Source organism: Rasamsonia emersonii, assembly GCF_000968595.1.
Source record: "Rasamsonia emersonii CBS 393.64 chromosome Unknown ctg1118621760118, whole genome shotgun sequence".
Classification (NCBI taxonomy): domain Eukaryota; kingdom Fungi; phylum Ascomycota; class Eurotiomycetes; order Eurotiales; family Trichocomaceae; genus Rasamsonia; species Rasamsonia emersonii.
Genome location: NW_013563174.1, coordinates 1 through 117,192, shown reverse-complemented (window position 1 = coordinate 117,192; position 117,192 = coordinate 1). Strand labels below are relative to the sequence as shown.

General features: G+C 51.2%; 37 protein-coding genes across 37 annotated transcripts; 19 read left to right on the top strand and 18 right to left on the bottom strand.

Moving 5' to 3' along the window:
* Nucleotides 1-883: 883 nt before the first annotated feature.
* On the top strand, nt 884-1,990 carry T310_4521 (Hydroxymethylbilane synthase; the record flags this gene model as incomplete). Its single annotated transcript, XM_013472644.1, has 1 exon — nt 884-1,990. One exon carries the CDS (start codon nt 884-886, stop codon nt 1,988-1,990), a length of 1,107 nt encoding a protein of 368 aa, XP_013328098.1.
* Nucleotides 1,991-3,067: 1,077 nt separating this feature from the next.
* Nucleotides 3,068-4,244, bottom strand: T310_4520 (TOR signaling pathway regulator (TapA); the record flags this gene model as incomplete). The annotated part of the gene is made up of 3 exons (XM_013472643.1): nt 3,068-3,613; nt 3,699-3,946; nt 4,010-4,244. 3 exons carry the CDS (start codon nt 4,242-4,244, stop codon nt 3,068-3,070), a joined length of 1,029 nt encoding a protein of 342 aa, XP_013328097.1.
* A 684-nt stretch (nt 4,245-4,928) lies between these two features.
* Nucleotides 4,929-10,265, top strand: T310_4519 (RNA helicase/RNAse III; the record flags this gene model as incomplete). Its single annotated transcript, XM_013472642.1, has 15 exons — nt 4,929-5,056; nt 5,112-5,308; nt 5,360-5,463; nt 5,516-5,781; nt 5,835-5,942; nt 5,997-6,678; nt 6,729-6,787; nt 6,835-6,910; nt 6,963-7,265; nt 7,320-8,393; nt 8,461-8,861; nt 8,920-9,433; nt 9,491-9,676; nt 9,725-9,898; nt 9,960-10,265. 15 exons carry the CDS (start codon nt 4,929-4,931, stop codon nt 10,263-10,265), a joined length of 4,578 nt encoding a protein of 1,525 aa, XP_013328096.1.
* A 786-nt stretch (nt 10,266-11,051) lies between these two features.
* Nucleotides 11,052-24,234, top strand: T310_4518 (Dynein ATPase; the record flags this gene model as incomplete). Its single annotated transcript, XM_013472641.1, has 3 exons — nt 11,052-11,334; nt 11,397-23,725; nt 23,788-24,234. The coding sequence occupies 3 exons, from the start codon at nt 11,052-11,054 to the stop codon at nt 24,232-24,234; spliced, it is 13,059 nt and encodes a 4,352-aa protein (XP_013328095.1).
* Nucleotides 24,235-25,187: 953 nt separating this feature from the next.
* On the top strand, nt 25,188-26,690 carry T310_4517 (uncharacterized protein; the record flags this gene model as incomplete). Its single annotated transcript, XM_013472640.1, has 2 exons — nt 25,188-25,308; nt 25,651-26,690. 2 exons carry the CDS (start codon nt 25,188-25,190, stop codon nt 26,688-26,690), a joined length of 1,161 nt encoding a protein of 386 aa, XP_013328094.1.
* Nucleotides 26,691-27,304: 614 nt separating this feature from the next.
* T310_4516 (Uncharacterized protein) lies at nt 27,305-28,667 on the bottom strand (the record flags this gene model as incomplete). Its single annotated transcript, XM_013472639.1, has 8 exons — nt 27,305-27,334; nt 27,391-27,462; nt 27,811-27,831; nt 27,964-27,981; nt 28,126-28,182; nt 28,283-28,358; nt 28,501-28,516; nt 28,583-28,667. 8 exons carry the CDS (start codon nt 28,665-28,667, stop codon nt 27,305-27,307), a joined length of 375 nt encoding a protein of 124 aa, XP_013328093.1.
* A 577-nt stretch (nt 28,668-29,244) lies between these two features.
* Nucleotides 29,245-30,636, bottom strand: T310_4515 (Oxidative stress protein Svf1; the record flags this gene model as incomplete). The annotated part of the gene is made up of 5 exons (XM_013472638.1): nt 29,245-29,343; nt 29,411-29,787; nt 29,841-30,265; nt 30,327-30,542; nt 30,617-30,636. 5 exons carry the CDS (start codon nt 30,634-30,636, stop codon nt 29,245-29,247), a joined length of 1,137 nt encoding a protein of 378 aa, XP_013328092.1.
* A 1,301-nt stretch (nt 30,637-31,937) lies between these two features.
* T310_4514 (uncharacterized protein) lies at nt 31,938-32,429 on the top strand (the record flags this gene model as incomplete). The annotated part of the gene is made up of 2 exons (XM_013472637.1): nt 31,938-32,040; nt 32,200-32,429. 2 exons carry the CDS (start codon nt 31,938-31,940, stop codon nt 32,427-32,429), a joined length of 333 nt encoding a protein of 110 aa, XP_013328091.1.
* A 1,619-nt stretch (nt 32,430-34,048) lies between these two features.
* On the top strand, nt 34,049-36,826 carry T310_4513 (Protein kinase; the record flags this gene model as incomplete). The annotated part of the gene is made up of 3 exons (XM_013472636.1): nt 34,049-34,414; nt 34,523-35,951; nt 36,012-36,826. The coding sequence occupies 3 exons, from the start codon at nt 34,049-34,051 to the stop codon at nt 36,824-36,826; spliced, it is 2,610 nt and encodes an 869-aa protein (XP_013328090.1).
* A 1,393-nt stretch (nt 36,827-38,219) lies between these two features.
* T310_4512 (Mitochondrial carrier protein (Pet8)) lies at nt 38,220-39,598 on the top strand (the record flags this gene model as incomplete). The annotated part of the gene is made up of 3 exons (XM_013472635.1): nt 38,220-38,282; nt 38,350-39,268; nt 39,528-39,598. The coding sequence occupies 3 exons, from the start codon at nt 38,220-38,222 to the stop codon at nt 39,596-39,598; spliced, it is 1,053 nt and encodes a 350-aa protein (XP_013328089.1).
* A 622-nt stretch (nt 39,599-40,220) lies between these two features.
* On the top strand, nt 40,221-41,600 carry T310_4511 (uncharacterized protein; the record flags this gene model as incomplete). Its single annotated transcript, XM_013472634.1, has 1 exon — nt 40,221-41,600. The coding sequence occupies one exon, from the start codon at nt 40,221-40,223 to the stop codon at nt 41,598-41,600; it is 1,380 nt and encodes a 459-aa protein (XP_013328088.1).
* Nucleotides 41,601-42,199: 599 nt separating this feature from the next.
* Nucleotides 42,200-42,802, bottom strand: T310_4510 (Secretory pathway protein Ssp120; the record flags this gene model as incomplete). The annotated part of the gene is made up of 2 exons (XM_013472633.1): nt 42,200-42,706; nt 42,761-42,802. The coding sequence occupies 2 exons, from the start codon at nt 42,800-42,802 to the stop codon at nt 42,200-42,202; spliced, it is 549 nt and encodes a 182-aa protein (XP_013328087.1).
* A 445-nt stretch (nt 42,803-43,247) lies between these two features.
* On the top strand, nt 43,248-45,572 carry T310_4509 (Uncharacterized protein; the record flags this gene model as incomplete). Its single annotated transcript, XM_013472632.1, has 1 exon — nt 43,248-45,572. One exon carries the CDS (start codon nt 43,248-43,250, stop codon nt 45,570-45,572), a length of 2,325 nt encoding a protein of 774 aa, XP_013328086.1.
* Nucleotides 45,573-46,287: 715 nt separating this feature from the next.
* Nucleotides 46,288-48,713, bottom strand: T310_4508 (Pre-mRNA splicing factor ATP-dependent RNA helicase Prp43; the record flags this gene model as incomplete). Its single annotated transcript, XM_013472631.1, has 3 exons — nt 46,288-46,416; nt 46,490-48,356; nt 48,421-48,713. 3 exons carry the CDS (start codon nt 48,711-48,713, stop codon nt 46,288-46,290), a joined length of 2,289 nt encoding a protein of 762 aa, XP_013328085.1.
* Nucleotides 48,714-49,320: 607 nt separating this feature from the next.
* T310_4507 (Protein methyltransferase RmtC) lies at nt 49,321-52,094 on the top strand (the record flags this gene model as incomplete). The annotated part of the gene is made up of 3 exons (XM_013472630.1): nt 49,321-49,437; nt 49,489-51,678; nt 51,756-52,094. The coding sequence occupies 3 exons, from the start codon at nt 49,321-49,323 to the stop codon at nt 52,092-52,094; spliced, it is 2,646 nt and encodes an 881-aa protein (XP_013328084.1).
* Nucleotides 52,095-52,917: 823 nt separating this feature from the next.
* On the bottom strand, nt 52,918-56,868 carry T310_4506 (Glycerophosphocholine phosphodiesterase Gde1; the record flags this gene model as incomplete). Its single annotated transcript, XM_013472629.1, has 7 exons — nt 52,918-53,094; nt 53,153-53,562; nt 53,618-53,906; nt 53,958-54,041; nt 54,121-54,124; nt 54,180-56,673; nt 56,733-56,868. The coding sequence occupies 7 exons, from the start codon at nt 56,866-56,868 to the stop codon at nt 52,918-52,920; spliced, it is 3,594 nt and encodes a 1,197-aa protein (XP_013328083.1).
* A 3,198-nt stretch (nt 56,869-60,066) lies between these two features.
* T310_4505 (Actin cytoskeleton organization protein (Cro1)) lies at nt 60,067-62,746 on the bottom strand (the record flags this gene model as incomplete). The annotated part of the gene is made up of 2 exons (XM_013472628.1): nt 60,067-62,505; nt 62,666-62,746. The coding sequence occupies 2 exons, from the start codon at nt 62,744-62,746 to the stop codon at nt 60,067-60,069; spliced, it is 2,520 nt and encodes an 839-aa protein (XP_013328082.1).
* Nucleotides 62,747-65,095: 2,349 nt separating this feature from the next.
* On the top strand, nt 65,096-66,800 carry T310_4504 (Transcription factor TFIIH subunit Tfb4; the record flags this gene model as incomplete). Its single annotated transcript, XM_013472627.1, has 3 exons — nt 65,096-65,142; nt 65,376-65,556; nt 65,661-66,800. 3 exons carry the CDS (start codon nt 65,096-65,098, stop codon nt 66,798-66,800), a joined length of 1,368 nt encoding a protein of 455 aa, XP_013328081.1.
* A 591-nt stretch (nt 66,801-67,391) lies between these two features.
* On the bottom strand, nt 67,392-69,425 carry T310_4503 (Taspase, threonine aspartase, 1; the record flags this gene model as incomplete). The annotated part of the gene is made up of 6 exons (XM_013472626.1): nt 67,392-67,419; nt 67,508-67,614; nt 67,672-67,781; nt 67,852-68,973; nt 69,040-69,239; nt 69,319-69,425. The coding sequence occupies 6 exons, from the start codon at nt 69,423-69,425 to the stop codon at nt 67,392-67,394; spliced, it is 1,674 nt and encodes a 557-aa protein (XP_013328080.1).
* Nucleotides 69,426-70,600: 1,175 nt separating this feature from the next.
* On the top strand, nt 70,601-72,128 carry T310_4502 (Arp2/3 complex subunit (Arp3); the record flags this gene model as incomplete). Its single annotated transcript, XM_013472625.1, has 4 exons — nt 70,601-70,635; nt 70,704-70,726; nt 70,795-71,153; nt 71,229-72,128. The coding sequence occupies 4 exons, from the start codon at nt 70,601-70,603 to the stop codon at nt 72,126-72,128; spliced, it is 1,317 nt and encodes a 438-aa protein (XP_013328079.1).
* Nucleotides 72,129-72,466: 338 nt separating this feature from the next.
* T310_4501 (tRNA (uracil(54)-C(5))-methyltransferase) lies at nt 72,467-74,044 on the bottom strand (the record flags this gene model as incomplete). The annotated part of the gene is made up of 1 exon (XM_013472624.1): nt 72,467-74,044. One exon carries the CDS (start codon nt 74,042-74,044, stop codon nt 72,467-72,469), a length of 1,578 nt encoding a protein of 525 aa, XP_013328078.1.
* Nucleotides 74,045-74,586: 542 nt separating this feature from the next.
* On the top strand, nt 74,587-75,877 carry T310_4500 (37S ribosomal protein S5; the record flags this gene model as incomplete). The annotated part of the gene is made up of 2 exons (XM_013472623.1): nt 74,587-75,604; nt 75,660-75,877. The coding sequence occupies 2 exons, from the start codon at nt 74,587-74,589 to the stop codon at nt 75,875-75,877; spliced, it is 1,236 nt and encodes a 411-aa protein (XP_013328077.1).
* A 1,121-nt stretch (nt 75,878-76,998) lies between these two features.
* Nucleotides 76,999-77,510, bottom strand: T310_4499 (uncharacterized protein; the record flags this gene model as incomplete). The annotated part of the gene is made up of 2 exons (XM_013472622.1): nt 76,999-77,235; nt 77,340-77,510. 2 exons carry the CDS (start codon nt 77,508-77,510, stop codon nt 76,999-77,001), a joined length of 408 nt encoding a protein of 135 aa, XP_013328076.1.
* Nucleotides 77,511-78,553: 1,043 nt separating this feature from the next.
* T310_4498 (Serine/threonine protein kinase (Nrc-2)) lies at nt 78,554-80,738 on the bottom strand (the record flags this gene model as incomplete). The annotated part of the gene is made up of 5 exons (XM_013472621.1): nt 78,554-78,902; nt 78,957-79,350; nt 79,397-79,522; nt 79,582-79,755; nt 79,811-80,738. 5 exons carry the CDS (start codon nt 80,736-80,738, stop codon nt 78,554-78,556), a joined length of 1,971 nt encoding a protein of 656 aa, XP_013328075.1.
* Nucleotides 80,739-82,221: 1,483 nt separating this feature from the next.
* T310_4497 (uncharacterized protein) lies at nt 82,222-83,132 on the top strand (the record flags this gene model as incomplete). The annotated part of the gene is made up of 4 exons (XM_013472620.1): nt 82,222-82,230; nt 82,279-82,551; nt 82,606-82,770; nt 82,842-83,132. The coding sequence occupies 4 exons, from the start codon at nt 82,222-82,224 to the stop codon at nt 83,130-83,132; spliced, it is 738 nt and encodes a 245-aa protein (XP_013328074.1).
* A 440-nt stretch (nt 83,133-83,572) lies between these two features.
* Nucleotides 83,573-86,373, bottom strand: T310_4496 (uncharacterized protein; the record flags this gene model as incomplete). Its single annotated transcript, XM_013472619.1, has 3 exons — nt 83,573-84,164; nt 84,219-86,224; nt 86,362-86,373. The coding sequence occupies 3 exons, from the start codon at nt 86,371-86,373 to the stop codon at nt 83,573-83,575; spliced, it is 2,610 nt and encodes an 869-aa protein (XP_013328073.1).
* Nucleotides 86,374-86,825: 452 nt separating this feature from the next.
* Nucleotides 86,826-88,538, bottom strand: T310_4495 (uncharacterized protein; the record flags this gene model as incomplete). The annotated part of the gene is made up of 1 exon (XM_013472618.1): nt 86,826-88,538. One exon carries the CDS (start codon nt 88,536-88,538, stop codon nt 86,826-86,828), a length of 1,713 nt encoding a protein of 570 aa, XP_013328072.1.
* A 1,169-nt stretch (nt 88,539-89,707) lies between these two features.
* Nucleotides 89,708-92,432, top strand: T310_4494 (MYB DNA binding protein (Tbf1); the record flags this gene model as incomplete). The annotated part of the gene is made up of 4 exons (XM_013472617.1): nt 89,708-89,783; nt 89,921-90,351; nt 90,393-91,073; nt 91,128-92,432. The coding sequence occupies 4 exons, from the start codon at nt 89,708-89,710 to the stop codon at nt 92,430-92,432; spliced, it is 2,493 nt and encodes an 830-aa protein (XP_013328071.1).
* A 599-nt stretch (nt 92,433-93,031) lies between these two features.
* Nucleotides 93,032-94,101, top strand: T310_4493 (TFIID and and SAGA complex TAF10 subunit; the record flags this gene model as incomplete). Its single annotated transcript, XM_013472616.1, has 2 exons — nt 93,032-93,523; nt 93,613-94,101. The coding sequence occupies 2 exons, from the start codon at nt 93,032-93,034 to the stop codon at nt 94,099-94,101; spliced, it is 981 nt and encodes a 326-aa protein (XP_013328070.1).
* A 1,124-nt stretch (nt 94,102-95,225) lies between these two features.
* On the bottom strand, nt 95,226-97,841 carry T310_4492 (Arginine metabolism regulation protein iii; the record flags this gene model as incomplete). Its single annotated transcript, XM_013472615.1, has 8 exons — nt 95,226-95,268; nt 95,348-95,530; nt 95,654-95,669; nt 95,730-95,822; nt 95,914-95,973; nt 96,207-96,268; nt 96,326-97,576; nt 97,753-97,841. The coding sequence occupies 8 exons, from the start codon at nt 97,839-97,841 to the stop codon at nt 95,226-95,228; spliced, it is 1,797 nt and encodes a 598-aa protein (XP_013328069.1).
* Nucleotides 97,842-99,468: 1,627 nt separating this feature from the next.
* On the top strand, nt 99,469-101,251 carry T310_4491 (uncharacterized protein; the record flags this gene model as incomplete). Its single annotated transcript, XM_013472614.1, has 5 exons — nt 99,469-99,708; nt 99,777-99,862; nt 99,917-99,934; nt 99,997-100,245; nt 100,339-101,251. The coding sequence occupies 5 exons, from the start codon at nt 99,469-99,471 to the stop codon at nt 101,249-101,251; spliced, it is 1,506 nt and encodes a 501-aa protein (XP_013328068.1).
* Nucleotides 101,252-101,605: 354 nt separating this feature from the next.
* T310_4490 (NADPH:quinone reductase) lies at nt 101,606-102,880 on the bottom strand (the record flags this gene model as incomplete). The annotated part of the gene is made up of 3 exons (XM_013472613.1): nt 101,606-101,653; nt 101,722-101,896; nt 101,958-102,880. 3 exons carry the CDS (start codon nt 102,878-102,880, stop codon nt 101,606-101,608), a joined length of 1,146 nt encoding a protein of 381 aa, XP_013328067.1.
* A 2,795-nt stretch (nt 102,881-105,675) lies between these two features.
* On the top strand, nt 105,676-107,652 carry T310_4489 (uncharacterized protein; the record flags this gene model as incomplete). The annotated part of the gene is made up of 1 exon (XM_013472612.1): nt 105,676-107,652. One exon carries the CDS (start codon nt 105,676-105,678, stop codon nt 107,650-107,652), a length of 1,977 nt encoding a protein of 658 aa, XP_013328066.1.
* Nucleotides 107,653-108,599: 947 nt separating this feature from the next.
* T310_4488 (Protein clp1) lies at nt 108,600-110,634 on the bottom strand (the record flags this gene model as incomplete). The annotated part of the gene is made up of 3 exons (XM_013472611.1): nt 108,600-109,474; nt 109,546-110,308; nt 110,497-110,634. The coding sequence occupies 3 exons, from the start codon at nt 110,632-110,634 to the stop codon at nt 108,600-108,602; spliced, it is 1,776 nt and encodes a 591-aa protein (XP_013328065.1).
* A 1,086-nt stretch (nt 110,635-111,720) lies between these two features.
* T310_4487 (APSES transcription factor (Eurofung)) lies at nt 111,721-113,374 on the bottom strand (the record flags this gene model as incomplete). Its single annotated transcript, XM_013472610.1, has 5 exons — nt 111,721-111,745; nt 111,802-112,645; nt 112,704-112,866; nt 112,946-113,154; nt 113,317-113,374. The coding sequence occupies 5 exons, from the start codon at nt 113,372-113,374 to the stop codon at nt 111,721-111,723; spliced, it is 1,299 nt and encodes a 432-aa protein (XP_013328064.1).
* Nucleotides 113,375-115,167: 1,793 nt separating this feature from the next.
* T310_4486 (uncharacterized protein) lies at nt 115,168-116,008 on the top strand (the record flags this gene model as incomplete). Its single annotated transcript, XM_013472609.1, has 4 exons — nt 115,168-115,258; nt 115,312-115,634; nt 115,756-115,804; nt 115,878-116,008. The coding sequence occupies 4 exons, from the start codon at nt 115,168-115,170 to the stop codon at nt 116,006-116,008; spliced, it is 594 nt and encodes a 197-aa protein (XP_013328063.1).
* Nucleotides 116,009-116,474: 466 nt separating this feature from the next.
* T310_4485 (Phosphoprotein phosphatase) lies at nt 116,475-117,185 on the bottom strand (the record flags this gene model as incomplete). Its single annotated transcript, XM_013472608.1, has 1 exon — nt 116,475-117,185. A coding segment is annotated over one exon (711 nt), but the record flags the coding sequence as incomplete, so codon positions are not given.
* Between the last annotated feature and the right edge of the window lie 7 nt (nt 117,186-117,192).

Here is a 117,192-nt window from a genome sequence, read left to right as displayed (position 1 = left end):
ATCGTGCCTTGGTCTCGTTTGCGATTCAGCAACGAAGACAAAAGATTTGCGATATCGGGACGGTTGGTAACAGGGATCCGCAAGGTGACTCCTGGGAGGAGAACAGTATCCTTGGGTAGAGGCACGAGAGGCAGCTTGGCCGTCTTCCCCTGATTAGAGCCCATCTTGAACAGCCTGAGAAGCCGCCGGGGACTATTCCAACCACGGCCGTACTGTACAAGTGCTTATCAAGAGAAGACGAGATGGATGTCGCGTGAAAGAGTACTCTTCTGAGGAGTAGGAGTGGAGGCGGGATGGATGAGTTGGAGAAGTGACGTGGAGCTTAATAAACGCCCCGGGGGAGACTGGTCCAGAATCCAGATTGCGGGCGTGGAGGGTGCCAGAAGCATTAGTCCAGCGATCATCCCGATGCCGAGGTCTAGCCAGTACGTCACTGCCGCATCCAGATCTACGGAGTACAGTAATTACAGCACACCACTGTAGCTTATCGTACGGAGTACACAGGTCGACGACATCAGAAGGAATGCTTCTTGCTCGACAAATAATATCCATACTCTTATTATTAATATACGCGCGTATAGTTCCCAATAATGGCAGAAGACAAAGGAGCTCGTCGCTGGAGCTTTTCGGAATCGCGCCGGGGCGGTATCGGGTCGCCCGATGAGGCAGCGTATCCCGCGATATCCCGCTGCGATTTGATCCACATGGGAATTGCAACGCGGACGTGTCGGCACCGTGCCACCATCTCCCATCTCACGGCAAACGACGATATTTTTAGCTATCTCTCAGGAGTTCAGCAACCAACTCCAACTTCAATCGGTGGTCCTGTCCTTTACCAACAGAAATAAAGTGGTGATCGTCCCCCGATTGTCGCGCAATCGGAATGGCTTCTGCCCCGCCAGTCACCTCCGTCGGCCACGGCGGGTCAACGCAGAAGACCACGTTCAACATCGGCACGCGCAAGTCGAAGCTCGCCCTCTTGCAAACGGATATCGTGCTGGAAGCGTTGAAGAAGGCGTGGCCAGGGTATGAATTCAATGTGCAATCAAAAGACACTGCGGGGGATCAGAATACTACGATTGCTCTGCGGGACTTCGTTACCAAAAATCTCTGGACTCAGGAATTGGAGGAGTTGCTTGTCGCTGGGCATCTAGATCTCATCGCTCACTCCCTCAAAGGTAAGCGCCCAGACTGTTCTTGTATGTACACCTCGTGCCTTTCTCCGTCGCTGACGCCGCTGGGCCCCTCACTAGATGTACCGACGCTCCTGCCCCCCACGTGCGCGTTGGGCGCCATAATGGAACGCGAAGATCCACGAGATGTGTTGGTTATGAAGAAGGGACTGCCGCACTCGACTCTCGCCGAACTGCCAGCAGGCTCCGTAGTCGGAACATCCTCTATACGACGCACGGCTCAATTGGCCTTGAAGTACCCGCATTTGAAGGTCCAGGATGTTCGTGGAAACATTGGGACACGTCTGTCTAAGCTAGACGCGGAAGATAGCCCCTTCACCTGTCTCATACTGGCTGCGGCAGGTTTGCTGCGTTTGGGTCTTGAGGACCGCATTTCTCAGTATCTCGACTCCAAGAATGGCGGCATGTTGCATGCAGTCGGCCAGGGAGCGATTGCTGTTGAAATTCGCGCCAACGACAACGCCGCTATCGAGTTGCTGAGCAAGATCGGACATGAGCAAACCACACTGGCATGTTTGGCAGAACGCAGTCTCTTGCGGACCTTAGAGGGCGGTTGCAGTGCACCGTTAGGCGTGGAGTCTGATTGGATCCAAGAGGCTGATGGGAAGCCAAAATTGCGTATGAGAGCAATCGTTGTCAGTGTCGATGGCTCTCGTAGTGCTGAAGCCGAAGTCACCGGTAGTGTTGAGTCACGTACGGCCGCCGAAGCGTTTGGCTTGGAGGTTGCGAAAGAGCTGGTTGCTAAGGGAGCGGGTTCCATTCTCGAAGAGATTAAACGTAATAAGGCGACGTCGTGAATTTCCATCCAAGTGGGGTTTTTCTCAGCTCAGGCTGCTCCTTCACGCCGATTGTTGGAACATTGTAACCGGGTACTGGGAGATGCTGGCCATCTCCTCGGTCTATAGTTTGCACAAAAACACCACTTGGTTGTATAGAATATATGATGATGTGGAGATGGACAAATTTTTGGAAATTCATGATCATTGACAGCGGTGTACTCTATAGACGCTCACCCTGTTTCCTCAACTTTTCCGAAGGAAAATGTCCATGTTACAATCCAGGTCTGATATATAAAATTTCTTTTGGTCAGTCCGAAATTTAAGAAGATACACTGTAGTCGACACGCTATAGAGTTCTACAAGCGCTTCCAGCCCTTAAATTATGTATATAAAAAATAAGGCCGAAAAAAAACGGTCTCTGGGCTCTATTCACTGCTGATGCGCATTGTGTTGTCCGAGTTCTTCAGCGGCTATGTATGTACCTATTCTGATTGATACATCTGACTAACAAGGACTGTACTCAATTCTTCTTTCCAGGAGCCTAACCTTGTCAAGGAACATTCAATATCATTTGTTCCATCAGTCAAGCAGTTGACCTCTAAGAGTGGAGCGCATAGGCAGGTGACATGAATAAACATTTGACCGATGAGAATTTCAGGATGCTCTTGGTTGAAGGTGTTGCAGCAACAGTCACAAGGGAAACTAAACAAGTCAGTTCTCTGACAGGACGACGGAGCTCAGGTCGTGGTTTATCCAACAGGAGAATGTTTGGAAAGAAAAATCTTCCACCAACAATTCTAGAGCCCTAACGAGAACTTATCTTGCAGAGTCCCCATCACACCCTGGATGCAAAGTTTCTCTCATTGCAGTTGAAGATGTCCACGGAGCCCATTACATCCTCTTTGTTCGTCTGAAAATGGTGGTCCTAGTCAACGAAGAAGAGATCGCTATATTCCACCCAAGAAGCCAAAAAGCGTGGAGTGAACGCGCGAACGGGAATTCTGGAAGAAGTGTAAGCAGAGACAGCGATACTCGGATGTCAGTCGCATCGTATCCATGCTGTAGGATCTCTTCTAGCCAAGCTCGAAAGGCCCATCAACCCCTGTTTAGAGTGTTTCCAGAGCCTCTTGGGTTTTCCTCCTTGAACTCATCCCAGGCTCTCGCTTTCATCGTTTCCTCATCGGCTTTTTCCATATCATCTTCATCGATTTCTCGAACCTCGTTTTGGTTCCCTCCTTGAATGATGCCACCGCGCTTTCTTTCCTCCTCCAGATACTCTTCAATCGTCATAGTGGGCAGGTTGTGACCCGGTCTGAAGACGCCTTCTCGGAGTTGTGTTCGGCGATCAGTAAGCGTGAATGGTTGTAACGGCTTCCCATCTTTGCTCAATAGTGGTCCAAGTTTCCCACCCTTCAGAAGCTGAGAGACTGGTGGATCCAGCCGCTCCGAATAGCCCGTCTTGTCCCTGTTATCTTGTTTCCTCGGATCATCCTGGCCAGTATTCTCAGGCTGTGGAGGTGCATTGCGCATTTGCGACAACATAGATAGCTCTTGTGATATCAAATCGAGTGCCTGAAACGTTTGATGGGTATAGAGATTTATTTCCGCCAAGTATAGTTGTCTAGTAGTATCGTCATCGTTCTGAAGGGAGTTTTGATTCTGGGAAAGGTACTTGGCGATACTGTCAGCGCAACCGTAAAGACCTCAGTCTGGTAAGCCACCTTACCTCGAGCTTTTGCTTGAGCTCCTTTTCCTCCCGAAACCTAGCAACTTTTACCTGCCGGCGAGCCGCAGCATCATTCATAGAAGCCAGAGTAAATGCAGAAGGATTCTCTAGGTATCGTTCGTGGAGTTTCTTATTGTCAGGCGATAACAGATCATATTCATCTAAGCGCATCAGATACTTCTCATACTGTGTTAACGCACGTCGGAGAACGGCCTCTCGATCAGGCCCGGACGATCGCTGAACTAAGTCTGCAAGGAGATAGTCGACCGTCAAATACCTTCAAGGAGAGTCAGCCACATATAGCATCAAACCTTTCGCGGTACAATCATACTGTAAATCTGCAGTAGCGATATCCTCAACGCCTTCATTGGAGCTGAACAGAGACAGCTCCCTGATAAGTTTCTGGCATTCTTCAAACTGGGCGATTGTTTCGTTGACCTTGTCGCGGTACGAATCGCTATTTGTCTCTAAACTCGACTCCAGCTCACGTTTCCGCTCTTTCGCGGCGGCAAAGAGAGCTTGAAGGTTCTGCGGACGCTCTGCCATTATGGTGCTGTGAGTTCTGGGAGCTCTTTGGGCGATCCTTCCGTAGATGGAGCGAAGCAAAGGCAAATGCCGGTGGGGGACGCTTTCTGCTGCCGTCATAGTCTGGGTAACCCCACCAACGACTACTTACCTAGGCAGGCACTCCTGTTCTCTCCATTTCGTTTTGAAACAACATTCCCCGTGATGAATATGTATCTGTGAAGAGCAAGGTTTTCTGTAGAGATATTGCAATGCTAATCAATAGGATTTCTACATTCGCATTATGGATAAATATTGTAGCATTTGTCACTGCATGGCGGTCTCGATCAGCTACTGCCTTCACTGCAGCCGTCGCTTTGTTCGTAGGCAAACAACAGCCAAACAAAAGGGCTGCAAATATCCGCTGATTCACTTCATATTCGCAGTTAAATACCGGAGATTCGCGAGATATAAATGTCGCCGGTGGACTCCTAAACTCCAGTCCACCTCCTACATCACCTAGACCTGCCTAATGAATTTATTCAGCACTCATCGCATCCAGATAGCTCAGTCTCTAACCTTTCGCCCTTTTTTTCCTGTTCCCTGTGGATTGCAAGCTTCAAGCATCTCGTTTCTGGATTGCTGGATTCGAGGTTCCTTGCAAGAGGTCGTTCATCATCCATACATTGATTCATACCTTGTCTGATCATAGAGTCCCCATGCCCCATGGAGCCCCCAAGAGAGGACGAATCTATTCCATCTAGCAATTCAGAGAGCGAAGATCAGAGCACTACACACGCTCCCCTGGAGGAGAAGTCGAGGCGTCGGGTTCAGAATGCTCAATTCGAAACCTTGTTCGTGCCTGACATATCTCTACCCTTTCTCAATGATTCTGACACTGTTGGATAGACTATCGGAATACGCTGTTTCTATGACCAATGAACAGATAAAGTCCGCCATCAAGCAGGCTCCTAGTCCTGAAGGTTCTACCGTCCGTCTTATCGCGGAGCAGGACTTTGCATCTGTCATCACCGATCCAAGGGAATATCAAATCGAGCTCTTTGAGAGAGCGAAGAAACAGAATACGATAGCGGTGCTAGATACTGGTATTATTCTTCATATACCATAGACAATGAAATTACTAATTCTGGATGCAGGATCCGGTAAGACATTGATCGCTGTGCTTCTCTTGAAGCACATCATTCAGAATGAGCTGGTCGATCGTGGCTTGGGAAAACCTCCTCGTATATCGTTCTTTCTGGTACGGAGATACTTTCAAATCAGAATATTTTCAATGCTGAGAACTCTATTAGGTAGACAGTGTGACTCTTGTTTACCAGCAAACGGCCGTTCTGAGAAATAACATCGATCAGAAAGTTGCTCAATTGTTCGGCGCCCTGGGTCTAGATCTCTGGAGCAAGGAGATTTGGAATCAATACTTCAAAGAAAACATGGTGATAGTGTGCACGGCGGAGATCTTGCACCAGTGTCTTCTCAACTCTTACATCGAGATGAAGAATATTAATTTGCTGATCTTTGATGAGGCCCACCACACGAAAAAGGATCATCCTTATGCCAGGTATTTGAGGACCTAACGAGCTTCTCAAAGACCGTTTTCTTATCATATTTCAGGATTATCAAAGATTCTTATCTCAAAGAGGTTCCCGAAAATAGACCGAGAATTTTTGGGATGACTGCATCTCCTATTGATGCGAAAGGTGATGTCGTGAAAGCAGCAAGGTTAGTAGTCTTTGTTGACTTTTCCCCGAAAGAATCTCACTAATATAGACATAGAACGCTTGAAAAGCTTCTCGATAGCCAAATTGCAACAACGTCAAATCTTACACTCCTGCGTCAGGTTGTGAGACGTCCAACAGAGCAGGTGTGGACCTACCCCAGACTTGACCCGCCTTTCAAGACGGCTCTGTATAAATGTCTCGAAACTCGATTTGGCGATATGGAATGCCTTGCAAAAATCTTCAAATTTTCACTGAATGCTACCTCGGAGTTAGGTGAGTGGTGCTCAGACCATGTATGGGATTATATTCTAGCAGAGGAGGTGGATCCAAAACTCCAGGGAAGTGTTAGAAGAACTTTCAATCGAAGCATTCGGAACGGTTCGACGGAGAGGGTTGAAAGTGAAATCAATAGGTTGAAGGAAGCACGCGAAATGGTGGCGACATATAGGCTTCGCAGCCACGACATCTCGCATCAACTGAGCCCAAAGGTACAACTGCTTCGCGAAAAATTGTCGAAGTACTTTGAACGCGCATCCGACACAAAATGTATTGTCTTCACGAAGCAGCGGCACACAGCACGGCTTCTTGGAGATTTGTTTACGTCCTTGAACATACCTAATCTTCGCCCGGGGGTCCTGATCGGGGTCAGGTCTAGTGACGATGCGGGGATGAACACCACCTATCACCAACAATTTAAGGCCATGATGAGGTTCAGGAAAGGAGAGTTAAATTGCTTGGTATGCATTCTATGCGTGGAAAAGCCTTTACAAATACTGATCTCCACAAGTTTGCTACTTCCGTAGCTGAAGAAGGTCTCGACATACCAGATTGCAACCTCGTCGTCAGGTGTGTTCCCTTGCCCTCCGATCCTCATAATTTACCATTTCTAATAGACAAAGATTCGACCTGTACCATACACTTATTCAGTATGTACAGAGTAGAGGTCGAGCAAGACATGTTAACTCGACGGTAAGGCATCTCTTGGTTTGTTGGTGAATGAAAGATAACATAGAAGACACAGTATGCGCATATGGTAGAGCTCGATAACCTTGAGCATGAAACACGCCTGGAGGAAGTCCGTGAAGCTGAGGTAGGAAGAAAGAGAACCCATTTTTTGTTCAGGCTAATTAGGGAATGTCAGGATATGATGCGCCGATTTTGTGAAAGTCTCCCTGAAGACAGAATCCTCCGTGGAAATGACTGCGATGTGAACTATCTATTGGAAAAAGACTCCAGGAAGAGAACATTCAAAGTCTCCAGCACCGGTGCCGTTCTAACATATCACTCAGCGTTATCCGTTCTCGCCCGTTATGCCAGCTCTTTGGTGAGGACTCCTTGGTCTTCTTGCTTCTCCATCCCGTACTAACTGATTTGCAAGCAATACGAGAATGAAACATCGCCTCAAGTGAACTACGTCGTTCTTCCGATGAACAATGCATATATTTGCGAGGTAATACTTCCAGAGAAGTCGCCGATCAGGGGGCTTGTCGGAAAACCAGCCTCACAGAAGTCCCTCGCAAAACAGTCTGCAGCGTTCGACACGTGTCTTTTGCTCCGACGACACCATCTGCTCGACGATTATTTCATGTCTGCATATCATAGACGATTGCCTGTCATGAGAAATGCTAAGCTTGCGATCGTTTCAAAGAAGACTAATCGGTATCAAATGATAACTAAACCAGCGTTCTGGGCTAAGGGCTGCGGAGTTACTCCAGAATCCCTTTACGGGACGATTATAGTTCTGAACCCTGCTCAGAAGTTGACAAGGGATCATCGATGTTTGGTCCTTCTGACCCGTGAAAGATTGCCGGAATTCCCTCGATTCCCAATATATTTGGAGGAGGATATCGAGACGGAAGTTCGTTCAATACCGTTGAGGGCTGCCATGGCGATCAAAGCTAAAGATCTCGACATCCTAACAACCTTTACTCTTCGTGTTTTTCGCGATCTGTTTCATAAAACCTATGAGCGAGACACAGAGGCGATGCCGTATTGGCTGGTACCAGCTGCAACACATATCGGGGATTTTCACGACGACCTCAAACTCAACGATATAATTGACTGGAACACGTTGGAAACTGTTCAAGAGAATGACGAAATATCATGGACTAATGCCAAGGTCGCTGGAACTATGCTTGACCGCTTTGTCTTCGATAAGTGGGATGGAAGGTATCGCTATTTCACGATTGCGGTAGACAGAAAGCTTCGTCCATCTGATCCGCCACCGTCCTTTGTCCCTCGTCGTAGGCACATGGACAACATCATGAATTACTGCCTGAGCTTGTTCAAAAATTCTCGAACTAAGTTCCTCGCTCAGTGTGACTGGGATCAGCCGGTACTCAAGGCAGAATTGGTTTCTCTCCGAAGAAACCTGCTGGACAAGATGACGGACCAAGAAAAGGCTGTGGAGAGAAGATGCGTAATATGTCTAGAGGCTCTCACAATTTCGGCTGTAAGTCAATTTTCTGGATGTGAGCCATTTTTTTTCACCCCTTTCGTTGACCTATAGGGATGCCTAGATTCCTTCTTCCGTTGCTGCGTCATGCTTCGCCTTTCCGGCAATTATGAGTAGATTTGAATCGTATCTCATTGCTCGAGAAGCCTGTGAAAGTCTTGATTTGGATGTCAAGTTATCATATGCTTTGGAAGCCCTGACTAAAGATTCCGACAACACTGAGGAACATCGAAGCAAGCAAATCCACTTTCAGCGCGGAATGGGAAAGAATTACGAGCGTCTCGAATTTTTGGGGGATTGTTTCCTCAAGATGGGAACGTCAATTTCCCTATTCGCGCAGAATCCTCATGACCAAGAATTCGACTACCACGTGAATAGAATGTGCCTTATCTGCAACAAAAACCTCTTCAAGACCGCCAAGGAACGGAAAATTTATGAGTTCATTCGCAGCCAAGGTTTCTCTAGGTGCGTAATGCTAAGCAAAACATAAAGGAAAATGCCTTCTAATAAGCTATGTTAATAGGCGGGGCTGGTATCCCCAAGGCCTCAAGCTACTTCACGGCAAAAGCAGTGATAGCAAGTCCGATTCTAGCTGCACACATGCTCTCGGTGAAAAGACAATTGCCGACGTTTGTGAGGCAATAATAGGGGCATCACTGCTGTCTGGCGGCCCTGAACATCGATTTGACATGGCCGTAAAAGCAGTTACTGCGTTGGTCAACAGCAGCAATCATAATGTGCAGAGCTGGCGGGAATACTATACACTCTACTCTCTACCCCGTTACCAGATCCAAGCTCCCGACGGTTTCGAAAGGGACCTTGCCCAACGGGTTGAGGAAAAGCTTGGTTATCATTTCAGATATCCTAGACTGCTCCGGTCAGCTTTCACACATCCATCCTATCCCTCGGCTTGGGCCAAGGTACCTTGTTATCAGCGGCTCGAGTTCTTAGGGGATTCACTGTTAGACATGGTTTGTGTCGAGGATCTTTTTCAGCGTTATCCTGACCGTGATCCACAGTGGCTCACGGAGCATAAGGTACGTAGACTGCAAACTGCAAAGCGACAGCAGGACAACGTCTGATGATGACCCCAGATGGCCATGGTGTCCAACAAATTCCTAGGAACCCTCGCCGTGCGACTGGAACTACATACCCATTTGCAACATTTTAGCAATCCACTCCAGAGCCAGATCACCAACTATGCTGAAGAGATCCAGACAGCCCACCGAGAAAGCCAGGGCGCCAAGGAATTCTGGGTGGCGACTGAAGACCCTCCAAAGGTAAGATCAATATTTATTTTTGGCAAGAATTTGTAACTATTGATTCAGTCTGCTGATTATGTGTACCAGTGTCTACCAGACATGATTGAAGCCTATCTTGGCGCAATCTTCGTCGATTCATGCTTCTGCTTCGAAGTCATAGAGGACTTCTATAGAAGACACATCAGACAGTATTTCGAAGATATGTCCTTGTACGACACCTTCGCAAACAAGCACCCGACGGTTAGTTTGTCATGTCTATGTTCTCCTAGCAACAGCGTACATGGGGCTAATCTGCAACCAGACGTTCCTCCACAATCGGCTATCAAAGGACTTTGGTTGCACGAATTACTGTTTGAAGGCTGGGGAAATCCCGACTGCTGACGGCGCACCTACGGTAGTATTGGCGGCAGTGTTGGTGCATAACACAGCCCTGGCCAAGGAGACCGCTTCTTCGGGTCGCTATGCCAAAATCAAAGCAAGCGAGGCTGCACTCAGGCTGCTCGAGGGACTCCACGCATCCGACTTCCGCGAGCGGTACCAGTGTGACTGTTCGAAAGTCGAACAAGACGACACGCATGCCAATGGAGCAATAGGCTCTGCCGTGTAGGCCGATTCCAGACTGCTAAAAACGCTGTGGTAGGCATGGATTTTAGGATTAGAAATTCGCCTGTAGACATGAGAGCATATGCATTATTTCATAAGAGGCTGTTTCACCATTCCTGGTTTGTAAATGCTGCCATCGGTATTCATCGGTCCACAGTATCGGGTACCTTTGAAACGACTGCACAATCTCAGATCAGGATGGATCAGGAACCCGCCCGGAACCGTGGGTAACTCCGTACGGAGGACTCCGTAGACCTCGTTAAATGCTGTCTTTTTAAGGATCAGCCCCAGGAACAGGAGCCGACCTTGGGACTCTGCCGAGGGCACCAGGCACAGCAGCGGGTCACGTTCGACGCTAGCCCTTTCGGGCCAAGTGTTGACTGCCACCTGGCACGCGCCTTGCGAGCCCCTGAACCGAACTGCAACCACGCTCGCTGGTCAAAGCGTTGGGCACGGCAGTCCCGTGATTCTGGGCGACACGCATGCCGCGTCCCGCTGTGTCGAAAGGAGCTAAAAGATAATAAACGGACTGCAGGGCGTCGCAGAAATTCAGGTTTGTCACCATACAACCTGCCATCATCACCAGGCTTCCAACCCATCCCCCATCTCTTTTCCGCCTCCCCCTCCCTTCTCCTTTCACACTCCTTAGCTTGCAGACAGTAGACGCCTCGCATAACTTGACACGAGAACAACATCCCCTGATCGAGACTTCCCCCCGTCTGCGGAAGCTTGAACTTGCTGTCATTAACCTCGATGTGTTCGATGTGTCACTCCTCATAAAGTCCTAGTCATGGAGGTCGCCTCTCCAGGGGTGCCCAACGGTCTGGCGGCGCCGACCCAGGCGCCCTTGGTGGACCCAAACGTCGTGGTCCAGTATCTCTCAGAAGTTCTGCAGGTGACACTGGGAGCTTCGAAGGAGGATCTGGAGAGCACGGGGAGCCTGTTATCAAAGGCGAAATATTCCGAGACTGTACAGAGATGTACGCGTTTCGCCTCTGATTCCCAAACGGCTCTGTATGTGCAGAAGGACCTTGTCAGTGCAGAGGAGCCAAATGGGACCGAAGATGAAGATCGTAAGTGTTTGCACCGTGCTGTGATGCTTAACATGGCAAAATTATCTGCTAACTGCTCCCAGCATCGCCAGCTCGGTATACCTATACCCTCTCTTCAGAAATCTTCTTTTCTTCCACGACAGTTGCCTCGGTAGCCTTTGTCAAACGCCCTGCGCCAATTGATCCGAACCTCCCCATATCGGCCCAGGTTCAGATCACAAACTTTCCGGGTCTATTAACCCTCAGCAATTCACAGACTCAGCAGGGCACCTCCGTGTCTGCTTTCGAGGTTTTGCACTCGATGGTGCACAACGCTCTCAGCCCATACTTCGAAGCCTACACGCGCGGTCAGGAAGCAGCAAATGGGACCAAGCAGAGAACGGATACAGAAGCAAAGACGGGTGTGCCGGGCACGAAGAAGCGCATTGCAGAGTTGGAGCTAAGCCTTTTGCATCTGCAGCAAAATGTCGAGATTCCAACTCTCAACCTCCCTCTCCATGAGATAGTCCAGGCTGCATTGGATGAGGCCGAAGCTCGAGGTGTCAAACCCTCTGTGGAGCTAATTCCACCGGCTGCTCTGGAAAATAGCACTGTCCTGAACAGCATCCAAAATACTGTCAACGGCTGGATCAAGTCTATCCAAACAATTACGAAGATGTCTCGGGATCCCGAGAGCGGCTCAGCAGCACAAGAGATCAATTTCTGGCTATCCATGGAGACGGCACTGGAAGGTATCGAGAAACAGCTACGCGGTGATGGGGTCCAACTTACCATGGAGATACTTCGGCACGCCAAGCGATACCAGGCGACCCTGAGTTTCGTCGCCGACACGGGGCTTAGGGAGGCCATGGACACGGTCCAAAAGTACAACCAGCTTATGCGAGACTTTCCTTTGGACGAACTTCTATCCGCAACTTCGTTGCAGAAAGTCCAGGAGTCGCTAGGCATGATATTCAATCATCTCAACAGGAAGCTAAAGATATCTCCTTACCCCATTAAGAGAGCCCTAGCCCTCGTGGAGGCGATATCCGGTGATCTGGACGCCCAGATTCACGCCTTGCTCCGCGGCCGGCCGATAATGTACCTGGATTATCGGGAATTCCGCTCACTTATGAAGACGTGCAGTGCCATCTGGCGAACTTGGGATGAAAACGTGAAAGAATTCACCAATGTTGGTCGTGAAGCATCGAGACGACGCAACGAAAAATTCATCCCAATCAAGATTAACCCCAGGCATACCAAGACCCAAGAACGTTTGAAATACATCAACACGTTCCGAGTTAATCACGAGCAATTGCAGAGGACGATTGTCAACGTGTTGGGTCCGAAGTCGTCTGCGTCCGGCAATACTGCTGGTGCCGGCACTGCCACAGATGGGGCTGTCATAGTGGAGGAGATCGGCGACGTTGACGCCGTTGAGGAGGTTGCCCAAGCCTATGCCGCCTTCAAAGACGTTGACGTGCTCGATGTGAGCCCCGAAGGTACCCAACTCTGGATTCAGGCGGAGATTGCCTACAATGAGCGTACTTCGCGTGTTGAAAACTCCATTATCGCTCGCCTTAGAGATCGTCTTGCGACAGCTAAGAATGCGAATGAGATGTTCCGTGTCTTTTCCAAATTCAACGCTCTCCTTGTTCGGCCTAAAATCCGAGGAGCTATCAGCGAATACCAAACGACCCTCATTGAAAACGTCAAGCAAGATATCTCTGCACTGCATGAGCGATTCAAACAGCAGTATGGCCACTCAGAGGCTCACGCGATGGCTCAGTTGCGGGATCTCCCTCCGGTCTCTGGAGCCATCGTGTGGGCTCGTCAAATCGAGCGTCAATTGAATGCATACATGCGAAAGGTCGAAGACGTCCTGGGAGAGGACTGGCATTTGCATTCTGAGGGCCAGAAACTCCAGGCTGAGAGCAATATGTTCCGCAAGAAGCTCGACACAAGGCCTGTCTTTGAGTCTTGGCTTCACGATGTTCAGCGGCGCCATATCACAATATCGGGGCGACTTTTCAACATCGTCCGCAACCGAGCTGCAGGAAATTCCTTGGAGTTGACTGTTAACTTTGACGCGCAGATCATTGCTCTCTTCAAGGAAGTGAGGAATCTCATGTGGCTGAACTTTCAGGTCCCTCATGCTGTCAGCAGTATATCGAAGGAGGCTAAACGCGTTTACCCCTACGCCATCAGCCTAATGGAAAGCGTCCGTACCCTGCTTCAGACAACTCGCACAATAGCCTCCATGACCGATGTCGCCATATTATTAAGTGGATACCAGAACGATGCTCAGGCCATGATCGTTAAAGGCATCCCTCTGAGATGGGAGTCGTTTGTACATTCGTATGAACTACATGTGAAACAGTCCACGTTAGCTAACGGCTCCATTGACCCATCTATGCCGGGAAGGGGTGAGAGCAAACACGTCCAATTTGTCCGTGAATTTGCGGTGTCCGCTTCGGTTCTCCAGTCAAAGACAGCAACCTTGGCTTCCATTAATGAGAGCATCCAGAAAGCGGTTTTGGAGCTCAAAACATGTCCTTATGACGCCGCAGCTTTCAGACAACGTCTCGATTCTATCCAGATGGCAGTCGACAAATTGAATCTGGAAAATTACGTCAATCTCGGTTATTGGGTTTCGAACTTGAACCTTAAGATTGAATCTATCCTCCGTGAGCGTCTCCATCGGGCGATACGTGTCTGGATTGCTGCATTTCAGCAATCAAACGACGAACAACACTCGAAGCGGATATCGGTTCAAGAGGTCCAAGAGAGGCCTTCCTCGGCAGGCGACACGGAAACCGATATCTACCGTATCGAGTTTCCCAGGCTTGTCCACGAGGTATCGATGCGAAATCAGGTTCTGCATCTTGATCCGCCACTGCAGTTTGCCAGGGCAAGCTGGTTTGCCCACCTTGCTCAGTGGCTTGGCGTAATCTGTAATCTTGAGAAGATCAAGTCATCACGTTACCAAATATCAATCGATGTGGAGAAGGCACGGTTGTCCGAAACTTCTTTTGTCAATCTTCCCCAACACTGCACCGCCGAATTGACTGAGGTTTACGGCGCCATAGAAGCCAGACTTCAGGAAATCTCAGCTTATGTTGATAAATGGCTCCAGTTCCAGTCTCTTTGGGATCTGCAGGCTGAACAAGTGTACGATGTTCTGGGCGATGACCTGTCTCAGTGGCTGCAGCTCCTTCAGGAAATTCGCAAGAGTCGCGCCACTTTCGACACGTCCGAGGTCAGCCGGTCCTTTGGTAACATTACGATCGACTACGAGCAGGTTCAAACCAGGGTCAATGCGAAGTATGATCAGTGGCAGCACGAGATCCTCCTGAAATTCGGTGCAAAACTTGGCGCTCGCATGAGAGAAGTTCATGCGGAAATTGCCGCAGCCCGCAGAGACCTAGAGGGTCAAACTCTGGAAGCTTCTTCAACCGCACATGCTGTGTCTTTCATAACCATTGTCCAGCAGTGCAAGCGCAAGGCAAAGGTCTGGGAGCCTCAAGTTGATCTCTTCCGGCAAGGTCAAACAACGCTTTCTCGCCAGCGTTACCAGTTCCCCAATGATTGGCTTCACGTCGAGAACGTGGATGGGGAGTGGGCCGCTCTGAATGAGCTTCTGGCAAGAAAGAGCAAGATTGTTCAGGATCAGACCGAGGCTCTTCGCGCGAAGATTGCTGCGGAGGACAAGGTTATTGGAGACAAGATTGCTGAAGTCATTGCACAGTGGAATGAGGAAAAACCTGTTTCCGGCACCATCCCCCCCGAAGAAGCATCTCGCACCTTGAGTTCCTTCCAGTCCCGACTTGAAGCGCTTCAGTCAGAATTCGAGATGGTTTCGAAGGCAAAGGAGGCATTGGATCTTCCTGCCAGTGCCGAGTCTTCGCTGCCAACGATCTTGGAGGAGGTACAAGACTTCATGTCCGTATGGGCTGCTCTTTCAACGATCTGGAAGAGTCTGAACGAGCTTCGTGACATGCTATGGAACAGTGTACAGCCAAGGAAGCTTCGACAGTCCCTCGACGGTCTCATCAAGATGACAAAGGAAATGCCGAGTCGGATGCGCCAATATGCTGCATTCGAGCATATCCAGAATGTCTTGCGCCAGCTCCTGAAAGTCAACCCCTTGCTTTCTGACCTGAAGTCTGAGGCGATCAAAGAGAGACACTGGCAGAAGATTTTCAAGGCCCTCAAGCCTGGCAAGAGATTCTCCCAAGTATCTCTCACCCTCGGAGACGTTTGGGACCTGCAGCCTGCAGCAAGCGAAAGCGTCATCCGTGACATTATTGCGCAAGCTCAAGGCGAGATGGCACTGGAAGAGTTCTTAAAGTCGGTCCGGGAGACCTGGCAGAATTATTCGTTAGACCTCGTTAACTACCAGAACAAGTGCCGTCTTATTCGCGGCTTCGACGATCTGTTCGCCAAGTGCAGCGAGAACCTGAATTCTCTGCAGGCAATGAGACATTCGCCATATTACAAAGAATTCGAGGAAGAAGCGTCGACTTGGGAAGACAAGCTCAACAGAGTACACGTTCTTTTCGACGTTTGGATAGATGTCCAACGTCAATGGGTGTACCTTGAAGGCGTGTTCAGCGGTAACGCTGATATCAAACACCTCCTTCCTCTGGAGTCAGCACGGTTTCAGAACATTAATTCCGAATTCTTCGCCGTGATGAAGAAGGTCTACAAGTCACCTTATGTACTAGACGTGCTTGCCATCAACGGCGTTCAGAAATCCTTGGAAAGACTGGCTGAACTTCTCAACAAAATTCAGAAAGCGTTGGGCGAATATCTCGAGCGCGAACGTGTTTCGTTCCCTCGCTTCTACTTCGTCGGTGACGAAGACCTTCTTGAAATCATTGGCAATAGTAACGATACGGTCCGGGTATCTAAGCATTTCAAGAAGATGTTCGCTGGTCTCTCTGGGCTTTTGATGGATGACGATAACAATATAGTTGGTTTCACGTCAAAGGAAGGGGAAGAGGTTCGATTGAAACGAGAAGTCAACCTCACCAAAACGCCCAGGATCAATGACTGGCTTTCAGCTTTGGACCACAATATGAAGTTGACGTTGGCAGAGCTTCTCGCAGAGGCCGTGGAACAGTTCGAGACAATATACCACGCTCCTGAGGTTGATCAGACCGCATTTAACGACTATCTTGCGAATTATCCTGCTCAGATTGTCGTCCTTGCCAGCCAGGTAGTCTGGACAAATGCCGTCCAGAAATCTCTCGAGAATGGTGGAAAGGACCTCTCTGCATTATACGATGCAGAAGTTCGAATCCTTGAATTACTCGCTGCCACTGTCCTAGGGGAGCTCGATACCATCACAAGGAAGAAATGCGAGCACATGATAACTGAGTTTGTGCATCAGCGCGATGTCATTGCGAAACTGATCAAATTTAACGCATCATCTCCGAACCATTATCTCTGGTTGCTTCAAATGCGCTATGTTTACAAGCCTGAAGGCGATTTCCTGCAGCGGCTTTACATTCACATGGCAAATGCGAAGTTGGACTACGGCTTTGAGTATTTGGGCGTTCCTGAACGTCTTGTCCGAACTCCTTTGACGGACCGATGTTTCCTCACTCTGACTCAAGCTCTTTGCCAGAGATTGGGAGGTTCTCCTTACGGGCCGGCCGGTACAGGTAAAACTGAATCAGTTAAAGCGCTGGGTCTTCAACTTGGCCGCTTTACACTCGTATTTTGCTGTGATGATACGTTCGATTTCCAAGCTATGGGTAGGATCTTTCTTGGTATCTGCCAGGTTGGCGCCTGGGGTTGCTTTGACGAGTTCAACCGTTTGGAAGAGAGAATTCTCTCAGCCGTATCACAGCAAATCCAGAACATCCAGATTGGGCTGAGAAAAGGTGGTGACGATGAAAAGGCGCAGATTGAATTGGTAGGCAGGCGCTTGCGAGTGCACCCGAACACTGGCATTTTCATCACCATGAACCCTGGCTATGCGGGACGGTCGAATCTGCCGGATAACTTGAAGAAGCTGTTCAGAAGCGTTGCCATGTCGAAGCCTGATAAGGAACTTATCGCCGAGGTTATGCTTTTCTCGCAAGGCTTCAAGCAAGCGAAGGCGCTGTCCAAACAGACAGTTCCTTTCTTCGATCACTGCTCAACAAGATTGTCGAAACAAGCGCATTACGATTTCGGTCTTCGTGCGCTGAAAAGCGTCCTTGTCAGCTCAGGAGGCCTCAAGCGTGTGCGCCTCGCTAACTCCAATGGTGACCTCGGTCCTGATGAAATTATTGAGCCCCAGATAATTGTTCAGAGCATTCGCGAAACCATCGCACCCAAGCTGATCCGTGAAGATGTGGACATCATGTTGGAGATCCAGGCGCAGGATTTCCCAGGAGTGGAGTATGTCCCTGCTAATTTTGACAGACTCACTGAAGCGATTCGCGATATTGCCAAGGAAAACCACTACGTTGATAGCGACACGTGGATCACCAAGACGCTTCAGCTGTATCAGATCCAAAGCATTCATCATGGTGTCATGATGGTTGGCCGGTCTGGCTCCGGCAAATCATCTGCATGGAAGGTCCTCCTACAAGCTCTACAACGAGTCGAAGGTGTCGAAGGTGTCTGCCACATTATTGATTCCAAGGTGATGTCCAAGGAAGCACTCTATGGTAATCTGGACAGCACCACAAGAGAATGGACTGATGGTCTGTTTACTGGCATTCTGAGGAAGATCGTCGATAACTTGCGAGGAGAGGATTCGAAACGCCACTGGATTGTCTTCGATGGAGATGTCGACCCAGAATGGGTAGAAAACCTCAACAGCGTTCTGGATGACAACAAATTACTGACGCTGCCCAATGGTGAGCGTCTGAACTTGCCGCCCAATGTCCGTATCATGTTTGAAGTGGAGACACTTAAGTATGCAACACTGGCCACTGTGAGTCGTTGTGGTATGGTATGGTTCAGTGATGATACCGTTACGCCGTCAATGATGGTCACCAATTATGTCGAGTCGCTCAAGACCAAGACCTTTGAGGACTTGGATGATGATAGTGCACCAGCTGGGCAGGCATCTATCAAGACCCAGGGCGTTCAGGAAATGTTCTCCGAATTCCTTCGACAATTCCTGCAGGGCGACGATCTTGTTCTGAAGGCGCTCGAAGAAGCGAAGAAATACAACCACATCATGGAATTTACGGATATCCGCGCTCTGAATACTCTGTTCAGCCTGTTGAACAAGGCCTGTCGAAATGTTCTCGAATACAACATCCAACACGTTGACTTCCCACTCGATCCGGAACAAATCGAGTCCTACCTTGCCAAAAAACTCCTTCTCGCGCTTGTATGGTCATTTACAGGCGACTGTCCTTTGGGTGATCGCAAGGCCTTTGGAGAATACCTGACAGCATTCTCCACAATTGACACGCCGCCGCTTGGCGATTCCGCTTCGCTAATCGACTTTGATGTCACTCTACCTAAGGCTGAATGGGTCCCTTGGCAATCTCAGGTGCCGTCTGTCGAGATCAACACACATTCTATTACCCAGACCGATGTCATCATCCCAACGTTGGATACCGTACGCCACGAAGATATCCTTTATTCATGGCTTGCCGAACACAAGCCCTTATTGCTTTGCGGTCCTCCTGGATCTGGAAAGACTATGACTCTCTTTTCCGCACTGAGGAAACTACCTAACATGGAGGTCGTGGGGTTGAACTTTTCCAGCGCCACTACCCCAGATCTTCTGATCAAGACCTTCGAGCAATATTGCGAATACCGGAAGACTCTCAACGGCGTGGTTATGTCTCCGAATCAAATCGGACGTTGGTTGGTCATCTTTTGCGATGAAATCAACCTGCCTGCCCCCGATCGATATGGCACGCAACGTGCGATATCATTCTTGAGGCAGCTTGTTGAGCAGAACGGATTTTGGAGAACGTCTGACAAAACGTGGGTGACGCTCGAGCGCATCCAATTCGTCGGCGCATGTAATCCTCCGACAGATGCAGGACGCACGCCCTTGGCAGAGCGATTCTTGCGTCATGCGCCCTTGATGATGGTCGACTACCCTGGAGAACTCTCCCTGATACAGATCTACGGTACATTTAATGCTGCTGTTCTCAAGATCATTCCCACGCTGCGGGGTTATTCCGACGCTCTTACAAAGGCAATGGTCCAGTTCTACTTGGAGTCTCAAGCTAGATTCACACCCAAGATTCAGCCACACTATGTTTACTCACCCCGTGAGCTTACGAGATGGGTTCGCGGTGTGTACGAGGCTATTAAACCTCTGGACAATCTGTCCGTTGAAGGGCTTGTTCGGATCTGGGCTCATGAGGCTCTGCGCCTGTTCCAGGATCGTCTCGTTGCTGAAGAGGAGCGGAAGTGGACAGCTGATTCGGTGCGGCGTATCGCCTTGGAGCATTTCCCTACAATCGATGAAGAACAGGCACTAAAGGGACCCATCCTATTCTCCAATTGGCTGTCTAAGAATTATGTCCCCGTCGAACAAGAGCAACTCCGGGAGTTTGTCAAGGCTCGTTTGAAGACATTCTGTGAAGAGGAAGTGGATGTTCCCTTGGTTCTCTTCAACGACGTCCTGGAACATGCCCTTCGCATTGACCGGGTCTTTAGACAGCCTCAAGGTCACCTTATTCTTATTGGTGTTAGTGGAAGCGGCAAGACTACGCTTTCGCGGTTTGTCGCATGGATGAATGGTCTAAAGGTCTTCCAGATCAAGGTGCATGGGAAATACTCCTCTGAAGACTTCGATGAAGACCTGAGAAATGTTCTCCGGCGAGCAGGATGCAAGGGTGAAAAGATCTGTTTCATCATGGACGAATCCAACGTCCTCGACTCCGGTTTCCTGGAGCGGATGAACACGCTGCTTGCAAATGCTGAGGTGCCAGGTCTGTTTGAAGGCGATGAGTTTGCCTCCCTCATGACCGCTTGCAAGGAAGGCGCACAGCGGCAGGGTCTGCTTCTTGACTCCCAGGAAGAGCTTTACAAATGGTTCACGCAGCAGATCGTCAAGAATCTCCACGTCGTATTCACAATGAATCCTCCCGAGGATGGATTATCGTCAAAGGCCGCAACAAGTCCCGCGCTCTTCAATCGGTGCGTTCTGAACTGGTTTGGCGATTGGTCTGATCAAGCGCTGTTCCAGGTTGGAACTGAGCTTACGCAATCGGTGGATCTCGACAAACCGAACTTCACAGCGCCTGACAGCATTCCAGTGGCGTACCGCGACCTTAGCCTTCCGGCTTCTCATCGTGAGACGGTCGTGAACGCAATGGTGTACATCCATTACTCCTTGCAGAAATTCAACCAGCGTCTCCAGAAACAGCAAGGCAGAACCACCTATCTCACCCCTCGTCATTATCTCGACTTTGTGGCTCAGTATGTCAAGCTTTTCAACGAAAAGCGAGAAGACCTCGAAGAACAACAGCGACACTTGAATGTGGGTCTTGAAAAACTGAGAGACACGGTCGATAAAGTCCGCGATCTTCGTGCGAGTCTTGCTCAGAAGAAGGAGCAGCTGGAGAAGAAAGACGCTGAAGCAAATGAGAAACTGCAGCGCATGGTTGCGGACCAGCGCGAGGCGGAACAACGCAAGGCAGCCTCTCTTGAGATCCAAGCTGCTTTGGAAAAGCAGGAACAGGAGATCGCTCGGCGGAAGGAGGTCGTGTTGAATGACCTTGCCAGAGCGGAACCTGCTGTCGTGGAAGCTAAGAAGAGTGTCAGCAACATCAAGCGTCAACACCTGACCGAAGTCCGTTCCATGGGCAGTCCTCCCGCAAGTGTCCGGCTCACATTGGAAGCTGTATGCACCTTGCTTGGTCACAAGGTCGACAGCTGGAAGACGATCCAAGGAATTATCCGACGAGATGACTTCATCGCCAGCATTGTGAATTATGACAATGAACGACAAATGACTCGTAGCCATCGAGTCAAGATGAAGAACGAATACTTGTCCAAGGAGGACTTCACTTACGAAAGGGTCAATCACGCAAGCAAGGCGTGCGGTCCGCTGGTACAGTGGGTGGAAGCGCAAGTAAACTATTCTGAGATTCTGGACCGTGTCGGACCCTTGCGTGAAGAAGTTGAGCAGCTTGAAGAGCAGGCACTCCAAACAAAGGCCGAAGCACAAGCTATCGAGAATACTATTCAGAATCTGGAGAAAAGTATCGCCACTTATAAGACTGAATACGCTGCTCTTATCAGCGAAACCCAAGCGATCAAGGCCGAGATGGCTAGGGTTCAATTCAAAGTTGATAGGAGTGTGCGGTTGCTTGATAGTTTGGCTTCAGAACGGGCACGATGGGAAGAAGCAAGCAAATCTTTCGAAACGCAAATCAACACACTTGTGGGAGATGTTCTCATTGCTGCCGCGTTCCTTGCCTACTCTGGTCTATATGATCAACAGTTCCGCAAGGCAATGGTTGAGGACTGGGTTAACCATCTGTCGCAGTCTGGTATTGCTTTCAAGCCACACAATCCTATCACTGAATACCTGTCGAATGCGGACGAGCGTTTGACATGGCAGGAAAATTCACTTCCAGTCGACGACCTTTGCACGGAGAATGCGATCATCCTCAAACGCTTCAACCGCTACCCTCTCATCATCGACCCCTCTGGACGGATCACTGAGTTCCTCCAGAAGGAAAGCAAGGAACGAAAGCTCACGGTCACTAGTTTCTTGGATGACTCATTTGTCAAGCAGCTTGAGAGTGCGCTGCGGTTCGGAAATCCCATTCTCATTCAGGACGCCGAACATCTGGACCCCATCCTCAATCACGTTCTCAACAAGGAATATCAGAAGACCGGAGGCCGTGTCCTGATCCAGCTTGGCAAACAGGAAATCGACTTCTCCCCGTCCTTTAAGCTTTTCCTGTCCACAAGAGATCCTTCGGCGTCGTTCCCGCCGGATATCTGCAGCAGAACGACCTTCGTCAACTTCACTGTGACGCAGAGCAGCCTTCAAACTCAGTCACTGAATGAGGTGCTGAAAGTGGAGCGTCCCGATGTGGATGAGCGCAGGACGAACCTGATCAAGTTGCAAGGAGAGTTCAAGATTCATCTCCGGCAGCTGGAGAAACGTCTTCTGCAGGCGTTGAATGAGTCTCGCGGCAACATTCTTGACGACGATAACGTCATCGAGACACTAGAGACGCTCAAGAAAGAGGCTGCCGAGATCACCAGAAAGATGGCGGAGACCGAAGGTGTAATGACGGAGGTAGAGAACATCACACTCCAGTACAACATCATCGCCCGGTCGTGCAGTGCGGTGTTTGCGGTGCTGGAGCAGCTGCATCATATCAACCATTTCTATCAATTCTCTCTACAGTACTTCGTCGACATCTTCAACTCGGTGCTCCATGACAACAAGAACCTTGCCCATGAGAAGGACTATGCCAAGCGCGTTCAGATCATCCTTCGCGATCTCTTCGTCACCACATATCAGCGCACTTCTCTCGGATTGCTGCAAAAGGATCGCATTACGTTGGCCATGTTGCTCGCCCAAGCCGCTCCATACCCTATGGATAAAAGTATTATCGATATCATTCTCGACGAGAGCGTGGAAGGGGTCGATTTATCTACCAACGTGGATCTACGGGACCAGGTGATGAACAAACTCTCCAATATGTCGCTCTTCAAGTCCCATCTGCCCAACATCTCCAAGGAGGCGTGGGATGCATTCCTCACAGAGGAGCTGGCAGAGAATTTCGTGCCTACGGTCTGGGACGAGAACACGGAGCCACTGAATCAAAAACTTCGCTCCCTTCTGCTTGTCAAGCTCTGCCGGATGGATCGGTTTGTTCCCACGGCCGAGCGCTTCATCACTGCAGTCTTCGGTGACGAGTTCTTCGAAGGTAGTAGCGATCTGAAGGAGGTGGTTGAACAAGTCACCGCCACGACACCAATCGCTTTGAGTTCAAGCCCCGGCTTTGACGCCAGTTACAAGGTTGACGCTCTGGTGGAACGCGTACACGCCACCTGCGCCAACATTGCCATGGGTTCGAACGAAGGGCTGGAGAGCGCAGACAAGGCAATCAGCAATGCTGCTGCAGCCGGAACCTGGGTGATGGTCAAGAATGTCCATCTCGCGCCATCGTGGCTCCAGAGCCTGGAAAAGCGCCTTGAGTCCCTCAAGCCTCACAGGGACTTCCGGCTCTTCCTCTCGATGGAGACCAGCCCCAAGATCCCTGTCAACCTACTCCGCGCCTCTCGTGTGCTCATGTTTGAGCAGCCTGCGGGCATACGGGCCAACATGAAGGATTCTCTGTCCTCGCTTGCGCTACGCGCTACCAAGCCTCCTGTCGAAAAGACTCGCGTGTACCTTTTACTCTCCTTCTTGCATGCGGTCGTTCAGGAGAGACTCCGCTACGCACCAAGTCTGGGTTGGAAGGGTTTCTGGGAATTCAATGACAGTGACGTAAGTATTTGCACTTTTCTCTTGTCATGGTCTACAGGTCGTGCTAACAATAGTCTATCTAGTACGAATGCTCTGCATTCATCATCGATTCCTGGATCGATTCGGTTGCCCAGGGCCGCTCTAATGTAGCGCCCCAGAAGCTTCCTTGGGACATGATCCGCACCCTGATCACCGAGACTTATGGAGGCAAGATCGACGACGCAGGTGACTTCCAGCAGCTGGAGAATCTCGTCAACAGCTTCCTCACTCCGGCTGCTTTTGAGAATGATCACAAGATGGTCTCTGGGGTTGAAAACGACGAGTGTTTGGCGCTACCTGGCGGGACCAGCCTCCGGGACTTTACTGAATGGGTGAACCGTCTTCCAGAACGAGAGCCGCCTACCTATCTTGGTCTCCCGGCCAACGCGGAGAAGCTGCTGCTGGTGGGACACGGCAAGAAGATGATCTCGGATGTGGCCCGGGTGACGACCCTGCTGGACGAGGGCGAACAGTTGATGGTGGAAGCGTGATGAATGGTGATCTCACTTTGCGTTTCCCATCTGTTTTGTTATGCACGGGGGTCAGTTTTGTGTCTTCGCTGGTTTCTTTGGTCTGACAGGCTGGAGTTGTGGATTCTGTGTGGACTCTGGTTGAGTTGGGGCGGAGCCAACCACGGGATGCCTTGACTGGTTCAGGATTGGAACGGACTGCCGCCGCGTCTTGGCATCATCGCATAGTCTTCCCACGACCACTGCGCTGTGCATGCCTTATCTCGCTTTCTTATCCTGTCGTTTCGGCCTGTTGCTTTCCCTCGTTTTCGTGTCTTGATTCCTGTGTGTATATCTTGTGCCCTTGGTTCCATATTCCCCTCTGAGTTTGTTGGCTTTGTTTCCTTTGTGTGTATGTATGTATGTACTTACTAGAATGGTGTGGCCAATCTGGCGGTTTTTCGAGATAGTAATAATAGAACAATATCCCGCAATCAGAGCGCCTTCTCTTTGTCCGTCTTCACCCGGTCTGGTTCCCAAGTGGGCCGGGGTCTGTCAATCCCCCAGGCCTGTCGATGAGTGCGCAAATATCTGCACAAGCACGCGACGTGGTTTGCGATAAGAGCAATGGCCTTGGCGTCGTGCCCACCAATCCGTGGTCGGGGATATCTCGCCATGGCGGTGATCGACTTCAACCTGCCGTGTCCCTGTGAGGCCGCCAACGTTCGACTCGATTCCTTCTTCCTCCCTTTCTCGCTCGTCTCGCCCTGCGTGGTCCTCTGGCAGAAAATTATCCTTCTCCCATCTGATTCTTTGTCCATCCCAGCTGTGTTTGTGCCTGACATTTCCAACTACTGCTGTTCTGGACTATTGGTTAGTTTGGATTAACAAGCTTATGACGCTTGCTGATGACGCTGGTTCTCTTGGCGCTGCGTCAGCTCTGATACAATCGTGTTATTCGTGCTTGATGCCGGTTTGACAGCCGGCGTTGCGCAATGGTGGTCGGGGGCCGTCCGCGGGTCCAGAGCGTGCGCTCCACCTCCGCAGCAAGCATCGCCGACAGTCTTAAGGCGCCCGCTGTCAGTGCGCGGATTCCAGGCTTTACCATCCCGCTAGGTACGTGCCATGGAAAGCTTTTTTTCTTTTCCTAGTTTTTTTTTATTTTTATTTTATTCTTGTTTTCTTTTTCTGATCTTGTACGTACTGTTGCTGTCGATTTTGTGCTTTTCAGTTTTCAATGGGCCTGCAGTTGAAGCATAGCTCCTTCACTGTTTACTACTACTTTTACTACTACTTTATTTGTTGTTTTGTTCTAAGTATGTGAGCTCTATGGATCTGTACCGATATAGATTTATGTTGACATTGCAATTGGATCACGCTCGTATTTTTTTCTCGCTTTTGATTATTGTTATTTTTCTGCTCTTTTTTTTTGACCTGTCTGGGCTGACAATATTCTAGCTTTCCTCTCTTCTCTCCGCGCAAACCTCCAAATCCCTTTCGAGGACGTGAATTCTTTCAGCAATTCCGGGTCATTGGCCACCACCCCCGACTGCCTTTATCCTGTAACACCGCTGCATCCTCCTAGTACCACGGGCGATCTTCCTTCGCTTGCATCTCTCCCAAGTGATCCCGAAGATGCCGACCTTACCCACTCTCCTACGCATATTTCGTCTTCTCAATCCCCAACCTGGACGTATCACGCAACCACGGACGATGATCGACGTGAAGCGCTTCGTCTGATTGCCGACAGCGTGGCGCAACAGCGCTGGTTCGCTGTTCGATGTATTGTCTTCCATCCAGCCGTGCTGTGTCTCGCTCTCTTTGTGTTGACCATTCTGGTACGCTATGCGTACTACCATCCTGGGACTGCGCCTATCGTGGCAGCAATCGGTGCTGCGTGTTTGGCGGGAGCGTTGATCGCAATCTACCGCATGACCTATGGCTACCTCCAGCTGGCAGAAACGGTCAGCACCTTTGCCTGGCTCAAGGAGGGATTATGGTCGCGCAACAATCACGGGGATGGGGGAGCTGGATCCGCAGGCGGAGCCAAACATCATCACCACCACCATCATCTTCTACCCGCTGAGGATGAGATTTTATTGACCAAATACGGGGACGAGATTGTCGGAGTCTTGGTCCTGAGGACCGCGCGGACCAACGCTCTCACATCCGGCGCGCCCTCAGCCAACGGGATCCGCGCCCTTCGACGCCGACAAAGCAACAGCTTTTCCTCCATGTCAGGACGACTGACGGGGGTGATCCGTGCTTGGACCGTCAAACGGCCCTATCGCCGTCGAGGGATCGGTCGAATGCTGTTAGAGTCTGCCGTCTCCATCTGCCGTGTCCGACGGCTAGACGGACCGATTTTCGCAGAGGAGCATCATGCTCACGCTGTGAAACTGCTCCCTTGGTTCTTCAACAAAGGGTTTGAGAAGCAGGAAGAATGGGCCCGATCGCTGCTGAGAGAGGTGATAGAGGGAGAGAGAAAGACTGGCTGACTGACTGGCTGACTGACTGGCTGACTGACTGGCTGACTGACTGGCTGACTGACTGACTGGCTGACTGACTGGCTGGCTGACTGACTGACTGAGATCGAGTACACATTACACCATATATTCTGACGATACGATTTATGACGAGTTATGATGACGCCTTACGCCTTCTCTTCCGTCTGATGTCTACTGTCTATTCTGCCATCTATCTACCTACCTAGCTATCTACCCATCCGTCCGTCTGTCCGTCTATCTGTCTGGGTCAAACTAAACTTAGATCTAGATGGGTTGCGCTTACATACATTCATCTTTTATCTTGCTAGATTTGTCTAGTAGTGAGACTAGCCATATGTCCCTCGCTAGATTGGACTGGTTTGATGGATACTTGGCTGTGTTTAGCACGCTCTCTGTGCACATATTTGTGTTGAGTATTTAGGAGAGATATCCCACAATTGTACTTTTTTTTTTAAGAAAAAAAAGAAGGGGGGGAATATTAGCAAAATGACCATACAAAACAGATTTTGTTAAGGTCCAATAACAAAAGAAAAAACAACGAAATCCATTCACACATTCCATCTCTCTCGTTCAGATACCGTATGATATGACACCTTCATTACTGTCTATTTCTCACAAGCTTCCTTTTTAAGAGTCTGGCCTGTCATAGCAGGGTGATTGATTTACGACAGTATCAATTGGACGGACTTACAGCCAGCACATCACACCCCGTCATATCATGGTCATGTGTCTGTTCACTCGCTTCTCCATGAAGGACTGAGGACTAAATAAATCATAATGTGGAATTCTGAAGAGTATTATTCTTTCTCATCTGATTTTTCAACACAGAATGTGAACTCCCTCTTGACTTCTGTACTGTACAAACAACAGATTTCTGAGAAAAGAACTCTTCAATTCATCTCGTCTCATGTTATTCATTCGTGTGATGGACATGGATGCAGGACGAACACGAGCGGGGGAGGTTAGACTGGCGTGAAGCCCCAAACTGGAGTGCCCAGCTATTGTTTCATAACAATAGATGTCAGTGTTTATTCATTCTTATTCTCCTTTTTTGAGCATATGGATGATGGATATGGATTTGTAGGGGAAATAATAAAATAACAGAACTTACTCTGTTCAAAACAAAGACGACCTGGAGAGTTGCAGAAATTGTTCGAGTTAGCAAATGATGGTTTATTCTCAAAACAAAAAAAAATAAAAAAATAAAAAAAAGAGAGAAGAGAGGAATAAATGGCCAGCATGGCTAGATATGAATTGCACTTACATCTCTGGTCGTGACTGTCTATTCAAGTTATAAGTCAGGTAAACCCATTCGACATGGAATTGGCAAGGCAAAAAGAAGGGAAGTATCGTGTATAGAGGTGTTCTCCCCTCGCTGCTTGATTGCTGGACTCTCAGATGGGCAGAAAACAGAACTTCTACATACCTTCCTGGTCTTGCCGTTTGTGGTGGCTGAGTCGAGAACGACGAGTTGTTCGACGATCTAGCAAGCGTTAATTCATCTTCCGTTAATCCTTGTCATGAAAGGAGACATTGAATATATCAGAGAAGAGACAGGGGAAAACGATAGGAAACAAGCTAACCTCGGTAATTCGCTTGCGAATAACCGAGCGAATTTCATCATAGATTTCAGACTTCATGCGGACAACTCCGCCACGTCTGGCCAGCCTTCTGTAATGTACACAACGAAAAAGCGAACGCGAAATTAGACTCGGATGCAGAATGGCATTGCTGAATCACAACCCCACGGGCCAGAAGGGACAAAGTGCAGCTGGGAGTGCTCCTGTTGTGGGATACATACCGAATCGCGGGTTTGGCTGTGAAAAGATCGAGCTGTCAGCCCTATTAAGCACTCTAATAAGGCAGTATGTCCAGATACTTACTGATCCCTTGCACAGATTCGCGGAGCAACTTCCTTAAAAGACAGACACAGGTCAGCAGCCTGAGAGATGCCTTGTGCCACTGCATTTAATTCGCCAGAGAACGTTTGCAGTGGCGAGAAGACTGCTGGTATGTAGACACGATAAGTAGAATTGCTCACCGGTGTCGGCGTTGGCCCACGTAGAACTGAGACTTGTTTGGTCGCATGATCTGAACTCTGAAGTGAGCTTTTCCAGGAAAGTTGGTTGTAATACAGTAAGAAAGTCTGAAGAACTTGAAGTTGCAATTCGAGGTGGAGATCGGACCAATGCTGAGGAAAACATTGCAAAGCATTGCATGGCACTACTCCCTCAGTGAATTATGGGAGCCCACTCGAAAGTGACAACTTGCCTAGACTGAATGACGTGAAGAACGTTCAAACGTCACCAAGTTCTGAGATAAATTCACTTGTGAAATCTGATATTAAATAATTGGTAGTCATATTTAGCCAAGATTCAAAAAAGGAGATACTTCAAGCAAAAATCCCGTTCCTCAGGATCGGACGAGGAAAATCATCGTCATCATCACGATCAGATTTAAAAAAGACCCGCAACGCCAATCAACGAATGGCCCTGGAATCCACATCTTTCTAGTATGTATATATGTACTTTAGAAAAACCATCTTTCATGATATGAATGTGGCCTCGGAAAACAGGGTGCCTTGCTCGGCATCTTCGGTGTCGCCGACTTTCACCTTAAGAGTGAGCTTATCTTGAGGTGAATACTGAAGTGATGTTAGTCGTGGACACTACAATATACGAGATGAGATTATTAAATAACATGATACGCACCTGATAGATGTAAGGCCTAGTCCCTGCCACACTCCCAACAATGGCTTTGACGAACCCTGGCACTTCTGCCATCACGTCGACCCGGTCGAGCCTCTTCCCAAGCGACCCCTCGAGTTCAGCATGGAAGTCCTTGTCGTCTTTCGTCTTTCCATCCCAGACGAACCTCACAGACGTGGGCTCCGGCCAGTCGTTCTCCGTATCCTGAGCAGATTCCAGATGGGTGGCTGAGTTCGTTGCACCGGCATAGACGATCTCTCCGTCCTTCACGATGCCTCCCACGTTGACAACGGTCGAGCCGTACGAAGGAGGGGTCGTAAATTCCATCATAAACGCCGAATATGTGGGGGTTTGGAAGTTGACAAAGTTCCACCGTGCCGCTGGAGGCGTATTTAGTATTGTTTTGCCAGCGCTTTGCACGATGATAACCTACCAGCATGGTGGGGCTTCATGCCTTGTAGGGCATGGACGAAGAAGCCACGACCCTTAAAGTCATAGGTCTTTTCCTTGGTGATGATGGTGCCCTCCACGGAGCAACGCGGCCAAAAAGCATGCCGCATAGAGCCCCAAGGATTCTCGGGGTCAGTCCCAAAATAAGAAGTCCCATCCTTACCGATGACGAGGCCAGGTGCTTGCCGTGTAAATGTCAGGTTCACCAGACTGTCCTCATTGACCGCCGACTTGATGGTGTACGCGGTGCCTTCCTCGTTCAAGGTCAGAGCGAGGTTGTCGGCGCCAAAGGAATACATGTCGGGGTCGAAGAGGTGGTTGTAGAGCGTGTCCGTGTGCCAGATATGCGGGGCATCGGCATTAACGGAAAAGATCTTAGAGTTGAACGAGCAGGTAGTATGGAGGCCTCTGTGCTCTCAAAGTCAGCGTACCTGACCTTGAGATCACACCGTCTCCAATGGTTCCTTACGCAACATTGCTGTAAATGACCTGGAGCATGGCCAAGCCGCCATTGTCGGCCATCACGTAGAAGGTCTGAGTCTCCACGGACGTATACTGAGGAGCCCGCCATTTGAGATCCTCCTTCTTGAGCTCCGTGTAGGGAGTGGTCTCCGCCTGCCTGGAGACGGATTGGATGGCATCTGGGCCATAGATAGGCTCCTGCGTGCCCGCAACGTTTGCCAAACTGATTTCACAGCCCTCGTTAGCAACCTGTGTTACAACCAAGAACGAAGAAGAAGAAAAGAAACAAGAGCATACGTCTGCTTGAGCCAGTTCATGGTTGCGGGACAGATAACGTTGATTTCGTGTGTGAGAGGGGGAAAGAGGGGAGAACAAGCTGATTGATAGTTTGGGATCGTGGGAAGAACCCGTGCGGGACCGAGTTTGGTCCGGCGACGCTTGGCCGATTTGAGCGCGAACCACAGCGATCGCAGCCTGTTTGCGGACAGACCTGAGGTCGCCAATGCCGTCCACCAGCTGTCCCGAAGTCTACTTCTTTAATTGTATGAGAGAAGGTACTGTTGGAGACGCCCAGCTGATAATCTCAGCCCTGAACCTCTCGGATGACGTCCACCGGCTCCATGGATGTGAACTGCCTGGGCCCACCCTCGTTTGCTCATTTGCTGATGAGGCTTGCGCCTCACGAGAGCCCCGAGGTGTGGCGCGTAGCGGTGGCTCTCGGCGGCGGATTATCGCGTCTCCGCCTCCGATCCGCCGCAGAGAGAGAAAACTTCCCGAATCAGGCTGACCGTCAATATCAAGAGGCCCTGTCCTGCGCTCTGCATTCGAGCCATTGCTTCCCTTCTCTGTGCTTTAAACTCCCTGAGTAGCGGAGTTAACGACGGCCGTCTTCGATCCAACCAGCCATGGCTCGCAAAGCACTAGCTAAGGACCAGATCGTGAAACTCATTGTGGGAGCTGGACAGGCCAGTCCCAGCCCTCCAGTTGGTCCAGCCCTGGGAAGTAAAGGTGTGAAAAGCATGGACTTTTGCAAGGCAAGTTAATATACACTCCCATGGCTGTCTGTTTCCATGGCATGGACGCCGGCTAACCGGCCACGGGAACTACAGGAATTCAATGCAAGAACTGCGCACATTCAACCGGGCACCCCAATTCCTGCGCGAGTCACGGTCCGTCCAGATCGTTCCTTTACCTTTGAACTGCGCACTCCGACCACGTCATGGCTCCTGCTCAGGGCTGCGGGAGTGGAGGAGCGCAAAGGCCGGCTCCGCGGTGCTATGAATCCTGGCCACGAAGTCATCGGCACCGTCTCTCTGAAACACGTATATGAGATTGCCAGGATCAAGCAATCCGAAACGAGACTATCGGGGTTGAGCCTTAAAGGGTTGTGCAAGAGCATTATTGCACAGGCGAAGTCCATCGGCATCCAGGTCGTTCCCTGAAAGAGATTTCGTTACTATCTTCGATCCATTGCGTTGGCGTTTGGGATGGTGTTGGGATTCTGATTACACTGTACTATATAACGCAGCATGCGGGTGAGCGGACTGTATGCACATGTACATGTACTTTTCTTGTTTTATCTCTGTTGAGAAACTTTGCATCCGCGTCATCATCCTCCATGAAATGGGCAATTCCAGTTGTCATTGGGCAGTATGGCTCCTGCAATGACTGCATCTCTCTTTCAGATGCTAAGACTATGCTCACTTTTATTCCTCAGTCGCGTATGTTATCGGCGTCTTCCGTTCGAGGTAGCACAGGCAGCTGCATCATGTGCAAAAGTTTAAATAAAGTGGCTACCAGCACAAAAGCATATATGTATAAAGCATAGACCTCAATTTGAGAACTGTTGACCTAATTTTTTTTCTTGATTTGTTTTGTAGATTTCTTGACCTGTTGGATGTCGAGCTCCACATTTGGTGGCTCCAGTATAGCCCTGCCGAGAGTCATTGACAACGCGGCTCAATTCGCAGCTGCCGTGGTTGCTACTTCCGAGAATGACAGTGTTAGGTCTTGCGGTTACCCTGAGATGACGCTCATAGATCCGATGAAGGGCTCGTTTCACGTGGAAAACAGACTATCCTACAACCGTCACTGGCTCCTGCCTAAATAAGTAACCGTCTTCACTGGCTGGCATCGCTGATAATAGATAACCAGTCTTATTATTATTATTATTATTCAGTTACAGCAGTGACTATGGAGTAAGGTTGGTGGCGTCCTTGGGGCTGGCCAGCGGGGTTCACATGTCAAGGATGAGTGGTGCATTCCGGAGGTATTATTTAATCTCTCCAGCTAGGCTGTAACACAAGACTGATAGCGAGGTGCAAATGCTTTCTGTTATCGGACGAGAGCCGACCGAGCCGCCGGAACCGACGTAGCCGTTCACCAACCTTCCATGCAGGTGGCAACTGCACAACTGCGGGGAGTTCATCGCGGAGTCGGGAAAGACGGCCGTATATGCTCACATGACAGCGCCAGATACGCGGACGACGATGCCTCGTACAAGCAGAGAGCATAGAGGCAAGGGAGAGCGGTTCGCGGAGTGGTCGAGCCAGGAAAATCCGTCTCGTCCAACTTCCCAGACGGCGAAAAAGGTTAATTACTCGAGCAATAATACGGAGTCAATCGCAGCGGTTTCCGGAACGGCACGTGCAATGTGCAGCCGCGAGATTCCGGCAGTGAGTAATAGCGCAGCAAAAAATCATCACTCTCGGTCGGGCCCAGGGTCAGAGAGCAACGCTGCTCGGGGCCCCGTACGATACCGACAGACAAGCAGCGATTCACGCCTGCCCAAGTGTCTCAGTGATAAATGCTGCACAGAGTAATAGAGTTATTATTTCCTCGAGGGTGGTTGGCGGCCCCGGTGAAGTGCCGGGCCACTAATGCGGCGCTTCCGGGCGGGCTTGGATGGACTGATGAAGTAGTGATGAACTACGATCGGTGGCCAAATGAACGCTTGACGGCGCGGGCACGGGCACCGGCATGCCTATCGAGATTCGCGCACGATCACTGGCGTGGATAGTCGTCAATAGTGAGGTTGCAGCCCCAGCTGCAGGGCAGTAGTCGCCCGTCCAAGGCGCCTAACGGCCTGCCGGCCTCGGCCTGCCGGACTACGCCTGATCGTGCGCGCAACCAGACAAATGGGCCGTGGCACATCATCCCCACCGCTCCCAGAAGCCCAGAAAGACCGGCCGGTGGGCGGTCACTGTCGTCGACAGTCCTACCGCTCGTTTCTCCTCATCTCTTGCCTCCGCCATCTCAGTCTTGCCCGCAGCGCTTTAGCTTTATCTTCCATCTGTGTGCTCAGCGACTGCTCTTCCATGGCTGCTGCTGCCGCCTCTGCTACTCGCCCTCAATCGGTAGCAGTGCGGGACTGTGGCCGCTGTTAGTCCTCCAACCTTTTTCTCCAATTCAGACGTCCTTCTAACCCAGCCTGGACCCGCTCCTCTGAAGAAGACGCTCGAGGCGTTGCTGCGCCGTGTCCGCCCTCTGCTTTCTCCTCAGCGTTTTCTTCTGCCTGATCAACCATCCGTCCGGGCGTAGTGGCATTCCGACAAGCAGGAACGCGGGGAACGCATGTCCGCCCATTGTGGCTGCAGCTCCCGCAAATTTTTTTGTGACCTCTCTGAACGGATATGACTTCTGACGCTGCCGTTTCCGTTCCCCGCGCAGAGAACATGGCAGCAGCACCAGGTGAGACCGCTCCGGGCATCCTGATCCATCCTCAGAATAATGCCCACTAACCACGTCATCTCTCCATCGGAACTATTAGAATCTCAACCGGCGAAGCAGGACCCCCCGGCGCAACCCTCCGCTGTCCATGACTCGGCCAACTCGGACTCCAAGCCGGCCGCGGGGCATCCGCACGCTGTCCGCTTTGCCTCGGTGAACGAGGAAATCGACCCGGACCCGAGAATGCAGTTGCAATTCTCCCCAGATTCAGGCCAGGAGGAAGAGGCCCGACCCATTAGCAACGATCTGGAACCAAGTGCAAAAGACGAGCTGCGGTCCCTGGCCGTCAGCCTGCAGAAGTCGCAGCTTCAGGAATCGCGGCTACGTCATTTTGCGTTTGAGCCCGTCTCTCTACCTCCCTCCAGGGTACGTACAGTTCACGTGGCATTTCGATTATCTTCCCGGCAAAGTCCTACAGGATCAGGCTTCCATGGTCGCGGCGGTGCGAACGTTCGCTGATATGCATCCGTGCAGGTCACATCCAAGGAGCCCAGTCCCAGCACTTCCCACGAGAACACTGTCTCTGGCAACACGTCGCCCCGCGTCTCTCCGCCAGTATCCATCATGCAGTCACCCCCGCTTACCCCAGCTGCCACTCATTCGCGTGACAGCAAGTCCACTGACAATGCATCCGTTCCGGCCCTTGTATTTGATAAAGCTCCAGCCGATCAAGCCGTCATGACCCCTCAAACCTCGGACCCAGCTTCATCTTCTGGGAAACAACCTCCTCCACCTACTGCTCCGGCTCCCGCCCCCGAACCCAATTCGTCTGAGTTAACTACGAAACGAAGCGGCCAGTCCGAAGGTTCAGCCCCTGCGCGAGATCACGACAAGCAGAAAGCCCGATTCTTTTTGGGTCCTTCGGCCGATGGAAGCTCGCAGGATGACAGTCCTCCACTAACGCCTAAACCCGAAGCCGGACCACCGCCTGCCGTCATCCCGGGCGCAATGACCCCCGTCGGCGAACCAAACGATCCTTACGCTCGGAGTAAGCGGCCCCCTCCACCCAAAAATCTGTCACAGTTGGATCAGCGATTTATCTTCGGTGGGATCGACTCGAAACGGCGAGGGCACCACTCGTCCACGTCGCTATCTACGTCAGCGCCACGTTCGACTAGTGGGGATTTGAAATCACCCACCGACAAACGGTCTTCATTCTTCGGCAGCAAGAAGGATCACAAGGATCACAAGGATCACAAGGATCGAAATAATCATGACGGCGGTCTGGAGGGTAAGGCTCATGGGTCGATGGCGGAGCTCAAGCGATTTTTCCGGATGGGTCACCACAAGCACAAGCGGGGGGACTCTCCCTCGACTGCCTCCAAAAAATCAAGCAAGTCATCGGGCAAGACCCTTCCGTATCAAATGGCTCCATCCAACGTTCCCTTTGCCGATGATCACGGTCTACAATCCAAGTATGGAAAGCTGGGAAAGGTTCTAGGATCAGGTGCAGGCGGTTCGGTACGGTTGTTGAAACGCAGCAGTGACGGTGTCACTTTTGCTGTGAAACAATTCCGCGATCGTCATTCATGGGAAACAGAGAAGGAGTATTCCAAAAAAGTGACAGCGGAGTTCTGTATCGGTTCCACCTTGCATCATGGAAACATCATCGAGACCCTGGACATCATCCAAGAAGGTGGTCACTGGTACGAGGTCATGGAATACGCACCGTATGACCTGTTTGCGATCGTCATGACGGGCAAGATGACCAAGGAAGAAATCGCGTGTGCCTTCAAGCAGATTCTTAGCGGAGTCGCCTATCTCCATGGGATGGGCTTAGCGCATCGGGACCTGAAATTGGACAATGTTGTGGTCAACGAGCATGGGATCATGAAGCTCATTGATTTCGGAAGCGCAGTGGTTTTCCGGTACCCTTTCGAGAACGATATTGTTTTGGCTTCCGGTAAGACAACTGCATTCCCATAGATCAGGACTGCCCTCAACTGACTGGCAATGGCTGTAGGTATCGTGGGTTCAGATCCTTATCTCGCTCCAGAGGTATACGATGAGAAGAAATACGATCCTCGTCCCACCGATATATGGTCCCTGGCAATCATTTTCTGCTGCATGACGCTCCGCCGCTTCCCCTGGAAGCAGCCCAGAATAACGGACAATTCCTATAAGCTCTTTGTCTCCCCACCCACCCCAGGTACCCCTGTCCCCGACGCGGAGCCTAGACGTCGTACCGATCAGCGACCCAAGTCTACTGCCGACCTCCAGTCCATGGCGAAAGAGGCGAAGGCCGTTGCGGCTTCGGGCGACGCAGCCGATAGTGCGGAGCAACAGAAATCGCACCATCATCACCATCACGACAGTCAGAGTAATAGACTCCCTCGGTCAGAACCGGTGACAAGGGACGAGCCACCACCACACTCTCAACCCGAGCCCTCCCAACCTCAGCAATCCAAACCTCAACAACCCCAACCCCAGCAACCGACGCAACCACCCCAGAAGTCTCCTTCTCGCCAGTCCAAACCGGAGACGACTAGTAAAGAAGCCCCCCCACTGCCACCGGGTTCTACAACGGGGCAGCGTCAAGAAGTTATCAAAGGGCCCTGGCGATTATTACGCATCTTACCGCGGGAAAGCCGATATATCATCGGCCGCATGCTAAAAGTGAATCCCAAGGAACGCGCGACTCTTGAGGAGATCTTGTTGGATGACTGGATTCAAAGCATCCAAGTGTGCCGACAGGAGGAGTCGGGCGCCATCGTCAAGGCAACCAATCATACTCATATCCTCCGAGCCCCCTACTCCGAGCGTCCCAGTTCAAAGTAAGGCCAAATAAAGTATTACCATTCTATAACCATACCATCTCCCCCTTTCGGTGTGCCATTGTGCAAAGAAATCGCCGCCTTCGATCCGAGTCAAGTCTTCTCGTTTTCTCTCGGAAGCTGTCGACCTACCATTGTCGGACCGCACATACTTCCACATACTTCATTATGCCCTATCCTGGTCATACGTCCCTCTTATTCTCTCGTGTATCGACTGGACTTGGTCCTTCCAACCCCATGCTTCGAAATAGGTGTTTGGCCTTCATTGTTTTCATGAAGGGGGATTCTTCTAATTCTTTGGCGTTCGGGGCTTGCGTTCAGCAAAAGTACAGGAAATCGAGTGGTCTGGCCTGATTTAACGGGGTGTTTTCGATTCGATTCTGCTGCGTCATAGATGGATCTTTATCCTAGACTGCTTGTGGTTCACTTCGAGATTGTCGACTTGAAGTCAGAATTTGTTTTCTTCTTTTTTTGCCCTTGGTTTTTCTTGGGGCGTCTTTTTTTTTTATTCCGCCGCCGTTTCTTCTCATCCCAGACTTCTAGGGACGGTTTGGTTTACGTTGCGTGAACGGATAACGCGTCGAATCTGCAGAGCAAGACTCTGTTCAGGATCGATTGTCATCGTCCATGGACTGGCTTCCAGATATCGAAGTGCCACGCTCTGTTGCAGTTGCTTAAGCCCACATTTGCTAGTTATGGGTTCTTGAGTGCTAGGGTTACTGCCGGGAGGCCGCCTCGATTCTACAAGACCTTACTCGTCATGTATGCTGTCACGAGTTTGTTCTTTTCTATCTTACTTTTTTTTTTCTTTTTGTCTTCGACCATGCCCTTTTCCGTACTGAAAATATTGCTTTTATTAATCTTCCCTTTTACTGATTCTGCATTCACCAAACTTTTGATTTCCCTGAGAAAGTGGGATGGGTGCTATTCTTGGTTTCGCATGATGGCATGCAGAGCAGATCCAAATGTGAATATTACCTTTTGATAATGTCAGATAGAGATACATAATCAAATTGCGAATGTGACATATTTTTAGAGAGATTGGTTATAAAGTGAAGTCCTATAGACTGTAATCCGTGCAATCCGATGGGAGCTTGGGGCTGCGATACCGGAGATCTCGGAGTTTAGCCGCTGCGGTGATCTCAGATTCGCGCTTCCGGGACAGTCATTTGAGGCACGAGGATGACCGCAAACTTTTCCTGAGCAACAAGACGTACCATTGCTGCAGGCCATTGTTTTCTATTATTTACCCACGAACTTGCGTTGAGGAAATTTTCGTGTTCATCATATAAAACTGGGAGAAGAAATTGTCTGGGGAATCCAACGGACATGACGCTTCGATAGAGTCACGAATTCCTACTTCCTACTACAACTTCTCTTTCCCGCAAACCGATCGAATGGCGGCCGATCAGCCTGCGCCGGAGCCATTGGTCTCCTCTCCATGGGCTAGGTCGCTTCTCGTATGTATTCAATGAATGTGCAAACAAAACCCCTCACGAACACCGCTCACGTGCTTTTTTTTTCTAGTCCGGTGCCATCGCAGGCTTCACGGTCGACCTGTCCCTGTATCCCCTCGACACGATCAAGACCCGCCTCCAGAAAGGCCAACAGAATGTACCTGGCACCTCCTCAGCGTCCTCCGGCAAGCCCGTCTGGAAAACTTCCTTGCCCGCCCTACGTCAGACCATCCGTGGGATTTACGCCGGCGTACCCTCAGTCATACTTGGCTCTGCTCCCTCGGCAGCATTCTTCTTCATCGTCTATGACGGTGTGAAGCGCTCCCTTCTCCCGTCCGACTTATCGTCAGGAAAGCAGCCGACCAAGATGGAAACGTTTCTCACCCATTCTCTGGCGTCGTCACTTGGGGAAATCGCTGCATGTGCGGTGCGAGTGCCGACGGAAGTGGTGAAGCAGCGCGCCCAGGCTGGTCTCTTTGGTGGTTCTTCACTTCACGCATTGACGGATATACTCTCTCTGCGTCATCAGGACGATAAGTCGAATGGCTTGAGTGGAAGAGGGTACGTTCGGGTCATCCGCGAACTCTATCGCGGTACCGGGATCACCATCGCCCGGGAGATTCCCTTTACTGTCCTGCAGTTCACCTTGTGGGAAGCGATGAAGAATCAGTACGCCCGATGGGGTCGGTCTTCTGAAGTGACCACTTTCGGCCAGATTCCGGCCGCGCCCAGTGCGTTTTTTGGAAGTCTTGCTGGTGGCATTGCCGCCGGACTGACAACGCCACTGGATGTCATCAAGACGAGAGTGATGCTCGAGAGACGAGAAAGCGATGCAAATCAGGTCCGGGTCAAAGATGTAGTGAGCCGGATTATGAAGGAGGAAGGATTCGAAGCTTTTTGGAGAGGAATTGGCCCGCGAGTCACGGCGATTGCCCTGGGCGGTGCCATTTTCCTGGGAAGCTACCAGTGGGCGTGGAACACGCTCGAAGGTGGGTATCGAAAACGACAGACGTCAAATGATCGGGAGTGAGCAAGTGGCTTCCTCAGAGAATTACTGTCCAGAAGGGGCCTGGATACACTTGGACTCCGATGTAACGATATAATAGAGGTAATATCTGTGTATACTAGTAGAAAAGGCTATGTAACGAAAGATCGAACTAGCCTAGTGAAGACGCATCATTAATATCTCTCCTATCTTTACCCTCAATGCAAAGGCCATAAGATAGTATCTAGGTAACACCATAATAGCTTCTGAGAACATTGGAGAGACTACAAGTGAAAAAACCAATAGTTCCTTACTGTTTCAAAAGAATATATAGTTGTGTCGACTGACTTTAGCCCACTTGACCTTGTATGGACTATATGATAAGGGTATAGATGCCTCAGAGGCGCATTACTCTATCCAGTAGTTCTCAGTAGTATTAAGTTAAAGGTATTGTTAGTCAAAGACTCAAAAGAGAGATGTATCAGATTAGATAACGCTTATCCACAAACCAATAAAATCCTCTGACGCATGACGTTCTGTACCTGTCCCTCTAGAAATCCAACTCGACGGTATATACTAATCTTACAACGAAAATCTTGTGAGATAAATTCATTAACGAGGTCAAATATCAAGTGATACATCAGGATACTACCTTGTTTGTTTTTTTAAACAATATAATGCAAGTGGAACCCCGCTTCAACATACAGAGTTTTCGGGTCCGGACTTAATAACTTGAATACAACCTCGATATATTGTCAAATGCCGGCCTAAATACTCTTATCGTCATTTCACGCGTTATGGAACTGTGACAGTCGCTTAGCAACACTGTTTCTTTACTCTTTAATGGTTTCTCTATCTTTGCTGCCAATTCGATCGCAGCAATCCCAACCCGCCTTCAAGACCTTCAACGGAGGTCACTCCTGATGTAGGACATCAAACTCAGTTTGGTGACATCAATGGATTCCGTGGATAGAACCCAAAACGATAAAGATGCACCAGTCGACCAAGAGCAGGGACAGCGCCCTGTCAATTCCGAGAAAAGACCCAAACGGCCGCCAAAAAAGAATCTGAACCCCCTTCAAGCGGCAATTAGCGACTTCATCCAGAACAACCCGTCCCCAAGCGTGCTCTCATCCCATGGCCTGTCCCCCGAGGGGCTGGTAGCATCTCTTCCCAAACGTTACACCATTTACCAGCCTCTGCTTCTTCTGCCTGCAAATGCATTCACATCTTCCCCAACGTGGGCCTCAGTCTATGACTCGCTGAACGATGGCGAACGGCATAAACTCTACGAATCGATAGTTGCGTCTTTCCGTAACATGGGTGTGACCCATATTGCAATCAATGCGCCGATCGCACCGACGGATGAAAGTGGCAGCGAGAACCGAATGCGAAGCCCAACGGGCTTGCTTCCCTTGTACGGCGATTTTGGCCTGTCTCCACGATCACACAGGACCATCTCAGGTGAGGGTGAGATGCAGACGCAGACGCAGACCCAACCAGTCAAGGAAGATTTCGACAAGGCATTCTGGGTGCGCACAACACAGAACGGTGGGATCGTGCAGACCTGGGCGCCTCTCTATACGATGTTTTCTCGGGGAAACATCACGGAAAAGGCCCGCATTCTGGGCCAGGGAACTCGGTTCGATGGATTGGATGATGCTTCACTGAAAGGTGAACGGATCCAGGACATCAGTGTTGTAGACATGTACGCGGGGATCGGGTACTTTGTATTCTCTTACCTCAAACGAGGCGTGAAGCGAGTCTGGGGCTGGGATATTAATGGATGGTCCGTCGAGGGCTTGCGACGCGGTTGCGTGGAGAATGGCTGGAACTGCAAGGTTGTCTCTGTCAACGATGACGGTACGCTGCAAGGAGGGTATCAAACTCTTGTTGACGGGCTCAGGGATACCGATAGGGTCGTGGTCTTCCACGGAGACAACAAGTTTGCAGCACAGATTTTAGACAGGATCAGGGTGATGCTGGAAGAAAGAAAGTCCTGGAACAGGATCCGGCATGTGAACTTGGGTCTGCTGCCCACATCACAGCCGGCCTGGGAAAATGCCTACCGGTTGCTGGACCGGAGACATGGTGGCTGGGTCCATGTGCATGAGAATGTGGACATTCGACAGATCGACGAGAAGAGGGAATATATTCTGGACGAGTTCAGGCGATTGAGCGTTATCGTGGATGAGAAAGCCACATCACCTCGGGCGAATTCGATTGCGTGTCATCACATAGAACGTGTCAAAACTTATGCTCCAGGAGTCATGCATTGTGTCTATGATATTGAGATCTCCTTCGATTCTGAGGGAGATGCGGTGACTCCATCATAAAAAATGACAGCAGCCTTACCAATGGATACAGAAAACGGGCCTATATAAAATGCTCACACCCTCAGTGAGGTTTCTCAGTCGAGGAGGATGCTACGAAAATCCACGCCTCGTTCTTTTTGGCGGGCAGGAGCCTTACTAGAACAATCCCCCTTCGATCGCCTAGAAGAGGGGATTCTACGTGCCCGTCTCGACCTAGCTTGATCACTTCTAGGCACACGCCCCCAGATTCTTGATGCTGGTTACAGCTGATAGTAACACATACGGCACTTACGGGTTGGGAGTCCTAACATATCTGACGATCTTGAGCCAAAGTTTGGCATGCAGGCAATTGTAAAAGGTTAAGCAATTTGTATATAAGGAATGAGATACTCACTTTTGTTCGTGTCTATTCAAAGACAACCAAACAGCTGGAAGGCGGGATTTGGTATATCACAGAACAATGTGTACCTCGAGAAACCAAGATAGTGAGATAGGTGACACGTGTCAGTCAATTTACTTATTTCCAATGATCAATCAAAAACAGTCATGCATAAACATCGCAACACTGTTCCTTGTCCCTATGTACAGCAACATCCCAACGAACAAGTCGAAAGACAAAATCATGAACTCCTGAGGAACTTCTGGGGAATATTTGCCTCGACGATCTGCATCCTCTCGAGCTGCTCCAGTCTTTTCTCCGCTCTCTCCGCCTCGTCGTGCTGCCGGAAGTGCTCAATGTCTTCGGGGTGCGTGAGATCTTCCTCCTTGGCGTCCTCTCCGTGGTACTTCTCAAAGTGATGGATCTCGTACTCATATTCTATATCGCCGTGGTGACCCGGTCCGAAGCCAAAGTCCGGCAGTCGTTTGCCGGCCGTAACCAGGCGCATCCAGTCGCTGCGGGAGACGCTGCCCGTGTTCAACGGATCAAAGAGCGCCAACACTTGCCGCACCGCATCCTGCTTCTGTTGTTCTGTAACGTGGGCATTCGAGGGGTCATCCATTCCGTAGGTTTTGCGGATTTCATCGGGCGTCCATGTTCCTGAGGAATCAAAGTCGTGGAGTGCGAAGAACGATCCCGCGTCGAAGGAATCGATATGATGCTCCTCTGTCGAAGGGATTCTGCTTAGCTATACCAGCCCAGACTGAAAAGACAGCAAACGCAAACTAGAACAATTGCTTACCTCGCATGTGTCTCGTCGCCCAATCCGTCTCCCCTGCCACATCTTGCGTATTCTGATGTGAACCGTGGCCTCTTGCGACGCTGATTAAAGCAAGCAGAGCTGCAATGATGCCAAAGACTCTCAACGACATTCTGGATACGGTGGATTCTGATAATATTGATAATTAGGAATTACTAAACAAACAAACTGAAGTCCAGAAACACTGCAGTGCACAATTGAGGGCTATTAGCTGCTGTGATGTTCCCCAATAGATCTCCCGAAAAGGAGCTTGTTTGCACTGTATGCAGCGTGCGGGTCGGGCAATCGTCCAACCTTTCCGCAGAACCGCCGAAAATAATTCAACATCCAACCCTCCCGACACCGCATCAGCCTCTTGCGGCCTCAGCCCTTTCCTGGAGAGCTTCGGTGCCCATTTTGGACCTTCAAATTGGGCATTGGATACTCGTACCCCGTTAATCCCTGATTTCTGCGCAGCAATGGTGAGATAATGCAGGGTCTCTGGTCTCGCGCGGCTCAGTCGTCGTCCACCTGCCGCTGCGTCTCTTGTCTGAGGACCGTCGCCAATGGAGTCGCTTCACGAACTACGACGGCTGCGGCCCGTCGGCGCCTTCGCATTGGAAATGCGGTGACAGCATTGTACTCCAGCATCTTCGCTGGCGCCGCTTTGGCAGACGCAAAGGCCAAGGATAAACGACGGCTCGAGTGGGAACAGAAGATTGCGGCTGTCAAAGAGGAGGTAAACCAGTTGGTGGACGAAGAAAATCGACTTCTGGAGGCTCTTGCTTCACGAAAATCCCGGAAACCTGCTTATCGACCATTGCAGATACGACATTTAAGCACCACCGCACGACGTCTAGAGGCTTCCCAAGCCGAGAGATATGGAGCACAAGGGTCTGATCCCTTGGTTGCTGCTGGATACCACGATCAGGTCTTAGAAGATCCCAATTCTTCAAGCTCCGACTTAGAAGAAGGAGATCCATTGTTCGACTATGCCGAAAACACCCATGAAGGCGCCTCGGAACCTGACCATGGTTTTTCATGGGCGACAGGGGATATCCTTCGAATCAAAGCTATACAGAAACTGGCACTAAAGCAGCTCGCTATCCGATTCCTGCTCCGTCCAGTCATTGCTCATAATTATACTGGGTTACCGATGGATTACGCGGCAGACTTCTCGCTGCCTAAATTCAGTGCGTCAGAGCTCCTCAGCGAACTCAACTCTATCCGCCGGAGACTCCGTGCTCTGAAGTATTCAGAGAAGGAGCCTTATGATGATTTGGCCCAAGATATTCACATCCGACAATATCATGAACTGCGGGCTCAGCGTGACAGACTTGATGCTGAGCTCCAAAATGATATCAACCTATATCTCAACAAGGAAATGTCCCTCCCTGAGCTCCTGTTGAGAATATCGAACAACCTTATTTCTAGCGAGGATCCAGATCGCCCAAGAGCGTTCCAATTAATGATCATGGCATTCACTAAAACTCGTCAGAACGACCTAGTTGACTTGGTACTGCGAGCTGTATTACCAAACCTATTCGAGTTAACCACGCCCTTGATCATTTCCACATTGACCTATTTCCGCAAGTCGAAGAATCTCAAAGATTTTGACCAATTCCTCCAAATGCTTCGAGGAGAAGGTGCATACCCGGTCAACTTGCGGTCGATGACGTTATATGAGAAAAAAGTCGTCAACGGCGTGGAGATCACCGTCCCTCCGCAAGCCAGCTGCAACCCTGTGATTTATGGCACCTTGATTGCTGCTGCTCTGCGCTTTGACCAGGCCGATAGAGCTGAGGCCTGGCTTCAAGTCTGGCGGTCGACTGGATTCCTGGATAATTTTAGCACCCTCTGTGCCTTTTTGAGGTTCTACACCGTCCGAAAAGACTGGGAAAGTGGACTTCATACTCTGTTGAGGGCCCTAGCTTTCATGACGTCGTCCACGTCCCATCCGGAAAAGCGAATTGAACGGCTTATTGTGCATATGGTGCATTTCTGCGATTCATGCGGCAAAGAGGACGTCGCAGCTGCATTGATTGACGCCGCTGTCCGCAGTGGATTTGACTGGAAGGCTGCTTTCAAACAAACAGATATTTCGTCGGAGTTTGATCCAGCCTTTCAGCGGTGGCAGAAAGCTGCAGAAGCGGCGAATTTCGCCAGCAATAACAAGGCCATTTCGGAAAAATGCCATGAATTCACTGCTCTGGTTACACAAAAAATCACGGAGCTGACCGCTGTTGCGGGTGACAAGCAGCTACGTCAGGGTTTTGTAAAGAGTTATTCGAGAAATGTGCTTTCCACAATGCTCATTGATAATCAAGGAAAGACGGAGAGTGGGCGTCACTCCACCGACATACAACCTCCCTCAGGTGGTATACAGTCGCCAGATAAGGTTGACTCAAGATCTTCCCGAAGTGAAGAGTTGCAAGCTCTGCAGGAGGAGATGGCCCGATTGAGGAGAGTAGTTGACCAGATTTCTGCTTCGAACAAGTCAGAAGAGGGCAGGAAGGACTCTGGATCAGAAGCGCACATGCAAACTGTTTCTCAACAAGAGTCATTAGGTGGGCCAGGAGCTCCTGGAATCAAGACTGGTTATCCAATGCGGGGGACGACAAAAGACGCCGCGTCGAAGCCTCGCACGCCAGAAGTATCCGTGAACAGCGCAAGAGCCCGATTTTTGGCTGCATATCGCCGGCGTCGCAGCAGCAAGGGTCTGCGAGCCGAGTCCCAAAAGAAGATGGATAATCAATCTGCTGAGTTCATCCCTCCTAGTCAGAAGGCCGGCAACGCAACGGAACCCGTCTCGTGATTTGACTACTGCTCCAGACAGGAGGCTTGTATTATTTGCATGACGTTTTGACCATTGATCCTGACTGAATGAGTTTGTTCTTCTCCCCACATTGATGAATGACTGACTCTTTTTTCCACTTCTGCCCTATATTTTTCTTTAAAAAACTTCCTTTTTCTTTTCTACAGCTCTGTATGTATATATATATGGTGAATGGTTCTTTATCTTAGGCATAGAGTTCGGGTATCACGTCGCCATAAATTTATTTTTGCCATGTATGTGGAGGCTGAACAAGTTACGACTTTGAATTTTTTTGCACTGTCCTCCCATCTCTAGATGTTTTTGTATTGAATATTGTTCCAATCTAGACAGATAAGTTCGCTTAGGCAGGCAAGCAAGCCCGCTCTAAATTCAAGCAAAAATACGACGCCGCTGTACGGAGTAGGGGGCATAGGGTGTGTTGTACGCATGTAGCTGACTGACCACCACTACGCTACTAGGTATTGATATAGGTAGACACAACAGATAGATGGATGAGAAGAAATGGAATAAGTAAGTAGGTATGTAGGTCGATTACGATGACGGTAAAGATAGATGAGATTCTGCATCTCTCTTCTTTCTCTCTAATACTTTTCTATGACACCAGTATACTGTTCGAAGACAAATAAATAAATCAATACAACCAAGCAAAGACCATTGCCAATCATCTCTGATCGGAAAGAGAGACAAAGTCTATCTATCGTCTTTTGCCTGGGTCAGCACGCATCTTCTCCTTACGAGCCAGTCTCTCGGCTGTACGGAGTAGGGCGGAGCGAACTTCGCCTTTCGGGAAGGTCGAAATGTCGTAATAGTTCGGGGCGATTTCCTGTAGTGTTACCGGTTAGAATTTAAAAAGGAGAGATTTTTTTTTGGTTCTGGCGCGTGTCGAAGAGACTTACCAAGAGCCACTCTGGTTTGACAGACGTGACAGTCCGGATATAATTCTTCGTGGTCAGGACGAATTCGTTGTAGAGCACCCACTCCGCATCGTACCCCAGTACGGTGCTAGGGTGCAGAAGGACATGCTGGTTGTCCTTGACGGTAGTGTACATGTTCTTCCCTTGACTGTCCTTCTTGGCAACCTGCATGAAAAATCCAGCCACCAGCGCGCGCCGGATGTTTTCGTAGTATTTCTTATCCTCAAAAGGCGTCGAAACAAGCTCGATTTCCTCCCGTTCCATGATCCGTAGCAGCTGCTGACGCACATTATCTGCAGCTTGAAGAGAGCGGAGGGAGAGGAAATGGTCGTGACACCATTGTTTCGGGTTAGCCTGTGCTTCGGGGCTCTTGAATGCATGGTAGACATTCAAAAGGGTCAAATGGTCCCCATCCGGGTGAGCAAAGAGATTCTTCATCTCATCCGCTCGTTTCCGCTGAGAATGAGGGCGAACAAAGATCTGCGGGACCGACAGCAGGGCTGTGATCGACAGGATCTCGTTCGAGCAATAGAACTCAGGCGAGCTGATCAGCATCACCGCCAGGGCGGGATCAAGAGGAAATTCGGATGCCAGACGGCCCAGTGCAGTTAAGTTGCCATCGTCATCTAGACAGGCCAGATAATTGAGCTCCTCTAGAGCCCTCATGAGGGTCTCCGGCGCGGGAGGATCCATCAAATCGAAGTGAACCAGGTCGTCAATACCCAGTTTCTTTAGTTCCAATACCGTCGACGACAGATTGGATCTAAGAATCTCGGGATAAGTCTGGTCAATGAGCTCCTTTTTGAACGCGGCCTCAGTGTAGAGGCGGAAGCATTTCCCAGGGCGTGTACGACCAGCACGACCTGCTCTTTGCTGGGCCGATGCCTTTGAGATCGGAGAGACCAGCAGGGATTCGACTCGGATGCGAGGGTTGTAAACCTTCTGTTTTGAGAATCCAGGGTCCACCACATAGACGATACCGTCGATGGTGAGAGAGGTCTCGGCGATGTTGGTGGAAACGATGCATTTCCTGCCAGGTCGACCTCCCGGTTTGCGCGGTTGTGGAGGCGGTTCAAAGATGCGCTGTTGCATGTGCGGGGGAAGACTGCCATACAATGGGTAGACCTTCAGAGGTCCAGCGTCGGCCTCTCTCACCATTTCATCTGCCTCGAGAGATATCTTCCGCGCGGCATCTTCGATTTCCTCTTCACCGGTCAAGAACAGCAGAATATCCCCTTCGGGTTCCGTCGCATGGATCTGCAGCACCGTCCGAATCGCGGCTTCCACATAGTCCTGTTCCGGCTCGGGCGTGTAGAAGATCTCGACGGGATGAGTTCTTCCGGGAACTGCCAGCAACGGGGCGTCGTTGAAGTAGCGCTGGAACTTCTGGGCATCCAAGGTGGCAGACATGATGATGATCTTCAGATCCGGTCGGCGCTTGACAATCTCCTTGAGAAGACCCATCAGGACATCTGTAGCCATCGTTCTTTCGTGCGCTTCATCGAGGATGATAGTGCTGTATCGTTTGAGGTCATGGTCATTCATCGCTTCTCGCAGCAGCATTCCGTCCGTCATGTACTTGAGAATTGTCTTCGAGCTGGTCATATCCTCGAAACGGATGCTGTAACCCACTTCTTCCCCTAGTTTTACGTCCATCTCGTCCGCTACACGCTGCGCGACCGACATGGCAGCGACTCGTCGAGGTTGCGTACACGCAACGAGTTTGCGCTGGGTCTGGGGAAGGTCGTCATACAGAACGAACTGAGGGATCTGGGTCGTCTTTCCCGAACCGGTCTCACCGACAAAGACGAGAATCTGAGACTTCTGATAAAGTTGCAGAAACTCATCTCTGAGCAAAGTGGTCAGCACACAACAGTCACCAAAGAGAGATCGCGGCTGCAATTCTTCCTTACCTTTGGGCGTGAACAGGAAGGTCGCGACGGCTCTTCAGAATGGAGTAGTAGTTGCTCGAGAACGGCTTGCCGGTGAATGGATTGACATCGCCCTCCTCGACCTTTCTGGCCATGGCTGCCGTCGTCTGATGCCTGGTGAATTTGGCAAACGGGCCCTTGTCGGGGACGCCATTCTGCTGCTCGGGATACAGGTGGGCAAGGTAAGGATTAGCCCGCGGATCGGTCTCAGCCTTGTCCATCTTCTGGCGTTTTGCACGCGAGCCGTCGTCAGAGTCCGGCCGTCGGTCAACCATGGTCTCGAAGAGAGGAGAATGCACAGGCTCAGAGGGCAGTCGCGGAGACCGACATGGCGATGAACGACTGAGGCCGAAAAAGATAAACGGGAGAAAAGGCGGGATAGGCAGGCTAGCCGAGCGCCGCCACACCTGCTTATCTGGGCGACCGCCTGCCCTTCTGGATATGCGGGTGATCGCCCACACAAGGTTATTGCAGCGACGCAGCGGCCTATGATGCTAAAATATATTTACTTGGTCCCTCAATCAAGGGCTATAACTACCGTGAGCCCCTTCATCCCTTGGTACCGCCATGATGAATTGCACATGATGGAACTTGTTGCTTTTGCATCCCCCCTTTGATTGCTGTCGTGCTAGGCTGATCATGTTGTAGTGTGAATAACTAATTGCGGATCTGCAGCGTCCCCTTTGGCGTTTGAAAGCAGGCCATATATTTATATATATACACACATTGGGCAGCGCCATTCTGTTTACCTGTCTTGGCCTGCGCTCCTCCATGCCCTTTGGTGGCATGATGAATTTTTGCGCCCATTAGTTTCATCATCACTGCCAACTTACCGTTTCTGAATCCGTGTTTTGATCCTCGAACAGCTTGCAGGCAAGAAACATGGATACTGTACCAGAGACCGACGACATGGTCCATACGTTCTGTATTGGCCAACATGAGAGCAATCGTTTGATGCCTGTGACTCCTCAGGTGGTACAGGCTGCCCATGCGAGCAATGTGCGTCCGGATTTCTTTTCTTTTCAATGGCCAGACACTGACAAGTCGCAGTATGATATGCTTACAAGCCCGATAACAACGCCTCATTTCCACTCCCGAGTGCTGACCTTGCTCTCGTCTCATTTGTCCAACTCGGAGCCGCCGTCTTACGATGCAAGCGGGACTCTGTCGACGTCCCAAAACAACAAGGTTCTGACGGTTCCTCCGCTGTCGTCGGTGGATACGCCGTTGACACCACATGAAGCAATTAGCCAAGTAGTTGGGGTTACCAGTTCCTGGATAGACCTGTGCTCGCCTGATCCTTTAATTGCCGACATTTCCCGCCAGGTTTTGATGCTTGAGGTCGCATATGCCGCGTTCTGTGGCATCAGCTATCTCATCATCCCAGGGCCCAAACTCCATCATGGCGCTTTACATTCTGAGGGCTTGGTGTATTACGCTAGAGCTATCCAGGAGGCACTCAACGTTGCCCCATATATGCAGATTCACATCTGGATGAGGATGGTCGATAATCCAGACCTGGAGACGGACGAAATGGGTGATCTTGCACCATTTGCTAGGGAAGAGTATCTCGCGGATGCGGATGATCGCTCTGCAAAGATCGATCTATTTGGGACGTGGGATGCGTGGGAAGTCATCAGGACAGTTTGTAAATACCACACGAGGCTTTTCATAGGTGAGAAAAGGCTTTTATTTTCGGTCCTTGCTATGTTATTTCTCCAGCTTTCGCTAATGCGTCTTCTTTCAGCGCTGTCACTCCCCAAACATCTACCACCCATACAGGTTCAATCGCGATGGTTCTCTGAGCCCGTCCACCTACTCACCATTGATGCTACTTCATTCATCAAGAACCAGAAGGGCTATCCTGTGTTGTCCAAGGCCCATCAGGCCTTGATCGCGAGATTTATGCGTCTGCGTACACCACCATGGTTCCTGTTGTGTAATGTCGGCCCCATTCCGGGTCTGGAGGGCAACGACAATGAGACGATTACCAACGGTTCTCCGGCAGGCAACTCGAATTTTCCAACTCCGGCACAAGCTGCCTCCCAAGGAAAGAAACATCATGACCCGACCCCCCACCTGTCTTACATGAGAAATCTCCAGCAGAGACAACCTCCACGGACTCCCATGGAGCGCTTTGGTACCGGGTACCAGGACTATCTACAAGCACCGCTGCAGCCACTGACCGTGAATTTGGAGAGCATCACCTATGAAGTGTTTGAGAAAGACCCAATCAAATATGAATGGTACGAGCGAGCCATTGCCAAGGCCCTGAAGGACTGGAAGGAACAGGAGAAGCCGGCTTCCGGGCCAGATGGTCGAGTCGTGGTCGCGGTTGTTGGCGCGGGGAGAGGCCCTCTGGTGACTCGAGCCCTTCAAGCGAGTGCAGAAACGGGTGTTGACATTGAGATGTGGGCTGTCGAGAAAAACCCCAACGCGTTTGTGCTTCTCCAGCGTCGGAATGAAACTGTCTGGGGCGGGAGTGTCAACTTGGTCAAGTCCGATATGCGCAGTTGGAAGGGTCCCTGCAGGGAGACGAGATCCACAGAGACTCAGGGTCCTGACAACTCTTCGCAGACCAGTCCCGAGATCAAGTACATGCCCATCGACATTCTTGTCTCTGAATTGCTGGGTTCGTTTGGAGACAATGAGCTGTCTCCAGAATGTCTCGACGGTGTTACTCACCTCCTTAATCCGGGCCATGGCATCTCCATTCCAGCTTCCTACTCGGCTCATCTTACCCCCATTTCCGCACCCAAGCTGCACGCAGACATATCGACGCAGAAGGTTTCAAACCCTGCTGCTCCTGAGACGCCGTACGTGGTGATGTTGCATGCAATCGACTATCTCTCCACGAGCCAACCGCCAGCCTCTGTCGCCAGCCCTCCTTCTCAGATGAGCAGTAGTGGTGGAAGCAATGGAGGGGGTGCACGATCCTCGACCTCGACGCCACCGCCCATCTTCGAGCCACCAACCCCGATTGTGCAAACCGCATGGTCGTTCTCCCACCCGAATCCTAACATCCCTGAGTCAGGAGCAGCGTCGACCATCCCCAACGACCACAATGTTCGCCAGGCCCGGCTGACATTCCCGTGTCAAAATCGTGGTGTCTGCCATGGTTTAGCTGGCTACTTCGAGACAGTCCTCTACGGCGACGTGGAGCTGTCTACGAATCCGGTCACGATGGATGCCAAAAGCGCAGGGATGATCAGCTGGTTCCCGATCTACTTCCCGCTCAAGGTAAGCAAGCTCTGGTTCCCCTCTCCACCTCCCCGCTGATTTCATATACTGATATATTTTTTTCCCCCTTTGTATAGACCCCTCTCTATGTCCCTGACAACAGTGAACTCGTCGTCACCATGTACCGCAAAACAGACAACCGTAAAGTCTGGTACGAGTGGATGGTCGAGGTGTTCAAGCTCGAACCACGGGCGGGACAGTCGAGCGGACATCATCATAGTCAGAGTCAAGGTCAAAACAGTCGCGACAGTACTCCCATGATGAGTGGCGCCAGAATTGCCTCTCCTGGTGGCCCCGGCAGTAGTAGTAAAGGCACGGATCCCACACAGCGGAAAGCAAGCAACAGCGGATGGCGCCGTGTAAGAGTCGGAATGAGCGAATTGCACTCGAGCATCAAGGACGGATGTCTGATGTGATTTGATGACGATGGAAAAAAAAAAGTCAATGAAAATGGCAATGACGATAAGGATGACGACGACGATGATGATGATAGCATAGGGAAGTTGAAGCGGACATGGACAGACAATTTTGAAAAAGAAAACAAAAAGGAAAAGCAACAACAAATCATTAACAATAAACAAAAAATAAGTTTTTTTTTCTTTCCAGTCTTACCACCATCAATCACATCCTTATCCATGCTCGGGCTATTATGTCTTTCTTTCTTTGGTCTCTCCTATTATTAGCCAATTATTATTTATTAATTAAATTATTAGTTAAAACCAACAACTGTTACCTGACCTAGGTACAGTACCTATCTACCTGACCCTTTCAGAAAGACAAGGGGACGAAAAGTCCAAAAAGGCAAACATATATGAATGATATCATGGTAAAATTAAATTCGGATCTGACATATAGGTACACTACTTCTTAACATAGATATACATAATGTAATATTAATATCCAATTCCGGTAAAGGAAAATCTTGATTGAACCTCGAGCGACTCATGTCATGCGGATGGATGGATGGATGGATATATCTATTATGGTGGTATATAGATGAGCGAGATTCCAGGTCTAAAAACAAAGTAATAGTAATACTGCCCTGGGATTTGAGAACAGGTGGATATCGGTTATAACTGCTAAAGCAAATTGACTTAAATATCCCAAAGCAAGGTAACATAACTCAGAGCCAAGAGGTGAGAGCAATAGGGGTAAAGGTATTCAATGGAAAAGATCTAGGGAACACGGGAACCTTGTCCAACACGCTATCTTCGCAGCCATGATACATCCTCCAAAACTTCACTTCCCATTCAAAACCGGGATGTCGAGAGTATCTTTAATGCCTTCCGCACACGACTGCGGCTCAGACCGCGGTGACGGTTTCGGTGTCTCCTTGTCTTGGTTCTCCGTGAGCCCTTTCCGAATAGCAAGCACGGAGTCGACAATGACAGCATCGATGCCTTTCGCAACTTGGAGCTGGTTTTTTTGTCAGAAAAATTGTTCACCTTCTAAAATATCTCAACGTGGTTCTTACCTTGACGTTTTCAGGTTCGTTGTTCAGTACTCCGTACGACACACAAACGAGACCTGATTCTTTGACAACCCGGACGAGACGCGGGCAGAGAACGAAAGGTTCGGCGGCCGACACGACCCCAAGAAGGTTCCACCTCGAAGCGAAACGAATCGCTTCCTGCAGGCTGCTGGCGCGAACGTCGCCCACGGGATGAGAACCGGAATCCGTCAAGAACAACACCGGAATGGAAGGCTGCTTGAAGGATAACAGCAGACATACGTCCGGATTGAAACTCGAGAAAATCATGTTGCGGCCCTCGCCAAGGTCGTATACCTTGGTGAGAACCGTATCCACAAACGAGTTGAGCTCGACAGCATACGCATCCATTTCCTCCTCTTCGCTCTCGTGGAGCATGGGGTACTCTGGCGATCCTGGTCAGATCGACGTGTAACAGTTCTTTTGGGGGGGGGGGGGAAGTAGACTCACTCATCTCAATGTTGAAGCCGACAGATTTGGGAAGCTTCTTGAACAGATCTTCCAAAGTGGCAAATGGTGCTTGAATGTGATGACCCCGGCTGTTACCTTTGAACCCCTTCTTTTTGAAATCACGAGTATGCTTCATCTTCTCGCTGAGTTCTGTGGGATCGAATCCGATGGAGCCCCCGACAGACATGGATCGCTGCCGTACAGTCGCTTCCCGGATCCCATTCTCCATGTTCTGGGCTGGAGTGCCTCCAGGCCGCACATTAGAGCGACTATTGCTCACATGGAGGAACTATCTCTCATATCAGTACAAAGTTCAATAGGTGGCGCCAGAAAGACAAACCTGTTCCAGGGTTAAGGTATGGACAGGAGCATCAATGCCTGTCTCGCTGACAAGGAAATCGTGATAGATCACAGGAACATGGTCCTTTGTCAATTGCACATCTGCTTTGTATGAGTACATCGATCTTCAGACATAGAGACTGATGGCATAAATGGATACATACCAAACTGAGATTCGTTAGTACCTTGTTTATAATGACGCCATCTATAGAGGGGGACTTACCTCAACATAGGATGCGCCCAGGTTTGCTGCAGCAATGAAAGACTGTATCGTGTTTTCACCCAGTTGGAGCGACTTGCGGCTCGCGAAATTCTTTCCGAGGCCTTCAAAAAGATATGGGTTAGGGGATACAACACAGGGCAGATGAGCGAAAGGAAATGTGAATAATCACCTCGATGCCCAATGACCATGGGCGCAGTAATACTCTTCCAATAGGTCTGGTCGCCCTTAATGGACATTTTCGGATGACTAAACGGAGTGATGACGAGGAAATTGAAGGTGATGCTGCCGATCACTTCGAGGGTGCTGGCGGCGACAATGGGTATGGTGGAGTCGCCCTTCAGGCTCATACGATGCGAACCGACAGTTGGCTTGATACTGGAAAGTAAAGCAACGCCACGGCCGATTACCTGGTCTTTCGAACCCGCGTAGGTAGGGATGAGGTCGAAGAGAAGTTTGACATTAGCAGCGTCTTTGGTGTAGAATGTGATCGGCTCGGTAGAAATACTGTCTTGAATCGGGAGGTCGATAATCTCCGGGTCTCCACGTGCACCACTTGCGGAGACAACGACAGAGAGTGCAGTATCCAGTTGAGTGGAATGAGCACTCGCGATAGGAATACGGTCCAGGTTGACTGCAGGAACGGGCTTTCGCATGTCCGTGGTACCCAGACTGACCAAGATCATGCTCTCATCGGTGAGATACCGGTGTCCAAAAGACTTAATAGGCTCAGTAGTTCGTAAGCCAGAACTCCCGGCACTACCGTTAGACTTCCGCTCCGCGATTGATGACTGCAGAGGAGGTGAGGATGGGGAGGATGAAGCAGGCACAGGAATCGCGACCTCACTTTCTGATGACACGTCCGGAGGCGGCGTCACTTCCGCCAATCGTCTGGCAATCTCCAGATGACCTCGAAGTGCCGCATGCTCTTTAGCAGTCCAGCCAGATGAGTCGCATCTTTCGACGTCAGCCCCGGCTGCTATGAGCAATTCCGCCACACCCAGCGATCCATCCACGCAAGCAATGAAGAGAGGGGTCCATGAGTATGTGTATTCAGCGATCTCGGTGTTCGCCTTCTGTTCATCAGTGCCTTCCAATAAGATTTTGGCGCACTGGTCATGACCGAACCGGGCCGCAACATGGAGAGCAGTTTCACCCTGCTCGTCCTGATAGTTAATATCGACTCCCGCTTCGACCAGAAGCTGAACAATATCGACAAAGTTCGCCTTGGTCGCCAGAGCCAATACGGCACTGGATTTGGAGACGTTTTTTCGAATTGCAGCCTTGTCTTCCGCAGGGCCTTTCCAATTCTCCGCATTGAGGAGCGTTCGAGTCGTCAATGGATGACCCCCTACCACACTTAGATGAAGCGGAGCCCAGCCTTCATTATCTTGCCATTTCGGGCCGTCGATCCCTTCACTGACGTCGAACATGTCCCACGCCTGTAGGTGTTCAATAATGATTTCGCAAACCACTTTGAAACCGTACTGCGCGCCATAGTGGAGAGGAGTGCGGCCGGAGATGTCTTTAGCCAGCAGAGCTGACCGCTGGTGAGGACGGAGATTGTCCAATAGATGTTGCAGAAGAGATACCGACGGATCATTCCTGTCGAGCAGTTGGGGCTGGTTGGTCTCCTTGACGACAGGACGGGAGGGTTGTAAACTAGGAGGAGCGGCAGGCGTAATGTAATTCGTCTCCACAGGAAATTCAAGGACTGAGGTTGCCGACTGCTCCGAGTCGGTCGTAGACTGTGTCCGACCGATGGAAATGACGAGTCGGTGAATACAGTTGCGCTTGTTGATATCGTCATCTTCTTCAAGAGAGTCGATCTTCCCCAGCAGTGCGGTGATCGAAGATCTCGCCCGGGAAAAGATGGCCCGCTGCAACAAGCTCTTCAGGACCTTGGGATAGATCGTGTCGCCTTGTTCATCGGCGGCAATTTTGAGCGTTTCAAGCAGCTCCAGGAGGACAGGAGTGTCGTCCTTGCGAAGCGCCTCATCAACAGCCACCAGGAGACTGGAGGGAAGGTTCAGTGTGGGGCGAGAAGAGACTCTCTGCAGAGACAATGAAGACGACTTGGTCGAGCTCGAATCGTCCTGGACTTTCTGATCTCCAAGGACGGAGAGCCATTCATTAATCCTGGTCATAGCCTCGGACAGACGAGCATTGGTGGCAAACGGTGACGGGTCGACTTTGGTCTCGAGGTATCGCTTTTGAGCATCAGCCCCCGGGACCTTTTTGTCGAGCTTCTTGGTGATTTTGATAAAGCCCCGACGGTTGACCTCGCCATACCACTGCAGCTTTCGGAGCTGCCCACGAAGCTCGAGCAAGGCGGCCAGAAGATCCTCGGCATCTTCGGGCTCGAGGCGCTGGCCTACGACCATGGAATGTCCATAGCGGTCCTCCAGAAGCTTCAGTCGGCGGGAGAACTCCGCAAACTTCTTGTTATAAAAGAGATCGACATCCTCGAGGTTTCGATCGAGCGAGTAGAAGAACCCTACGGGGATGCTGTTAGATGGAATGCCCTCTGACCGGGAAACCGATGGTCTCACTCACCAGCAAGGTCAGCTTCTTTTCCCGCCTTCACATCCTCGGCGGCCGATTTAATCAGCTTCTTCAAGGCCTTGTATCTGATGTAGGAGGAACTCCATTCCGGCACCACGTTTCGGGCAAGATTGCGACCGAATTTCATTTTCGATCCGCGCTTGCCACTGGGCAGAGTCAGGAAAAGGGATAATCAACTCTGAGACAGTAATCTCCTGTGGAGTGTGCTTTCGACACCTTCTCCAGACCCCTCTGCGGTTTATCACCCGGCCAGAACCCCCACTCGGCAGCAGGTATCCCGAGTGGATGGGTTTGCCTTGGAGGGGATGTTGGTGCAGGTAGAAGAAGCAGAGAAAATATGAGCCCCTAGACAAAAGGGGGAAAGACGACGGGATCGAGAGAGAACGAGAGGTGGTTCAAGCAGGGAAAGAGCGCAGGCGAACACGGAAAGTAGTGAGGAAAAAGAAAGTCGGGCACAGAGAATCCATGTATGAAACTTTGCCTGGTATGGGAACGTCTGAATTCTCTGAGCGGTCTAAATCGGCAGGGACTCTAGAATGTCGTGCAGATGGGCGGGGAAATCAGGACACAGTCGATCGGTTCCTGCGCCATGACCAGAGTTAGTCGCGATCGTGTACGGTAGAAGCGGTCTGGAAGCGGTGCGAGCCTCAAGGACAGACTGCATGAACGAAAGAGAAGGGGAAAAAAATAGCAACTCACCAGTTCTATGCCACGATCTTGCCGCACGTAATGCGCAGGTGTTCTTTTTACCGACAACAGGAGCTGTCGACTGCCGGCGGTGGGAGCAACGGCCGGAAGCTACTTGTCGGTAGATCGGCAGGCAGGGGGCTTCGAGAACGGACGCAACGTGCGCGAGAGACCCGGCGCAGTGGTAGAGCAGCTGTGCAGGACGATCGAGGACGTTGCGGACGAGTGACAAGCGGCGAGGCGAGCACACGCTCCGTCGACTTGCTGGCAGGCGGCGATGGCGGGCGGCAAGGGTGTATAGAGTCGATTATCGCCGCTCGGCGTGCCGCGCGTGCTGGCTCTGATTTGCCGCCCGGCGGGTGCCTGGAAGCTGAGCCCGCAAGCCCACTGATCGCGCAGAGCCTCGTGTCGGATCCGCGGTAGTCGAGCACTGCCTAGGTATATACCAGCTGCCAGCTACCCGGGCAGCTCTGTGCAGAAGCAGATGCCGCTTGCTTTCACCAGAAGACGCACAACGCCAGGATGAGAGAAAAGACCAGACCAGAGAAGGGCTTGGACGGACGAGACCTGCTCCTCCCCTGTTCCACTCTTTATACGACGGCAGGTTCGCCCCCGGAAAAAATCACTCGTCAGTGGGCGTGCCGCGTGATGGAGAGGGCGTCAGCAGTCGTCCAAGTGGAAACGCGAACCCTTTTTTGAAGACTCACAAGGCTTCCACCAAAACGACGGCTTCGAGGCCGTCTCCGCCGTGAAGCAATCAGAACGTTGGGCCATGCACCGCAGCGATCCATCGGGGTGTCACTGGCCACCGCCTCTTTGCTCTATTAACCTTGATGCTTCTGGACTGGTTCTACGACCGATGATCGCTGTCTCTCTTCCTCCCCGGCTCTCCCGAAGAACCCGTACAAATGCCTGCCTAGGCATCTTCCCGCAGGGCTGCAGCGACTGAGAGGCCGGATTCTCCGTAAATCGAGGTGATATGCCTACAGTAGTGTGCCAGCTAGACAAGTACGAAGGACAAGCCTACGTGGAGCAATGATCGATACTCCGTAGACCATGGCCCTCTCAACACCATGCGTGAGCAGTGAATCATCAATACCCTGGCCCAGTGGCGGTACGGGCGCAACGTTCCATATCCCCATGTCTCCATACAGCCCAGTTCTTTGTGCCCGGCGATACGACGCAGCCAGCCATTCTCGCTCTCGCCAAGTCCCCAGATACCTAGCAGGTCAATAGTAAGCTCGTGGTCCACATCAAATCATGGGCACGCGGGTCCCCTCGGCGTGATTGGCCAATTGACAACAGCGGTGACTCTCCGCCCCTCCTCGCGGTGAGATAGATCTGATAGATATGATGGACGAGACATGATCAGGGTCTGCACCCCGTACGATTGCTGCTGTGTTTTCTGTCGATTTCCGTCTCGAGTGCTCTGTGATGCTGCAGTCCAAACTCAAATCTACCATGTATTACCCTGTGAATGATTCTGTTGACGTGCAACGGCAACAATAACTGGACGGGGATCGGGAATCAAGAATTCGAGAATCAAGATGGGATTTCAGACAGCTCATACGCACTGACAAAACCCTTTTACAGTTGACATTATCTCATACTGTAGGTTATGCACCTTAGCTTGGCTATAGAGCAAGAAGTTGGGAAGAATGAGGCTTCATATACCTTGTCCAAGTCCAACTGTATGTGCGGGATGCACCAGGGCCAAATAGGCAACTGCACAGCTGGGCTGATTTGTGTGTAGGCGGTTGGGAAGATGCTCTTAATACTCCGTATGTGGTCCTTGTCTCACACGCCACAGTAACGATTCAAAAAGTCCCCAAGAGATAGCATAGTGGGTAAGGAGTATTGGCACGTGAACGTCTCACTATATATAGCAGAGAGCTTAATCTTAGGACACCACAATGACTCAAGAGTATGAAGATTACGAGTCTCGAGCTTGACCAAGAAACATTCTATTTTCTATAGTATACAATGGACAGGCCAAGTCCCCTCCAGCACAATCAAAGTACCATACCCCAGGAAGGATCGAAAAGGCAAGATAGTAGTAACCGGCTTAACACGTGTATTCATATTAATTGGCATAACACATTACATCCCAGTAACGTTTATCAATCACGTGTCTACGCTGTATGACATGGCCCCCATAAACCTTGTATCAGTAAAACAAAAGCAAAATGCAAGCAAAGCTCCATGATTGGAACAAATTTGACACCGAGAAGCAAAAGAAGAAAAACACACACATGAAACCCCCACACTGCCTGCTGACACCGGAGGGGAAAAAAAAGGCACATGACTTGAACCGAGATCGTGGCAGTCTTTTCTGGCTGGTCAGACAACTGAAGAAAAAAAAGAACAGGTTAAGATGTGATTATCGGACAGGATTATAAAAGTTTCCAAGGGTCCGATACACAACCGTTGAGGGATGCACCAGTCCTCCGCATTCCCCAGATAGACAACCGGACCCAGTCGTAACGCCACATTAAAAGCATTCTAATTAAGAAATTAAACAACAGTCCGTAAGATGAAAATGGAATAATCAATCAAAGGCATCTTTAGTTCCAGAGAACGAGAGAAATATCATCAAAAGGGAAGAGAAAAAAAGGAGAGCTGTCGCTGGCTGACGCGATTACCCCGCAGTCTGCTCCACAAGCGGCTTCAAGGCCTCCACTCCCGCCTGGAGAATAGCAGGGTTGGATGACCGCTGGAGGCATCCCTTCAGCGTGTCGATGCCCCTGTTCTGCCTCACCGCATCCCGTGCCCGGGCCCCAACGTCGCCCGACGCCGCGCATGTCAGATTGCGGATGCAGACCACCCCACGATGCACCAGATCATCATTGTTCTCCTGACACAGGCTGAGCAAGAGATTGACGCCCCGTGGACGCTCCAGCACGGCAGCAATGGCTGCATCATACTCGGTCAGCATGGCCAACGCACCGCTCGCGGCGCGCCGCGTAGCTACATCCTCGACGTCAGTAAGGGCCAGGAGCACATGAAGCCGCTGCCCAGCGCGTTTGGAGCCATCGGCGAATTTCAAGATGCCCGATTCGCACGTCATCAGATTGCAGACCAGTTCACATGCAGCGCGTTGGATGAACGTGTTGTTGGACAGCAGCAAATCCTCCAAAACCGGCCACGCCTGCCGCACGATCGATTCCGCCGCAGTCACATCGGGGGAAGAAGCAAGGTTGGTAAGAGCCAAGAGGCTCTCGAAGACAGGCAGGAGATCACGCGGTTGTTCCACGGAGATGGCATTGGTCTCAGGTGGAGTCAGAAGTGCGACCAATGGCCGAATAGCCGACGTGATCTGAGGGAATCCTGAATATGGGAAAACATGGGATGGATTGACGGAAATCAGAACGCGCGCAAGTGCGTGCGATGCATTGTGGGTGGTCTCATCAAGGTCTGGCGCGGAAGAACTCCCATTCTTCGGACCCACAATATTCAGGAGCAGTTTCACAGCGCCCTGTTGGGCGAGTTTCCCTCGGGTCTTGGGATTTTTAGAAAGAGATAAAAGGATCTTGCTTGTCAGGCCATGGACGGATTTAAGGCTGGTCTTGCCACATTCCACAAGAAGAGGCATGACACCCGCATCGATGACGGCGTTGCAACGCGCCATCACATGCTCATCATCATCAAGAGGATTGGGCTGCGCGGCACCTTTGGTTGCATCTGCGTAGGCTTTGAGTTCGGACATCTTCTTCTGTTCTTCAGATAGATTAGGGAGGTATCTGGTGAGATTCGAGATGAGCATCAGCCCTCCATAGAGTAACGAGGAATCTTCCACGTGCGATACCAGCACACTGAAAAGACCCTTCAGGAAGGCGGGATCATGGGCGAGCTGCTCCTTTACATCCGGTTTCACGGATGAGTAGGCCAGACCCTCAACTGGATTGTGAAGCCTGGCGACCTTGGAGCCCGACATCAGTCCCTTGAACCGATCAACCAGTTCATGGACGCTGTTGCTCTCCTCCTGAACCTTACCATTTGACTCGGAGGCGTCACCCGTCTCCGAGGCTTTGACCTTGGCCAGTACCACAGCAGCCAGCTCGGAGCTCTTCTCTGTGCCGTTGGACAGGATGTGTGTCAGCCATTCAGTGCAGGAGTTGCGAATGGCCTCACGACAGGCTTTATCCATACAAGCGGCATTGAACAGCTCCAGGAGGGCCACTTCGACCTTGGTGCTTTTGACTTCTCGATCGAGGAGAGGCTCAATGGATTGCAGGAAGCCTTCCGCGAGGAAGAGAGTAGCGGTGATGGTGGGCACGACTGGGAATACGGCTGCCACGGCGGAAAAGGCCACAATCAAGTCCTCGTTGCGAGCCTTGGTGACCTTTGCAGTGACCAGTTTAGAGAAACGCTTCTGGCCAACTTCCTTGGACGCTTCAAGGTATTTTGCAGTGGCCAGGGTTGCCTGACTTCGCACATCCAGGGGCAGTCTGTTATCGAGCGAGGAGATAATGACATCGAACCCTTCGTCATCCACCAAATGCTGCAACTTCTCCGCGTCGACGGCTAAGAGCCGTGTGATCCCCTTGAGAGAGCGGCCGTCCAGATCATGTCCGGATTCCATGAGTTTTGCAATGAAAAGCTGGAACAGCTCGCTTTCACAATACGAGCGAACATCCTCAGAAGGCCAGAGTGTAGGGTCAAGAACGACGGTGTCCAGACAAACGGCAGCGCCATCGCCTCTAACGTAGATTTGGTCGAAGAAGGTCGTCACAGAGACCTGTAGCTGGGATGCGAAGAACTGCCGGACGCTGGCATTCTGGCGAACTAGACCGGAGATGATTTCATCCTGTGTCGCAGACAAGGCATCGGCCTTCTCTGCCAAGATGAGTTTTAGACTCTCCAACGCAACATCCTCAGGTGCTTTAAATCCATCGGCACGTAAAAACCGAGCAGCCTCCTTGCCGGCTTCTTCATTCTTTTCCGAGGCGTAGCGACGACATAGATCCAGAAGCGGGTGGCCGCTCTGTTCTTCTGCCCGGATTTTCAGGAAAGCCGCCTGGACCTCAGAGTTCTCTGGGGCAAGGGATAAGGCTTCACGTAGGTTTCGTGATGCGGCCTGTAGACAAGAAAAAGGAAAAAGAATATATTAGTGGAAAGTTAAAACAAAAAAAAATAAAAATAAAGAGCAGACGGGGAGACAAAAAAAACAAGAAAAATAATAATAGGACAAAAAAAATCTGAGCTGCAGCGTCTTATCGAAGCTACCCAACACGCACCTCCTTGTGGCCAGCATCTAACAACTCGACAGCTTCTCGGGCAAGTTTCACAGCGCGCTCTTCGTTATTTGATTCGACCATTTCAACCACCAGGGAGAGCTGGACGAATACCTACCTCAGAAGTTGGTTGAGGACAAGTCGCGTCGAGAGGGGAGGAAGTGGCGTGGAGCAGGTGGGAGGTTTTATGGTTGGCGGCGCGGAAGTACGGCGGAGAAAGAAGCCAGGTGGATCAGCCTTAACCACCAAATACGTAGACGCAGGGCCAGCGCGCAACGGTCATGGGAAACGGGGGCTGGGATGATGCGATGCAACTAGACCAGTCAGAAGCGTGGGTGGCTGTCATGTTTTCTTTTTCTGTTCTGTTCTTTTCCTCTTGTTACCTCCGCCGGCTTCCTCCGCCCTCCGTACCCCGAGCGTTCGCCCTGCAATAATTTTTTATCTATAGTTATCTGCCCCTCCATTATCGGGCGCCGATAGCGCATCATTACGGAGTACACATCATCCTCCGCCAGCCAACTCAAGAAAACACGGCCTGTTCTTGTTTTCACGCCTTGGCAAAATTTTAGGTATACGAGTAAAACATCCTCTTTGGAGAATACTGTGACACTAGGAGGGAGGTATGAGCAACAAAAGCCAAACACAGCGAAACCCTAGGCCATCCCGGTCAAACCTGAGCTTTTGACAAACTCCACAGACTCCGTCCCTCCTAAGAAACATTCTCCGAGATACAACAACCTTATTTAGGATAATTTTATTATTAGCAGATAGTACGCAAGTAGCACAACCGAGGATCCAACGTGGGTGCCTGAAATGCTGAGGCGATCGTCGATACCAGCAGGAGGAGGACATATTGACGTCGGTGTCAGATTGACCACGCTCCAACCACAGGGGCCCGCAGGATCACGTTCTCGAAGACGCCCGAACTGCACACCTCCACCGCAGACACCGGTCTCAACCTTAGTGACACGGACACATGCACTCCTTAGAGAACTCGGGGCTGTTAATTAATGATGATCCGCGAACGGACGGGGGAAGAGCTCCCTCGTAATCGGCTTCTTTGGATGCCTAACTATTACGACATGCCTGCTGCAGATACGCACTCTAGATAGCCGGATTAATATTATAAAAACTAATCCAAACATTTAATAAACTAAACAAGGTGACACACTGAATCTGTCATAAGCACCAATCATAGACCAAGGATGCACACTCCAATCACCTGCTATTTGTCCGCCCTGTGACTAAGCTCCCGCCGTTGCTCCTTCCTGCTGCTGTTCCACACCGCTCCTGCCTGTACGAGGTATTCGAAGAGTCAATATTAATACAATCAATCAACTAGAGCAATCGATTTTCATCCATCAAAATTGTGAATCACGCGTAAATTAGATTTGAAGTGAAACCAACCCTTCTAGCTTCTTTGTCCGTTCAAAATATCGTCAAACAATAGCCCTGATTCCACTGAGATCCGAAAGATCTGAAGTAACAACCTCGCTCATCAAATACCGAAAAGCATGATGAAAGAAAAGGTTACTCTCATTCTCGCAGCTGAATAAATTCCATCTTTTGAATGATAAGATTCTCCCCATCGGAGTATGCTTGCAGTAACCGACCACGTCGAGATGACATAATGGAAATCATGAATGTCCTCTTTTATATATACGCTAGGACGGACAATAGCGTGGTTTTCATGGCCCTCTTCCCTCATACTGTTGACCATTAGTTGGAGGATCGAAACCAGCTATCGACGGAGCAATCGTGTATTGTTTCTTTCAGCACCATTTATTGTGATAGCCATTATGTGGAGGTAGATTAATGCGCCGTCACCATTTTCAAAGACATGCAAGGTCTCCTAGGATGGCGTAAAATCATCGCTTAGCCCCGTAATAAAAATAAATAAGCGTATTTGGCGTTCAGATGCCACAGGATTCGAATTACTATGAATGGGATCGCCAATATCCAACGCTTCGAGACTGTCTCCTTTCATGGCATCAGCATCAACAGGGTGATCAGTCAGTTTAAAAGACCAGGGTTTGAAAAAAGACGGTTCAGAGTTAGGCATCACTATGTTGCTAATATCAAATGGCAGCAACCTGACTTAAAGACGAGCAAGATAATCGTTGCTACCAAAAAAGGTGGTCCGTTGAGCTAGAGTAGGTATCAACCATGCTGTTGTCTCTACCAGGATATTTGAACTTATCGAATAGGCTGTGAACTTGTCTCCTGACCTTGTTGCGGGCAACCATGGCTGCTGTAGGGCCTTCCTGCGAGGCGTATTTCAAACAGCAATTGCACAAGAAAAGAATAGTGATAGCTTTTTGACCACTGGAACGAGAGCAGTCAGGCAGCAATGCTTAGTTTTGCAGAGCTTCTCTGTACGCAAGCTAATGCGGCCTTATACACGGATTACTCTGAGAGGTCAGACCAAGAAACATGAAGTTGGCCTTTATCGCTTGGAGAGACTCTAAAAACTGGGCAAGGTGAGCAGGCGACACCAGCATAACCCTCACCCTGAGCCCTAAGCCCTACTTGGGCCATAAGGCTGAGTTAAGATAGATCTCGGGCTTCGGGACTCATGTCCGAATCTAGTAACAGCGCCAGGGCGGGCACCCTTGCCCGTCACATGCTTTGGCGTCGGGTCGCGCCCTCACAGACTCTGATCAACCACGCTCTTGCCCCGATCTGCTAGCACCGCCTAACTCTTCTCCCGCAGAGCACCGCCAACCGCTCAGCACAACCGCTGTCCAGCGTCCGATATCCTAACTGGTGGAGGGACCTTATCGAAAGCAGAACTAGGGACGCTGCACGGAGGGAAGGAGAGCTTCGACAGTGCCGGTGCTGGTTCCTTTGAACCTCCATCCTCTGTCATCGCCTCCACGATGCTCTCGTTTCCTGTCAGGATTTCTGTACCACGATGAATGCTGTGGACGCGTCTGAGCACTATGAAGCTGGTTCCAATGGTCAGTCTTTGCGTATCGCTTCAAATAGTTGACCGTAGGCTAACACTTCCCCATCTCATGCAGAGCCTGCCCCATCGTTATTAGCCATTATCCTTGATACCAATCCTCACGCCTGGGCGCTGCTCGAGAAGTCTCTCCCACTCTCTAAGGCTCTTGCCAACATACTGGTGTTTATAAATGCCCACTTAGCCTGTAACTATACCAATGAGGTTGCTGTCGTTGCGGCCCATAGCCAGCGGGCCGCTTGGCTGTATCCCTCCCATCGCCAACAGAATAGCACCCCGGGTTCGGTTGATGCAGATGGCGATATTGAGATGAATGGGCATGCCGATGAAGGGTCCGCTTCCCGCTCCACTGCTCAGGCGAACAAGTACCGTCCCTTTCGCGTCGTCGAAGAGCAAGTCACTCGGAACCTGCGGGAGCTCCTGGCTTCTACCGACGCCTCCCATGTGAGCTCCACCACCTCAACTATGATGGCGGGTGCCTTGACGCTGGCACTCAGCCACATCAACCGCCGGACCATCTCCTGGGCGGATGCGCACGGTGGTTCGAATTTGGATGATTCTCCGGCGGCAACGTCGGCAGCCATGGTCCCAGGCGCCCCTACAAACACATCATCTGGGGCGGCCAGTACGTTCATGGGCCTCCAGTCCCGGATTTTGATAATCTCCGTCAGCAGTTCGACGGATTCTGCACATCAATATATCCCGATCATGAACAGCATCTTTGCTTGCCAACGATTGCACATCCCCATTGACGTCTGTAAATTGAGCGGCGACGCCGTCTTCTTGCAGCAAGCCTCGGACGCTACGGGAGGTGTCTATATGTCCCTTTCTGAACCCCGTGGCTTATTGCAGTACCTTATGATGGCGTTTCTGCCTGACCAGCGGTCCCGACAGCATCTCGTGTTGCCTTCACGGGTTGATGTCGATTTCCGAGCCGCCTGTTTCTGTCACCGTCGTGTGGTCAATATCGGATTCGTCTGCTCTATTTGCCTCAGTATCTTCTGTGAGCCCCCTGAAAACGGCGACTGTTTGACCTGTGGCAACCACTTGGAGGTGGGCGACTATGGCGCGCGGCCTGTCGTCCTGGCGCGGAAGAAAAAGAAGAAGAAAGCGCGTATGAATGGCACGTCCGCTACTGCGACGCCTACCCCGACGACTACCCCAGCACCGTGATTCTCTGCTTAAGAGAACATGAGAGATCTTTCATGTCGGGACAAAAAAAAAAGAGAGCAGACGCCTTCTGACCATATCAACTGCCCATCTAATTCTCCTCGACCAGCTGTTTCTATCTGTTTTTTAGATTCTGATGAATATCGAGGGAATTCAATTGCATTGTCATGCACAATTACAACCGTCTCGGGAGATATAGGGCCAGGAATAAGGGCAAGACAAAATATGCGGCATATGGGCATATTTAAATGAACCCTGAAAAGGTGGCTTACAAGGCTTCAGGTAAAGCCTGTTGTAGTCCAAGAACAGCTTTTCCTTTAAGAGGCGACGCCGCAGGAAAGTCCCAGATCGAAGGGAGATAAACTATCCTCGCAGATAATCGGGACTCCAGCGGGTATAGGACCGCTGAGGAACGCCCTCGCAGACTCTTATCTTAAGGCATGATATTCAGAAGGAAGTTTTTAGGTCTTATTGTACACGCACACACAAGTTAAGGGCTAGGTAATAAAAGTCCACAAGAACGCCAGCCGCAAAACTTCCCTGTTCGAATTTGTGACTAGACGAAAACAAAAAGTTCGCTGCTTGACCCGTTTTTCACTCATCAACGGCAATAACTTTGTATCTTTTCAAACCCACATCAGCAGAGAAATTTTTAGGCAACCCGAGTAATCGAGTTGCCCAACAAGGGGAAAAAAATTTATTTATCATACCTTCTGTATCTTGAAATTCGGCCACCCTGCGCAACGCTGCCATACTTAGGGCGACGAGACATGACACAAACTGGGCTGCTGTCCTCGGAACTCATGGAGGCAAGGGCCTGTACTTGTATTGAGTCTCTCTAATTCCCACCATGGTCAATAGAGGCACCACTTACGAATGAATCTGTATTGTGGCCAAAGTAGAGGTAGACACCATTTCTGGTCTTCTTGACTGCCATGACTCCGATAGCAGCCTCACAATGACTGTTCTTTACGCTGGGGTGCTCTAGTAATGGGAGGGGAAATAGTCAGTTGCCCACGCGAAATCCAGACTCTTTATTCTGGTCTCGACTTACCCATGAAATCCACTTCAATCATGGACTTCAAGGCTTCATCCTCAGTGACATCCTCAAGACCATTTTCACCCTTACGCTGGCAGAAATAGATGCGGGAGGCGCACGTATGCGCCGCCAACGTTGTAGCCATGTGTTCTCCAGTTCCAGACGTGACAGCAGCAACACAAGTTCTGTCAGGGTCGTCCGGGTCCACGGGAATCACTGCCGTACCAATACCCACCAATGCCGCAGGCCCAACCCTGCCACGGTGTTTCATTCCAATGCCACCAGAAGAGGACCCGGCCGCAATGTTCCCGTAGCAATCGACGGCAATAGCGCCGACGGTGTCAGTGATGTTATCGTTGCCATCATACTGTTTCTGTGGGGAAGAATCTCCTGGGAGTGGCGCTTGGCTTCCTACTGTTTCTGCTTGGGCATTGTCGCTCGGGGCACCTGATGATGGGGGCGGGAGCGAAGATGAACCCACTGTGACAAAGGAATCGGATGAATCGATTGAGCTTGACTTCATCGAGGTAGCCGACTTATCAGCGCCGTTTTCTGCGGATTTGTTATTGCTATCCACGTTCGCCAACCCATGTTCCAAAAAGGAATTATTATCCTCGTGCTTGCCTTCGCTCCGATCGTTGCCATCCGGTCTAGTCTGCTGATCATGACTGTGGGAAGTGATCGGTTGAGTCGTTCCAATGTTATGTGTATTGTTCGGACCATCGGCAGCCATTGGTGTGACATCATTGCCGGCAGCGCTGACCTCAAACGAGAGAGTGCTCTGCTGTTTAGGCTGGACGCTGGGCGGGGGCGACATGAGTTGAGCAGGGCGTACAGTTGCACAGTCACCGGCAGAAGGGCTACCAATGTCACTCTGGCTGCGTCTTTCATCGGGGTCCAGGAGGTTTTCCAGCTCTCTCTGACGAGCGACATCGATGTCATGCTGCCATCGCAACCATCGTGCCTTGGAAGCCTGAGAAACGAGGAAGTCCGGAGGAAGTACCGGGATACCATGATCATAGGCATAATCTGTGGCTCCAGGGCCAACGAGAAGGTTTGGAGGTACTCGTTGCAGAGAAAGGCGTTTGGCTTGACCATCAAGGACGACGCGAGCCGCGGAAATCGGATTTTTGATCTCTTTAGGTACAAGAACGTCAGATGTCAGTAGAGATGAAGCGACTGGATTCTAATTAGAAAACTCACGAGAAACAGCCCCTACAGCACCACTACGACCAAGATGGTCCATAATTGTGGCATCACACTCGACAATTCCGTCTGCCGTAAGGTTGCTACCATATCCAGCATTCGTAATTTCTCGATCCTCCATCAACTTGATGGCAATCTCGACGGCATCGAGGGCGGATCCACCGTTCTTGAGTATGGCCATGGCAACCATTGCCGCACTAGAGTAGTTAGAATCGAGGACAAATACAGAGAGTGGAGCAAGTGCCATATTAGTATTGTTGAATTGAGATAACTTACTCATTGCATGCTTCCAAATGAATTTTTTCATTCTGATGACTGTGGTATCCAGCCCCAGCGTGTACATAAATCGCAGAGATATCCCCGCCTTCTCGTCTGGGAGGCATGGTGTTTGCAGAGAGGGCACTGCCTTGGGACTCTTAGGACCAGTCTGCTGCAGCTGTCTAAATATCTGGTGACAGAGAGTGGTTGATCGGTATGTGGTGTGGTTAATGATTGCAGAAGCTGCTGGTAGGCAGTGTGCATTAGCACGGACAGATCAGTCCAGGTCAGGGGGGTGCTCTATGAAGGGACCTGTTGCCGCGTGGACCGGAAGACAACACGGCAACGATCAACGATGCGATGGTGAGGACAAGCGATGACTGAGGAAATATCGCCTGCTGACGACCACCTCACTAGCAGATCATGCGACGCTGGCAGAATGGAGCACCGTGATTTTATGATAGAAGACTCAAAGCAGCCACAAATCGTCCACTGAAAGAATGGGATATGCCATGATGATAATTAACAATCTGATTAGAGAACAAGCAGTATAGGAAGCACAGAAGCGAATGATGATGATGATGATGCTAGGTAATGCTAGAGTGTTGGAGGACCCAAGTGAGGTGAGAAGGTGAGATATGTATTCAGGGTACCGTGTGGATAATCTCCACGGCAGAGCTTAGGAGGCAAAGGACAGGAAGAGGGCTAGGTATACAGGAGTGAGGTGCAGAGGCCGGCCACAGGAGGATCTCAAGCCAGATAAGAGCGCATGGATGAGTTGCAGCACCTTCCGTTTATACTACTTTTTTCACTCTGTTTAGCCCACGGGCAGTAGCAAACGGAGCCCCAGGAAGCAGCAGTCCACTTGACACCAGCATCTCTTTGTTGATTTCCTAACGACCCATTTCTAGGGGAAGAAGGGCAAACCATCCCATGTTTTTACCTCCAGCAGAAGTGTTTAATGTTGCCAACATCCACCGATGAGGCACTGGGATGCTTGGAACAGAACGTGGTGACTGTAGGGCTGAGCACATGACGTGGCTTGGCACTGGACTCCCACCGCCTTCCTGCCGCAACTCAACGCTGCCTGGACGGACACGACAGCGAGATACTTCCCGTACTCTGACCCCGCGCTCTCGGTTGCCTCGTCCAGCATGCTGGATTGCCTGGCCACCTTGCAGTAATCGTTGTTTTTTGCATCCTTCAGATACCTCGTTTCTTCGATCTTTCGTCTAGCCCCTCTGTTCCAACCTTCCAGCTCTCGCAGTTTCCTGGGGTACGGGCGGGACCTTAGCTCACCATGACTTCCCAAACCCCGGCCGTTGTCATGGACAAGTATGTTTCCATCCATCCACATGTCCTCTCAGTCCTAGTAGACGTTACTGACGCAATCGCCACACTAGCGGTACTGGATACTCAAAGATTGGTGAGTGGTTGTCGCGGAAGCTATGATGCTCAGAGGAATGTCAAATCTAGGCTGACACACGGGGTCAGGTTTCGCGGGAAATGACTCTCCTTCCTTCGTCTTTCCTACTGCAATTGCAACGAAGGCGTCTGCAGGTGGCGGAAGCTCTTCTGGACGACCGGCTGTTGCGAGCAAGCCTTCTTTCTTGTCTAGCGGTGGTGGCAGCTCAGGCTCCCATCTGTCTGCCAAACGGGGAACGGAAGATCTGGACTTCTTTATTGGCGATGAGGCCCTTGCAGCCGCCAGTGGGCCAGGCTATGGCCTTCACTATCCAATCCGCCATGGCCAAATTGAGAATTGGGATCATATGGAACGGTTCTGGTCCTACTCGATCTTCAAATACCTACGGGTCGAGCCCGAAGACCATTACTTCTTGCTTACGGAACCGGTGCGACTTTCTTTCTCCAGCTTACCATGTCAGCTTGCCGAATTTTTCTTACTAATTCTGTCTCTTTGTTGATAGCCTCTGAACCCTCCAGAGAACCGAGAGAATACGGCGGAGATTATGTTTGAATCGTTCAACTGCGCAGGGCTTTACATCGCCGTCCAGGCCGTTCTTGCGCTGGCAGCCTCCTGGACATCATCCAAGGTTACCGATCGATCCCTGACCGGTACTGTCATTGATTCTGGCGACGGTGTTACCCACGTTATCCCTGTCGCTGAGGGTTATGTGATCGGCTCTTCCATCAAAAGCATACCGATTGCCGGTAGAGATATTACATACTTCGTGCAGAGCTTGCTCCGAGACCGAGGAGAAGCTGACAGCAGCCTGAAGACGGCCGAAAAAGTCAAGGAGGAATACTGTTATGTCTGTCCGGATATTGTCAAGGAATTTGCCCGTTACGACAGGGAGCCGGATCGTTTCCTGAAGCATACGGTTACGTCCCCCAACGGCCGGACCGTGACAATTGACGTTGGGTATGAAAGGTTCCTTGCTCCCGAGATCTTCTTCAACCCAGAAATCTATTCCTCCGATTTCTTGACGCCGCTTCCCAACGTGGTAGATAGCGTTATTCAATCTTCCCCCATTGACGTGCGACGAGGTTTGTACAAGAACATCGTTCTCTCCGGAGGTTCGACATTGTACAAGGACTTTGGCCGTCGCTTGCAGCGTGATATCCGACACCTAGTGGATGCCCGCATCCGTGCTTCGGAGGCCCGCAGCGGGGGGGCCAAGAGTGGCGGTCTTGAGGTGCAAGTCGTGACACACAAGCGGCAGAGACATGGTCCTTGGTTCGGAGGCAGCTTGTTAGGCCAGACACCTGAGTTCCGGAGTTATTGTCATACAAAGGCGGAATACGACGAGATTGGACCCAGCATCGTTCGGAGATTTGCGCTGCTCGGTGGGCCCGGGAGCACTTAGATGAAGAGCGTTGCTTACGATTCCCTAACCAACCTGGACATAGTTTTCGCATTACTTTAGGCAATTCGAGAAAAGGAAACCCTGCAAGTACAGTATAAGCCAGAGCTCAAGAGAGACTATTACCGCATGAAGGCAATGAAAAGTTCCTGTAAAGTGAAGGGAAAAAGAAAAGACCTTCGTCACGAGGAAGCTCGACAGTTGTATATAGTTTTTACAAACCCCTTCTTTCGCTTTCATTATACTTCTTTCCCCTTCAAATCTCCGAGCGATGATGCATTTAAATTAATACTATATACATACACATTTTCCNGTCTATGCTTCGAGTGATGAAATAGGGTCTACGCTCCGGCACCGGCGGCCGCTGCTGGCTGTTCAGACACCTTATTGAGAATCGCCACGCCCTCGACATGGCTCGTTTGCGGGAAGAAGTCGAATCCTCGGATACTCTCGATCTCATACCTGCAACTTCCATCTGAGGTGCCTTGCACCAGGATCCCCACATCGCGGGCCTGGGTGTGCACGTTGCAGCTGACATAAACGACGCGGCGCGGTCTGTAGGCCAGGAGCTGGCGCAGGAAGTCCTCGCTGCAGCCTTTGCGAGGCGGGTCAATGACGAGCAGAGTCTGGTCCGGCGGGTACGGGATATCCTTAAAGAGGGTCGCCGCGTCAGCCGCTGCGAAACCTGTGTTGGGGAGATTATTGGCACGGGCGTTTTCCCGTGCAGCGGTAATGGTCTCTGGGGCGATGTCGATACCCAGAGATGATTTGAACATCGTGGAGAGGGTGACGGTGAAGAGACCAGAGCCGGAGTACGCGTCGAGGAGATATTTGATCGGCTTCTCACCAGGCTTCAGGTTCTTGGGATGCGCGTGTTGACGGATATATTCTGTAAAACCGGACAGGATAGAGTTGTTGTTCTGGAAGAATGCGCCGGCCTTGTTCTTGAAGACGAAGTCATCTACATATTCCACTGATGTGGCGTTGTGGTCGGTAACACAGCGCTTCTCTTCGATGTAGTCAGGGTATTCGGTGCGGATTACGTCTTCTTCGTCCTGTGCACGTCCACTGGACGCACTCCCTTGGTTTGTGGATGGTTGCTGCTGCTGTTCTGTATTTGCCTCTGTTCCATTCGCCTGCTGGCCCTTCTTGATTCGTGTCGTGGATTCACGCATTAGGAGCGTAGCACCCTTGGGGTACTGATGCAGATTCTCCATGACTCGCTTCCTCTCCCGTTTTATACCTCTCCGCACAATGTCTGTCCCGAGAGGACAGTCCTCGATGTCCATAGTCATCCGCCGATTCTTGACGGTGAACCCGATAGGCGGCACTTCCGTTGGAGTCTGTCCTTTGGCTTTGTTCTTCCCAGTCATTGCAAAATGAGGCGTCAGTTTAGTTCGATATCCGTACTGCCGCGGTGATGGAAAGGTGTCGCCAATGGGAGGTATCAGCTCTGGGATCAATCCGGAGAAGTTGGCGTATGCCTTTTCCACGACCCTCTTCTTGTACTGTAGTTGGTCCTCGTACGAAAGCATTTGCAGCTGGCACCCGGAACACTTGGCAAAGTATTGGCACTGAATGCGCGAGTCATCTCGCTGCGGTCCTGGTTCAATGACTTTCAAAAAGTCCGTGATGCTGTAGGACAGATCCGGGAAGTGTTTCACGACCTTGACGAGGACTTTATCGCCAGGAACCGTGAAAGGCACCACGTAGACGTGATCTCCATTCTCGGAAACGGCCAGACCATCCCCCGCCGAAGACAATTCTGACACTGTCACCTCGATTTCTGTGAAAGGCTCTGGCAGAGCAGGTTTCGAGACAGCGTCCGGCTGCTGTCCGCTCTCGTCGTCTTTTGCCTCTTGTTTGCGTTCCTTCAGCAGCCGATCGACATCGAGCTGTAAAACCTCGTCAAACCCCATCTCCTTTCAAGGGCTTCTCAGACTTCAGCTTCTTCCGCTTTTTGGCTTCTGGTTGCTGTCTGTCTATTGTGTTCTGCATTGCGACTGCGGAGCGCGGCGCATTCCGCCGCACGGGATACTCGTAGTAGGAAATATGCACGCTGCGCCGGGCGATGACGGGGGAAATTCTGGGCCGTACGGATCGGAGAAACAAGGAGAACAGGCTCCTCGACATTGAAGGAAAAAATCTATGTGCAACAGTGGCATAGGACGAGTGGCGTGAAATTGGAAGTCCTGTCCGATAGAAATTGTTTGGCTCCGCGGCCGCTAAGGCGCATAAGGCGAAATGCGCGGCCGCTGACAGGCTGGAGCGGCGGCCAAGATCTGGTTGGTCAGTCTCCGCCCAGGAGAATTTGTCTTCGCCGAACATCGTCCCCAGACCTCCTACTAGGCCTGGCTTCACCACTCCTGTTGCGTCCGCCACAGGTCCTTTCTTTCCTCTTTTGCGTATCAATTGAGGCCGGTTCAGGCCGTTTCTGGCCGGAGAGCCTCCTGTCGCCATCATGAACGTCTCACGGCCGGCAAGATGCCTGTTCTGCAGCTTTTCCCGGGCGGCCAGCACTGGCGCTCGCGTGCCTCGACGACAATTTCATTTGACCGCTGCCCAGCTTAATCAGAAGCCGAAGCAGCCGACGAACAAGGCTCCTGAAATGAAGACTCTCGAGGAGATCACCAAGAATCTCAAGCCCGAAGACTTCAAGCCTTACACGGAAGAAGAGAAGGCCCGGTTAAAGGAGGAGTACTCCGAGGCTCAAATCGCCGCCATCGAGGCTGGTGAGGAAGCAATTGATCCCAAAGATCTGGCCGAGCAGTTCGCTATTCGGAGGGATCCCATGAAGTTTCACTATTTGGACGACTTCTCGACGATCGAGCCCGTGGTGGACCACCACATCCGTGCGCCCAAGGAGAACTCCGACTACTTCGCCGAACTCAAGGACGAGGATGACTTTGCAGAAGACTTTGCTCGCTTCTTTGCCGAGATGCCTGAGAATGCCACGGCGGCGGACTGGGTTCGCTTTACGGAGAACTTGCGTCTGACGAAAGGCAAGGAGGAAAACGAACGCAACCCCAGCAGCGCCCTTGTGCCTCCCCTTTTCGAGCCTGGAGAGTCGCTCAGCCGGGATCCTCAGCCAGAGAAGCCTGTGAAGGAGGTGCAGGAGAAAGGCCAGCAGACTGAAGAGATGACGGATGCGCTGAAGAGATTGCTGCAGTCTACGGGATACACATTGGACATGATCCGATCTCTCAAGCTGAAGACGCTCGTCTCGCATCCAGTCGTCAACCAGACTCGTCTGGGTAAGGTGCGTCGGCAGTACTGTCTGTCTATTGCCGGCAACGGGAATGGCCTGTTGGGCATTGGAGAGGCCAAGTCAGAAGAAGCGGGTGATGCCATGACGCAGTCCAAGTACCGAGCCATCCGAAACATGCAGCCTATCCTGCGGTACGAGAACCGGACGATTTACGGCGATGTAGAGGGGAAGGTTGGAGCGGTGGAATTGAAATTGATGACTCGACCACCAGGTAGGAAACGCGATCTCTCAATAAGATAGCCGGATCGAAATTGACAAATGAACAGGCTTTGGTCTCCGCTGCCAGCACCTCATCTTCGAAATGGCCCGCGCGGCAGGTATCCATGATCTGGCTGCACGAGTGACCCGGTCACGGAACCCGATGAACACGGTCAAGGCGGCCTACGAGGCGCTGATGAGCCAGAAGGACCCAGAGGAGATTGCGCGCGCCAGAGGCAAGAAATTGGTCGATGTGCGCAAGGTGTACTATGCGGGAAGAGTCTAGAAGCAAGGCGATTTTCCCCTCTAGACAGGGCATATCCGTATGCTTGATGCTTTCCTTTTTGACTTGAATATTTTTGTGTTTCTCGTCCTGTGTTATTTAGTCGCCTCTCTTCTTCGCTTCCTCCTCCTCTGTGTGTCTGGGATCTTAGACATGATCTCTGGCTGTCTGACTGTCTGACTATCTATCTTGCTGGATCTGTACAATGTACAAGTATGGGAGAATGAGAACACAACTGACTGACTGGGGTCATCCCTTTGACTGACTGATTGATTGTGATGTACACATTAGGCACTGTATAGATATAGAAGATAATAAGAAAAATGATATTTCGTCATCATATATGTCTATTTATTCGTTATAAAGTTATGTGCATACATACACAAGCCATGTACTGTACAGCATGTACACAATACATGTATGCAAGTCTGTAGATCATAGATCGTAATCCAACCAACTCCATCTATTATTGGAAACTGGGTATAATCAATCCTAGGGGCATTTCACTCATTCCCTGTGTGTCAGAGCCCATATCTATCCGAACCGAACCGAACCGAACCTATACGCCCGGCAAATAATTCATTCATTTATTCATCCATTCATTCCATCGAGTACGATCCGCATTGAATGAACGATCAAATCCGGCAGTCGGAATAGATCGCCAAATGGACGCCGCGGCGGCGGTAGTTGCTATCGTCCGTTGTAGAGTGTATGTATGTAGTTCGATCACAGTTCGATCGTATGATATGTCTCATCGTCACAATGAGCTTTGGCCTGGTCGATGCCAATTTCTCCCTGGCTTTTGTTCTTCCTTTTTCCTTTTCCTTCTCCTTCCCTCGCCCATCACTTTGAGGATTTGTTCCCTTTTTGCCTTCTTTATTTCGAGATAAGGCATAACATAACGAGCGAGTCAAGGGCGAATGGAACAGGAGCGCGTGCGTGGTGTCTTCGCTTTTTCTTCCGGTCCCCCTTGGGGGCACACCCAAAGAAACCAAGACAGAATCCAATTCAATCCAATCCAACCGTATTCCAAGCCGGAAATTCCATTTCACGGGTATCATAACTCCTCGCGATATCCTTCCTTTTCGAACAATCGAATCAATCGAATCAATCAATCAAATCAATCAATTGGTAACCGTATCATCGCCCTCCAACATCGACATCGACTGGACATCACCACCACCACCACCACCACCAGGGTTCGCTTCCCCATCGTTGATGATCTGCTGCTGCAACACGATGCTGTACACGCTCGCTTTCAGGAGCGTGTATACGGTCGCCGTCTTGCGTTCTAGCATGCGCAGGCCGTCGAGGGTCAGGGAGGCTGGGGATCCGGCTAGGTCGGCCAGGGAAGAGGATAACTAGAAGCACGACGCAGCAGTCAGTCATACAATGGACTTGGAAAGAAATTAATCCTTTTTTTTTTCGTTCTTCTTGATCAATCGAGCGATCAATGCCATCATACCTTATGCAGATTATCCAGCAACCGCGCATACTCATCCAGAACCTCCTGCTCCAAATCCGTCACGAGCGGGTTCGACGGTTCCAGGAGAGGGTTTCTCGCCGCAGCGCCGGGATTGGGATCGCCTCCAGGAGTCGTGCTGGCCCCGATGTCCAGGTCATTGTCCTCGGCCATAGTTGCGCGTTTTTGTTGTTTTTTTCTCGCTCGAGGTTGTTGCGGTTTGTTTGTTTGTTTGGTGATAAGTTAGTTTGGTGAGTAGAGTACTCTCCTCCAATTTATCGCATGATTTGGAATTTTCGGGTCAGTCTTTTAGCTGGAATTCATGTCAATGAGACAAGATTGGAAAGAGTATAAACAGTGTGGTAAGTACGGAGTACGGAATACACTGAACGCGTCTCCCGCTCGCGCGGGGCGGAGAGGTGTGTTGCCAAGAGATTTCCTATCAGTGGAATCTACGTAGTTACTCCGGACTACGAGTTTTCCGAATGGTGGATGATTATCGATGTCTGAGATTAAAACTTAAACTATCTCTCTGAAGGAGGAAAGAGGGAGGAAAAAAACAGAAAAAGCAGCACGTCCCATTCATCTGTGATCTATGACACGCATACTACCTACATGGGCACCAGGCCACTCCAGGACAGATGTTCGGCAGAATCAACAGGAATAGCTCGATATGAATCAATCCATTCCTTTGATCCGCTAGAGGCCGCTGAAAAGAGTCGTCACACACGTGTCTTTGCCTCTCCGAAAAGAAAGTAGACAACGCCATCCCCTGCAGTAACGCACCTCGCCGGCAAAAAAAAAAACCAATGCAGCGTCAAATCTCAAGGCGAAATAAACTCGTGCCAACCTGCAAAGAAACACCTGAGATCCATAGAGATAGAGCAGATGCAGGTGTGAAAAAGGAACCGCCGCAGAACTCATCGATATAGGTAATCCCGATGCAACCGGTCCAATAATGGAACATAACAATCAGGTGCCATATCGGTTACGAAAAAAAATGACGCTGAAAAAAAAAAAGACAAACCACGTGCAAAACGGAATGAGCACGGAATCAACTTCGTATCCCTCCCAAACGCCAGATGATAATCTCAAACAATACAAGAAAAGTCAGCATTGCATTTCGATTCGTCACGAATGGCCGTCGTCAGATGATATCTGTGAAATCTAACTCGAGCCCGCGGGAAAGTCAGTTGGGCTGGGTGTCGTTGCTGGTCTCAAGGATCATCGCCATCATGATGAAGGGTGACGCTGTTGAACTCCTCGAACGGATCTGCGACCTCACCACCAGGAGTTGCGAGGTTCGAGTCCAACGGAACACCTTTCATCTTGCTCGTGCTAGAATCTCCGATCTCCACGCTCCCGCTATCTTTGATATTGCGGAAGTTAACTGTGTCAATGCCACGGCCTTGGTGGGGAATCATGGGCGGTTTCATGTGGCGTATGAGAGCCCACTGCGTCTGTCGGAAGAATGGGTGAGCCTTGACGTCCGACGCACCAGCTCGGGCACCGAGGCGCTTTGTCTCGTCCTTGATGAGCAACTTGCGGATCAAAGATTTGCAAAGACTGTCGAGGATTAGGTATGCTCGCTCGCGTTCAAGACTGGGGTAGGGAACTTACTTTGAAATCTGCTGCGCTCCTGGATGTTCTGGAAACTGCACCTCATCTCGCAGAATATTCGAAAACGTCGCCGTGCGGTTCTTGCCCTTGAACGGCGTCGTTCCGTAGAGCATCTCATAAATCAGAATCCCCAACGTCCACCAATCCACAGCGCTGGTGTGCCCGCAGCCCTGAATCACCTCTGGGGCGATGTACTCTTCAGTACCGACGAACGAGTTGGTTCGAAAATCGGCGATGCACGACTTCGTGTCGATTGCAGGCAGAGACGAGGAGCCGCTTCCGTTGCGTCCCAGAATCATTGTAGGTTTACCACCTGGTCCGGACTGCTTGGACAGGTCAAAATCCGACAACATAATGTGGCCGGATTGATGTAGCAGGATGTCTGAATATAGCACTTTAGCACCATGTCACTGCCGTGGATCAACATAATGGGAGCCTACTTTCAGGCTTCAGATCGCGATAGATGAAGCCCATGAGATGAAGATATTCTAAAGCAGCCGTGACCTCGGCAGCATAAAACCGGGCATCGTCCTCGGGTATGCACTTTCCGGGGCGGGTTTGCAGAGCTGAATAACAGGTCAACAATTTGATGTGGTGAAAAAAATTCGACAATGCCAATACAGACCTCTGAAAAACTCGCCGCCACTGCAATATTCCATGCACAGATATAGATAGTCCTCCGACTGGAAGGAGTGGTACAGCGTGACAATAAACGGATGGTTGCTCGTCGCCAGAATTTCCTGCTCAGCCAGAGCACGCTTGATCTTGTTCCGCTTGATCATTTCCTTTTTGCTCAGAACTAAAGAAAGTCCGTTAGCACGTTGCCATCCGTATCTCAATCGTAACCAACAGACCTTTCATGGCATATAATCGGCCCGATTTCTTTTCCCGGACGAGATACACCTTGCCCACATCTCCCTTCCCAATCAATTTGATCTTATCAAAGCTTCCTGGCCCCACCTCCACATTGCGCACCTTGATCGAGTTGGAGCTATAGGTCCTTCGGAAGCCCGCGGTAGACGACGTGCGGATCTGGCCTGGGGTGGGGATCTTGCCGTCGGGGCCAACTTTGGGCACCGGCAGGTTCTGACCTTGCTCGGCCGTGGTCTGATCGGCGAGGCCTACTTTGTGGTTGTCGCCCTGCTGTTCCACCAAGGGCTCCTTGCCAAGTTCCGCCGTCTTGGGCCGATCAGCAGACTTGTCGTCGGCGAAGAGGCCCTGCGCGTTCGGGGCAGATGCAACGCGACGGAGCTTCCGTGCTAGTTCCTCCTTGCCGGCAGTCGTCGCCTGGTCTGCAGGAGAGATTCCCTCGACTTGCAATTCCGGGGTGTCTGGCGGGGTTGACGGGAGAGAACCCTCGTTGTGATGGCGGAGAGCAGGGTGACCCTGGTGAGCAAAGTAAGGATTGGCTTGGGCGGTCGGGGACACACCATCGTCGAGAGGGTTGCCCTCACTGGCGACGGTGGTCGAGCGATTGCGGCCAATGGCAGGTAGAAAGCGCGATTGACGGAAGTTGGACTTCGATTCGGGCTTCAGAGAGTTGTTGGCATGCGCACCATCTCGGTCCCGCTCGCGGTCCTGACTACTGTGGTTGCTACCGTGAGAACCTCCACTGCCGGAACTGTTGATGCGGAAGAAGTTCTTGATTTTCGATGGCAGGTGGTTGTTCGACGACTCATTGTTAGGACTGTTGTGCTTCTTTGACGGGAGACTGAGACCGTGGAAATTCCGCTTTTCGGACGTCACAGCGGACGGGTGAGACGAGGTGAACAGCTGCGTCATCACGGAGGATCGCCTTCAGGTGTGCAGCCACCGCGGGTTCGAGACAAAGGACCTTCAGACACTGGATGCTATCACAGATCGGCGGTCTGCTGAGACTGCGTTCAAGGAGCACAGGGAGGTGACGTTGCTTGCTAAGCAGGATCCGAGGGGGCAGCCGCCAGTCCCGAATGGAGGATTGCAGAAGAGGCTTGGATGGGCGTGCTAAGGGCGAGGCAGCAGCTACCTAGCTTCTCGCGAGAGCGTGGTCATTCTCTTGCAGGTGCAGACAGAAAGACAGACGGGACCAGCATGGACGGCGAGGAACGGGCCTGGGACGCGGAGAGGTCGAGGAGAGGCCACGGCGAGGTGAGGTCGGCAGAGTGAATGGTTAACTCCAAAAGGGAAGGCGGGAAGGGCGCGGGAGTGGAGAAGACGGGCGATGGAGTGGGATGCACGGACAAAGAACGACGTAGCTAATAATAATAATAATAATACTGCCGGCGATGGGATGGCGAAGGCCGCAACGCTGGGTTCCTGGGCCGGTGGTCACTGGTGGCTTTTATTAGGGATGTTGGCAGGCACAGAAGACGGAGAGATCCGTCCGCCATCCAACCACCATCAGTCCAACAGGAGGCGATGTCGAGTGCCACACGCAGCACACAACAGCCAGTGGGCAAGTGACTGGCTGCGAAGGAATCTAGAATCGCGACTCGGCCGGATCAAGTGACTCGATGTGGATTCACTGCATCGCTGTGCTGTCCAGGGATACCGTACCTACATCGAGGTGCATGTTTCTGTTCTTAGACCTCCCCAGTGAGTAATGTTGCTTTTTTTATTAACATCTGCTTTCCCTTTTCTTCATGGCCTTGTCCACCTGCCGGGGATTCCAGGCCATACGGAGTAAATGAAATCGCTCAGCCATTAAGCTCAGACAACGGCCACTCTGCCACCCTGCCCGTCCTGCGGCTAAACGCATTTTATCCACCGAACCATGAATCCCAGCAGCTGCAACTGGCCTGTCCCAGTGCCTAGACTGAACCACGGACGCGGTTCTGCTGGGCCTGCCAAACCGCTTTCGCGTTGACTGGTGGCCAGCACGACTAGCCACCACGTCACGGCCGCATCTTTCTCCAGCCTCACTTCTACTATATCAGAAATGGCAGAAGAGGACCTCGTCAAGGCTTTTCCGTTCGTTAAGTTCGTCGCTATCGTCCGTGCCTCCGGACGTCAAAGAAATCCGGGCCGATGAGGACGAAGCGAAACGCTCCTTGTCCAACTTACAAACCGCAATCTATCTCAGACGATACCGCTAAAGTTCTCGAAAGTTTAGTAGACAATTTACCTGCTTTCGGAAAACGGATTCTCACCAAGTTTATTATTGCTACCCGTGACAATAATGGCACACTTTTTAACCTTTCCAGGCATTTATACACCAGGATCCTCGTTCCAAGTGAGTTTAGATTTGATGGTGATATCTTCTTCCATGTTTCTCTTTCCATTCCCGATGACCAAGGTATGACTTGAAATCTCCCTATCCGCAGTGAAAGCAACCGGAGGAAAGACACCAGTGGCTCCTTCGCCATTCGATAAGAATGCGGACGTGGAAACAAACAAAATCGCACCGGGGATGGTCCAGTCGTCTTCACGAAATGATCAAAAGTCGCTGAAGGATAGGTGTCTCGAGCGGGACAATTATCGTTGTGTGGTAACTGGTTTTTATGACCCTCTAGCTGAGGGGAAAGTTAGTAAAGAGATCATTGGTGATCGCGTACTGCACACTGAGCTTGCACACATTATCCCATTTTATCTGGGCAAGTACAAACCTCGCGATCAGGTTCGTTATCCATTTCCTATATTAAAGAATGAATGTGTACTAACTCGAAACTAGGAGACAGACATTACCCGCTCCTGGGCTACTTTACATATCCTCTTTCCAGAGATTGAAGACGCGAATTTCGGTCCAGACAACATCAATGATCCTACGAATGCCATGTCACTCGTGGCCACTCTCCATACGGAATTCGGAAAGTTCAATTTTGCGCTAGAACCCACTGTATGTACTGTACAGTACATACCTATCTGATCAAAACACTAGTTACAAGTAACACATGCTTACCTAACCAGGATAAGGAGAATACTTATGTGATACGAACTTACCCTGATTTCCAACTCGGATTGATCCGTGATCTGCCTCTTCCAGATGAGAAGAACGAGCGCCTCGTTAGGTTCAAGCAGCATAGCGACTGCCCTCTTCCTAATCCAGATCTCTTAAAGGTCCATGCAGCAATCGCCAAGATCCTTCATGCCTCAGGAAAGGCTGAGGATATTGAGAGGATTCTTCGCGACCGGGAGGAGATTCGATGTCTGGCGCCTGATGGGAGTACAGATGTAGAGAGCCTCTTACTGGTATGGTAATCAATGTCTAGCCCGATTATTGATACCCTCGCCGTCCCTGGCCAGCGACTGCGGTGGAGAAGCGTTGACGAAGGAGAGGAAATCCAATGCGGCCTGCTTAATGCTATCAAATCCTGCTAGGACGTATCTTAATGTGCATGTATTGCTACAACCTGAATAAATCAATGCATACCGGTTCTACGCAATGTTGTCGGCTAATCACTCAACCCCGTCATTCCCTGTATCAAACCCTTCCCCCTTCCATTCTACCTCATCCCGAAAAGCTCCCCATAGAAAACGCCTTTCTAAGCATAAGACCTGGTTCTATCATACCAATCCACCTCGATATTCCTATGCCTTTAGGATTTTTTTTTTTGGTGTCGGTTTCGTGGTGAGCGCGTAAGAGTCAGTCTTTTTCCCAATGCGGTCTCTAGAAACATAGCCCCCGTTGTTCTGCCAAGTCATGCTTCACCATGATCTTGAATACGATATTTGTGAATCATCTCCCGTTCTTCCTCTGCAAGCTGTCGGAAAAATCGACGAATCTCGACCGGGTTCGGTTTCTCACGTGGCTCCTTCACATACCATGGCCGGCTCTGTTGGCCTGGATTTCTGCTCATCGTCTGAGGCCCTTCACTGCTTCTGAGGCCGGGGAAGGTGAAGGAGCTATGATTTGGCCCTCCTGAGCTGGGCATGTCGCCAGCTCCGTCGAATGAAGGGAGGAACCCGTGCGCGTTGACCCGAGAGATCACAGGAGAGCATCCCTTGACCGCGGGTACCTCTTGATCTTCCTTGGACTTCCACGGGGTAAAGACCATGGACTTGGTTCGTCGAATCTCGCCCGAAGGCTCCTTGTTGATTGACAACTCGCTGAGATTATTTGGTCTCGAAGACTGGCTATGTTTGTGTCGAGTCGGTGCCATCTCGTTCACCCTGCGGATCCATTCAGCCGTATTGTCAATGTTGGTTACGGCATTTCCGTTTTTGGTATTTTCGATCTCTTTGGCAACAATCGCTTCTTTCTCCTTGCCATTCTCCTCGATTCCCGGCTCGCTACCAACATCAGCCTCGTTCTCTCGTGAAGAGGGGTGGAAAGGAATTTCTTACTCTCTTTCTTCGGTAGTGGCCCACGAATCAGCCGCGGACACATCAGAACAACACGAACATCCGTCCTCCTCCTCATCAGACATATGGCAACGTACGCTCTCACATGTGCGAATTCCGGTTCCTGTTCTGCACGACCGCGTCTTTGTTGCGTCATCTGCTCTGGTCACAATGATTTCGATGGACGGATCACGCTCTTCATTCTTATGTTCATCTGCCGAACATTGCGAGGGGCCAACACCCACCGAGTCTTTCTTGCTGGGCTTTGAAGACAACCGAAGCCGTTCTCCGTTCGCCGAGGAACAACATCTAGTGTGGCGTTGGGAAATAAACTGTTCTGTGATCTTCGCAAGCTCCTTAAGGAGCCCTTCGAAGGACTCTCCTCGTTTAGCAGCTTCCTCAATCTTACAATAGATCCGGCTAATCTCGGAAGGAGCAGAACGCGTGGAACTCGTCCATCCGTCGTTTTGAGCTCTGGCATCTGTTCCTTGGCTTGCCTGAGGATTACTGCACGATGCCATATCCTGTTTGTCGCCGACTTGATCCATGGTCGCAGGGCAGTCCTGTTTCTCCATCTGATCACCGTATGAGATGTTCACGTTGGGTTGGTATTCACCCCAGGCCCCAGAACCTGGTATTGAAGGAAGAGATCCCAGCGTTGGGAATTGCAGAGGTGCCTTGTTGTTGAATGCCTCGAGGCCGAAGGGTACGCTGGACATCTGAAAGTCACCCAGAGGATTCGGAGTCCAACCTAACTGGGTATTATTTGCCATCATAGGAGGCACCCAAGCGGCCGCTGCCATGCCAAAATTATTTGCGGCGTCTCCCGGGTAAGATTGGAGGAAGTTAGGTTGCACTCTGAGATTCGACGCAGCCTCTGCATCGGGTACGGCAGTACCCGGCTGCTTAAGACTAGACTCAAGATGCTCCTTGTACCGCCGCGCTGCATCCAGGTCACGTACGAGTCCTTTTCGTTGCTCAACAAGACTCTTCTTCGTGTTAGGATCCATCTCGAAAGTGTGTATAGCCATGTATCTGTCGAGGTTTGCCAACTGAGACGTAAGGTTTTCATGTTCCTTCGTCACGTCCTGTAGGGACCTCTGAGTCGCCGGATCCGATATATACCCTGACAGAGGGAGCGGATAGGACGCAAGAGGAATAGCCATGTATGGTGCAAAACTTCCAGGATTGGCTGCGAATGGGTATGGCGACGATGTAGTGAAGGGTGAATCGGTGGTTCCTCCTTTGGTAATGAAACCTCCTCGGTTTGCCGCCGCTGGGAAAGGTGGACCTATTCCAACCAGAGATGGATTGAATGGTGGAGGAGGAGACTGCGCGATTTGCCTATGGGCGACGAATGGCTGAGCCATGCTTGGAAGCCAGGCAAGTGTATCGGTGCTAGTTTGATGTGGTACAGTGAGGTTGGTTGGCAGCGGAATGTACTCTTGACCCGCCTGGTTCAGTTGAAAAAATGGGTAAGTGGTCGAAGCAAATGACAGAGGCTGCGACTGATAGAATGGAGATGCCAATGTAGGGACTGGGTGTTGTGTCGAGTGTTGCGGAGCAGGAGGCTGCTGTGATCCAGAGCCGTCAACACCATTGAAGAGTGCTGCTGTTCCAGAGATGGTCTGCGTCACAGGGGGGACTTCAGCTGAGGTACAGTTTATGTTGGAGCCTTCAGAGAAGCTGTGCGTGCTTGTCCCGCTAGCAGTATTTCTTTTCCTGCCCTTTCCACTCGCTGCCGGTGCTGCCACTTTCTTAGGATCGTCATTCTTCGTCTTCTTTGCCGGAGGTTTGAATTCCGGGACAGGCGTATCTGGATTCATAGGCACGATTCTGCCTCCGGCCGTGACCCGGTGATGTTTGGGGGACGTGTGTTCCTTCAGGAACTGTGCAAACCCAGCATCAGCCTGCGCCAGTGTGCTCCGGGGTGCGTTGCGAGGTTGACGGCTTGGGTATTGAAGTTTGTCTTCGGGAACGTTTGGGGGGGAGTTTTCGGTTCTGGGTTGCTGAAGCACCAGCAGAGACACAAGAGCGATTGATCGAGCGTTCTGCTAGAACATTTGGATTCGCCTTGCGCCGACCTAGCAAGTTATCTGCCGAGTTCAGTGTACTTGACTCTGCTCTGAAGCGAGACATGACTTACTGTCGAGCGCATGGATGCTGAATTTGCCGATATCAATTGAAGCTTTCCCGCGCAAAGCCAGAAGAGTCGGGATGTCATACTTCATCTTGATGCCGAGACGATAAAAGAAGGGTCAGTAAGTAGATTGGATGGACTGCGTTGAGGTCAGCTAGGGGGGTAAGTCGTAAGGACAGAAGAAGTCGGGGGTGGTAGGTAGGCGCCCAGGATGAAAACACTGGAGGCAGGGTTGATACCCAAGGACGGTGTCAGAAAAGGAAGGCGCCGGTTGCGTCCGTGGACAACGAACCGCCCAGTCAGTATGGAGACTCTTGTAAGTAAAAGCAGTGGCTATGATTCCACTGATGGGTGGGAGGATGGCATTTATTAGATGATATTCCCCTATCTGTTACCTATATCATAATTGACAAAGCAAAGAATCACCCAATAGAGCGCAGTTAGTGAATCAGAAGAGCAAACAACGCCATTCAAACGCTTTCATGAACCGTCACTGGTTCTGCATAAGGATTCACCTGCAAAACGTCATCTGCATGGTCATCCAGGTGCGATGCAGCATATCCTTTACTGTCATTCCGTTTTTGCTGTTCCATTTCCCAGCTGCCTGTCTGCTCGTGGCCTTTGATAGCAATCCCATTTTTCCCGTCTCCATCTGTCCCTCCGGACACAACTCCTGTAGAGCTTTTAAAGCTGACATCGTGGTCACTAGCCATCTTGTCACTTCCCTTGAAACCTCCAATGCCAGGTTTACGCCTGCGGTGGACTCGGAGGCCACAGAGCCATGCAATACCAGCAATGGCAGCTAAAGTAGCCAAAGTGACACAGGCGCCAATGGCACCAGCGCCAGCAAGGCTCAATGCTTTATCGCGGGACGTAGGATGATCGTTTTCTCTGCTGACCACGCCGTCGCAGAATATCGTAGAGCTGTTGCAAATGTTGCACCACTCTTCAGTAGACGAAAGCGAGAATTGTTGCATTTGTGACTGGAATTCTCTAAACGGAATGGCAATCTGACTCGGGCCATGACCGAAGAGGGGGTAATATGTGAATCTTGTAGATGGATAGGTGCTGTTTCGAAAAAGGAATCGAACAAAGAGATTTGAAACGTCTGGATATTGGTCGCTGGACGAGTCGTCCAAGCTGTACAGTTCCAACACGAGAGATGCGCCTGGGACCGGAAGCCCGTAGAAGTTTCGATTCTTTGGATGTGCCAATTCGGCCAGAGCGGCAAAGGCAACGACAGGCTGAAAGCTACCAAAAACCAACGTCATCTTCTGGCTAGCGCCATGCGTTTCAATGTTGGCCTCAAAAGATTGCAGAATAAGCCGTGATAATGCCCTTCCGGCGATTGCGCGAATGTGATCATTCTCGTAAAGACCTGAAGCGGAGAGGTTGCCATGAGTCGCAAAGACATACTGGTCCGCAAGCAGTTTCGCGCGGTTGAGGTCAGAGAGAGACACAAGAGCCTGCACTGTTGAATTGTGTACGTATCCGTATTGCAGGTATTCGAAGATAGAATAAGCATTCGCATAGCCCACCGTAGACTCGTCGAACACTCCGGCCAGCGCGATGTCATACAGAGAGGCATAGAATTCCATCGACTCGGAGTTGACTTGCTGAAATTCAGGGCTGCTCTGATACTGCAGTTCGGAAATCCGGTGCATGAAGCAGTCGGCATGCCCAGCTACGGAAATGGAGTTTGAGTCGGTCAAGCCAGTGGTATATATCCGAGGATACTGGTAGTATTTCAGCGGAGAATCCACGACTTGCCCATCCGCCAAAAGATAGGTGTCGTCCAAATAGGTACCATTTGCGGATTCCAGAGGAGGGTAAAGTCCCTGCATGAAGGCGAGTGCCGAAGCTGCAATGTGCTGATCTGTGGTGGAATATATGTTCACTTCCTCTGTCACCAGTCGGTAAGGGGAGATGCCCCGGATCCAGGTGTCCATCCCCATTTCATTGGATGATCCCAGCACATAGCGATCGCGGAAAGCAGCGCCAACATCGTACAGGCTGTGTGCTCCCAACGATGTCAAGGTTCTAGTCTGAGGGAGAACTGTTGGAGTGCTATCACCATAGACATTGAAGGCAAAAACTGCCCAGATGTGCTCTGTTAATTCCCCGGCGACAGCAAGGATCGGTAGCTGGAGCGCCAGTGGAACAATAGCCCGGGAAAATATCATGGCTGGTGTTTATTCTCAGGCTAATACTAAATAGGTTGGTGACGTAGAATGAGGGCTCGAGTAACAGAGAACATACAGGATATGGGAGTCTCCAACATAGAAACGGTGAGAGGACATTGGCAAAGCATGGACTTTTGAAAGGACCACAGACGAATAAATACATGTCAGGCAGAAATCGTTGAGATAACCTGGAACCTCGACCCAAGATCCAGCTATCCGTCAGAATCCGGTACCAGGTTCCTCTTGTTGCAGAAGCGTATTGAACGCAAAGCATAGAGCCAGCACGGACATAATGGCTGAAAACGGAGATTTTGAAGAATACGATGCTGCTCTGCCAGTTATTGTCGAGACTGTCTAGAGGGCTAACCAGTACTGTACTCACACGCAGGTATCGGTGAGCATACCAATGACGACATCAATCGGCCACTCCTCTATCTGTTGCAACATGAATGTCAAGGTTGAGCACCGCCTACATATCCATGGATCCTAAGCATTGTTGCCGATTGGTGTTGTGATTTGACACATGAGGCCAAATATGACAGCTGAGATATAAGATATACAAGCCTATCCTTGTTAGCTGTTACATGACTTAATAAGGGGCACCCATGCGATAGCTTCAAGTAAGTCCAGATGACAGCTGTCTAGCTGAACAACCGCTGTAGAGAGCCATGGTTGGCCGGCAGATATGCTTGGAAGATGGAGCTGGAGAAAACAAGGTCTCTGCGCGGCTCCTGCTGGATGCGGAAAGAACAGGCGGTCCAGACAAGCACCTATCACGTCAGTCTGCGGCAAACGAAGAAGCAGGATCAAACCAACCCTTTGAAGCTTTCCTTCAAACTTTTATCAATGACGCTGACAACCATAGGTCTCAGCCAGGACTGTCTTTGGTTCTCAGGCAACAGGGAACCGTGCAGCCTAAGGCACCAAGGCAGGACGGGAAGAACGGCAGACTACTACTCTAGGCAGGTGTGACCCGTGCACGCCCTTTGCGCCGTCCTGATTGGCTGGCTCGGCCACTCTCGGCCGCCAGTTCCCGTCACAGGATAAAATTTCTCAGCGGGCAGGCCAACGCATCCCCAAGCCCTACTCCTGCGCCCTACCCCTAAGCCCTCATTTCTCCTCTTGGACGCTCCAGATCGCCCTCCATCCCAGCCAACGTATCCGTCATCATGGTGAGCACCAGGGGCTCAAGGGTGTCGACTGACGGGAAGCCCTCTTCGGCTTTACCTGATCAGGAGAACAATGGTAAGCTCATCCTGGTGTTTTTGCGTGTCTTGATCTCTCACCAGGCCCCACCCGCCACTGGATGCTACCTGCGATGATTGCAGCAGCGATCGAGGTTCCGTTTGTTAGATCTGTCTAACTCGTATGTTCTTCCATAGTCGCGTCTGAAAAAGTCACTCATCCGCTGGAAAACGAGCCTGGGTCCGTGTCTCCTCGTGCTCATAAGAAGCGCCGTACCGAGTCCGGGCCCGAGGCTCTTGCCTCCCCGAAACAAGAGACAGATGCTGCTCCAGACAGCCAAATTGAGGGGGAACTCGCCTCAGCGTTGAATGGCACGAATAATCAACCTCAGGAAGGCGTAAATGGAGACCATGGCTCGGGGGAGGGTACTACGGATCCCGAGGTGGCCGTCATTTCCAATATCATTGACCGTTCTGAGCGCGTGGAAGAACAATGTGCAAAGGATCAGCAGCAGCAGCAGCAGCAGCAGTCAACAGAAGCCTCTGGACAACCAGCATCAAAGGGCCTAACTTATGTTAAGGCCAGTTTGCACTTGAAGATCCAGAGCTTGCCGATCCTCGACAATCTGGTATGTGGTATATAGACCTACCATTAACTTGCGCGCCCAAGACTGACCAATGTCGATTCCAAAAGTCCACGCAAATTCTCTCTCTGCTCGCCAAGTCCTCGTATCAGGATATCACATCATTCGTCTCGGAGCCAGACTCGGAGAATGGCCAGGCGTATGCGACGATGCGCTCCTTGTTCGATCACACGAAGAGAGTTTATTCGACGAAACAAGCGTTCCTTTCGCCAACCGAACTGGATCTTACAGAACCATACCAGGTTGATATTATCAGAAAAGCCAATTTGGCGTCTTTTGTCTCCAGTATATTCGGATCACAGGAAATCAGTTTCGCAGAATTGAATGATCACTTTCTTGATGTGTTCGTTCCGGAAGGCGGCCGTCTTCTCAAGGTGCAGGGGGCGCTCTTCCTTGAGCTCAAGACCCAAGCCTTCATTGCTTCAATGAACAGCACCGAAGACCGCACTAGGACAGAAATACTTTTTGAGCTTTTCCCTGACGACCTGGAACAGCGCTTGCTCGCAAGGCGTCCTGGTACCCGTCAGCTTGCCCCGAGTGAAGCCGACTTTGTCAAGCGGGCCCGTTCGAGACGGGATATCATCCTCAACGATATCAACAATGAAGAGGCTATGAAGGCGTTACCGGATAAATACCACTGGGAAGATTTCTTGAGGGATTTGAGTTCGTATATCAGTAAGAACTTTGATGCCATTAATAGCCAGACGGTGAGCCATTGCCTCCCTAGCTGTCTTCTAGACTCGTCCGCTAATTCAAAGCAGACCAGGAAGACCGTCAAGGGACGCCAGTCTGTCTCGGGAGAGAGCCAGGAACCACCAAGTGCGCCCCTTGAAAGTCAATTCTCTGTTGCTCCGCAACCTCCTGAGATTCCTTCCGACCGTAACCTGCATGGTGACCTTGTTGCGCGTGCAGCCAGAGCAGCACAGATTGCATTGCAAGGTCATGGGCTAAGACGATCTCAGCAGCAGCAGCAACAACAGCAGCAACAGCAGCAGCAACAGCAAGCACAGCAAGTACAGCAACCGCAGAGTCAACAAGGAGCCCAGCAGCCTATGCAGTCCGCTCAGAGCACGCCAATACCGCCGCAGATTGGTCAGCCTAATCAAGCTACACCTCAACAACCTATGAATCAACCCTACCAACCGAGTCCAACGCCGCCAGGATACCAACAACAACAACCGACACAGTACTCTTTTCAGAACACCTCCGTTCCACAGCAAACAAACTTCCAACAGTATACGCCGCCTCCCAATAATACCTCGACTGCCACCAGCAACTCCCCTTATATGCCGGGCGTCCCTCATTACTCGCAGTCGCAACCAACTCAGGTTCTCTATGAGCGGGCGCGGCAGGCAGCCTCTCAGAAGTCTTCGTCGAGCAACCGTAGATCTGGTCTTCCAAGCCAGCGTCGGCCGTGGACGACAGAGGAGGAGAATGCTCTCATGGCCGGCCTGGATCGGGTCAAAGGGCCTCACTGGAGCCAGATCCTGGCCATGTTCGGTCCCGGTGGCACAATCAGCGAAGCGTTGAAAGACCGCAACCAGGTCCAGCTCAAGGACAAGGCACGCAATCTGAAGCTCTTCTTCCTAAAGAGCGGCATCGAGGTGCCATACTATCTCAAATTTGTCACCGGCGAGCTCAAGACCCGCGCTCCATCGCAGGCGGCCAAGAACGAGGCACGCGAGCGGGAGAAGAAACGCGGCGAAGAGGACAAGGCTCATGTGGAAGGGATCGAAGGGATGATGGCGCTTGCTGGAGCTGGGCAGCAGCAGCAGCAGCAGATGGCTTCAGGGCAGCAGCAGATGACTTCTGGGCCCGGGCCTAGTCCGAACAGCATGTCTGCCTCGCCCGGTTTGCCTCAGAACTCGAACAACCAGGCGATGAACAATCAAGCAATGAACAACCATGCGATGAACAGTCAAGCGATGAACCAAGCGATGCTGGACCAGACTGCTGAGCAGAACCTGATGCAGACGCTTGGCAAGGAAGTTCATGGTGAAAATTTCCAGCAGGCGCAGCAGCACCCCAACACCGTTAATCAGGCTATGCCAATGTCGGGGCAATAGGTGTGCACGAGTCTACGACCTATGAGTAGCATCTGTATTTTACTTTGTCTTCATTATCGATACGCAGCGGATTTTGTCACTATTTTATTACTTTTTTTTTCTTCTATTTTTGTTTTCTTTCGAGCATGGCGTGCGAGGGGTAAACTGAGTTTGAGAGGGATATTTCATTCTTGCTGATGTTGTGTTATAATATGGTTTTTGTACGGTAGCGTTAATGACAATGTCTGTATTCACTTGAGATCAGACTGCCAGCAATTGTTGAATGAATTCAGCCTTTACAGAGGAGTCTAGTTGGAAGTATAATTAATAACTGTTATGACTGTTATTACTTGGAGTGATTGTTCTGCAACCAGCGATGCCAAGACTGCAGAGAGCGAGTGAAGAGTTTGGCTGCCTGCAAGTGAAAACCTCAGGCCACGCGGCGACCTGCCTAACTAGAGGTAGCTCAGGTACTAGGTAGTACATACTACCGCGTATCTGTACCTAGCAAGGTACCTAACCAGCTGTACTGTACTGTACCAGGGCGAACGAATCAAGCAGGGTTCTGGTTCTGGTATTACTGCACATCAGGTTTTTCGTGTCTTTGTCTGGCCGCCACCATGGCCGACCCGTCATTGCAGCAGCAACAGCAGCAGCAACAACCACCCCCGCCTGCATCATCGCAGCCATCACAACCACAGACACAGTTGCTGTCACAAGAACCGCCGTCATCGTCAACAGCAACGACAGCTACAGCAGCAGCAACCACAGCAGCAGAAGAGCCTGCAGCATCAGGGGCAACAACAACATCAACGACAGAAGCAGCGCCCGCCGTCGCAGACGACCCCGATCCCATAGGTGGTGATGACATCGATGCCTCTGTCGAGAACGAAATCAGCATGACTGCGGGCGAGAATGCCGCTGGCGCTGGCCAGAATGGAACAACTGCCACTGCTACAGCTACTGCCAACGAGTCGCCCGGCAATCCAGGTGCGACAATAGCGCCAGGGATTCCTGGGGCGGTCGGTGCTGGAATCCCTGTGCCGCCACCTACGAAGAAGGAGAGCAGCTTGCGCGAGTTTCTGGGGAAGATGGATGAATATGCGCCGATTGTAAGTTCCTGTCATCTGATCTAAACGGCTCATACACTACTGCGTTGTGTACTTGGGTGAACCAGCAGCTGATCTTTTTTTTACAATAGATCCCCGACGCCGTGACAGCGCATTATCTGACCGTTGCCGGTCTTCCACCGCCAGGAAACGGGCCGAACCAGACGCCGCCTCATCTCGCGCGACTCCTGGCGCTGGCGACGCAGAAGTTCATCGCCGACATCGCGGCGGACGCCTACCAGTACTCGCGGATCCGCGCGTCGAACAGCGCGAGCGCCAACAACCCCATGGGCGGGCTGAACGCTGCCGCGGGACTGAACATGCCGAGCTCAAGCAATCTCGCCGGTGGTGGTGCTGGTGGTGCAGCCGGAGGTGCAGCAGCGGGCGGAGCTGGCGGCGACACCACGGGCAAGGGCAAGAGTGGCATGTCGAACACGCATCTGGGCATCCAGCGACCGGGGTTCGGCGGCGGTGGACAAGGAGGTTCCGGACAGGGACGCACCGTCCTGACAATGGAAGACCTGGGCATGGCCGTCGCCGAGTACGGTGTCAGCGTCAAGAGGGGAGAATTCTATCGCTAGGGAGCTAAGACACAGCTTTTCAAGGCTTCTCTTTTCCTCATCGCTGCGGTGGTTGTGAAATATCTCCAAAAAAAATTTCGTCTTATCCTATCCATCAGCTGGAGGAACACGGTTCGGCATGAGGGTATTCTATATGATTTGTTTTTTTTTTCACTTGGGGGTCATTTTCCTTTTTTTTGTTTTCCTTTTACGGGCGTACTGGATGGATTCAATTCAATGCACACATGCAGGTCACAGGGGAGAGCTTGTCTTGATTGATTTTGACTCGATAAATCGGCGTTGGGCATCACACATGTATGTATGTACACATATGACACAGCAAACAGCACAGCACAGCACAGCACATGGAGAGAGAGAGGGAGAGATAATCTAATGAAGATACCATTAAAAGAAAGGGATTGATATGTTCTGTTGCGGTGACAGATGAATAAATCAGACAATTCAGTAAAAGCAAAACAAAAAGATATTCTGGTACATACAATACTATACTAACCTGTAGAAGTTACATCAGGATAGGAGAGAGGAGAGAGTAGATCAAATATATCGTACATGGTAGAAATATAGATACCTATATGTCGTTCTTTTTATAGAATAGGTTCAATTGGCACGTTATACACAGGAGAAAGGAAAAAAAAAAGAAGAAACATAATGATACAGGGGATAGATAACCAGCACCAAGTAAATGGCAGTAAATAAGTTAAACTCCGTTTCCCGGGGGGAGGAAGGTTGTAATTGTAATATTGAACGTTGGACGCCTTGAGACCTGCCGGCCGTTGTCGTTTCTTCTCTCCAATAAATAATAGACCCAGACCCAACCCAGATGTATTTTCGTTTGATTTGATTTGATTCATTTCAGAATGCCCTCTTCAGTTTTGCTTCTTCTCCAGCCCCCGGGATTTATTGAGGTGTCCACCATGTCTCGTCTTTAGAATATCGATTCGACTCGACTGACTCGACTCGAACTAGTCAATCCTTTCTTTCGATATAGCGAGATATGCACGCATTAATTCATGCATTCTATCGATGTGCGCCGTGATAGATGATAGGATCGTAGATGGTGTATATCAAGAATAACGCGGGAAAGAAAGAAACGGAGTGAGAGGGAGAGGGGGAGAGCTAATAATCTATTTGTTCTTCGACTGCTTGTACGTGAAGCGCTTGCGAGTCCTGCATGTACGAAAAAAAAAATCATACTCAGTAAGAACATTGTCCCTCAAGAAACCTATGACAAGGGAAAAGAACATACGGAACGAATTCCCCCAACTTGTGCCCCACCATATCCTCCGTAATCGTAATCTCCTGATAGATCTTGCCGTTGTGCACCGCAAATTTCAGACCGACGAAGTTCGGGAGGATAGTTGCAGAGCGCGCCTGGGTCTTGATCGCTGGCGTGCCCGGGGGAGGGGGCATCTGCTTAGGGAGGGGGAGACTGTTGAAAAAAAAATTAAAAATCAGTCATTGTTAGTTAATGTCGCCAAAAGAAAAAAAATACAGGGCTTTGGACCCTGAGGAAATTTATGTAGATAGATATATAGATATAGGACAGACATACGGGACAATATTGGGACCTGTATCGACATCAGTCAATCCATCAGTCAGATAGTCAATGGACGAATTTTCCTGCTTACCCTTCCATACCGACCGCGCCAGAAGCTGCCGCGTGGGAAACATCCTGACGATCGATAGCGACGGTGTTGGATCGCTGTCTTGTCCAGACTTGTCTTGATTGAAGTCGATCGTTCGATGTCTAAGGTCAAAAAGATAGTCTGCGGGTAGTTCTGCGGAACCCGTTCAATCTCCGAGGCTCCTTACATAAGCAGTTACTGTTCTCCTCACCACTGGAGCCAACACGAAGATTGGCATGTTTACTCGCTGGTACAGTAAGTAGTTTTGGAAGAAGAATGAAGTATTAATATCCCTAAGAGTTTATTTTATGTGTTCTACTTCATGGCTTTGTCAGGGTGTACAGTACGATACCAGTGTCTCTCGTACTCCATACATATACTTCCAGTCTCCCCGAAATACGCTAAGATCATATTGATCCAATTCTTCATTATTACTGAACACCACTCCTTCATTATAAAAGAACTAAGAAAAATACATACTTAATACATGACATCGTTCCTGCTTCGCCGAATCCAAAGGGCGCCAGCGACCTTTGAATAATCTGTAATTCCCCACTCCTCAATAGTACACGCATTATTTCCGAACATGACTTCCTCACTCTTCGCCTGCGAGCTCCTCCATGATTTTGAGCAAGCTTCTCACCCCCTTCAACGCATTCTCATCCGGACCTTGCCCCGGAGTCCAGCTCGCATGCGCAAAGTCAATCAGACGAAGCTCATGCACCTTGCTGGGCTCCTCCTCCTCACTGCCTTCCTCGTCATCCAATTCGGCACCCTCCGGAATCTGTATCGATTGGGAGTCGATTCCGAGCTGCTGGAGATTACCTTGGGCCAGTGCCTCATCTCCCACTTTGACATCTACCACTTGGAAGGAATCCATGCCTGCCGGTGGATTGAAGAGCTCCTCTTCATCGTCCCCTTCCTCGCTCTCGTTGTCAGATGCATTCGCTTTCATTTCCTTTCGTTTCTTCTCCTCCTCAAGCGCCTCCTCCAATGCATCGGGGTCGCCTTCATATATGATCAGGACGCTTGAAGAGTACATCCGGCTTTCTTCCGATTCGAGAACGGACTGCACATTCCGGAGTTCCTCCGCCAGTCTTCGCGCTATCAGTTTCGAACGATCCACCTTCCCAGCTTTGGCTCCCGCCAGAAAGGTCTCAAACCCCTGTTTCACGTTCTCGGCAGTGAACGAGCGTCCGTACCATTTGTCGTAGCGTCTGTAGCCATTCTTTTCGATGACCTGTCCCTTGGGTTCCTCTGAGCCTTCGTACTTGGTCATGTAGGGATCGGTGCATTCCGCGCCGTTGTTCTTGTCATTCGACTCCTTGTCGCCGACCCAGACTTTCATTCCAGCAATACGGAAACCCAATGTGGAACTCGTCGTCTCCCTGGAGACCGCATCCAGCTTTGTGCGCTTCGCCGGAGGGGCGTCGTCAGCCCATAGCCGGGCACCTAGCTTGACATCCAGGACATTCGGTCGTTTGAAGCCTGACGCGACGTTCTCCAACACAATTGCAAGGCCAGTATCCAGCTTGCGTCCTCCAGAGGGAGTCCAAGGCACCTCCTGTTGCAAGACGGCATTTTGAGGGCGCGCTTCCGCAGTGGTCGGGGTATCTGCTGCGGACGATGTCTCGGAAGCGGGAATCACGAGGGCGCCCTCACGCTCGGCGGCAGCCAGCGCAAGCGGTTGCTGTTGATCGGAGGATGATAATTTCAAGGTTCCAATATACGTTGGCATAAACTTGCGGAATTTGGGATGATAGGCTCGGGCAGATTCGTAAAAGGCTATCTCCGAGGGCGTACATGGTTTCGCGATAAAGGACCCCGAGGAATGACAACGAACCCCGTCACTGGAGACGTAATCCATTAGTAGATGCGTTTAGATACTGTGCATCCGGTAGGGTCATTCAGCAGAGACAGCAATTCTTCTCGTCACAGGGTGGAAAGCTGTCTCGTTGGGTTGGCATGGTGGAGAAAGAGGAACGCCGGAACACGGTGGAAGACGACAGAACAGGGGGAGACTTACTGCCCAGCAGCGGCATGGTCGAATGCGGTGAAGCTGTCGTTGTCGAGGTTCTGGGCCTTGAGGCTATCGGATCTCGAGGATGAAGGCATGGCTGCAAAGACGGCGATAAGAGCAGAAGAATGTCTTTAGAGACAGCAGGAGATTATGACAGCATCCCGTATGAGTCAAAGCGGGCGGCGCAACAGAGACCCAATTCCAGGCACAAGCAAACACTCAAGAGATGCAAGTTACCATGCAGACGGCAGAGGGTGAAGCGGAGAATTTAAGGGCATGACATGGCAGTCAGACCAGGAGCAGGGTCAGGCCAGGATCAAACCTCCTAGAGGCGGCTGGCGGCATCCGCCATGGATGAAGCAGGCGGGCACGAGACACCTCAGAGGCCAGCGTTGCACCGGAGTCGTGACGGCGAACGGAGAAGGTAGGACAGACAGGTGTTCTGATCCAGGACGACGGAAAAGACAAGAGACGGCAATCGACAGGATCGTCAAATTAATATTAATGAGCAGGCTGAGCGCCTTGTGGTTCGCAGCAATGCCAGCGAGTAGGAGCAGCAGGAGCGGGCAATGGCGCGCGGGACAAGGCCCGGCTGGGCGGGCGGCGGCCATTGGCACGCCGCGCGAGCAGCATTCAGATCCGCCTCACGTCATTCTGCAGTGTCGCCCCGATTCAATGCACTCCATCAACGTGCCCGCTGCGCTGGTTGGCAGGGCTGGATAGCATGCCTAATGCTACTGGCGCAGATGTCTTGTATGCACGGTCCTTGCAATAATCCTCCAGTGACAGACGGGCTTGGAGAAGGCCCTCAGCCAGCCAGTCACAGTCCCAGTAATCACAGATCGAATATTATCAATTCTGGGCATTGTTGATGTGCTGACAGATATGCACCTCTCCTGAATACGGAGCATCGCTCAATTGCCCGAATTGGTAGTATCTTGCTCCTCGCCAGCACCAACAGCCCACCGGGATCTGATCATCTGAAACGCCGGCGATCGCCCAATCAACAGCCCTCGATGGCCTGACGTCTGCCAAGTTCCCAGTTTCATCTTTATCTAATATTATGCGGGCGGCGATCTTCATTCTGAGTCGGGGCTAACAGAAAATGGGATCATCCGCGCCGGCTGATCCGCGAAGGGTGGAGTTTCGGACTAATATTCAGGAACGTGGTATTTCCAAGATGAACTGGTTTGGAGGATGACTACATGTGTTCGTTCCCTTAGGCGATGCGGTGCCTCTCGTTTGATCAGCATGGCCTTTTCGAGTGATGCGTTTGTTTACCTGACAGTCCAACTGCAAGAACCCGTAGTGAACACTCGCCCTGTCATCCAGCTTCAGTTGACTCTTGGTCATTCCATAATGGAAGGAACCAGAATGCATTCTGTTTTCAGTGACTTGTCCAGAAGAATAGATGGTTCAATTCTAGAAGAATGAGAGCTTGGAAGGTGCCGGGTGACTGGCGCCTCAATAGATTATGCCTACGGACCTTGCCGCCGAAGTCACCTGCTCGTGGTGAAGGAATAGTTGATCCATGGCTTTCCATCATTGCTTCACTGCTCAATTTACTTTTGATTGTTTCTTCAGTCCCAAGTTATCAGGTTCTCTCTTATTCTCAGGGATACAAATAAACGAGACATCCAGTTCACCACAGTGTTCAACTTCCCACGTCTCCAAGCTACTACTTCCCACTTCTCTTCCAGTTCTTCTCCTCTCTCAGCCATCATGGAACCAGAGAAGTGCATTTCTTCTGCAACGATGGATCCATCCATCCAGCCTCCTGGAGATGGAACCAGCAAGCCCGCGCTGGAGGACGAATCTCTCGAGCAGATCGACGAGAAGAACTCCAACCACGATGAAGAAGCTGGACCCGAACAGGATGCTACCGAGAAAGCACCGCTTGACGTGTCCCAGCCGAAGAAAAAGAAAAAGAAAAACCGCAAGCCCAAAAGCAAACGAGGCCAGGTGCGTGGTGATATGTATCCTTATTACACAGGAGACAGAAGCTTACCCTCTCACTCGTTCTGATATAGGACAAGCCTACTGGATTCGAGGAATACTACGTCGATGCCCCCATGACGCCGGATGAACACGACTATGAGCGGGAAATATACCAAAGGTGTGTGCTGAACCTTTCTGCTTGGAGTCGTATCTGCTAACTTTCCCTGAACAGAGAGCGTCCCGTCATTTTGTAAGTCACTGATAATCCAGAAACACTTTTTTTTTCGATCAATCTTTCTGATGGCAGGGCAGTCGAATCCAGGAAGCGCTCACCCGATACCAGGCAAAGCGTCGAATTGAAACAGAGCGCATGCAGGTCTTTAGCAGGTACTTGATCTACGGTGGTGTCGAGGTGGGACCCAAGATGTTTGGAGGTCTCAGTGCTGCGGAGTTGAAGCAGATGGACAGTGAAAATATCGCGACGGCGCGGTCGCAGACAAACATCAGATACGATCGGCTGGATATGAAGGTCGACTTTGATGCTGTCGTTCGAGGGTTTCTGTGAGTTCGATGCTACTGGACACATCTTTGACCTTGTCTCCTAACACCGCGTCCTAGGACCTCTTATTTTCCAGACTACTTTAACCCTGACAGCGAGGAGACGATCAAATTGGCCACGGTCACCATCAAGAATTTCCTGAACTATCTCCTCTATCACGACGTGTGTCCCGAGTACAAGGACAACATCAATGCCGCGCGTGCTTCCTGCGACATTGCCACCAAACAGCTCTGGGACAACCAGCGCTTCGTTGCACAGGGGCCAGGCCACTTTAATCAGGCCTGCTCTATGCTCTTTGGTGGTTATTTCTTCGATCCAGACGCCGACGGGAGCGACTGGGTCAATGAAAAGAGCCAGTCCCCCCGGATGACCAGCGAGATTGCGCGTAAAGTGATCAAGTTCGCCCTGGCCGGTGCGGGATCCGACGAACAGGCCACTCGGTTCCGCGACCTGAGTAGCAAGAATGAACTCAGGGCAGTCTGCATCGAGGACATCGACGGGTTCGAGGTCACAGAGGCCATTCTCCCTGACAACGACCTCCGTGAATTCTACCGCACCCAGGCGCCAGACCTTCGTCCAGTCGGCAAGCTGCGTGCGAAACCGTACCGAGACCCGGCCAGACCGAAGATTGACCTCAGTCCGGAAGAGAGCGTGGAATGGGAGCAGAAATGGAACGACCTCCTCCATTCCACCGAGTTCGAGTTTCTGGTCGAAGAGGACCTCCTCCGGTTCTGCTACCCGGGGATGAAGGTCACCACCACGGTCTGGCGGCTCAATTGCGGCCTCGACTTCTTCGACGAGGTCTTCTCCGCCTACTGCTCCATCTACACCATCCTCGCGAACGATCTGATGATCGGGTGGAAGAAGCCTCGTGACAAAACGGTCAAGGATGCCGAAGAAGAAGAAAAAGAGACTACTGGCGAAGACAAGGGAAAGAAGAAAGCCGAAGGCGGGGAGATGGACGGATCTAAGGTGGAAAAAGAAGAAGAGGATGATGATGATGACTAAGGAAGCTTTTGGCCCTCGAGTTACACAGGGAATGCGCAATCTGTCCACGTGAGAAACACAGGAACAAATGAACCTATGAAGCATAGTCTTTCTGTCTTTCTTTTATTCGAGATTGGAAATGTTTCTAACCTGAAAACTATTTCATTCCCAGGCGACTATCATGACAGACATGACTAGATAATGAATCCAATGGATCTGGACGATATTGCTCTCTCACTTTCTTTTTCCAAAAAGGCCCCATGCAGGCTTAGCTGGCGTCAATAGAAGACGACTGTAGATGTCTCTATATTGCTCGAAATCAGAAATTATATATGAGTTCACAGATCGGACTGTCTCTGGCCAATCAAACCTTATTTATGGCTTGAGAAGCAGCTTGCCGGTCGTCTTGCGGCCCTCGAGGTCCTACAGCGCAAACCAATCAGTTAACTGTCGCGTCATGCGCAACGGATCCGGAAGAGAAAGAGACTCACCTTGTGTGCCTGCTGGACATCCTCCAGCGGGTACACCTTGTGAATCCGGACCTTCAACTGGCCGGACTGGAGAAGGTTGAAGAGCTCCTTAACATAGCTCTCAAACTCCTCTCTCGTCTCAATGTATCCGAACAGCATGGGACGGGCGATCTTGACACACTTGGGAGAGAGACGTCTAGACAATTTCGTCAGCTATGGATGAAAGATAGGATGCGAGTCAAAAAATGTATACTTACTGAAGTGGAAGAGGGGGAACAGGGCCACTGGCGTTTCCAAACCAGACAATCGTTCCTTTTCTCTTGACGGCTTCCAAACTGCCCTCCCAGGTATCCTTTCCAACCGAGTCATAGACCACCGACACGCCTTCACCGTTGGTGACCTCCTTGACTTTCTTGACCCAGTCCTTGCCTTCCCCGCTGCGGTAGTCAATGACGTGGTCAGCGCCCAGGCTCTTGACCAGGGCGACCTTCTCGGGACCTCCGGCTGTTCCAATCACCTTGGCCCCGATCAACTTGAGAACCTGCGTCATGAGGAAGCCGGCACCACCTGCGGCAGCGTGCAGGAGCACCCACTCGCCCTTCTGGACGGGGTAGGTCTCCTTGACCAGAGTGAGGACCGTCAGACCACTGAGGAAGGCGGCCACGGCTTCCTCGTCGGAGATGCCATCGGGAATCTTCACCGTCTTGGCCGCAGGAACGGCTGAATACTCAGCGTATCCGGTAGTGTTCAGCCAGAGGACTCGGTCGCCGACCTTGAAGTTGTAGGGGTTGGCACCAGGGCCGACGGCAACCACAACACCGGCAGCTTCACGGCCCAGCACTTCGGGCTTGGGAGCTGGATAGAGACCGGTGCGGAAATAGGTGTCAATGAAGTTGACGCCGGTGATGTTGTTCTTCACCAGCAATTGGCCCTCCTGCGGGGTAGGGACGGGGTAGTCAGTCTTGAACTGGAGGACCTCAGGGCCGCCGGTGGTTTCGATCACGACGGCCTTCTGCGTGGACGGAACAGACATTCTGCGGATCTGGTGATATCCAGCGGAAGACGCAACAGAGGACGATGAGGGAGACAGCTGCGACAGGAGAGCAGACAGTCGAAGGGCACTGTTACTCATACGAAAGACGGATCTGGCTTGAGCAGCAAACGTTCGGCTCGGATACATGCACACGTCCACCGGGTGAGGGGCAGGGAGGACAAGAGGCGGTTTCTTTGTTTGCTTTACGGCCAATGATGGACGCAGAGCCAGCGCTGGTCGCGCAAAGGACGGCCAGGTCATTTAAACCCAAGAGCTGCTGGCCGCGTGCAATATAGAGCGTGGCTGCCGTCATCGGAGATTCGGCCCCGCACTGAGCTGACGATGGAAGCAGGTGGAGATGACGGTTGCCCGCCTGAGCAGGAAACGACCGGAGCTTGGGGGCATGGCTTGTTCTCGATTAATAATAACGTTGAAGGCCGTCCTCGCGACGCCTGCCGACGCTATCGCCGACTGCCCCAGTTAGCAAGGGATCGGGTGATGTCAGAGGGGAGGGGAAGATAACGGCCGTACAGATAGATGGAGATACAACCAGCTGACTGAGGATTCCCCTGAGCAGACGGGAAACCGGATCGCACTTCGACTGACAGCAATCATCGACATCGAATTGCGGTCTTGGTCGTGTCCAGAGTCGTCATGGCGGGGAAATCGAAAAGCGCAAGAAGCTGTCTTCCGCGGGCACGGCCAGAGCGGGCGGGAAGGCTTCCGACGGGAGCGACGGCGGAAACCCGCTTGGATTCCGACTGAATGCCTGGCAACTTCAACTGGGTCAGCTTTCATGGCCATAATAATACTGAGTACATCTGGAGTGATATGAAATGGGACTACACATCGACAACTTTGTCGATAAACCTGAACTTCTGATGGTTCTCAGCACGTTCTCTGTTGGAGACAAGAGCTACATGCTTACGGAAAGAGGTCGGAGATAGGAGGTACGTTATCAGGCAGGCTGTCACTTGGAAGCGTGTTGCACTACTGTCAGCTTCATGACCTCCGCGTTGGACAAGCTGCAAGATACGCCGTGACTGATCTCCTTGTGTAACATGGAGATCGTGGCTGGTTCAGCCTGGCTGTTCTTCGGCCTGGTGACGTCGGCTCTTTTAATGGAGTGGATTTAAAGCACCGCTGGACTCTGGTTAGCCGTGAGCTGTGGTTGATTGCACTGGACGCCTGGTATTTTTTTTCTTTTGTGGTCTGGTTGGTTGACAAATCTCGAATTACATACCAGGCTGAAGTTGTCTGCTTCGATATTCTGTTATGACGTGACAGGTTTATTACCCTCTCCATTCCTCTGATTGTTCAATTGAAACAGTCGACACCTCCATTGTAGGTCAAAATAAAGAAAGAAATCAGGATCGAAACAGTTCTCGATTGCTCAATGTGGATGGGAGCCAAGAGTCCAGCTGCACGAGTCTACAACTGGGTCTGTTCTCTGTCTCAACTTTTTATCAAGGAAACCGCCTTACAGACGTACACTATTTTTGGCCTCTTGAGCACCGAGCACAATTCAAAGAAATTGTCTGGTCTGATATTGCAGCATCCACGTAACCCATCGAGTACGGCATACTCCGTCCTTGCAGCTCAACTGAAACAGAGCAAAGCTTTGCTCTGCGCAGAGGTCCCATGTCCAGGTAGCCCGCAGACGGCCTTATAAGGAAAGATGGCTTGATTCGGTCTCTCAACGGTGCGAGGGACTGCTCTGATGTGCACAAGAACCATGACGATGGCCCACCAAATCTGGTCGCCCGGTGGGGCCAGCAGCACGGCCAACTGAACATTGTTCGCTGCATGCTCCACTGCTTAGCTGGTCGGGTTCGAAATCTGGAGTCATCGTTTTCAGGCCGTTGACGTGGTTTCCCAGCCTATTAATACTATCACCGCTAGGCATCACAATTTCTGTAACAGGGGGAAAACCATAATGACGAAGGAGTTCCAGCAGCGGAAAATCAGGTCGTTAAGGCCGATAAAAATGTGCTGCGCCCCGTTTTAGTAGCCATCGGGCGCCTATTCCTCTCCGCCGCAACCTGACTGTCTGGAGTACTGCTGTTGTCAGTTACAGATGCTTTCTTGCTTAGCTGCAGACTTGCCACGGCGATATCGCCAAAAACCGTAACACTGCACCCATCGACTCTTCTCGCCATGCACGAGATTCCCTGAGCGGAGTGCACAGTGGGCACTGAGAGCCTAGAAGGGCATCCGCAGCAGCAGCGATCCTGGATGCGCGATCGTCTGTGGAGAGCGACGCGAGTGGCCGCCTTCAGCAGTCGTAGGGCGATGCCAAGGTGCAAGCGCCACGATGGCTGCGCCCTCGCCATTGGCCTCGTGCCGCGTCCAACTGTCCTCAAGCCTGCCAGACGAGAAATGCACAGGACGTATCGCACATCGCAGCAGCCAGCACTCCAACGATGAGAGGGACAACGATGAGGAGCAGGAGCAGCAGCACGATTGCCCCGCCAGATGTCTTGCCATGAAACGGCCTCGTCGATTCCCTCGACCTGACTGGCTGTTGCGACGTGTTGGCTTCTTGCTCTGCTGCTGCCAATTCGAGGCCCGACGCAGGCCAGCGCCTCGTTGCCCTATGGGATGAAGGCCCGTCGACGGTGCTGCCCGATCGGGGCCTCTCTATAAACAGGCGCCTGTCCCAGCTTCCTATCTGATCACATCTGATCACAGTCGCCTTTCGCAGCACGATACCCTGATCCCAGTACGAAGAAATCCTCAGTGCCCCGCTGCATCGTTCTTCCGCGCATTCTCGTCTACACTGCACCTCGATTCGGAGTGAGTCCCCAGAGGCTGACATGCATGCCGTGGCAAAGAAGGGATCTCTAATCCATCCTGCGATTGCAACAGGCTAGCAGCCTCTGCGGTGGTTGCGAACGCATCGAGGTTCCTTTTGAAAGCGTTTTGTCTGCCGATGTAACAAGATGCCGTCCCCCCTTTGGCGACCTCGGCCACGAAAGCCGCCGTCGCCTCTCGTCGAAGACGAATTCGAGTCGCTCTCCCATGAATTGGGCGGGCTTTCACTTCTGGGCGAGAAGCCTGGAGTCGAAGGGGTGTGCGAGAGAGGGACAATTGATCAATATCCGATCCTCGTGGACATTGAGACGGTGCCACCGCCTCGAGCAGCGTCAGCCGACTCCAACACATCGCAGCAGCCTTCTCTCACGAGCAAGTCCTCGAAGGAGACGCTGGGTCCTCCAACACCGCCGCCTCCTGAGAACAGGTCTCCTCCGTTGCGTCCGGGTTCATCCAACTCACAGTCCAAAAATCACACCTCCAAAACCTCCACCAAGGACAAGCAGGACAGTCGGGCCCATGCCGCATCGTCGAGCGCTTCCTCACGCACCACTTCGGTCAGCCGGAACGGCACTGGAGATGCTGTCAGCCAGCCTAAAAGAGGACGGCCCGAGGATACCGAGTCACCACGGTCCTCGAAAAGACCCACGGTGGCTGAGCTGATAGAAATGAAACTCAAGCATCGCAGGGAGCTCCAGTCCGCCAAACAAGCGCAGGAGAAGCCACAAGAACAGATGCGTCCAGCAGTCTCTTCTGCGTCGGCTCCCCAGTCCCCGGTCCACAAACCAGGCAGGGATGCCACTCCACACGAAGCCGGATCATCCAAGTCTTCTCCTCAGACCTCTATCTCAAAGAGTGCGAACGCCACACCTCACGAGCAGGTCACCCAGGAGGCGAGGACATCATATTTCCCCGACACTCCAACGTCCAACAAGGGAAAGAGGGCTCGTTCCACTTCGCCTAAGATCGGATCAACGCAATCCCCTTCACGAGACCGCCGAGTAGTGTCTTTCGCTGATGAAATCGATGAACACCGTGCTTCATCCTCCTCGCCAGCGAGGGTTAGACCAGTGCGTCCTGTCGAAGAGAATCTCTTTCTTCGACCATGCCCGAGGTCTGTACCAGTGGCAGGCCACCAAGATTGGTACACCATCTCAGGCTTGTCTCATCTGAACATCTGTCCGTCTTGCATGAACCAGATCGGCCAGTCGAGATTCCGAGACTACTTTGTGCCCAGCCTTCCAAAGCCTCGGCACGTCAAAGTTCGCTGCTCGTTCAGCGAACCCTGGACAAGGTTGGCGTGGCTTCAAACGATCAAGAAAAAGCATACGGATCTCGAGATGCTCTACCAGATTACTCGACCACCACCGGGATGCAAACCATGCCCGGGACGGACCAGTTCCATGCAGACCTGGTATCGAGTGGTCGACCCGGAGACAGGAATGAATCTTCCCAAGTTCGTGGCGTGCTCTGCTTGTGTGCGCAATATTCGGATCCTGATGCCTCCTCATCGGGATACGTTCCGATGGAGCCCTCTGGTGCAAGAGCGAGTGTGCGATCTCGCGGTTGACAGCCCTCGATTCGTGCGGTATTTGGATCTGCTCGATGCAGCGGCGAACGAGTGTGAAGACAAGGGCCTTTCGGCTCCCGACAACACCGACTTTGTCGATTACATTCGTCGCAAATATGGGATTCGCGATTGCCGCCGCGATCGACTCGTCCTCAGCGTGTGGCATTACATTCCCGATCTACCGGAGTTTTCGATCTGCGAGGACTGCTACGACGACGTCGTCTGGCCATTGGCCGCAGCGCACAAACCAGTGGCGCGAATGGTGTCGCGGACCGCGAGACTCCTCCCGGGGTCTGGTCCAGGGCGTTGCCGCGAAGCCAGTTGCCAGCTGTATTCCCCTCGCATGCGGACTAGATTCAGGGAGGCAGTGCTGCGCGACGACTATCAGTATCTACGGTCCGTGGCCCTGAAGCGGTACGACGCTGAACAACGCTACCGGGAGCGGCAGCAGAAGCTCTTGTACGAAGAAAGTAAGGGCTACGACCGGGATGCGGAGCTTCGGCAGAACGCGGAGGAATGGAAGAAGTGGGAGTGATACGATACGATACGATGCGATTGTCTGATATATATATTATTTCAGTGAGAAGATTTTTTTTTCTTTTGGCGTCATGGTCATGGTCATGGGCGGGAAAAGGATCAAAACGGTACTTTGCTTTCATCATTTTGCATCATTCTTTTGCATTTCTCTCTGTCTGTCTTACTCGTCGCTCTCTTTGTTTTTTTTTCGGCGCTGGCGCACGTGTCCGAGTTCCACGATTGATATACTACAATGATACCACGTGTACAAATATCTGATATCTGATACGTTTGTTTTTGTTTTTCTTGTCTCGAATTGAATTCGTCGGTCATCTATCTGTCTGTCTGTCCTTGTCTTTCTCTGGTTGTTATGCAATTATGCAATATACATACTATCATATACAATAATTATATATTCCTGTCTATCTACCTATTCTATTCTTCTGTTAGACAGACTATCGCAATCGAATATTTATCGATTGGACAACCACTGGAGGATGGGGATGAAATACAATTGCAATTGCATGGCTATTACATATAAATCTGAACTTTAGTACTTTTTGTTTTTGTTTTATTTTCTAGCAGTAATAATGTATGTACTGTACAGTACACGCGGCAGTAGCAGTAATAGCAGCAGTAAGAGTAGAGCCTCGGACGCCCTCATAAACAAAACAAAACAAAGCCAAGGCAGAGCAAATCAGAGCAAACTAGAACTAGAGCAAAGAAAGGAAGAAGAACAACTTATTGATTGATTCTACTACATGTGATTAGTTAGTGAATTGGATATTAAAAGAATCCAATTCGAATTCGAACGAACGAGCAAGCAAGCAAGCAAGCAAGAAATAAATATATATATCATTATCACTTTTCTTCGTTTATTTCTTTTTCTTATTTTAATTGAATCTAACGCCTCATCTACCTACTATCTATCTATCTATTCTATTCATCATTATTTTTTATTTATTTCTATCCCACCAACCCCACCAACTCCCCAGGCCACTTCCTGCCCCAGACCAGCGCGCGCGAAGGCATTCTTCCCCCGACGGGCGCCAGGACGCGTATCTTCCCCTTCTCGACGTCGACGTCGGCCACGTAGACGAAGCCCATGATGCTGGCGTCGCGGACTTCCGATAGGGGTGCGTTCGGGGGCACGTGGGTGATGGCGAGGAGGGTGTTGGCTAGCATGGAGGGAGGAGGGGAGGGGACTTTCTTTAGGAGAGGAACGTCGGAGGTTGATGTTGATGTTGTCGTTGTTGTGGTGGTTGCTGTGGTTGTGAGGTCAGGGTTGTCACTGGTGGTAGTGGTATTGGTGGTGGATTGTGTTCCAAGACCAGGGAGTGAGGAAGTGGTAGTAGTACCACTGGTGGTAGTTGTGGTAGTGTGTGAAGCGTCGTGATCGTGTGTCGTTTCATAATCTGATGCATTGGCTCCGCCGGGGAGGAATGACTCGCCAGACCCGAATTGAGAAGGGTCGTACTCGTCTTCGTCCTCGTCTACGCTCGACACCGCGTAGTTGTACAGCGCTAGGGAATCAAAGTCGAGCTGCTGCGCGTGCGGAGACAGGGTGATTTTCGTGCTCGCCGAGCTGGCCGACAGCGAGAGCGCCGCCGACGCCGTGGACGGCACGGCACTGCCGAAGAAGTACGATCGGATCTGCGACTCGCGCACGGCTTTCATGAAGTTCGCGTCCCGGTCGACACATCCCCCCGACTTGGACAGCTTCACTACTGAGATGCGCTCGTCCGAGTGTGTCGCCGACGCGCTGGACGTCGGCTTCTGGTCATAGTTCTTGACCATGGTGCTGTAGAGCCGTTCGGAGCCGATGACCAGGATCGTCGAGACTGTTCGGCTGTCAGTTAATGAAACGAGCAAAAGAGATAGAAAGGAGGAGGAGGAGGAGGAGGGTCCATACTGGAGAATTCCGTGACAATATGGTGGATCAGTTCGAGTGCCTTCGCGCTCCCTTGGCCGAGGATTCCAGGGGTATCAACAATGATCCCGGCTTCTCGGGCATCCTCGTCCTCAGCCATGCGACCTGTCACCGACAGAGCCAGTCTCGACACGATGGGCTTGAAAATACTCCCCTCGGCCTCGAGAGGGCTCTGCATGGGGTAGAAGTACACCAGCGGCAGTTTGACAGGCACAGGACTGGGCCCAGACATCGGGCTGCTCCCCCAGCCCTCCTCGACATCGAGCATCGACCGGAATGCCGTCGCTGTCAGCGTCCCCGGGACACTCAACATGCCCTCCGTCGGGTCCAAGTTCACCACGATGGGCTGTCGTCCCATCTTGGTCGCATAGCTCGTCAATATCTTCGCCAGGCTGGTCTTGCCGGCATTCTCTGGGCCGAGGATCAGGACGCGCGGTCCATCTTTCCCACCACTGCTCTGGGCCTCCTGTCTCATTGTCTCCAGCGCAAAGTGGACGTTGGCGTATTCCACCATGGGCGTGTCCTCCGCGACGTATTCGCTCTGACATCCGCCCGCTCCCTGTCCACGAGCCATGCCATTGGCGCCGCCCGGGGCGAATCCATTTGGTAGAGGAACGGCATCGCCGGCACTGACTTCGAGCGTGCAGCCATGCCAGGTGTATATGGCCGCCTTTGTTCCGGAGAAAGTGTAGGTCTGTGACTGGGCGAGTTCGGTGCCGAAGAGCTCTGCAGTACCGGCTAGGAGCTAATTCCACCTCTCTCAAGGACGGAGACTCGAGTCAGCAAAATCTTGCCATTACGGAGAATCTGTGGGAGCGACACAATTCACCAAGCGCATCATGTAGCCAACCAGCAATGGGAAAATCATCTGCTTGCTGGCTGCATTGTGCACAAGGAAAACAAGAAAAACATGGGCATATCGAATGTACAGACCTTCACTCGCACTGTTGTCCCAAAAGCGACCTCAAACCTCCATTCGCATCCGGCGCGCAGGCTCACCTGCGTTGGCGGTGGAGGAGCATATTGCGTCTCAGGTGACGTTTCCGTGAGCTCTAGACCGGGAAGAGACATCGCATTGCTGGAAGACGGTGACAGACAGCAAAGAGAGATTTTGCAGGGAGACGTCGACAAAGATATCTAATCGTCAGGAGGGACTCGAGGGAATGTCCTGTACGGCGTTTTGCACGAGAAATGCGGAGGAGCCTCCGCCTGTTTTGACTGTTTGCAGAGTCGCACCGTTTTGGCAGCTTGGCTCAGCCCTGAGACAAAGCGTCTGCAAATCACCCTCAGAACAACCGCTTCTATTAAAGACTACAGTATTAGTTATTTTTGAATCGCCAAGATTAAACATTTGTTCTTTTCTCCGCTCTAGGATATGGTTTGTTTGGTACATGTTATCATACGTGTCCAATGCCGGAACAGCATTGCGGACGGATCTAGCGATCCTGAAAGAGAACACAATCCAAAAACAGAGCATCCAAGGCCAATCAGGCGGGATAAAAAAAATGACGGCTGGTCAATGTGAACTAAAATATAACAAAGCAGGACATTCCTTTTTACCACTTCAAATCCCATTCAATTTCATCCAGTCAAGCCACCTACACCGACCAAATCCTGATGGGAATCCGACGCCATTTTTATGACAGAGGGGGGAAAATAAAAGAAACTTATAAGTGTGCACAGTCATGTAATACAGAAAGGGGAATCTGGGGAATGTATACAATGAATAGGGTTCACGGGAACGGGGGATGAGGGCTGGGAATGCTGTATTAAGGGAGCGTTAAGGTCATGCGAAGGTTTCTGTGGCGAGGATTAGGGGTTCCATACAAGGACACGAGGTCCGCGAGGTCGGGAAGTTCAGCTCTTGTGATGTTCAACAGTGGGACATGCAAAATCAAAGGGTATGCATTAGGTTAGGGTATGTGAATAGGTAGTCTCAGTCTGGGATCCTTTGGCAGGGTGCAATTATAAAGAAAACGGGAGAAAACAATAAAGACCAGACGCAGGTGCGATCACCTGTCATAAGCCAAAATCCTCCATCTCATCCTACTCGGACAGACCACATATGGTAGAAACGTTAGTGGCTCTGTATAGATCCTGCCTTCCAAGCCGCCCATTAGAACAAAAAAAATAAACGTAACAAGGAATATAACACATCTAGAAGAAATACGGAATCGCGGCACTAGATTTGGAGGTTAGCTTGTTTCCCGCAACTACACGGATATCGACAAGACTTACGCAAGTGCCAATGTCGCTGTAACGCCCACCAGGGCTCGGTTCCTTACTCTCTCCCGCCTCAACTTGTCCTCCAAGACCTTAGCCTTCTTTGTCGGCTGGGCCGGAGTCTCTGAATCCTTGTCTTCTTCGTCGGCTGCTTCATCCGGTTTGCGCTTCTTGCTGGCTTTTGGCGATGCTGAGGATGGCTCCTCACCCTCACCTTCGCCCTCGCCTTCGCCTTCGCCCTCGGCCTGCTGGGCTTTGGTGGCGTCATCCACCATCTGTTTCGCCTCGGCGATCATCTTTTCCGTGTCCTCAGCAGGAGGAGGCTCGGGCAAGCTGACCTCTGTATCACCGGAGAGCTTGGGCTGCGTGAATTTGAATTCGCCCCGGGCATCGGCGGACTCGACACTAGCCTTAGCTTTTTCATCCGCCGCAGCAGCCTTCTTAGACCTAGTCTTGGTCTCTTTCTTTGGCTTGGTCTCCTCGACCGTCTGGTCATGATTGATGTCCCCGTTCGTCTCAGCAGCACCATCCACCGACTCAGAATCCGCGGCAGAAGCGGCCGTGCCCAGGGCGGATTGCAAGCTGGCACTAGCTGCGGCGGAGGCAGCTACTGAGCTCTCCTTTGCCCCCCTTGTTTGCCTGGACTTGCGAGGGGAACCCTTGGCAGGAGAAACAGAGCGTCTGCTTCGGCTGCGGGTCGGGGGAGCGAGCTCTGTCAGTGTCTCCAACGGGGGCATCTCAAATTTCGGAGGGGGAGTGATCTGCTTCTTCGCGCTCGCGGGGCTCTGAACAATGTCGGTCGGGTCCAGGAGCGCGCGGACCCAGTCGAACATGCGATATTCTTTCGAGAGTTCCAGGGCTGAAAAATCGTCAGATATCGCCAGTCAAGGTCTGACTCCACAAAAGATTGTTCTTACCGAACATTGGAGAGATCCACACATTGCCAGCGATTTCATCTTCACTGGTTTCGGGCCTCGACTTCAGGTACTCGCGCTCCGCCCTCTCTTCCTCCAGTTTGGCCCAGGGAAACGCGATCTTGAACATACCGGTCGCGCTGATGTATCCATCCTTGCTTCGTCGCTGTTTGGATCGTTCATGTTAACGGCTGGTCCAAATGCGACAGAGCGATGCCGGATCATTCGAGAAGGGGACGGCTTACCATGAGGAAATACGTCTCGGGATGTTGTTGCGGATTATGCGACGGGAAGATCTCTGACCCCCGGAGGTCCTTGGGCAATGGAGCGCGCAGATGGGCGTACTCAAAGGGACCCAAGTTCTCTGGCTTGGTCGCATTGGAAGTGCCGACCTGCGCCGGCTTGACGGCTAGATGGGTCTTTCCGAGGCGACGGAGGGCAAGGAGCTCCTCATCTGTAGCCAAAATCTCGTCAGCGGAGATCAGGCGCGGTTATTGTGTTCTCCAGGATGTAAATGCGAAGTAAATGCGAATGCGATCCGCGATGTTAAACCGGCGCGCAAAGAAAAAAAAAAAGACGACCATCGCAGCGGAAGAAAGAGCGAAAAGGAACTTACAGGGAGGAGACGCTTCCGGGAGAATCAGAGGGTTGTGTCTTTTGGGAAGGGATCGCATGATGGACGAGACTTCGACAGGATGCTCAATGGAGTATATGAGCAGCGATAGGGCTCAGGGTGGTATATAGGAAGGAGGAGGAACCGGGGGTCCGGGGTCGATTTCTGAAAAAGGCGTTAGAATGGACACCTAACGGCTGCCACGTTGCAGGCGCGTCTGTGTCGCTCGCCGTAATCGGGAGCCTTAGCACCGGACTCAACGCTCGGGGGTGTTGAGGGGAGGCGATCGGATCAAGGCCCGGGGAGGGAGGACAGTGCCACGAGTTCCTCCGCAGTCGCACGGTGGATTGTATAATACTCAAGACACTGGGTCGCGAGGGTGGAAGCGCGAAGGTGGATGGAGAAACGCGGCGGACCGGGCAGTTTATCTCGCAGATAGGAAAGGGGGCCTGGGGAGGGGGCGAGCGGCCTTGAGTAATGTGCAGCCCTGCGTACGGTACCGTACCGTACAGCACGCCCGCCAGCGGTGGGTTTGCTGGGCCGCGCCGGGCGCTGGTTTGCCTGCCCAAGGCGGCTAGTCTGGGCAAGGCCGCCAACCAAGGCGCTGGGAATTCGGCGGAATTTATCCCCGGTAATGAACAGCGTTTCGAAACAAGGCGATACACAGGGCGTATCGTACCGTGCTGGCGCGTTGGGCCGCTCCCCAGCAACGTCGTGGAGGAAGGAACTTCGCTGGCTCCCGCTCTCCCACCGCAGCCATGGGAGAATTATTAGCATGCCGTCACCGTGATTCTACGGCAGCACATTGCTCTGATCTCATTGCTGGTCATGCAGGAGCATCGGTCGCAGCGACTTTGTAACCAACAGATGACCCTTTTTAACCTCATTTTAGTGAGCGAGAAGACAAGCAGCGAGGTTGCGATCTAAGACGTTCTATACGAACAGTTTCTTTCAATCTGTGCGACAAAGAAAGCTTGGGATTCTTGATCCCCGTATCTCAAAATCCTGGTCTTTTCCCCTGTTTCTCAACGCCCGTGAATATCCGCGGGTTTTAATTGGCGTCAAGTGCCCCTGTAGACTGCAAGCTACCGGATAGTAGTATTTACTATGCTCCTAACTACTCCGGCTGTTTTGTAGCATCGTAGCCACAGATTGCTATTTCATGTCGTACAGCTGGCAGATCGTATCTAATACTCACTCGTAGCGGTCCGCGTCTCCTCGTGGCTTCGATCCGGTGGCAGTCGCACTAATTACCTAGGTAGGAGAATGGCGGTTCCATACCCCTAACTAATTTAATCGAACAGAAAGAGACATTACGACAGACCTTCTCAAGTTCACAGAATTTCAAGCCAATACGAACTGTAGCACATTCCAGGTCTATTTCGCTAATGACGGATTGTGCTACTGAATGACAATAGCGATCTTAACAATGTCAGCTGGACAATAGAAAGAAGGTTGGAATATTATGATCGCTTACCCCTGAGTTTTGAGTTCTAGACAGCTAATGTGTTGTCTTATCGACGCAAAGGTTCCCCTCTCCCCACCGCCTTTCCTACCTACCCCACTGTCCAACTGTCCAGCTGTCTAGAAACACTCCGTGTATCGTCGGGGCACCCTTCTCTCCTTCTCTCTCAGCTCCATCACTCCTTTTCCTGTAAGTGCTCAGTTGGACCCCCTCGTGGCTTACTGCCAGCCTACTTCTGGACATTGGCTGAACGACCTCGCCATCCCACCATCTAGGTTCCCATCTGTCCAACGCTCTGTTGACTGCCAAGCCTCGACCTTGGAGTACCCCGCGAGATCATAACAAAGACTTGGGAACGATAGCACTGAATTTAGACCGGAATCGACATCATGTCTGACCACGACGATGATCTCGTTGCGTCCAAGACGGAGGGTTTCAAGCTTGGCGAGAAGAAGACAATAGAGGAATACACGAAATTGGGTATGCTCCCACACCGCTGCATGTACTCGGCGGCTGACTTGGTGTACACACAGACGCGCATGATGAGTCTCTGAACCGCTGGAAGGCGTCCCTTGGTCTGAATACCGGCCAGCCCATCGCGGACCCTAACGACCCGAGAAAGTGCATCATCAAATCCCTCGCCATCGAAACGGAGGACCGGGGGGACATCACGGTGGATCTCACGGGCCCCGGAGCTCTGGAGGAGCTCAAGAACAAGCCCTTCAAGATCAAGGAGGGCGCCAAGTTCCGCACCAAGGTCGTCTTCCAGGTGCACCACGAGGTGTTGAGCGGTTTGAAATATCTCCAGGTCGTCAAGCGCAAGGGAATCCGGGTCAGCAAGGACGAAGAGATGCTGGTATGTGCATGATCACCCGGGGCGGGCAGAGGACTCCTCTCTTGTACAGGGGACCTCGGGATCAGGATGAGGGGGATTACTATATTGAGTATGGCATGACTGACAACAACCCCCCAAACAGGGAAGTTACGCGCCCAATACCACCGACAAGCCTTACTATGAGAAGAAATGTAAGACCTCATCTCCAGTAAACCTTCTTGGAGATTCTTGTCTCGAATGCTTGCTAATTGCAAATGCTATCAGTCCACCAAGAGGAGGCTCCTTCGGGTATGATCGCCCGAGGACATTACAACGCCATCTCCAAGTTTGTGGACGATGACGACGTCACGCACCTCCAGTTCGAGTGGTCTTTCGAAATCGCCAAGGACTGGTAGGGAACCAATCTCAGGGACCCCATCCAGGCTTCTTCCTTTTTCGAATTTCGATTCCATTCCAGTTTCCTAGTTACGCCTAGCTACGCGTAGCGTGTTCATATCCGCTCTTCTGTCCGTCCGTGCATATTTTGGTTTTTTGGTCTTTGTCTTCCAGTAAATTTTTCCATACATGCAGAGATAAGAACGTCGACGGGATGGTGGTCAACGAGGCAAGCCTGTACTACCCAACTCCGCAACACCTGTTCAAAGTGAATTGCTTCCATGCGTGCATATGTCCATGTCCAGCTTTACATCAGTAAATTCATCAATGGAAAAACAAAAGGCTCAAAATTGCCAGACCCTGTCCTTCCATGAAAGCAATTTTCTTTCTCAAATGCGGTCTATATGGAATGTTCCCATTGTCAAAATAAAAAAGAAACAAATTTAATCACCAGTTGGAACGCCTAGGGTATCATATCATATGACATCACAAAAAGTAGTCAATCGCTGGGTTCTGTCCATCCTTGTTCTGTTGTGCTGCCTGCTCGCTCCGGTGGATATCGTTCTCCGGAGCCGCGTCGAAGATGTTGAAGAACCTCTCTCCCGAGTCGCTCACTTCAAGAACGCTGGCCAGGTTGCCGCATCGGTAGCAGTAATTGGGCGCACTCCAGACTGTGCTCAGCCGGTCATCATACAGGATCTGATACCCCTCCTGACAGAGCTGGTGGGCACGGAGAATGTGCGACATGCTGTTGACCTCGAGGAATTTGCGTACCACCTGCGCACCAAACGTGTACCCGGCCCCTCGGGGTGACAGGGAGAACTCATCATGCTCGGTGTCCGGATCTGACCAGACCAGGTCGGCCATCGGTCCTTCGTGGGGGATTTCACGGAACCGGTCGATGATCTTGATCTGGTCGATCGAGTGGATGGAGGGTGAGAGGCCCCCGTGCACACAGAAGATCTGGTCGTTGATCACAACGCTGAGGGTGAGGAAGTCGAACATGTCGGTGAAGTAGTGCCAGACGTTGGCGTTTCCGTACTTCCTCGCGCACTCAGTGTAGAACCCATAAGACTGGGTGACACCACGAGATTCGTGGTTGCCCCGGATGAGATGGACACGTTGAGGGTATCGCAGCTTCAGACAGACTAGGAGGGAGATCGTTTCGACGCTGAATAGGCCACGATCGACGTAGTCACCTACA